The 113924-nt window shown below is 38.0% G+C and overlaps 2 long non-coding RNA genes across 2 annotated transcripts; one reads left to right on the top strand and one right to left on the bottom strand.

Moving 5' to 3' along the window:
• Positions 1-48263: 48263 nt before the first annotated feature.
• On the bottom strand, positions 48264-78696 carry LOC129526877 (uncharacterized). The gene is made up of 5 exons (XR_008671699.2): positions 78208-78696; positions 58103-58422; positions 57623-57709; positions 54448-54591; positions 48264-50046 (listed from the first exon to the last, which is right to left on the bottom strand). It is a non-coding gene; the product is annotated as an uncharacterized lncRNA (long non-coding RNA).
• On the top strand, positions 62323-92252 carry LOC134757355 (uncharacterized). Its single transcript, XR_010131206.1, has 3 exons — positions 62323-62456; positions 91352-91441; positions 91774-92252. It is a non-coding gene; the product is annotated as an uncharacterized lncRNA (long non-coding RNA).
• The last annotated feature ends 21672 nt before the right edge of the window (positions 92253-113924 follow it).

The following is a 113924-nucleotide window of genomic DNA, read 5'->3' as shown; positions in this document are numbered from 1 at the left end:
TGGTATTTAAAGAAAATTTGTAGAATTAGAGAAGGAGGACAAAAGTTTTATAGAAATTTTCCAGAGCTCTTTTAGTACACACAAGAGGAGCTTCAATGGTTGTTGATGCCATTTTTCATTATGATTAGCTTAACTTAAAAAATGTATAGCTTGCCTTTTCCCAGATACAGATAAGGACTACATATGATAATCAAACATAACTAGCTTTTTTAAAAATAAAATTTATTTATTTTCTCCAAGAGCAGAAAGAAAAGGGGGACAGAAGTATAAATGGGCAAGATCTGGAAGAAAATAGAGAAGAAATAATACCAGGTAGAGCAGAGGTCAGAACAAAATAGCCAAGGGTAGAAAGAACTGAGCAGTGTGGGACAACAGAAAGACAAAAGAACAGGCTGAGTTTCCTGGTCTTCTGCATCCTCTGGGCAGGTAGTCAGAGAAGAAGACTGGGTCTAAGAACGTGCCCTGATAATTACCCTAAAGCTCCTAGGGCTCAGAAGGAGGCACCATGGGAGGTACCGGGTACCTCATGGGTAGGGCAGAGGAGCAGGCAAGAGCATAACCTCGGGTTAGGTAGGAGGTGAGAGCATGGTCTGCAGCTACTGCTTATTCTATTTCCTTAGAATTCCAAATAGTGGAGTGTGTGTGTGCGTTTGTGTGTGTATAAAATTCCAGATAGTGGAACATATATATTTTTATATATACATAAATATTTTAGAAGGGGGGGCTTATTTAAATTTAGAATTTTAGAGTTCGAAGGGAATCTGCCAAGAGAAAACTAGGTGCCAATAGGCTCATGCAGTTACTTTCTTATATGGCTAGAGCTTTTGTTCTTTGAACTAAGCTCTTTTCATAAGAGCAAACATATGTAAAGCAGGTATTTGTTTTCTTTAATGACCATGCGCATTTTGAACTGAAGTAAAGATTCAACAACTATATAATTAATTCGGTGGCATGCAATAAGAAATTGTTTCCTTTGGGCATTTGGAATATTTAGTCTATCCATATTGATCTTTTAACGAGAAGACCACTACTTTATTTGATGACATATAGACACAGCTACAAGAGCCCAGACTTTAGTAGCATGCCCTTTTTGAGCGTGAAACCAGAAGGTCAAAATTGCCCATCACAAACATGTCAGCAAAGTCTACAATTAGGATAAAGAAAATTAAATTATATAAAATTAAACAATTCTGAACCTTGACATCAGAAGTATGTTGATGTGTTTGTTTTTATTCAGATTTAGTTATCTTACACTTCGGTTTGCCAGAGCTAATGTTATCTTCCTTGGTAATATCATTTAAATGACTATATAATCACAAAAATGCGTTCAGACAACCTATTTTATTTAGAAAGTGTACTGAAAGCGCATGCTTTGTACCCAGGCAAGCTGGTTCAAATCCTGGCTCCATCACATACCAGTATGTACCTGGCTCCAGCATGTGCCCGCTATCGCTATCTGACCTTGAGCAAGTTACTCAACCTCTGTGACACTAGGCTTCCTAATTTCTACATCTAGGTAAAAATAATACTATCTCAAAGAGTGGTTATGAAAATTAAGTGTTAGTTTATGTAAGGTATTGCTACCAGTCCCTGACACATAGGGACAATTAACTATTATTGTTTTCATAGTCATGCAAGTAATATGAGCATGTTAAAAATTTGTAGGATGCAGACATGTATTTAAAAAGAAAAAAATTCTTACCCCTAAATCTAATCCTTAATCCTAACAGTTGGGGATGATTACTGTCTTTCCTAATTCCTGTTCTATGTGTGTGTTTGGTTTTTAACAAAGTCATAATTAGTATATATATAATTTTATTGATTGATTTTATCCTCTTTCTCTTAAGTAGCATACACACACACACACGCACAGGCACATGTCCGGAGGACTTGATTAACTGTTACACACACACAAATTTAGTAAATCAAATCCTCTGGATGTTTACAAATGTATGCCATTATAAATAAAATCTCATTCCTGTTTTTTCTACCTATGCACCTTGGATGGTTAAAAATAAATATTGGACTACTCCGCAGGGAATGCCAAAACAAAAGACAATGGTCGTTAAATATTTTACAATTTGATGTCAAGGATGCAGCAAAAGTTCAATCCCTTGAGGTTTTTCAAATTTAAGATATCAATTTCAAATAGACATCCAAGGTATCTATCAATTCCTCTTTATCACTTTCTCAAAAATCAATCCTCGAGATTTTTCAGTATGCACCATATAAATGATTGAAAGCCCAAGTGAGAAAGATTTGTACACGTTAACAGGTAGGAGCTTAATTAAAAACCAGTATGGATGTTTTGATTTGATAACAAAAAATGAAGGAAAGAAACATTTCAGTTGAATAAACAATATTTGGGATCATTTGGTAGCTATATTGAGGACGTCTAGAAGCATGAACTAAAATGAATAGATTCTGCCCCTCCAACAAACTACTTGGATGTTATGACACTTAATGACATTTTCTACCACGTTGTACAATGACTTCTGGGATGAGATGGTTTCCAAGCTGTTTTATGCAATCAAGCATCATGGATCATAAACAATTCTATCATCTCTACTTGAAATTAAGAATATATATGACACTTTATTTTAGTTTGAAGATTTCAACCTTTAACTTAAGAACTTCCTTTTAGTTTCCAGGCTTCAACTTGGTTTCTCAAATAGGGTAGCTCTCATTGTGGCTTCATAAAGGCTGAACAGTGAGCACTTCAGACCAATATGAATTAGTTCCAGCTCCAAACCATCTACAAAATATTCATAGCATTTATTTTAGGTCCAAGAGTCACTTCCTATTAAGTATACTTTGTATTCCCAGGCAATTTAGGTTTTTCCAACTTCAAGTAGTAGAGATTTTGTCTACAAAATAATAAAATTTTAAAAAATACTTTTTTGTTAAAAAAGGATTAGGAATAAATATCCCAAATATATTTATAGAGACAGACGAAACAGATAAACTGCTATAATAGATATAAAAACAGCACACTGGAATGCATAACAGGTCAGCGCATTTGTTAAAGGCAGATCAAATTTATTTTGTAACCGTGTGCTCTTATTGAATATCAAGAAATACACCGGAAAGGAAAATTCAACAAATGCGTTCAAAAAATTAAGCACTTTTCAAACACAGTTCAAGAGGCTCTTTTCTTAAAAAAATATTGTCCACTTTTCTAGATCAATTCTTTCTTTCTTTCCTTCTTTTCTTTCGGACAGGGTGTCGCTGTGTCTGGAGTATAGTGGGGCAATCATAGCTCACCGCAGCCTGGAAATCCTAGGCTCAAGTGATCTTGCTGCCTTAGCCTCCTGAGTAGTTAGGATTATAGTCATGTATACCACCATGCCTGGCATATATATATATATATACACATATATATATACACACACACACACACACATATATACATATATACACATATGTACATATATACATACATACACATATATGTGTGTGTGAATATATATGTATATGTATACATATGTGTATATATATGTGTGTGTGTGTATATATATATATATATTTTTTTTTTGTAGAGATGGAGCCCTCCTATGTGATGCAGACTGGTCTCAGACTCCTGGCCTCAAATGATCCTCCCGCCTTGGCCTCCTAAAGCACTGGGATTAGAGGCATGAGCCATCAAGCCTAGTCTGATGATTTTCTACTTTATTTCAAAAGTAATAATTGCTTATAGTGATATGCCAAAAATTACAGAGAAAATTTATAATTTCTCATTCCACTTCCAACATTTCATCTCTTAGAAAGTGACAAAAGTTAAATGTTTGATCATTCATTTTTTCATGATGTGACAAAGAGAAGTATGTATATCTCATTTAAATATGAGTATACAGATATGAATTATATATAGATATATAAAGATATATAACCATAAGCTTGTAACCACAAAGAGAATCATGTCATATGTTATTTTGCAATCTGCTTTTTTGAACTATATACTAAAAACATCTTTTTTTGATATATTTAAATTTTTTGTTCTTTTTTATTTATAAATGAATGGAGACATTAGTTTTACATCTTGCAATGATAACTGGTAGAAAAGTAAAAATTTCAATGAAGTAATTTTGGGAGTTATTTGAAGTAGGCTTGATTTCAAAGAGACACTAAATAATTGTCTGTATAGGATTTACGTCACTGTCTTATTTGTATTCTCTACAGGTAAGCAAGTGTTTTGCCAAAGCAACATTTCCTCAAAGGTTTGCAATGAAAGATTTTACCTGTTGGTATTGCCTGATTCCACGATTGTCTATTTTGCTTTGGCAAAACCCAATAGAATAGATTGTATTGCCATGAAGAATTTCTATGAGCAAGTACTTAAGATTGTGCAAGACAAATTCTTAGGAAATCAATTTGAACAGAATTTGAACAGAGTCTGAGAGAAAGATGGGTAGCCTCAATTTTGTATGCCACTTCCACCTCAAACAGCCTGAACACATTTCTCAGGCTGCTGTCCAAATGATATGTGACCTGCAGTGTGGAAGAAACGACTCGAAGGTAATGATCCTTATTCAAGTGGAAGCTGAAGGTCCTACTCCTTTCACTGGATCTCCTTATTTTTTCTCTTACCAAGGAACAGGAACCTTCTCAAATTTCATTATGATACTCATGATCTGCAACTGGAGCAAGTCTCTTGGTACAGAACGTATCAGGATAATGTGTCATTTTTTCCTTCAAAAGGGGTAATGCCTTTGTGTCTGTGGATAAACAATCAAAACATCCCTCCTTCCCTTTTCTTCCCAAAGAGTTTCAAAGTACCACTCCATGAGAAATTGAGAAATGCACTTGTTTTCTCTGAGAAAGTGAGAAGACAGAGGCCTTGATATAGAGATATGGAAGACAACAAAACTCTTTTGCCCAAAGAGAAATGGAGGTAAAGATGTAGTTTCAGAAAACATCTAAAGACAGAATAGATTTTAATCCAGGTGAATAATCTGACTCACCTCTAACATATCTGATGCCAAAGATATTTACCCAAATTCTCATGCTCTATGTGAAGGCTTTCCAGTAAAACTCTATGGAAAAGAAATTGGCACCAAGGCTCTTCTAGCCCTCTGAGTGGCACGTTTTGAATTCTATAAACCAATTCATTCCTTTGCTTCCCTCCGTCCCTTTCCCCTTTCCCTAAATGTGTATTCTTAGCTGAAGAAGAAGTCAGAGCCAGTTATTGTACACAAATCATCTCCTGGCTGAAGTTTTTGGTGGCAGTCAAGAGAGGAGAACGGAAAAAAAATTAGAAAAATTTCAATTTCAGGACCATTATTATTTTCATTAATCATAAGAGGTGCTGTCACCCTGTCCTGATTCTTTAGAAGGAGATCTATGATACGGTCCATTTAGTCCAAGCCATATTACCTCATATGTTTTCCTGGCTGACCAAATAAGACTTAAGAGATAAAACAATTTACTGTTCATTATGATCCGTGTCACTGGAATCAATCTATTAACCTACATTAACTGGATATGTGACGATATCTCACATACACGCTTCCTCGGTTTAAAGGAAAGCCAAGGGAATGGGGAGGGGGCAGAGAGAGTGAGGGGAAAGGAGAGGGAAGGAAATCAGGGCCCATAAAGTGCAGCAGACGTATAATTTGCCAAGCGAATACAACTTCATTTTCCAGTGCCCACTGCTGCGCCCTCCACATCTTCACGCAGCCCCTGACCTGTAAAGAAGTCTAACAAATTGGCTTCTATTGTGGAGCCAAAAGGTGCCATCAAAGAAGGGACGGTTCGCTGGTCCTAAAGTATGATGGGAAATCTCAGGCTGGAATAAAGAGCTGCCGTTTTATGAAGTTAACCCATTAAGGTTAAAAGCAAGCAGGAAGTTCCGGCTGGTGGGGCAGCAGTGCCAGGAGGACAGAATCCCTCCAGCCCTCTCTCTCAAACACTCAGGTAAGATGGCCCCAGGTGAAGCAAGCACCATGTGAAGTTAAGATAAAAATAATCACCACCTTCCTATTTTAAGCAATAAAAATTCCCCTGCTGTGTCTCTGGACAGCCCCTCTGTTTCACTCTTTCTCTCCTGTTTCTCTCTCTCTCTCTCTCTTTCTCCATGGATTAAAGATCATAAGCATCTCCAGAAATCAATCAATCAATCAATCAATCAATCAAGGATGCAAACCTGCATAAAAAACTTCAGTGTAAACAGTAGAGAGATTAGGGCGGTGTGTGCCACCAAAATGTGACTCCAGCGTCCCTTCATTCTGCATTTGCACATGTGGTAAGAGCTCATCTGGCGACTGGTTTGAATGCTGTAAATTTTCCTCTGAGACTCCAGAGCTCTGTTCATGGCTGTCTCCAGACCACAGGCAGATACATTTGCACAGCACGTATGTTACCAATCCACAGCATCCGTGCTGCCGAGGAGTGTGCATGGGTAACGCACAGCCATAAGAGGTTGTGCCCAGTGTTGATCAGCTGTCACCTGTTTTCATTCGTGTATGGAAGGGGGCAAATTTCAGACTATATACATTTCCCTTTCATGGGTGATTTGGTCTACTAGTTACCATAGGACCCTGAGAGATAGAAATACAAAACTTTGTTATATATTCAACCTTTTCAGTCCTAGGAAGAGGTAAAAACACCTGTGCAATTATGGCTGTTCTTGAGCTCAGGGTATAATTGGTGTGAAAAAATGGACATTTCCTGTTCTGGATAAGAGGAAGTGGAAGGCATTATTGGTAAACCATGTCATTCTTAACTGGTGAGAGATTAGGATCACAAATGTGAGGAATGTCACAGAAGCATGGAGTTATTTTATGTGCTGGTGATGTCATTATACTTCCTCATAGATTTTCCTGGGTCTATCTTTGGGCCAAGCCAGGGAAGTTTTATTACATTTGGTCCATACCACCCTTGAACCAAAAATCTCTTCTGCTTGAAGATGCACACGTTGTCAGTTTCTCTTTTCTCCAGAAGTCATGACAGAGAAAAGGCAAACAAAGCTAACTTCACTGTTTTTGAAATGAGGAAAGGTAGCTTAAACTATATTTTTTAAAAAAAGGCTGGGCACAAAGAATGGCTCATGCCTGTAATCCCAGCAATTTGGGAGGACAAGGTGGGCGGATCACTTGAGGTCAGGAGTTTGAGACCAGCCTGGCCAACACGGTGAAACCCCGTATATACTGAAAATACAAATATTAGCCTGGCGTGCTGGCACATGCCTGTAATCCCATCTGCCTGAGAGGCTGAGGCAGGAGAATCGCTTGTACCTGGGAGGCAGAGGTTGCAGTAAGCCGAGATCATGCCATTGCATTCCAGCCTGGGCAACAAGTGTGAAACTCCATCTCAAAAACAAACAAACAACAAACAAACAACAATAAAAAAACTACTGTTTGCAAACTTTTTAATCACATTAAACATTCTATATCAAAGTTTGATTTTCAACCCAAGTGTTTTTCTCCATTCTCTTGTCTCTTCAATCTCCCTGCACTGAAGGAAGAGAAAACATCCATTCATCTCTGTACTTGTGATGCCTGAGAAGGAGCAAGTATTTCACGAATGTTTGTGGAGTAAAGAAAAATTATCAAGTCCTTTGAGAAATGACTGCAGGAGAGGTGGGCACTTGATCTGCTTATATATGGATTTTTTTTTCAACAAAAGGCAGTTTTCATGAGATGCAAAACCCACACATACAGAAAGCTAAATTATCCAATACAGGGATCGGCAGGGCCAATTGCAGGACTTGGGTATGCATGGATTTTGGTATCTGCAGGGGTCCTGGAATCAATCGTCCACACATACCGAGGGGCAACTCTAGTCAGATTCCAACTTTATCTTCAAGACAGAACCTTTAGACTTTCTCAGTGTGCTGACTGTGGTCTATGATAGAATGAGAGGAATTAAAGATGGTGTCGGGTTGTTTCTTCCTTTTTCTTTCCCGAGCAACTTGTAGAACAGAGTTGCCATTTTTTAAGATGGGGAAGGTTACAGTTTGGATAGAGTGGGCACCAGAAGTTTGGTTTCTGTTAAGTTTGAAATTTCTATTACATATTCTGGTGGAAATGAAAAATAAATACCAATTCCAAACTAGAGATATACATTTTGGAGATATCAGTATATTGGTGAATTTCTTGAGACTACCTAGAGTTAGTGTAGGTAGAGAAAAGTTTTGAGATTTGATTCCTAGTACATGTTAGGGTTTAGAGGCTGAAGACATTGGTCAGAATGAGTAAAGGAGCATCATGTAAGAGTGGCCAAGGAGGTAGGAAGAAAACCAGGAGGGAATGAGGTTTTGAAAGCCAAGTAAAGAGAGAGTCTCAAAGTGGGAATGACCAATCTGTGAGATCTGCTAGTGTTGAGGACTGAGAACTGATGTTTGGGTTAGCAGTGTAAAAGTCATTGATGACCTTGACAAGAGCTGAAGTAGATAATGAAAATCTGATTAAAGCGTGTTTTTGAACTCTCTTGAGAGATTAGGAGGAAAAGAATTGTAGTCGGTGAGCATAGACTACTCTTTCTGGGTATTTTGTAGTCAGGGGGAGCAGAAAAACTGTTAAAACTACAAAGGGATGTGGGATCAAGAGGGGGGACAACTTTGAATCATATATAAAAATGTGCTCTAAAAGAGTTCTTAAAGTTACTGAGTCTCTTCCTTACCTGTTGCCATGCATTAGTTGAACACCTGCCTATAAGCTTTGTTATAACCAGTGGCTTTCTCCAATTCTTTGGCTATATATAGTTCCCTACCAATGCCTATGGTGTTTCTTTTTCTAAACCTGTTAATGAGCCAGTCCTGGCCATAGAAATGATATCCTTCATGACAAAGAGGCTCAGCTTGACATTCAGTCTGAGGACAGAGTAGTCTCACTATTCCTCATCCAACTCGAAGCTGCAAGTCTAGGTCATAGAAAAGTGAGACAGCAGAAGTTGTTGCTCCTTGTTGAAGCAATGTAGACTATCTATCCAAGGTACCAGTGGGTTGATTCTGCAGAACTGATGGCATGGGTAAAGATGGAGGGAATAGGAAAGCTCCCCTTTGGCATTCTATGCCACTGCTTTAAATGAGGATCATACAGATAACATTTCAGAAGCTGAGTATCCCAGTTTTCAGCATATCAAAATTAGCAACAGCCAGAAAATCTACATCCATCTCACTTACTGGCCACATGTCTTTGACCATGAACGTCTCTTTGAGCCTCTGTTATTTCATCAGTAAGATGGGGGAAGTAATTCTACCTTCTCATATTGTTGTAGTAAGGAACAAATTAGAAAGTGCATGCCAGACACTTAACATAGTAAATGCAAATGGAAAGTTTTCCATAGAGTATACGATTTAGTGTATATAAGGAAAGTTAACATTTTATAAACAGGTGGAAGTGTTTGATGAGACTTACAGGGTTCCCAAAGTTTGTCTGTAGCTCAAGGCAAATTTTTCAGTCAAAAATTTTGACATTGGCCAGGTGCATTTGCTCAAGCCTGTAATCCCAGCACTTTGGGAGGCTGAGGTAGGTGGATCGCTTGAGGCCAGGAGTTTGAGACCAGCCTGCGCAATATGGTGAAACTCCGTCTCTACTAAAAATATAAAAAGTAGCCAGGTATGGTGGTGTGTGCCTGTAGTCCCAGCTACTCTGGAGGCTGAGGCATGAGAATCACTTGAATCCAGGAGGTGGAGGTTGCAGTGAGTCAAGATCATGCCACTGCACTGCAGCCTGGGTTACAGAGTGACACTCCATCTCAAAAAAAATAAAAAAAAAATTGACATTTACCCCAAGTTACAGGAACAGTCACCTACAAATTTTCCTCTAATCCTAAAGCTTAAAGACTCTATGGCAACCTATCTTATGGGGTAAAGAAAGAAAAGAAAGTCAGCACTATGTAGCTAGTTGATTTTGGGTGATCTTGTCAAGAATTTTCCAGTTTCATAGCTACGATTTTGGGTGATCTTGTCAAGAATTTTCCAGTTTCATAGCTACGATTTTGGGTGATCTTGTCAAGAGCTTCCAGTTTCATAGCTAAGGAACTGTTTATTTGTGAGAGCTTCTAACTGAGGACTTGAACGACCTCTATTAAAAGCACTGTGGGGCAACCAAAAGAAAGTAGAATGGGTAGCTGAAAGGCCCGAGCCTTAGTTTTAGGCTTGTCAAACACTTACTTTCTAAAAGTGGATTAACCTCTCTTAGCCTTAGAGTCCTCATGTGTGATATGAGGGCTGGGCCAGATCAATGATTTAAACAGAGCCCAACAGACTGTCCTGGGGAGAGTGAGTAGGGGGAGGGCTTCACCCACCCTCCTTGTTTCAACCCCTTACTACTGTAGAGAGGAACAAATGAGATCACGCATGCAAAACACCTAACAGAGTACATGGCATTTATTACACAGATAAGCATTGTTTTATTCTGCTTTATATGTTGGGCGTCTGTGTAAAGTTTTGTTTGAAGGGAGATTTTTGCCACTAAAGCACATTTGAAAATCCACTGAGCTAGAAGAACTCTTTCTTTCAGCTTGAAACTTCTATGAGTCTGTTACTAAGTGCCCAGGAGATGGGCACATGGAACAGAAGATAAAATGCATATAGAAATCGATGGAAGGGTTGACACATATTCTTCTGTTCACAGGTAGGAGCAATCGTTACTTTCTCCTGGGAGCCTGGAAGCTGCCTTGCCCCCACACTTCCCCTGTGTACTCCTCTTCACTTCTCACTGTGAAAAGGCAAAATAAAATGGAGAAGGAAAAGTGGATGAGTGGAAGGTAAAAGGTAAAACACCAGTGTAATCAAGACCAAACCTTGATTTTTGGAGGCTGGGAAACTGTACCCTGGGGGCTTTCCAGAAGTTTGTGCCTTCTAGGGGAAGACAGGAATTTGCCTTTCTGACAGACATACTGTTTATAATGGAAGGGGCTACTTTGATGAGACCTTTGAGTTAACCTTTTGATCTGTGGAGAAGCCTCAGTTCTACAAAGGAGATATTAAGCTCCCTGACTAGTAATGAAAATCAGGGGGCTTGGTAAAGCTGAGTCTCAGCCGAAGCCCAAGTGGATCACCACTTCTATAACAGCTGCGGCTTCTAGATTGGTATCGCCATTTCCATCCCCATCCCTCACCCTGGGGTCTTGGTAAGGGGCTTGCAAATGCCTGGTCAAGTCTCAAATGTGATATGAGGGATTATGGAAAGCGGTATGCATGCCTTCCCAGAGTCCAGGGAAGACAGCCATTGTACCCAAGGAACTTTGATGGTAAGGGTCATCAGCAGAGCATAGGGGTCAGAAGCAGAGAGAAGGGGCTGCCATGTTGACGGTTGCATGTTCAGCTCTCAAAGATCTCAGAGAGCATGAACTGACTGCCTGCATGCCAGGAGTTGGAAAAGCTTTGGCAACAAAAGGAGGTGGCAGAGTGGACTTGTCACATGGCATGGTGAGTCAGTAACCCAGAAGCCTGCGGAAGGAACTAAGGGACAAGTGGAGGGGAGTTAATGCAGGTGGACTTGTGTGATACCACATTGAGCACAAAAGGAGAGCAATTGTATTTCCTAGTCACAGGTGGATATACAGCTATTATAGGAGATTAACTGAGGAAAGATTCAACCCCGGATGCAAAGCTCCAAAAGGGTCCAACCAAGAGATCTCCAAATGGACAATTTAACTAATTACTCTTGGGTTTAGTGCTCCATAGCACATTCTAGTCTTGGACAGAAGGAAAAGGTTCTAGAAGTGATATTTTGCTGGTTTAACTCCGTCCTGGTTTGACATTTTCTTTGTATTCCATCAATGGTTATCTCACTTGAAAGCCAACCCAATGCCTCAAAATAAGTCTTTTTATTGATGGAGAAAGCAACTCTTTCTCTTGCTTCTCTTCTTTCTCTCTTCTTTTTTGATCTTCAACCCCAACAATATCCTTCATAGACTCCAAAACAACAATTAGATAATAATTTGGACATCAGTAAGGGAAAGAGACATGTCATCTGTTGGCTTGGTTCAATATCTGACCCATACTAACCACTCCATAACTGGGAATTGTTATTTTTACTATTCTTATTTATGTTATGGTTATTATTGTTGTTAATGTCTGTCTTCCTCTAATCCAAATTCTAGATCAGTACTGTCCAGTGGAACTTTCTATGATGATGAGGATATTCTACATCTGTATTCTCCCATGTGTAATCACTAGCCACTCTGTATGCTCCATAGACAGCCAGTTGGCATGTGGCTATTGAGTTGTCAAAATGTGGGCAGTTCACCTAAGGAACTAAGTCTTTAATTTTATTTAATTTAAATGAATGGCTATTAAAATAGCTACAGGACATTGCAAGTCTAGGCCTATTTTTCTCAGGTGAGGGTTGGGGCATTCTTACTCCTTAAACCTGTGGTTATGGAACTGGCTTCAGGATAGCCTGGAGGACTTGTCAAAACACAGATTCCTGGGCCTCAATCCTGGAGTTTCTGATTTCCTATGTCTAGGTGGTGGCCTAAGAATGTGCATTTTAACAAGGGGTACTATTATTAGTGGTCCTGGGACCAGACTTTGAGAGCCACTGCTTTAAATCTATCCATGTTTCCAAATTCCAGAGGCACATTATAATCACCTGAGGAAGTGATGCCCAAGATATTTCCCAGCAAAAAAATGAAACCAGAATTTTTAGAGTTCCAGATTATTTCTTTGCACAGGCAAGAATTCAATAAACTTGTTAAATCAGAAGGCATGTTAAATTAGGTCAGTGCTTTTCAAACTGTAATGTGCTTATAAATCACCTGGGGATCTTGAGAAAAAACAGACAGTAATTTACTAGGTTTGCAAGGGTCCTAGGAATCAGCATTTCCAACGAGCTCCGAGGTTAGGCCAATGCTGCAGGTCTAAGGACCATGGTTTGAACAGCAAGACATTAGATGATCCCTGAGGTTGATTCTAATCTTTAAATTATATGATTCTAGAACTGGGCAGGATGTCTGCAGCCTGGCATGCTCACAATAGTCTAGTGCTGCGGGAGGAGAAAGTGCAGCGGAGTGATGACAAATTTGGCATGTCCCAGGGAGAAGGAAAGACAAGTGGCCCACTCAGGGCAGCTGGGTCCTTGCCTGAGGCTGCCAACTGAGTTACGCAGGCGACCTCCTTTCTTGAAGTGTGGGGAGAAGCGGGGAGCAGATAGAATCAGGCACTCTGCTATCAATAACCTATAAAGCCCCATGCAGAGTTCAAAGTGTATTAACAGCTGTACTGATGGCCATCCATGGGAAGAGGGAGCTGGAGATCAGACGGCCCTACTGTTAAACAGGGCAGTTCCAGGCTCAGAACTGTCAAGCTGTCCAGTGTTAGGATCCTTTAAATTAAGAAAGAAAACCAAACACTGAAGGTTCTATTACATGATTGGATAATAACCAAGGGGCATTACAGTACTTGTAATGTCAAATATAAAGAAGGCTTAATGGTTCTTCTTCTCATTTCAGGTCAAAGGTGAGTTACGATTGAGTCTTCAGAGTTCAGCAGTTAGTGAAGTAAAGAGAAAAAGAGGATGTACCAGTCCACCACAGAAGACCCCAGGAAACCCACAGCAGCCTTTGGGTACTTCCTCAGGGGAGGGGGCAAGCATAAGAATAACAGGGAGTTTAAAATCCTGCTAAACTATTTCTTCGCAAAGCTGTATTTACTTTCTGAAGTGCCTGCTATCAGTGCCCTATAATCATAGAATCAAAAAGGAAGAAAAATGTTTATTTTCATGCAGTTGTTGCCTATTACCATGAACGGAAATATATTTAATACCGATGTTTTCCTGGTGGTCCATATAACTTTTATTTCTTCTACCGAAAGAAGAATAAAAATTAAGCCATCCAAAGCAAAGTACCTTTTCTGAATTTCAAGTAGACAGCTAGGCAGTACCAGAAGCTGTTATAAATGGGTACTCCACAGGAATTCAGATAAACCAAGATGGATTTCCTCAAACATGTTTGCTTACAAAACCCTTTAATTCTTAATTCTTTCTCTCCTTCTCTCTCCTTTACACACACACACACACACACACACACACACACACACACACACACACAGCATGTGCTCTGTTACCTACAGAGTTGATATTATAACAAACCAGGATGTCAAACACAGGGGAAAGTGCATACAAAGAGTGTTTTAAAGACAAAACTTCACCAGGGTCTTCAGCAATCTTGTTTTCTGCTGAATTTGAGATGTCAGAAGAGAACATTTCTCTCTTGTCTCCCGTAAGAATGACTCTATTTGTTCTTTTTCAAGGACCCCCTCAAGGGTCCTGTCCCAGAACAAAATGAAAAATGACGCTTTATTTTTCACAGTATCTTTTCTCAAGAAGTTCACGACGCTTTAGGAAACTGGTCTCATAAATCTTCAAGACACTCTTGAGAGGTAGAAAGCAATGGTTTCACCCCCATTATACAGGTGAGGAAACTGAGGTATAGCAGCAGAGGAAGAGTAACTTGCCAGGGCCTTTAATAACAGTCTGAAAAACAGCAGATTTTCTCTTTTCCAAGTCAGTCCCCCAAGTTTATGCCTGCATCCTATTTGCCAATAACCACAGGGATAAAGTACTAATTTCAAGAGATCCAGAAAATGCTTCCACTTTTAAAAAAATACATTAACTACAATGTATTTATCTAAATAGTAAGCTAATAATGTACATGGCCTTAAATAAATGCATGTGAAAGTACCTGTGTGCTTGCTGGCTGCATATGTTTACTGAACATGATTTTAGGTTGTGGAACTTAACTTGAACACATTTTTAAATGCGTTTTGCAAAGACAAGAACCTTCTGAGATCTCCAGACTGAGCTGAATTCCCTCTTTGTCCAGGTCTCTCTTAATACCATGAGACAACAAACGGCATATGTTAGCATATTCAGAGCCATCCAGGGATTGATTTGGGGCTTCAATGACTAATCAGTGGCTCTCTGTCCTTGCATTTGTACCCTTTACTCCAACTCAAACTCCGGCAGCATTCAAACGAACACTAGAGAGAGGGGCAAAGCTCACCGAGGAGCAGGGGCTCTCAGCAGTAATGCCATGTGCATGTTCGCCTTGATGCTGGATCTATAAATAGCAGGAAACTTAACACGGACTTGGACTCCTCATGATTAGGCTCAAAGTGTGGTGATTTTTATTTTATTTTATTTTTTTGAGAGAGTCTCACTCTGTCGCGCAGGCTGGAGTGCGGGGACACGATCTCGGCTCACTGCAACCTCCGCCTCCTTGGTTCAAGCAATTCTCCTGTCTCAGCCTCCCAAGTAGCTGGGATTACAGGTGCCTGCCCCCACGGTTTGCTAATTTTTTTGTATTTTTAGTAGAGACGGGGTTTCGCCATGTTGGCCAGGCTGATCTGGAATTCCTGACCTCTGGTGATCCAACCGCCTCGGCTCCCAAAGTGCTGTGATTACAGGCGTGAGCCACTGCACCCAGGTGATTATTTTAAACATTAATGTAAATGATAAGCTTATGACATGCCACAAGTCAACCTGTTCAGGATCTTAAAGCAATGCAAACAATGACACTCTTCTTCCTGATGGGGTTGAGGGTGGCTTACTTGTCAGGAGACAGGTAGCTTAGGATGTTTTAGGCTAGGGACACCGCAGATCACTAGGAAGAATTTGAAGGCAGTCACTGGAAAAATAGAGGTGAATTTATCTGGTATAGATTTCATAGATGATTGAGCATTTAAACACTCATCTCTTCTCTTAGATCCAGTGCTAAAACAGAAGATGCCCACCTGTGATGGTTAATATTAAGTGTCAACTTGATAGGAATGAAGGATTCAAAGTATTGTTCCTGGGTGTGTCTGTGAGGGTGTTGCCTAGGAGATTAACATTGGAGTCAGTGGGCTGGGAGAGGCAGACCCACCTTCAATCTGAGTGGGCACCATCTAATCAGCTGCCAGCACTGCTAGAATAAAGCAGGCAGAAGAAGTTAGGTGAAGCCGACTTGCTGAGTCTTCTCACCTCCATCTTTCTCCCGTGCTGGATGCTTCCTGCCCTTGAACATCAGACTCCAAGTTCTTCAGCTTTTGGACTCTGGGACTTAACCAGTGGTTTGCAAGGGACTCTCAGGCCTTCGGCCACAGACTGAAGCCTGCACTGTCGACTACTCTACTTTTGAGGTTTTGGGACTCGGACTGGCTTCCTTGCTCCTCAGCTTGCTGATGGCCTATTGTGGGACTTCATCTTGAGATGGTGTGAGTCAATTCTCCTTAATAAACTTTCCCTAATATATACATCTATCTTGTTAGCTCTGTCCCTCTAGAGAACCCTTACAAATACACCACCCATCAACCGGTAAAATATTATTTAGTCCTTACGAATCTATTTTCCCCTTTGGTCAGTTTTGGTTCTATCTAATCAATATCAACCTTACTTTTGCACAGTTCCTTATTCTTGGCCTATACAAAGCAGGAAGCTTGCCAGTCTCTTTTCCCTCTAAGTTTGGCGGTCCCTAACCAGAGGGTTAATATTGCTAGTGCTGAACTTCACTGCTTCATAAGGAATCCCACTCCAGCTTCAGCGGCTGGAATTCTTTTCTTATTTGGAGACCAAATATTCCTCCCTGTTCATTCCACTCATTTGCCCAGTTTAGTCCACTGAAGCTATAGAAATCTCTTCTAACTTCCAAGTATTTTAAAGCAGCAATAATCCCGCCCCACTTCCCATATCTCTTTTCAAATGTTTCAACTGTCATCCATTCACTTTTTCTTAAGTCAGTTCTGTGGTATGTTAAGCAATAATATAAGAAAAATAAAGAGCAGCCTTTTAAAATTAAATATAGAGTTAACTCACCAACTTAGACTCACACACTATTCCTTCAGGAAGATCACAGAAGAATAACATAGCTATTGGAAAAGGACATCTAAGCTCTTTATAGCTAAGGAAGATGAAAGGAATATTTCCAGCAGGCTGGGGGCCGGAGATGGCTCAGGCTTAAAAGGACATGAGGTAACTGAGACTGAATTTAAACAAAACTGGAGAATAAAACGACTGGGGGAAAAAAGATAATTATGTCTTACAACAATTACCCTGGCTATGAAGCAAAATTAGCATAGTCCTTTCTAATTTAAATGTGTTGAAAGTGGCTGAGCATGACAGCAGAAAATTACAAGGTTTAGGACATAGGCTTTGGTTAAAGTGATGGCAATCGGATTATCTTGGCATTTTCTGCTGATAGCAATGATTATAAACTTACCTATAAATATTAACTGTTTAATGCTAGGTGAGGTTTTATTTTGCCAGAAAGTACAGAGTCACTCTGTACTTGAAGTTGGTTTTGTGTATTTTTTTCTTATTTAGTTTAATTTTGGTTTGTATTATTACTCATAGGTCGGTTACTTTTTAATACCAGATAATTGTTTCTTCCTTCTTTCCCTCCCTTCCTTCCTTTCTTCTTTCTGTCATTCATTCCTCCCTCCCTCCTTCGTTTCTTTCCTTCCTTCCTCCCTTCCTTCCCTTTCTTTGTTTCTCTTTTCCATCTTTGGGTCGAAGGGGAGAATGAGGAAGTCTTATAGATGGGGTTTCTTACAAGAACTTTTCTCAGCTTCACTCACTTTCCCATAGAGGAGCTATTACTCCAATATGCCAATTTCCAGTTCAACTATAGCTTCATTTCCAGTCAAAAGTTTTCTAAGCTGCATAATCATCTTTAGTTCACTCTGCAACACGGTTTTCTCAACTGTTGGGTTCGTGTACCATTGATCCATTTAAATTATTTGGCACTTTGCTGTGTTTCCTCATATCACTATTTTTATGTAAGGGAATTCATCTGCCAGTACTTTGCCTGTTATCCCCACCCCCCATCTAATTACCCAAAGTAAAATATACCTTTATTTAGTAAACATTATTTCATGATTTGAGGAGAAAAATCTACATTTTCCGTGTAGACAAAGTCAACAAAGACTTACAATTAAAAAAATAATTAAAAGTTAATGGTTAAATGAACTGTGTAGGCAACAAATAAGTTGCCACGAGATTTCACCCAGGGTTTCTAAATCCCGACACTAGTAACATTTTGGTTGAGATGATTTTTTTTGTGGTAGGGCTCTGTCCTATGCACTGTAAGACATTAGTAGCATGTCTGGGTAGAGACCCATTCGATGACAGTTGTGATAACCACACATCTCCAGACATTGCCAGGTATCCTGGGGGGCTGGGGGCATATTACTCCCAGTTGAAAACCACTGATTGAACCCAAGCAGAAAAGGTCTTTAATAGTGGGGGAAATAAATAATACACTATTACATACTATCCTTTTTTTTTTTTTTTAAGTTCCAGGGTACCTGTGCAGGTTTGTTACATAAGTAAACATGTGCCATGGTTGTTTGCTGCACCTATCAACCCGTCACCTAAGTATTAAGCCCAGCATGCACTAACTATTTTTCCTGATGCTCTCCTTGCCCTGCTCCACAGGCCCCAGTGTGTGTTGTTGTGCTCCCTGTGTCCATGTGTTCTCATGGTTCAGCTCACACTTATGAGTGAGGACATATGGTATTTGGTTTTCTGTTCTTGCGTTAGTTCGCTGAGAATAATGGCTTTCAACTTCATCCATGTCCCTGAAAAGGACATGATCTCATTGCTTCTTATGGCTGCATAATATTCCATGGTTATATGTATCACATTTTCTTTATCCAGTCTATCATTGATGGGCATTTGGGTTGATTCCATGTCTTTGCTATTGTGAACAGTATAACACACCATTCTTACTTGGATTAATTTATCTGCCACACATATCCAGTTATTGGCAATAGAAACTTACAGTGGTCTGAATGAACTAGAAGAATTGGTGGTGAGCTACTGGTAACAGAGACAGAAAATGGTAGTAGTTTAAATAAGAGAGAAGCTTATTTGTCTATTATTCTAGAGAAGTCTGGAAAGAGGCCCTTCCCTGTTGGTTGGGGGCTCCCTGGTACTGTCAGGGTCCTGTGACTCGTCTTTTGGTTTCATCATCCATAGAACTTGGCTTTCATATCTAGCTCCCGGGTATCTGTGGAGTGCCAGGTGGGTTGCTAAAGCATCAAACTGGAAGCAAGAACCAGGACTGGCAGGGCAAAAAGGAGCAAAGGGAAGATTCCCAGTAGCTCCTCAACCAACTAGAAGCTAGAAGAAAGGCTAGGAAATGTATTTCCAGTGAACTACTGTGCAAGGTTTCAATAGCAAAGAAAAAAGGGAGAACATATATTGTGTTTTCAACTAGCAATCTCCCATTCACTTATTCTTGTTCTAATTCAGGAAACTACTTCTTAAATATTTACTATGTGCTAGACACCGCTAGGACTGGAGATAAGGATAGAATGAACTTTGCTATCTGGGAGCATATAACCTACAGAGATGGGCAAGTATGACATGATTAATTAAGCATGCATAATTATGCATAATGCATAAATGGCAAGTTTTATGAATGGCGCAAAAACACAGAACATGCTTTAAGTCTCTTGGAGGCAAAATGAATTTTTCTGTTTTTTCAATACCTGTAAGTCAGGGGTCCCAAACCCCTGGGCCACTGATCAGTACCAAAGACCAATAGGAACCAGACCGTGCAGCAGGAGGAGAGCAGCGTGCCAGTGAGCATTACCACCCGAGCTCCGCCTCCTGTCCTATCAGCAGCAGCGCATTGGATTCTCATAGAACCCTACTGTGAACTGCACATGCCAGGGATCTAGGCTGCCTGCTCCATTCGCTGCCTGATGATCTAAGGTGGAAGAGTTTCATCCAGAAAACATTTTCCCCTCCGCATCCATGGAAAAATTGTCTTCCATGAAACCATTCCTGGTGCCAAAAAGGTTAGGGACAGCTGTGTAAGTGGTTTGCTATATAGTATGTGTTCAGTAAATCTGTGGGGTTAGATGCACTGTTTACTCTGGGACCCATCAGGCTGCTTCAAGCACTTACATAAATTAGTCTTCGTATGAATTTCTGAAATCAAAATAATAGCATAGCTATGCCAGTCAAAGCCAGTCAGTTTCCACTGCCTTTTAGTTTTACAGATTATTACTTTAAGCTCAGATTGCAAACCAGTACAATCTTAAGCAAAGTCTTGCAGAAATTCGACTCCCATATTAAGTGAATTCAACTCCATCGATATACAGATTAGCATTAGAAAGGCTAACTGCTTGAATACTTTTATATATTAAATTATTTCTCCAATAAATTAATGTAAATTTTACTCAACAACTTTCAGCAAAATTTGAGAGGTTCAAAAAACAAAACTGACCTCAATTCTTCCTTCAGATTCTTATTTTTGTAATCCTCTTTTTTTTTTTTCATTTATATCCGGCTTCCTCTGTAAATAAGCTCTGTAATGGGTGAACAATTTAGTCATTTTACAGGAATCTAGAAATCAATGCAACTGGGGAGTAAACAAATTCATTTCAACCATATTAACCTTAAATGTACTCTAACTTGTGCAGTACCTACACTTACCCATACTCATACACAAACTCAGAGACACATAAATAAGACACTGTCAAAAATATCGCCATTATTATCCGGCATCACCCAGTCAGTTCAGAAAACAATAATAATTGAAATATGTCTCTACTAGAAGACACCTTCCTTTTATTGCCTTAAAAGATATTTCTCTGTGGTTTTCTTTTGCTACAAAAGAGCAATGGGCAAACTCAGGAATTTTCGATTTCTTTTGTGAACCTCCTACCCAGCTCTCTTACAGACATTGTCTAAGTAAACTCCTATTCTGAGATTTTGAATTTCTACTGTTACTCAAATGCCATTAAGATAAAGGTCTTAAAGACTTCAAGTTTTGTAACATCATGGTTATTATGTGCTTTAATCTCTGTATGTTAATTTGGCAAGGAAGCTCATCCCCTTCCAAAAAAAATCAAAAACAGCCAAATGCATTTTTAGGTCTGAAAACTAAAGGTAACCGAAAGGACCATTATATCCACTACAATTTAGAGTTAGAAGAAAATTTGTCTTAGGGACATTAGCATTTATTCACATTTGACAATTCATGAGAAAAAACTACCTGAAGATATTTAGAAAATGTGGAGTTCATAGAAAATATACACTTAGTAATTAAGCAAGTATAACAATTGGAAGCACAACTCAAATTAATGAAATGAGAAATAATTTGTTGAAATTTGTCATGAAAGTTATGTATACCCATAAATGTGTAAAGCATTGAGATAGGCCAGGTGCGGTGGCTTATGCCTATAATCCCAGCACTTTGGGAGGCCAAGGCAGGCAGATCACCTGAGGACAGAAGTTCGAGACCAGACTGACCAATGTGGTGAAACCCCATCTCTACTAAAAATACAAATATTAGCCAGGCACGGTGGCAGGCGCCCGTAATCCCAGCTACTCAGGAGGTTGAGGCAGAAGAATCCCTTGAACCTAAGAGGTGGAGGTTGCAGTGAGCTGAGATCGTGCCATTGCACTCCAACCTGGGCAACAAGAGCAAGATTTCATCTCAAAAAATAAATAAAATAAAATAAAATAAAGCATTGAGATATTAATGTCCTCTAAATCTAAAGTGCTTTTTACCTGTACTACTTTGATAATTGAGATCCCTTCTTATGTTTATTGGCATGTTTCTGCATTATCTATATGGTCTCCTGGCATTATGTATTTTGTACTATTAGTGCCAACGTTTAAAAGGCCGCATTTAACGGGAATGTTTGTGTAATATTAACTCCTTCTGCATTTCCTAGGTCTAGCCTTTTGGACTGAAGCCCCATGGAGGTAAAACTTCAGGTTCAAACCCAGAGTGGAGTGGAGGAGGGAAACTCAATTCATGGGAGCCTGGTGAGAGTGGATTGTATTAGCTGGAATCAACATTTCTGAGGAAACACATTGTTTGGAGCTTGGGTCAGTGTATCTATGAAGAGATTCATGATTTGATATTTTTAAAAGCTTTGCTTTATTTCCTCCTTTGAAATCTCAGGATAGCTCTTCAGCCCTCCATTTTTATTTCAAGGAACCTAATAATTTGTTTCCTTCCAATGCAATGTGAATATTTAAGTATTTTGAAAGTACTGGAAATATAAGCATGTGATGTGATTTGAATTCATTTTTCAAGATATTAAACTAGATTTCACTTAATAATTGTTTGATTTCCTAACAGTTTTAGACTTACAGAATGAAGAACTACTACATAAAGTTCCCATGCATTTCATTCCCAGTTTCCCTATTATTATCGTCTTATATGAATGACTATGTATATAAGTACATCTGTCATAGTCAATGAACCAACACTGAGACATTATTATTAACTAAAGTCTGTCCTTTATTCAGGTTTCCCCAGTTTTTTCCTAATGTTCTTGTTGTGTTCTAGGGTTCCACTCACACTTAACCATCATTTTTCCACGGGCTCCTTTGAATTAGGCCAATTTCTCCACTTCCCTTGCTTTTGATGACCCTGAAAGTTTTTAGGAACACTGGTCAAATATTTCGTAGAATTATCCTCAGTTGGGATTTTTCTAATGTTTTGTTTTGGGTTCTTTTTCTCATCATTAAAGTGGGGTTGTGTGAATTTGGTAGGAAGAACACAGATGTAAATTGCCATCCTCATCATATTGTATCAAGGATATGTACTGTCAGTATAACTTAGCACTGCCAATGTTAACCTTGTTCACAGGGCTACAGTTTGTCAAGCTTCTTCACTGTAAAGTTGCTGATTTTCCACCATGTTTATACTACACTTAGGAAAGGAAGTTGCTATGCACACATACACGCACGCTCCCCCTCCTGAGGGTGATGTATCTACATACATTCTTCTTCATGGGAGATTGGTCTATTCTCTCCTATTGGTTTATTTATATCAGTAGAGTCATGGGTATTTATTTTATGCTTTGAGTTCTAATCCAGTGTTACTTTATTTCATTTCACAGATTATTTCAGCTTTGGCTGTTGGTCTCTCTATCAGTTGGCTTCTGTGCCCCTTTCACGTGCCTCCATCAATGTGGGTTGTATTTCCTTTCTTTCCAGCACTACAGGCTGATCTTGTATGTGCCCTAGTCCTTGAAATAGCCATTTCTCCAAGGAAACCTGATTCTTTTTATTGGAGAATGATATTAAAAACCAAGATCTGGGTGCTAGGTTCTAGAGTTTTAAAAATATTTCCTTGTTTATTACCATAGAATAAATGGTTAATGAAGCTTAACCATAGCACCTATTCTTAAAAGGAAATAATTATGATTAATGATTGCCCCATGTGTCTTATTCTAATATTTGTTCAAAGCAACTGTTTTATAAAACTGCAGTAAATTTTCTAGAGAAGAGACTTTGTTTTAGCTATCATTTTTATCTTAGTTTCCAAAATACCTTCACTTTCATAAAAACAGTGGGAGGAGGTGGAGCAGGAGTGAATTCAACATCGCAGGATTGAAGCAGAATAATGAAAACAGGTTCATATTAACAGCAAGATGAGGGTTTCCTCACAAGGTCCTTATTCAGCTTTTATGATAAACTCTTCAGAGGATAGGTTCTAGTGTCTCACATTGATTGCATTCTAAGATGGGAACCTATAGGCACACACACAGTCTGAAGAATCACAAGTCCATGATTTTTGTTTCCCTTACTGTTCATTTTGTCACTGATTTTTATGCATGTGCTCATTTACGTTGCTTAGGGGGGGATAGAGCTATACATAAAAACAGATTATCTTTTAGAGCACTCCAGGGTTAGTTTCATTTTCCCCTCTTCTTTTTATGAAGAAAATGATAGGAAACATAAACCGCCGCCCTTAAAGAAGAAAATGCATGAAATGAAACAAGTAAGCTTTCAAAAATACGCAAAACATGACAGGCAGACCTCCAGCCTGGTGGGAGGGCTGGGGGTAAAATATGCACTGTGCACATGCGCCCAGTATATCCTCAGCACTTAAAGAAAGATAAAAGTGGTCTTGAAAGTGAATGAAGTTGACTCTCAAAAAGTGGGTTATAGATGTTGAATATTTAATTCACTGATAAAAGGGACCTGATTTCCTGCACACGGCTGCCATACATAAGGGAAAAAAAAAAAAAAAAAACCACATCTTAAAAGAGAAGCAATGAGCAGAAACTGACCTTTCTGTGAGCAAGCAGATGAGAGAAGGTATTTGGCTAATCCCAGCTGTCTGTGATTGGCCAGACAGCACCGTGTTGAAAATGTCTCCATCTGGGCTAATCTGCTCTCAGTTGGATGAGCTGAGGCCTTCAGAGTTAACCTGACATTTAACAATAATTACCCTTTCGAATGACCCTGGCCCAATCGCCTTCTCTCTTAGAAATCTCTTTTTTTTGTGCATGCTCCCAAACCCCTTGACTTTTGTGTTAGAGATAGGGGGGAAAAAAAAGATGAGACGATATCACCTGTGTGTGTAAACACACAGAAGTGTGTGGTTGTGTGTATGTGAGTATGTGCATACATATATATATACACACATATATATACACATACTTGTATGACATAACATAGATAAGAACTGGGGATCTCCAACTGGTAATGAGCCTGATTTAATGGCTCCATTTTCCTGTCCCGAATTCTGCAGTTTATCAACCTCCTGTGGTGTTGGAAAAAAATATATAGAGGAGTAACATCACCAATTAAAGTGGGACAGAATTTGTTTACTGGCTATTTTATGAAAGTCAAAGTTCCAGTCTGGCCTTACTCAAGCACTTGAGTGTCCCTTATCAGACACCAGGAGAAATGGTGCATGAAAAGAGGTTCAGATAGAAAAACCAAGTTCAGAGGTCACGGAGGCTAACTGTAGATGAAATGTGGCCATTTCTTTTTACCTGAGGCTGGCTTCATCTTTTCTTAGAAAGGTCATTGTGATAAAACAAAAACACATCTTGGAAAGAAAATCCATTCTGGGGTTTTATTTACTTAAAAAAAATAATCAAAAGCTTTTCCCAGTTTAGACTGGCATTTTTCCAGAGCTGCTCTATCAAATGCCACCATAAGACACTGCAGTTTCTAACACTAATATTTAGTAAGGCACTTCCATGAGGCTGAAAGTTCGGTGTGAATAACCACCCCAAAGTTCAAGTACTTTAGCTTGGTCCAAAATATCAGGCTTAATTAGCTTAGCAAAGTGATCTGAAACTCCCACAAGCACCATTTCTCTTGAACTTTGTGGTATTTGCTAGGTTTTTGTCCACTTTAAAATGCCAAGAAAATAAATAATTTTGAATGTTTCTTCCCATCTTTTCTATAACTAATACAGAAAAAATAATATAAGAATACACGTAGGCATAAAACACTTATGTAAAAGAAAGTGATGTTCTTGAAAATAAATGTGAAAATATTTTATGTTTCTCTATTTTCTCACCTGTCTTCCTAATTTACATTTTTAGAAAAATAAATTTTACATCACAGTTATATTTTCATATTTTATCATCATCTTTTTCAGTAGCCAATTAGAACCATGGATGCCAAGGAATGTGTGTGAATATGTGTACATGTACATATATATATATATATGTACATATATTGATGTAGGTATGTTTCTCCTGGGAACTAATTGCAGATTTCAAATCAATTATTGCTTCTCTTTTTGCTCCACACCAATTTGGTGTTTTCTCATGATCCAACTTTCTGGTTGGTCGATAAAAAAAGTTGATGAGAAGTAATAAAATATTAAAATAAAACTTCATGAAAAAAATTATTTTTGTTATTCTAAAATTGAAATTTAGGAAAACTAACAGCATACACTTCTATTCTCTTTGCACAGACCCATTTGTTGTAGAGGTATGAATATGTGCTTGTGTGTAGGTCTTTAAAAATGTAATGTTTAATACACTAACATTTTCGCCAGGCGTGGTGACTCACACCTGTAATCCTAGCACTTTGGGAGGCCGAGGTGGGCAGATTGCCTGAGTTCAGCAGTTCAAGACGAGCCTGGACAACATGGCAAAACCCCATGTCCACTAAAAATTAGCCGGGCATGGTGGCAGGCACCTGTAATTCCAGCTACTCAGGAGGCGGAGGCATGATAATTGCTTGAACCCAGGAGGCAGAGGATGCAGTGAGCCGAGATCGTGCCACTGCACTCCAGCCTCTGTCTCCAAAAATAAATAAATAATTAAATAAAAACATCAATATTTAATGTATTGTGTCGGCTTATTCTTTAATGTCCCTAACAGATTTATTTAACATTAAGCAAAAGAAAGTAACTACTATGTGCCGGGCACTGTATGTAATATTTGCTAGGAATACAAAGGTGAATAGGACAAGCTTCATGAAACAACATTTTAGTGAGAATGAGAGTGTAGATGCCTAAAGTTGATTATAAATGAGGGAGTAATTATTATGTAGTAAACATATATTAGAAATATACAAAGACACTCCATAGATTAATTTAAATTGTTACCTAAGATATTCTTGTAAAAAGATATTATAATATTTCTTACATGATAACCCTCACCTTCGAGTTCTTATTTTACTAATGAGGTATCTGTTTATTAAGCCCCGATGGGAAAATTATATCAATATTCTGATTAGCCATACTGATATGGTTAGATCTAATGAGGTCACCATCTCAATTCTGATCTCTAAGAGGCTAATTTTGAACATTCACTCCTATGTGGAATCATCCACCCTAAAAAAGTGTCACAGCATCTGCGCCTTATTGGCTATATGATCTATTCTTTTGATATTCTGAGAAAGCCACAGATGGATGTAGAGTATGTAGGGTGGAAGAATCATTTACCGGGTTTACCAGATATCTCCAGCCTTGTCTCTTGGGCACACAGCAATATTGCCCTTCCTGGCATTAGCTTAAAGGATTCATATGGTCAGTTTGAGCCAATGAGTTGTGAGTGAAACTGATTCATGGAAGTTCCATACTGGAGCTTTCATTTGCCAATGCAAGACCCAATAGTGCCTGCTTTTCTCTCATTCACAGCAACTGACAATGTTTAAGATGGTGGGTGCTTCATCTACTGGGGTTCCTGATTGACTAAGATGAGCAGAGTCCAGCTATAAGCCCGCTAAGAACATGTTGCTTACGTAAGAAATATGCCTTCGTTATTTTAAGGTATGAGATTCTGGACTTGTTTCTTATGCAACATAACATGAAGCTGCTTTCTTCCTCAAACAGCAGTTTATATATTTGATTGACACGAGTGAGATTGGAGGCAGCAGATCACTTAGGAGATTACTATGGATGCACAAGAGAAGAGTACAGAAGATAAAAAGCAGAAAAAATACAGAGAAGAAGGCAGACTTGATAAATAATTATGGAAAGAAAAAAATACTACTTTTTTGTGGAGACTGAGAAAGAGAACAGGCTGGGTGCGGTGGCTCATGCCTGTAATCCCCCAGCATGTTGGGAGGCCGAGGTGGGCGAATCACAAGGTCAGGAGTTCGAGACCAACCTGGCCAACATAGTGAAACCCCTTCTCTACTAAAAACACAAAAATTAGCCAGGTATGGTGGTGAGTGCCTGTAATCCCAGCTGCTGGGGAGGCTGAGGCAAGAGAATCGCTTGAACCCGTGAGGTGGAGGTTGCAGTGAGTCCAGATGGTGCCACTCCAGCCTGGGCAACAGAGAGAGACTCTGTCTCAAAAAAAAAAAAAAAAAAAAAAAAAAAAAAGAGAGAGAGAGAGAGAGAAGACCTAGAGATGTTTTAGAAAAATCATAGCACAGAGAATTAGAGAATGATGGTTAGCAGGTATTGGCAAGTAAAGGAAAGTATGGCCTTAAAGAGTAAAATCCCTAGGTACAAATTAGAAATATGGAACAACCAGTACTGTAGATATAGATTGGGAGTCTCATCATATAAATCAAATGTTACATAAATTGCCAAGACACAACAATAAAAGTTATAGAAAGTCAAAATGACACAATCAAGAATTTCCACCAAAGGACACAGAGAGGTAATTCTACCAGGTAATTGAACAACAGAATGGCGGTCTACTATGAAATTCTGATGAAAAATATAATGAGGCAGGGTATAGGCAATAGTGTGGTATATTACTGAGAAATCAGAGGGGGTGAGGACTGAGGAAAGGCCACTGGCTTTGGCAATCTTCCTTTTGATTTTTATCTCGTAAGAGTTTAAATCTATGCTAAGGAAGAGGAAGCCTTTGGTGCATGTGGCTAATCTGAGGATAAAATTAAGATGGAAGCTTCAAAAGCAGACTGAGTGAATGATTAGAAGGCTTGATTTTTTTTCCCTCAATATAGTTGTTACTTAGAAATATTTGCAAACATAGGGGATAAAATAATGAAACAAAGATACATAGAAGGTATGCACAATTTTGTAGGAATTGAGGAGAAAGAGAAGAGAGAGAGAGGAGAGTCTGATCTAGTGCACACTTGCTTATTCCATATACCTGCCAAACAAGCCCATGGGTTTATATTTGAGACATTCTTTCCTTGAGATAATTCTCAGACCTTTCTGTCACTCTGCCTACCTGTTTTCCAGGGCTTGCACTGACTTATCAGAGGTGTTATTTCATAGCCCAAATCCTAGGCACTGCTGCTTCCCAATGACCTCATGGAGCTTCAGCAACAGCACAGCAACTGGACAAGTGGAGGGTGCTGAGGGCGGAATGGGCCCCCTGAATTCATGTGTTGAAATGTAATTGGCATTGTGATCATATTAAGAGATGAGGCCTTTGAGAGGTGATTAAGTCATGAGGCTCTGGGATTAGTGACCTTATAAAACAGGTTAAACGGAGCTCCCTAGGCCATTTTCACTCTTTCACCTGTCAGCATTTAAGGTTCCAACTTGGAAGTAGAGAGTGACCCCTCACCAGACATGGAACCTCCTAGCACATAGATTTTGGATGTCCCAGCCTTCAGAACTGTGAGAATTCAGTTTCTATTACTTACAAATTGCCCAGTGTGTGGTAATGTATTATAGGAGCAGAAATGGACTACAGCGGCTGCTATGGTTTGGCTGTGTCCCCACCCAAATCTCATCTTGAATTCCCAGGTGTTGTGGAAGGGACCTGGTGGGAGGTAATTGAATAATGGGGCAGGTCTTTCCCATGCTATTCTCCTAATAGTGAATAAGTCTCACAAGATCTGATGGTTTTAAAAATGGGAGTGTTCCTGCACAAGCCCTCTCTCTCCTTGCTTCTTGCCATCCATGAAACATGTGACTTACTCCTTCTTGCCTTCTACCATGATTGTGAGGCCTCCCCAGCCATGTAGAACTGTAAGTCCACAAAACCTCTTTCTTTTGTAAATTGTGCAGTCTTTGGTATGTCTTTATAAGCAGCGTGAACATGGACTAATACAGTAAATTGGTACCAGTTGAGGGGGGTGTTGCTGAAAAAATACCTGAAAATGTGGAAGCAACTTTGGAACAGGGTAAAAGGCAGAGGTTGGAACTGTTTGGAGGGCTCAGAAGAAGACAGGAAAATGTAGGAACATTTGGAACTTCCTAAAGACTTGTTAAGTGGCTTTCATAAAAATACTGATAGTGATATGAACAATAAGGTCCAGGCCGAGGTGGTCTCAGATGAGATGAGGAGCTTATTGGAAACTGGAGCAAAGATGACTCTTGTTATGTTTTAGCAAAGACTGGCAGCATTTTGCCCCTGCCCTAGAGATTTGTGGAACTTTGAACTTGAGAGAGATGATTTAGGATAACTGGCAGAAGAAATTTCTAAGCAGCAAAGCATTCAAGAGGTGACTTGGGTGCTGTTAAAAGCACTCAGTTTTAAAAGAGAGACAGAGCATAAAAGTTCAGAAAATGTACAGCCTGACAATGCAATAGAAGAAAGAAAATTCCATTTTCTGAGGAGAAATTCAAGCTGGCTATAGGAATTTGCATAAGTCAAAAAGACCCCAATGTTAATCCCAATGACAATGGGGGAAATGTCTCCAGGGCATGTCAGAGGTCTTCATGGCAGTCCCTCCCATCACAGGCCTGGAGACCCAAGAGGAAAAACTGGTTAAGTGGGTTGGATCCAAGGTCCCTGTGCTATGTGCAGCCTAGAGACTTGGTATCTTGCATCCAAGCCACTCCAGCCATGACTAAAAGGGGGAAGGTACAGCTCAGACTGTGGCTTCAGTGGATGGAAGCCCTAAGCCTTGGCAGCTTCCATCTGTTAAGCCTATGAGTGCACAGAGTCAAAAATTGGAGGTTTGGGAACCTCCGCCTAGATTTCAGAAGATGTACAAAAACACCTGATGTCCAGGCAGGAGTTTGTTGCAGGGGCAGGGCTCTAGTGGAGAACCTCTTCTAGGGCAGTGGAGAAGGGAAATGTGGGGTCAGAGTCCCCACACAGTGTCCCTACTGGAGCACAACCTAGTGGAGCTGTGAGAAGAGGGCCACCGTTCTCCAGACACCAGAATGGTAGATCCACTGACAGCTTGCACCATGTGCCTGGGAAAGCCACAGGCACTCAATGTCAGCCCATGAAAGCAGCTGGGAGGGAGGCTGTACCCTGCAAAGCCACAGGGTAGAGCTGCTCAAGACCATGAGAACCCCCGTCTTGCATCAGCATGACCTGGATATGAGACATGGTGTCAAGGAAATTATTCTGGAGCTTTAAGATTTGACTGCCCTGCTGGATTTCAGCCTTGTGTGGGGCTGGAAGTCCTTTTTTTGGCCAGTTTCTCCCATTTGGAATGCCTGTATTTATCCAATGCCTGTACCCCCATGGCGTCTAGGAAGTAACTAATTGCTTTTGATTTTTAGGCTCATAGGTGGAAGCAACTTGCCTTGTCTCCAATGAGACTTTGGACTGTGGACTTCTGAGTTAATGCTGAAATGAGGTAAGACTTTGGGGGACTGTTGAGAATGCATGATTGGTTTTGAAATGTGAGGACATGAGATTTGAAGGGGGCCAGAGGCATAATGACTTGGTTTGGCTCTGTCCCCACCCAAATCTCATCTTGAATTTCCATATGTTGTGGGAGCGACCCAGTGGAAGGTAATTGAATCTTGGGGCAGGCCTTTCCTATGCTGTTCATGATAGTGAATAAGTCTCACAAGATCTGATGGTTTTTAAAATGGGAGTTTTCCTGCACAAGCTCTCTCTCTCTTTGCCTGCTGCCATCCATGAAATATATGACTTACTCCTCCTTGCCTTCCACCACGATTGTGAGGCCTCCCCAGCCATGTAGAACTGTAAGTCCATTAAACATCTTTCTTTTGTAAATTGCGCAGTCTTGGGTATGCCTTTATCAGCAGTGTTAAAACGGACTAATAGAGAGGCTTATGTTTATATTTCATTTTTTTTTAGATGGAGTTTCACTCTTGTTGGTCAGGCTGGAGTGCAATGGCACGATCTCTGCTCACTGCAACCTCTGCCTCCCAGGTTCAAGTGATTCTCCTGCCTCAGCCTCCCGAGTAGCAAGGATTACAGGATGTTCCACCACCCCCAGCTAATTTTTTGTTTTTAGTAGAGACAGGGTTTCTCCATGTCGGTCAGGATGGCCTCGAACTCCTGACCTCAGGTGATCCACCCACCTCAGCCTCCCAAAATGCTGGGATTAAAGGCATGAGCCACCATGCCCAACCTATATTGCATTCTTAATAACAATTAGACTCTGTGGCATCAAAGTTAATCCTTCAAAGATTTTGTTTTCTTTCTGTTGAGAAGAAGAACAAAACAAGAAGCAGAAGCAGAAGAAGAAGAAGAAGAAGGCAAAAAGGAGGAGGAGGAGAAGGAGGAGGAGGAAGAGGAGGAAAACATAAAGAAGCAGCAGCCGCAGCCCTATTTTACTTTCTTTTCAGGACAGGCCCCTAGACCATTGTAAGCCCTCAATAAAATGACCATTACTTTTTTTGGAACTATTAACCAACTGCTATTCTCAGAATAAGGATAATGTTTCATAAAATGGTGCCTCAAAGTAGCTGTTTGTCATGCCCAGACCCTTCGTTCTCTCAAAGTTTAACTCAAAAATCAACAATTTTAGTTGGGTTTGGGGTGCTAGCAGTCTTCACTGGGTATGTTGTGACATCTGAATAATTTCCAAATGAAAATAAAAACCACTAAGTTTGCCTTATTTTATGAGACCTCAAATATACCACCCTGTTAGTAAAAAGAAAAATTAACTTGTATTTATTAACTTCAAAACAGTCTTTTTTAAAAAATAACATTTTAAATATTTTTCCTTTATACAATTCATCATGTTCATTCATTAAAAAATTGAAAGAAGGCTAAAAGTAACTTAGCTGCTGCCATTCCTTTTCCTATTTCTAAAAATGGTAATAAGTACTAATAGATAAATGATATTAACCAACGATCGGGCACAGTGGCTCACACCTGTAATCCCAGCTCTTTCGGAGGCTGAAACGGGTAGATCACCTGAGGTCAGGAGTTTGACACCAGCCTGGGCAACATGGTGAAACCCTGTCTCTACTAAAAATATAAAAAATTAGCCGGGTGTGGTGGTGGGTGCTTGTAATCCCAGCTACTCAGGAGGCTGAGGCAGGAGAACCGCTTGAACCTGGGAGGCAGAGGTTGCAGTGAGCCGAGATCACGCCATTGCACTTGAGCCTGGGTGACAGAGTGAGACTTCATCTCAAAAAAAAAAAAAAAAAATTAAATAACTTAGGGAATTGACCAAAAGCCAAACTAGGTTTTCTATATGAATGATGTCATTGAGTTCCCCATCAGTTGTATTCTGCAGGTTTTGCTATTTTCGATTTTTAGATTAGAAAAAAATCCCTTATTTAGAGGAGTTACAGAATTTGTTTAAGGCTCAGCACTGCTGCTATTTTGGCTAAGTAATTCCATGTTGTGGGGAGTGTCCTGTGCATTGTAAGAAATTTAGCAAGATCTCTAGCCCATTAAATACCAGTGGCACTCCCACCTTAGTTGTGACCATCAAGAATGTCTTTAGATATTTTCAACTGTCCCCTGTGCAGCAAAATCAAGCCCCAGTTGTGAACCATTGGTTCTAAGTCACACTCCTGGTTAGTGATAGGGGCAGGAATCCAAGCCTATTCCATCTTTCTTGATAGTGGTGATCTTATTCCAAATACATTTTACATCTTGTCTTCTCCATTTCACTCGTGGTATAATTGGCTTAAACATTCTTCTTCTTCCTCTTTTTTTTTTTTGAGACAGAGTCTTGATCTGTCACTCAGGCTGGAGTGCAGTGGCACAATCACAGCTCACTGCAGTCTTGACCTCCAGGCTCAAGTGATCCTCCCATCTCAGCCTCCTGAGTAGCTGTGACCACGGGTGTGCAACACCACACCATGCTAATTATTATTGTTATTATTATTATTATTATTATTTGTAGAGATGGAGTCTCCATATGTTGTCCAGGCTGGTTTCAAACTCCTGGGCTCAAGTGATCAAGATGGTTAAAAATGTCCCTTGAGAAATAAAAGCACATGTGTTACCACTAATGTCATTAGTGTAATAAGTTTTAAGTACAATACAACAATTAACCCCAGCTATATTTAGCCTACTAATAATTACTGGGGTTCCATGACTTTTGGATTCCCGTGGCCACTCTCAGTTTTCCAGGGAAAGCTCTGGCCAAGGAAATAATTTTTATTAATACTTGTGAAATGAGTCATCATCTTCTGAATTGTGTACCAATCCACTAGTATTGGTTCTTTCCATAGAACTTTGTTTCTTCCCCAAGACCTAGACACCGGCAGTTCCATCAAGGAGGTGATCATAATGGACGCTTAGTGTATTATGCACTTACTAGGATTAGAGTGCAAGGCTTTACATAAGTTATCTCATTTAATCTACATGGAAAGCATTACTTGCATTTTGCAGGTGAGTACACTGAGATTTGCTAAGTATAAATTATTTATTCAAGTTCAGAAGTGAGTAAATGACAACACTGACATTTTTTACCAAACCTGTACAGTTTCAACTTGCATCACATTAATGGACCTCAAAGATATTTCCTCTGACAAGAGCCTTAAAATTTGCAGATCCTGCAAAGATTGTTCTACTACCATCAGCTTTGATCACACCTGAGAAGTTGCTACAAATACAGATGCAAGACTCTGGGAGTAGGGTATAGCAATTCCCTTTACAAATCCTTCAGTGATTCTGAGGTATGCTTAAGATTGAGAACCGCTGGTCTCCCAAAATCTTCCTCCACTTCACCTCCCTCGACCTCAGTCAGTAATGTGCGCACTTGTGTTCATTTTGAGTAACGGCAGTGTTTTTGTCATTTTTTTCATGCGTGTGTCAAATGTAAGGTTTTCTTGCTTCTAACCTGACTTTAGAGAATATCTATTTTTAAGAATTTCTCCAATTTTCCTCTTATTTCTTCTTTTTTAAAGTAATGTTTTTATTTGAGATGTAACTTACATGACATATAATTTACCCACTTAAGGTGTACGACACCATGGTTTTTAAGATATTCACACAATTGTAAAATAATCAGTTTTAATACATTTCTGTCACCTGCGAAGAAACCCTATAATTATTGGCACTCACTTCCTTGTTCATTGACTTCTGACGTCTTATACCTCTTTCTATATTTCTTCATATTGTTAGGCTTGATTTGTACAAGACTCTTACCTGACAGAGGCTGAAGAGAATGGTGTATTATGGTGTGCATAATACACTAAGCTTCTTTTATGATCACCTCCGTGATGGAACTGCAGGTGTCTAGGTCTTGGGGAAGAAACAAAGTTCTATGGAAAGGCTAATTCCATCTTTATCATACATTTCAAAACAGCTTTCTTAACCATTCATCACATTTGTTCAAACAGAACAGGTTTCGTCAAAAATGTCAGTGTTGCCATTTTCTCGCTTCTGAATTTGAATAAATAATTTATACTTAGCAAACCTCAGACTTAATCCTAATTCTGATATTGATTTTGATTCATTCAATGCTTACATTGAAATTATAGTCATCGATTGTGGTGACTAGTTGTTTCCTTGACAAGTTTTCTTACATTGTTTCAGATACATCATATGAATAACCCTGTCGAGCTTGTTTTACTCTAGTTGACTACCTTCCCCAAACTACATTGAAGTTTCCAAAAAGAGATCTCTTCACACTATTTCGTTTTCGCCTTTCACAGTCAATTAGTAATGGCTGCCGATGTGGGGCAAGGCAGAAGAGTTGGAGCACTGCCCTTGAGAAAATTCCATGATGAGATACTGCCATAGAAGCATGTGTCATCAAAGGTCATAAGATAACTGAGGCGTCCGTATTTAGGCAAAAGCACAGGCTCACAGATATGAAAATTGCTTAGGCATACATATCTTTACCATGGCCTTTTAGCAACTGGGCTAATGAAAAGGAAATAAACAATAAAACCTGGAAATATTTGAGATTAGAAAATTAATCTGGCATAGTCCACAGTCAGTATTCATAGGTTAATTCCATCTTTATCATACTTTTCAAAACAGCTTTCCTAATCATTCATCACAAACCATCTAGAAAGTTCTTTGACAGGTCAGAAGTGTGGCCTTCCTTTCAGAATAATTTAAGGCCTTACTTCACTCATGGGGGCTACTTGGAAAGCCCCAATAGACCAATAAACACGTCTTTCTGCACAATGCCCTGCCACTGTCTATACCACAAAAACATGTGCATTAGTGACTCATCTCCACCATGCTATTTTCTCCATGGCATAATAAAAGTAGTTAATTAGATCACACTAGAATGCCTATCAGTAAACTGCAGAAGTACAAATGGCCCCTTTTAAAGCTATGGAGCAAATAAAAGGCTCCTTGTGAAATTCTTCTGAAATGAACATGTAAGTACTGGGAAGAAACTTACCTGCATTCTTTCCTTTTATGTGCACACCCCTCCCTGCTGCTTTATTTTTTAAGGCACCCAGACCTTGTCTTTTCAGTAATGTCATAATCAGCAGGCTGAAAGCAAGGTTGCTGATAATTGTTCTTTATGTTGCTCTTTGTTTAGTATCTGATTCAATACATCTGTATAGACACCATTTCATCACCTTCTTAGTAACAGAGGTGAAAAAAATCGATAGCAATCAGATTACCTTGTTAACAGAAAGGCTAGAGGGTCAGTGTGTTAAGTTCACAGTGCATCACCTTTCATTTAAAACGTTTCGCTTTTTTTATTATTTATCTTTATTATTATTTATAGCACCAAGCCCAGAGCATTTCCTAACACAGAGTGCGGCCTTGCATTTGTCTTCGGCAGAGCCAAGCATTTCTGCCACATCACGGATAGGTCGGAGACCTCCGGTGCAGGCCGGATTAAAAGCCTGCAGACAGCCCACCGCTGCCATTTCTCACAAAGTGGTTTGGACCAGTCCCGAAGGACTCTGGTTGCAAGACCAATTTTGTGATCTGAGTTGTCACATGATATTCTATCTATTGTTGTGTTTGTTATTTACTGTTGGTCCTTATTAAGATCACTGTTATTGTCCACAGAAGCAATGTGCCCCAAGCTATGTAAGAGGTATTATAATGTGTCCAAACAACAAAAGCTCTCAATGGGGAACTTCCGGATGAAAGACATAGGACTGCACAGGCCAAAACAATGGGGACGGATGCAGGGCAGTCATACACAGAGGGTTAGGTGATTACTGCAAGAGGAAGTGCTTTGAAGAACAGGTGGATATGAGGAGGTTTTTGAAAGTGGAGAAGGATGTTATGCTATTGCAAACATGTTATTGTTTGAGCTTAGTGGATAATTCAACAACATTTAAAAAAACAGAAAGGCACAATTGGACCTAAAACTCTAAGACGAGCTGGAAGACACGGAAAGCACGTAGGAGAGACACCGGTTTCATTGCAGTTGGTTTCAATACCAAACGGTAAGGAAAGACTTGGCCAGTGCTTATCTTTGATTGTAATGCATGGGTCAAATGTCAGTTCGCCTCTGCTCAATTAGTGGCCCTGCCAGTGTCCATGTGGGATCCTTGAGCTTCAGCTCAGGCCTCTGCATCATTGGAGTATTCTAGGACCCTCGAGAGGCCCCTAGAAACAGAAATATTAGCTGAGTTTCTGGAGATAAGGCCCTGGAATGAGCTGAGGTGGCCCTGTAGCTTGGTATAAGTGAGCTAATTTTTCTGAACTATTTCTGGGCTATGTTTTGGAAACAGCAATCGAACTTAGATGATGACCTGAGATCATGCCAAATATTCAGATTTCACACCAAATTCAGCAGGCCATGCCCACCACAGCCCCAGGTTGGCTGCCAGGTAGACGCACCAGTTGCTTTCAGAGAGCCATGAGATTTAGAAACTTCATTCCATTGACGCTTCATAAGAATCTCAACAAAGTATGTACTAGGATTTCCTCTTCACACACAGAAATTGGAAAGCCAAATTATGTAAGTTGTAAGAGGCAGAATAAGGATTTGAGCTCAGGCTCATTTGATTTAGAGGCTCTGTTTGTTCCTCTCCATTGTTGTTTCTTAGACTGTGATCTCCAGACCACAGCATTGGCATTTCCTGGGATCTTGTTAGAAATGCCAATTCTTGCATGGAAGGCTTTGCACAAGTAAGTACAAACGGCTGGACCCATCACTTCAGGGATCTATACTCTCCCCAGCAAGCTTTCTAGGTCATCACAGATCTACTGAATCAGAATCCTTGGGCATGGGGTCCAACAATTTGTGTTTTCATAAGACCCTTGGCTTATTCTGGTACACACTAATTCACACACATTATCAGAGGCCAGCGTCGCATGTCCTATAGTCCTCAGAATCAATCTGGAATCCCGGTGTTTCGGCTAGCAGCACAGCACAGAGTGGGACACCTGGAACGATCTCAACACCAGGACTACTGTCCCTGTCTCCAATGCCACTAGGACAAGGTCAGAGCAATTTGGGTTCCTTAGGAGATGACATTTTGAAGTCATGCATTTAGGCATAATTATTCATTATAAGATGCAACATCATAAAGCCATATGCAGATTAGGTTAAATGGCAGAGCAGTCTAAATAGACAACCAATGATGTTTATCTCAGAGCAATAAAAAACTCTTGTTTTACCAAAGAGATATTGCCTGGACCTGCATTTTCAAATTTCTAAAGTGACTTTTGTACACTAAATTCTAAATTCCCTAGAGAATTCTTAATCAACATTTTTTAAATTTTAAAAATAAGTCATGCAACCATCGATTAGGACTCTTCAAAATTATCAGAGGTTACAAGGATACGTGAGTGGTCCTGGATTAGATCTTGGTCCAGGGAAGGACAGAACAACCACTTTGTACTTCTTTTATTAATTTGCAAATTGTCTTTGGCCTCTTCAGGACAAATCCTTGAGTTCTTTTGATAGAATCACGACTGTGATTCTATTGTCTTTGATAATTTCCTTGCTTTTCACTGAATCTTTTTTTGTTTGTTTTATTGTGTTTTCTTGCACCTATAACTCTTTCCTTTTCTTCTCTATCTTTGCTACTTATTGTGATTTAGCTTTTAATAATGGTTTGAATTTTAATTTGAAGGAGATTATGCTGTAAAACATCTGTACTATAAGTAAATAAACACATATATATGTATACATTATAAACCAACAACTCTTTTTAGGTATCATTTTGGCAGCACATATTTAAAATGTTTGTAGAATATTTATACCCTTTGGCAAAGCAGATACATTTCTGAGGGTCTATCCTGAAGAAATACCCATGAATTTGGATAGAAACTGTAAAACAAGACATTATGATTTTCAAAACCAAAAAAGTGATAAAAACAAAAACTATAGCCTACAATCCTAAACTTAGCAAAGTGAAAAGAATTAACTGAGCACCATACAGCCGTTTAAATATGTAATTATGAAAACACTTTAGTATCTTGTAAAAGTACTTTCATATAATTAAATGTGAAAAAAGCATAATATGAAATTGTTGATACAGTATGATTACAATTATAAAATACATATGCCTATGATAAGAAAATAGGTAATAAACACAAATGAATAATAAGTGTGTTGGTAGGTTAATTGTATAATGAACAATTTTTCTTGATTTCTCTTAAAGTTTCTGTAATACTGTTATAATAACTTATAATTTTAATAAAATTATTTAAACCATTCCAATTGTTGCTAATATCAGAATGGATGGGTGAAATATATTGATCATCTTCTTTTCGTTATATTTATTCACTTTATTATGTATAATCTGTGAAGATTATTTGGATTAAAAGAGAAATTAAAAAAAAAACCCTCAGAACTTTTAGATTCATCTGGCTGCTCTTCCAGGTTTTCCAGGTATCTTGTTGCCAGTTCCCTTCCACAGTGTCGCTCCTTCTGAGCAGCTCAGACACTGAATGGTACTAACACTGCCTGCAACGTGTACCTTGCTTTGACTCCATTTGTGCAGGAGGACTTTGGGGAAAGCTGCCACTACTAATGGCTTTAGCTTCTGTTCAGTTGTCTAATAAAACTGCATAGTAGAGACTGAATAAAATGGGACACAGCTGTACTGTCCACTGAGCATTATGAAATATATACAGGTAGATGTATACACATACATAAGATCCAAAACTCAGTGATACAATCAATGTTTATATCCAGATTATCATTCTAGGCAACCAAATCTATGTCTCAAATCAAGATCATACTAATTATCTATATTCAATCAACGATATAAATCTTAATACTTAAATCCAGCATATCTTTTATTTTGCATCTCAAATGCGGATTGAACTAAACGTTAATAAAAGTATAACCACTAAATCTTGGAAATCTACAGCTGCCACTGTCCAATCAAGTGTCTCCAATTGTATCTACTGGTATGATGGAAAAATAATGCATTCGTAGCAGGAAGATTTGAGTGTGAAGCCTATTTAGCTATACGTGTACAAAACCGGTAGCCTAGGTCAAACCTCAACTACTCTATTTCTTCATGTTAAGAAAAAGATCATTAAGCCTCACCTATTTTGCATGTTCACTGGAGATCATAGTGGAAAATGTAAGAAGTCACTTTTCTTATTGAATTCAAGAATATAGAACTTTGTTTTGTCTACACCGCTCTTTTCCCCATTACTGTCATTTTCCCCATTACATTATTAAGGGTTTACGTCCATTTTCATGTACTTGTTATAACTGCTTTCATTGATTGAGCAAAATGACAAAATATCACCAGAGATTTTTTTTGTGCTGCCACTGCCAAATCTTACTTATTTGTCCTATCTATAACTGCAGGCTTCATATATACCTCAGTCACAGAACTAACCTATCACCTTGTGCTGAAACAATCTGCTGATTTACCTCTCCGTTACTTTACTTCTTAAGTTCCTTGAAGTTGAGGACTTTTTTCCCACCTAGAGTATACAATTCCAGGACTCAGCATGGTTTCTAGATGATTTTAGGCACTTGTGGAATATTTGTGTGAAGTCTTTTGAGGAGACAGTTAATCAAATTGATTGGAATGGGAAGTGTTGGGTATAAATTAGAGATTGAAAAAGATGAGAGAAAACCTTAAATGATGGTTAAATTCACCAGACTTTATCCCAAAGCACTAAATGTTTATTGAGGATGAAGTGAGCGAAGTTTTAGGAAGATTAATCAGGGGGAAAGCAGTGGAAGTCCTGAAGGAAAAGGAAGCCAGGAGACTAGCATAAGTTAACAGGTGCCTCAACCACAGCTATGGATGAGGGAATAAAAATTCTAGAGGCGATGGATGAGAACTTACCAAAGATATATCAAAATACTACTGTGGTATTGCCTCCATCTTTAAATACCAGTCACTTCTTTTCAGATGCTGTGGTAGATTTCAAAGGCTAAAGCTACCTCGTTAACTTTTGTTGCACTAGATCTTGTCTAAGTTCTAGAGGTGCTGATGATCTAGATCATCAGGAGCTAGATACAAATGGGTTTATTCTTTAGTGAACTGCACTACTTAAGCAAGAATCTCGTATCAGTGATATGGTTGCTCCTCTCAATAGCCACATTTATCAGACTAGCATGATATTGTTCTAAATGATGTCATTTTGATGAAATAAACTGGAAGGGCACTTTAGAATTTTTTAACTAAAAAAATTATCTCAGCCGGGAGTGGTGGCTCATGCCTGTAATACCAGCACTTTGGGAGACCGAGGTGGGCGGATCACAAGGTCAAGAGATTGAGACGATCCTGGTCAACATGGTGAAACCCTGTCTCTACCAAAAGTACAAAAATTAGCTGGGTGTGGTGGTGGGTGCCTGTAGTACCAGCTACTCAGGAGGCTGAGGCAGGGGGATTGCTTGAACCTGGGAGGCGGAGGTTACAGTGAGCCGAGATCACGCCACTGCCCTCCAGCCTGGTGACAGAGCAAGACTCCGTCTCAAAAAAAAAAAAAAAAAAAAAAAAAAAAAGAATTATCTTAGGACAAAAATTCATCAACATTTGACACCTTCTTTAAATCTACTTAACAAATGTATTTTTAAAGTTTTATTTAGGAAAGAAAATTGTCAAATCCCAAAGGAAGAAACGAGATACAGGAGACAAAGAGGCCAATGACTGAGTGAAATCAACAAGGTTTTCACTTTTTATTCATTGATGTGTGTTTAAGCATCTTTCAGATTTAACTGAATTTCAGGTTGAATACATGTAACTATGAGGAACCTCTTCACCACAGAATCCCACGGCTGGAGTAATTTTAATTAATTAAGGGTTACAGACGTTAGTAACGAGTTTAGGCTGCAGAATGAAATTGTCTCATGAAGTGGCAAGTTCCTCCTGTGTTCTCACTTCCTTCATCTGGATTAGGGCAGGCAGAAGTGGAATCTTGTAAATAGATTTTTAAAAACCTTGTCCCTAGGATGACTTCACACCTAAGTCTAATGACTCGTATAGAAAAGTAAGGACAAATAAGTATTTATAACTAATATTATAAGTAAAAAAAATTCACATAGAAGCAAAAGTAATTCACTCCCATTTGGGAGGTTCTTGCAAGTTTCTGAAATGTGGCAAGTTTCTGAAAAGTTTAGAAAAGGAATCACTAGAAATTTTTCCATCTCTACAAAGCTTACCGAATATGGAAGAAAATCCTGTTTCTTGTTGGATTTTTCTTAATACCTAATGTAAAATAATTTAAGGACAAAATAAGAAAAAATTCTCCAAATAATTTCTCTCTCTCTCTCTTTCTCTCTCTCTCTACATATATATAGATATAGATACACATATACATATAGATATATAGATAGATAGATATAGAGATATACTATGTGTGTGTAGATATATTTAACCTCTTCGTGAAGTTCAGTACTACACTAATTAAAATCAAGAATAGTAAGAATACTATGACCCTGTCCTCCAGTAGTTTATAATCTTGCTAGTTACTTAAGATGTATACATAAGAAACACTTAAAAATAAAGGCATCATGTAATAAAGCAACAATATATAGAGTAGAAGGAAAGAGATATAAAAGAGATGAAAATGACCAAAATTAAATGATGCTTACTTAGTGGCAGATTCTGTGCTAGGTAATTTTAACTTAAAAATATTTTTAATTACAAAGTAAAAAATAATTTTCCCACATTTCTTAAAATTGAGAAAACACATGAGAATAAAGGAAATGCAATCTGTGAATTCGCTGTTGAGAGTTAAACATCAGCCAACATTAACATTGAACATGTGGCATTTCTTTCAGAATTTCTTGTGCTAGTGGCATATCACTACATATTAATTGCATCATATAAACAATTCGATTGAATTTTTGCTTCACACATCATGAATACTTTTCCATGTCATGAATTTTTTTCTGTAATATCATTTTTAATCTCAGAAATATCCCCCTTTATGGATGTGCCATTATTTATTTGATTAATCTACTAGGTACTCTTCTTATCTCCTTTAATTCCTGCAATTTTCCACTTTAAAAGTAACTTTTCCACTTCATGCGTCTAAGTAGTTACTATAGTAGTGACAAAAAAATTATATTTTATCATAGCTATTATGTTTGATTCTAAGCTCCTTGTTTGATTCTAAGTTCCTAGAAAATGGTATCTATATGCTAGCCATCCTCTGGACTAATGTAATGTACAGAGTAGAATCAGTAGTATTGATGGCTGATCACCTAACTTCGAATTGAGTACGAACATATTTATCTTAGTTTGTGTATACACACAGGGAATAAAGGAGAAGGGGATTGCCTTAACTGATGTATTAACTTGCCAGTTGGGTAAGTAATAAGAAAAGTGGAGAATTAGAGTTAGACAAGTAAAAAATAATTTTAAATTAAATAAAATTTAAATTTAAATAAATGTATTAAAAATAAATTAAAATTATTAAAAAATAATTTTATTCTATAAGTTAAAGAGACAAATGGAGGAGAAAAAAAGTAAATCTGTTCAAACACATGGAAATTAAAGACAGACTATTGTATTTGATGGGATTTTATAAAAGAAGTTTATGACATAATTAAAGCCAAGGAAAGAAAACAAATTGGGTAATAATATTTAAATAGAAATATTGTTATGAGTTATGTTAGAAGGAAGGTAAGAGAGAGTAACGGGAAACAGATTTACCTTCTTGCTTGGAAAAGAAATCCAGAAAAATTAGATAAAATAAGCAAAAACAATGTTTTTTACGCTATCGGATGTGAGACAATGAAGCACCGTAATTAGTAAGAGACAAGCAACAAAGAGGATAAGTCCTGTGACTGCCTCACTTTAATTTCTTGAGAGAATTTCTTGGCTGTGGCACAGTGGGCATAAGCCAGGCCGACCATGGCCAACTTCCTGAGCTGAGACAGAGATGAACGTCCAGAGAGAGTAATTTGGCAAGAGCCGTAGAGAGCTGAAGCAAGAGGGAATGCCAGAGATCTACAGAGGACTCTTCTTCAGTGCATGTGTGTGAGGAAGCCACTCAAATCCAGGACAGGAACTACCTACCAAAAAGGACCAGAAGAAACAGTACCCAGTGTTTGAATAGGATTGAGAAGAGTGTCTGTCCCTTATTGCCAGGTTGGAAAATTTCATAATTTAGAAATTGTTGGCCGGACGCGGTAGCTCACACCTGTAATCCCAGCACTTTGGGAGGCCCAGGAGGACGGATCATGAGGTCAGGAGATCGAGACCATCCTGGCTAACACGGTGAAACCCCATCTCTACTAAAAATACAAAAAATTAGCCAGGCATGGTGGCGGGCACCTGTAGTCCCAGCTACTCAGGAGGCTGAGGCAGGAGAATGGTGTGAACCCAGGAGGCGGAGCTTGCAGTGAGCTGAGATCAAGCCACTGCACTCCAGCCTGGGCGACAGAGCGAGACTCCGTCTCAAAAAAAAAAAAAAGAAATTGTTGAATAGAGTATTTAAAGGGGGCATTAGTGGTGGATAATTGGCTCTAGACACTGCTCTAGCCTTGCCTGACTAATATTAAAAGCAAGACACCCACACCCACACACACACACACACACACACAAACAAAACAAAAAAAACTATTTCTGAGTAACTTAACTGCATCCCAAAATGGAGCTCAAGAATATTTATAGTGACACAAAATGACTCAACACCCAACAAGGTAAAATTCACAATGTCTGGCATCTAATCAAAAATTACCAGGAATGCAAAGAAGCAGAAAAACATAAACTATCATCATGAGAAAAAGCAATCAATTAAAACCAGCCGAGAACTAACACAGATTTTAGAATTGGCAGACATAGACATTAAAACAATTATACTGTATTCCATATGTTCAGATGGTAAGTAGAAACATGGAGATATAAAAATGAATCAAATCTAAATTCTAAGGAACAATTTTACAATGTCTAAGATAAAATATACACTGGGTGGGTATATTAGTCAGTGCAGTCTACTATAACAAATTACCATAGACTGGGAGACTTAAACAACAAACATTTGTTTCTCACAGTTCTAGAGACTGAGAATCTAGAGACTGAGAAGCCAAAAGATTTGGTATCTGGTGAAGGATCTCCCTGGTTTGCAGACATCTATCATCTTGCTGAATCCTCACATGGAGGAGAGAAGGAGCTAACCCTCTGGTCTTTTCTTATAAGGCCACTAATCCCATCATGAGGACTCTACCTTTGTGACTTGAAACCTAATTACCTCCCAAAGGCCCTACCTTTAAATACCATCTTATTGGATTAGAAAGAACACATTAAAGGTTATGGTTTCAACATACAATTTTGAGGGGAAAGAAAAATATTCAGCCCATAGCAGTGGGGTTGACAGCAGAATAGATATCGTAGAGAAAACAATTAATGGATTTTAAGATATAGCAATAGAAACACTCCAGAATTAACTCACAGGGGTAAGCACTAGTGTTTGTCAGGAGGCAGAAAAGCCATAGGCCACAGTCTTATGGTATATTCTGCAGGAAAGGCAGGGCATGGCAGACTAAACAGTTTAAGATTGGCCAGCCTGAATAATTCTAGTAGGCTTTGGGAACTACGGGTTGCCCCACGTTGTCTGGTACCTGACCCTGGGTTGATATAGGGTAGGAGAACTATTGGCCTGATGTGCGAGAGTTAGAGGAAGAAGGTGACTGTGGTATTGATTCTGGATTCTGTAGTTTGTATATAAAAAGCAGGCTCACTGACAGGTTGTTTCCCTTCTCTAGGAATCTGCTAGCCCTGGGGGGTACATTCTCTCCCCAGCCAGCAAGGACCCCTAAGGGTGTCAAAACAACATAAAATATAGAAAATAAAAAACATGAATAATACAGTTGGTCCTCTGAAATTCTGACAACAGATTAAAGGAATACAAGTAGAAGTACAAAGAGTCCTTGTCGTTCAGCCCATAGCTAAGTTTCCCATTTTTACAGCATTATCCAGGAAAATAGAGCTGAAATTTTGGGGAGTCTCTAAAAATATTTTGATGGAGTTGTAAAACGTGTTAGAAATATGCTAAGATCAAGGTGACAGGCCCATCAGTTATGTTGTTGGAGGGTATGAACTCCCAATTTAATAAAGATTAGCGACATTTGTGTGTAATCCAAGGGAATGAATGGTAATGGCTGGCGATGCAAGGCAGGAGTTCACAATGGAGGAGTGTAGTCGGAGAAGGCACTACTCCTCTCCTTAAGGGTCAAGAAATTGACTGATATAAGGCAAGTAACTTCTGGGGAAAGCAATAATCTATGTTATCTTTTAGAATGGCACAGATAGTAGTAACCTCTACCAGATTTCTCTTTAGGCATGGGAGTGTAGTGTGTATGCTTGGCAGAGAGCAAGCGGTATGCCAGGATCATAGACTGAGCAGACAGCAAGTTCAGAAACATAATAGAATGTCTAAGTTAAAGGAAGAAAAGCAGAACTCTCCTATGTCCAGTTGGCGCCTTTCAAGAGGCAGTTGACTGGTATCACAGAGGTGGAGATTTTACCGTTGAGGTGAAGTCATCTCTGGTGCAGGAAGTGAAGCCATCTCCATTGGTAGGGTTGTTGGTTGGGGCCGTGTCATCTGACATTACGGCATCTCTAGCAGTGAGCTTCTGGATCAGGGTGACGCCATCTAGAATGTAGAGCTTGAGATACCCTTTCTCAAGTGGATACCCACTCAGGTTGAGGTGAGTCTCAGCATTTTCTGTGCTTGGTTGGAACAATGGCTTATTTGGAGGATTTGGGCCTCCCAGTTGTAAACAAATTAAGGCACTAAGAACAGTTGTAATAAGACAAACAGTCAACAGAATGGGGTGCAGCTGCACTTCATATGGCTTTGGTTTTTGTTTATTGGTGGAAGTTTAAATTGAAATTGGTCTCATATCAGGTGAGTGGCTATCTGGCCTACGGGACAATCTATAATTAATGGGTCCCAAGACAGCATGTACCTCAATGTGGCCTCTAGCCCTTATGGGATGGTGGTAAGAGTGAACGCTTACAAAGCCAAGTTAAAGCTTGGGGCAACATAGAGGTTCATTTGGTAGTTGATCTATCAGACAGTAATTTGAAAAGGAGTTTATGAGGAGACCATGATATCTCTCAGATAAATGGGCTGTGTGGGAAATATTAGGGACATGAAAGTTCTATTGAATGCTTCCTCCAAGAACCCAGCTTAAGTATTTTGAAAAATAAAATGTGTCTTGTTTATTATGAGTAATGTTTTTAACTCCAAAAAGGATAAAGTGTGCTGATAAGAACTTTTATTGTGACCATAGTATATACGCAGACATGGTTTTGAGTTATATTTTGGGTATCCGTGAGGCAAGAAATTTCCAGATTTTTTACCTGAATGGGACAATTTCTACATAATGGCCCAATAGTTTCTAATCAATGTGAAGATGAGACCATTTGTTGGCCAGGGCATCCAGGGCTAAGATGACTGCCTGAAGCTTGGCCAAGTCTGTTCCTTGGGTCCTGTCCTTTACTGGGGATATCCTGGCTAAGGGATGAAAAACAGCAACGTGTCGCTGAGCTCTACCATGTAGGATGGTCAGCAGTGCCATCCACACAGTCTACGAACTCCCATTACTGTTCACTTGGGGAATCCCAAGGGCTTCCAGGTAGCCAAGGGCTCTGTAAGAGCGGTGACCTGGGCACTCTGGCATGTACCACAAGTCTGAGGATAGAGAAAGCTACCCATTCCTGCAGGCAGACTATGCCAGGGGTCCTGAGTTTGGCTCCATCCTGTCTTAGGGAAGACTGTAGCTGTGCTGAGCTTGTGGAGTGCCGTTTTCGTGATTAAAAGCATGGTGGGAAACTTGGAATACAGTCACAGGCTTGGAGACTGTGAGAGCCTCTGTTTCCAGGAAAGCCCAATAGGTAGGCAGCAACTGTTGTTTTAATGGAATACTGCATGAGGTCAAGAGGGGAAATTTTTTGTATCAGAAACTCTGGGGCAAGTAATGTTCCTAAGTAGGCCAGAGATGCCAGGAGGCATTAGAAAAGAGAGGAGAGGGGAGGAGAAGGGGGAAGAGGCAGAGAAGAGGAGAAGAAGGAGAGGAGAGGAGACGAGAGGAGAGGACATATCTGTAGCCAGTGTATTTTGAAGAACACATGTTTTAAGTTAAAATTTTTTTTCATTTAAAGATCATGATTTTTTTTTATTATTCCTTAGAAATCTTCAAGGCCACAAAGATTTCTCTCTCTTTCTCTCTCCGTTTCTCAGATTGGAAAAAGAATACTTGCAAAACAAAGGACTTGCATCTAGACTGTATGAAGGGTTTTCAATCTTCATAAGAATGTAACTCATTAAAAATGTGCAAAAGAGTTTAACAAATACTTCAAAAGTATACAGATAGCAAATAAACGGATAAGTATATTTGATTAGTCATTAGGGAAATGACATTTAAATCACAATAAAATACCATTTAATACCTATTCAAATGTCTGAAATGAGGTGAGACAGGGAGAAGGTGGGGAAACTGACCATACAATATGTCTGTGAGTATGTAGAGGAACTGGAATTCTCATATATTCCTGGTGGGAATATAAAATGGTGCAATTACTTTGAAAAACAGTTTGGCATTCTCTTAAAAATTTAAATATTTACGTACCATGTGATACACCCATCCCACTTCTAGGTATTTACCCAAAAGAAATAAAGGAATATACTCATAAAAAGACTTGCACAAAAATGTTCATAGCAGCTTTATTTGTAACAGCCCAAACCTGGAAACAACCCAAATGCCTATTAATATGGGATTGCATTAATACATTTCTATGTATCCATAAAATGGATTAGTACTGAGCAACAAAAAAATAAACTATTGACACATGCAAAAACATGGCTAAATCTCAAATTGTACTGGGTGAACAGAAAAAGAGCATACACGTCGAGTGATTTTATTTATATACATTTCTGAAAAATTCAAATTAACTGATAGTGACAGAAAGCAAATCAGAGATTGCTCAAGGATTGGGGATAGGCAGGGGGTGGGGAGTGGGGAGAAAGCTCAAAGAAGTGCAAGTAAACCTTGGCGGTAATGGATAGATTTACTATCCTGATTGTGGTGATGATTTCATGGGTGTATATATGTGTCAAGATGTATCAAAATGTGCACTTTAAACTTCAGAAAAGCAGTTTTTCAAATGGCAATTTAGGAGAGATACATGGAACAATTATTATATTGAAGACATAATAAAATCCAAAGCCTGAAAATCAGACCTCCTCAATCAAAAGAGTGGACAGAGTATCACTTACGTTTTTGTTTTTGTTTCTTTTGAGATGGAGTCTTGCTCTGTCGCCCAGGCTGGAGTGCAGTGGCGTGATCTCGGCTCACTGCAAGCTCCGCCTCCCGGGTTCTCCCCATTCTCCTGCCTCAGTCTCCTGAGTAGCTGGGACTACAGGCGCCCTCCACCACGCCTGGTTAATTTTTTTTTTTTTTTTTGTATTTTTAGTAGAGACGGGGTTTCACCATGTTAGCCAGGATGGTCTCCATCTCCTGACCTCGTGATCCGCCCGCCTAGGCCTCCCAAAGTGCTGGGATTACAGGCGTGAGCCATCCTCCCGGCCCACTTAAATATTTTTAAAGTCAGGAAGAAAATGTGTTGCTTTTGATAGATAGTAGGAAGAAGGATTGACAGATGATAAATGATAGACTGACAGATGATAATGATAGATGAATAGATGATAGATGATAGAGATAGATGGATAGTTGGATAGGTAGGTAGATAGATTAATTGATAGGGATAGAGAGATTGATTGAAATATTGATAGACAGATGATAGCTGATAGATGAATAGATGATAGATAAATGTTAGATATAGACAGATATAGATAGATAGATGGATAGATAGATAGGGATAGACAGATAGATTGATAGATTGATTGATAGATTGATGGGATAGATAGATAGACAGGAAACTGCATAGTTAAAACAAATGAGATGTCCTTCTTCTCAGCTATTTAGTTGTCACAATAAACTCCATAATATAGGAGGATCCTCATTTTACAGTGTAGGAAAAGCCAGGGAGAGGGGGTCAATGCCTGGGGCTGTAAAGATCCAGGAAGTCAATGTCTGAGCCCCTTTGCATTATGTCTCCTGTCTGTGATACAGCTGGAAAGGGCTGGAAGGCTGAGAAGAAATCCCTCCTCTCCCATCCCTTATGGCCAGAGCTTTGTCACTCTCAGAAGACACTTAACAGCAGACTCATATTTCTCATTTAACCCCTGTACAGATTTAACCATGGCTACCCAGGATCGTAACATGAATTCGTTGAAAGTTCCGAATGTTCTCAGCATATGATACAGCAACTCTGCAGGGAGATTTTAGTTCATTTTGTGGCACTTCGGCTGCTCTAACAAGATATACAATAGCACTGAACTACTCATCGGATGATTTCCAGGAACAAAGCACTTTGCGGATCTATTAGGAAGCCACAGGGTCAATGCCTAATGCTTCTTCTGCACTCCAGGATTTGAACCTTGCAGTTTTCCATTTTGGCCAGGCTCTAAGGGAAAGAATAAGGCTTTTAGTTTGGGAAATAAGTACAAAGAAACAGTTATAAAATTTCATAATGGGAGATAGTGTTTCTCTTATTAAGCCCCCACAACTTTTACCACTGAACATCACTCTTGGCTTCGAAGAGCAAGACTAAAAAAAATTTGGTGTTTCTTTTTTAAAGTTAAAGATTAAACGAGAAAAAAAAAGTTGCAGAACAGAAGGAAAGCCTCCAATTGCACTGTGTAATACTAATGTCTCCCTAGGAAAAGAAAGAGCAAAAGTTTGAGTTAATTGCATTAGTTTGGTGTGTCGGAATAGTTAGCTAACTCTAAAAAATTGTCAGGCTGCTCAAGAATTTTTGTTCCTTAGTTTTTCTACCTGTGCCTGCCCCACCCCAGTGAGACCCTGGGACCTTATGCATGCCTAAAGTAATAGAGAAAGGGGGAGTCTAATATGGAATTCTGGAGGATTTGTGTGTGCAACAATGAAAAATTAGTATTATATTTATATATATATATATTTTTTGAGATGGAATCTTGCTCTGTTGCCCAGGCTGGAGTGCAGTGGCACGACCTCGGCTCACTGCAACCTCTGCCTCCTGAGTTCAAACAATTCTCCTGCCTCAGCCTCCTGAGTAGCTGGGATTACAGACACATGCCACCACACCTGGCAAATTTTTGTATATTTTAGTAGAGAGGGTGTTTCACCATGTTGGTTAGGCTAGTCTCAAACTCCTGACCTTGTGATCTGCCCACCTTGGCCTCCCAAAGTGTTGGGATTACAGGTGTGAGCCACTGCACCTGGCCTGTATTTGATATTTTACAAGTAGGGTAGCACTTACATTATCAAGAAGCTGAAAATACCACAAATTTGACTCTGACACTCCTACTATTCTTAAATTATGAAGTTAAACATCAGACAGAGAAAAATATTACCATCCATTTATAAGAGAGTTTTGAAGACATCTAACATTCTACGAGTTGTACAGAGGTGGGGACCAGGAGGATGTTTTCACTTATAAATGGATTATGTACCCATCCAATTCACATTTTGATTAGTAAATCTTTCTACAGTAACTGAGGTACTTTTGTCTTATCAATCAGGCTTCAAATTCATTGTCCACTTCAGGTTGTACCACCATGAGGAACTTTCTCAGGGACTCTAGTAAGTTCTGTGATTATATCATGAAAATCTATAAATATAGCCCATATATCCTTGACTCTAGTTTAAAAAAAAAGAGGAGGAGCTACCATTATCTATGATTTTATCTAAATCCTCTGGAATATTTACGTGTTCATTATCTTGTACCATTAATATAGTCCCTAGGGTTCAAAAACATGCACTTGGTTATAAATGATTAAACTAATATGGTATGTTCTATAATTCAGGATTTCATTTAATTCTCACAATAACTGTGTGTGGTAAGTACTATTATTGCTTTTTTTTTAACAGCTAAATCTGAGGCATTGACAAGATAAGTAAATTTAATCAAAGCTAGTTGAAGCTAGAATTATGGTATGAATTCATAAATTATTATTTTAATAGCCTCCATGCTTAATCACTACACTGTGTTTCAGAGATAGTCATTCTTTCCTGGTTTATGAGATATACAAAAAGGTTGTACATTGATCTTATATATCATCATGAAAAAAACTTTACTGTAAGTAATTAAAACTGATTCCAGACTTGGTTCCACCCAAAATGTATTAATTTTTAGTCATGAATCTATCTTGTTTTTTAAAAAATCCATATACATAATATAATAAATTATTATTACCATATGATTTTATTTAGAACTGTCATAACTGTTAATTATAATATTTTATTTAAAAAATAAAATAAATTTTAATTGATTTCTGATGAACACTGTAGGAGAGACTTTATGCTACTTTGACCTTCCTTGGGCTTTAAATTCCAAACTTTAAACAGAGCAAATTTAAATATAACTCTGTAGTTGAAACTAACAGACACAGAAAAAAAAAAGAAAATGTCATTGGATATAGTAACTTTGTTGACAAAGATGTTGCTATATCAATAAAAAAGACTGTCTTTGTCTCCAGGCCTCACCTTTGCTTGTTACACAATGATATCCTACCACTGGCGGGAAGACTAAAAACCAGCAATGATGTCTGTGGTTCAACAGCTCCTAAAGCTGTTTACTTGAAGTAACAATACTTTCCACTGTGCATTGTAAGTGAAGAACTGAAATGAATGTACTACCAGTGCATTTAATTGGAAGATTTAGTCAGGCAGGCAAGAAAATCCCCTAACCAGAAATAGCGACATGTGGGCTAGTAGTGTTCTAGCCACTAGTAATTGCTTAATGGTACAGAGAATCCCGGTGAAAAGCCCATGAGATATTCTTACTATTAGTGTAAACTGAATTCAAAGCTTTGGTTTGCTTGCTTAGGTATTATGTGCACTTATGAGATTAGATTAATAATAGCCCAAACGGGTTCTGTTATGGCAAGTACAATCTTAATGTCTCATGGCTTTAACCATATTATTTCAGCAAGTCCTAGGTCTTAAATGAACCTCATTATTACAATCTAAGTGACTTTGAACGAATTCAATCTCATAACAGAAAAATGTCTAAACCTCCCCTTCCAAGTCCCCCATTTTTCTATGGTTCTATAACCCTAACCCCATATTGAGAACTTTGAGGGATCTTGTAATCTATACTTTGCTGTAAAGACCTTGACTCACTCAATTTTCAGTACATTCACAGCTCTCTTCATTCATATAGACTCTTTTCTATCTTTGTCCACAGGTATTGACTTGTGGTAAGCCCAGTCATCTTTCTCTGGATGGAGATTAGAAGTCTGCTGCCAGGCATCTGGGGTGCCAGACCTGGGCTCCCTCTAGTTTCTTCAATTGCAATGGTCATATTTATTTTCCTTGGATGCTGAAAATGTTTAAGAGACTCACCTGCCTCTTACACCAAATTGTAACTCAACTTATCTGAATAATTGGTGACTTCACATTTGTCATTAAATGCTTTCTTAACTTCTCTTACCCTTCTCATTTATCCCTATTTGTTAAGATCATCTTGCAGCACTAACACTTAGGAGTCCCATTAGTACTTTTCCTTCATGCCCTGTGCTTTAGGACCAATCCAGCCAATCACAGGTCCCACCTGCTGTTATTTTAATTTGCAATTTAAAAAATTCTGAGTAAAACTGAGAATCTAAATATATTTATTGGCCATTTGTATCTACTTCTTTGTAAATGGCTAGTTTTCTATCTTTTTTATTGATTTGTTTGAGCTTTTATTAGTTAAAATAATAGAACTTTGTGAAAAGATGAATTATTTTTTCCCTGGACTGACTCTCCTTAGACTTCTAAACATTACAGTGTGTACTTGTTATCCAGAATATTTTTAGTCACATATATCTAACATTTGCTAGTATGTGAATTTTGTGTTTATTAGGAAGATCTACTCACAGCTCTCACTGTCTTTTTATGCCTATGGTGTTCACTTCACTTCAAGCCCATGCCACTGTATGCCTATATAACTACTCATTTCTGGAATGGCCCTGCAAACTCGTATCTCTTCTCCTCTTTGCGCATGGTTGCCAGTCCAAACTGCCTCAAGTCAAACAAACAAACAAACAAAAATCCAACTAATGATTTAATGCATTCAGGTTTCAAAGCATGTTCTTCCATTATTTTTATAATGCAGGTTTTCCTACCTGAATGTATACTCAAGAGATTCAGAATGTCCCAAGTGGAGGAGGTTTCTTTGGGAAGCCAAAGGTAGTGTATGGACTGTAACTGGGGGCCTGTGACTGAATTGCCTCTTTCAGTTCCACCATATGGCCACCACCATCTCATAATTTCCCTTCTCAGAAAAGGTACAGCTTCATTAGGATGGCAATATATACATAAGGTGTCATTAAAGAGCCTATACAAGTCACAGCTAAAAATATGTATGAGAAAAAATAAAGTTCAAAATGATTGCCCAACAAGCATGAACTGTTCAAATAAGTTATATTGCATCACTGAATCATATGTGTTATGCTTTCAAAGATAATGTATTGCCATAAAGAAATGCTCATGACACAATGTCTCAAAAATGATATAATTGTAGTAGTCATATTAGTTCTGAGCCTTCATTGAATGTTATTTACCTAATTTCCTTTTTTAAATGTTCACTGCAAAAGCAAGATATAAAACTGTTCAAACTGGGAATTTTTTGACTTGTCTGCATTTTTTCTAAGTTTAGTAAATGAGCCCTATATTAGTTTATTAGTCAGAAAATTATTTCAAGAAGCTAAATATTAATTCAAGTCCAAACACAATGAGGCATTTCATTTATATCTTGTCATAGAAATCTCTTAAGTGCCCTTAAAGGATCATTAAACACACCTTTTATTATTGTTTGTACACTTCACTGGAATATACATACCCCTTACTGAAATGTAAGTTTCTTGGGGGAAGAGCCATGTTTATGTTTTAATACGCTGCTCGACACAATAGGCCTTCACAGAACATCCATAGACACAAATTATCTCTGTTCATCCGGATAGGAAAAGCCTGTTTTCCAAATTTTCTACAATCACATAGGGAGCAAGAAAAAAACATTTTAAAAGTAATTTTGCTTGTTTCTTGTGAAAAATATCAAGAGGAAAACAGTCAAATAAGCAAAATGTGCCCAGAAGCTGAGTCCTCTTATTAACAATGTGGATATTAATTTATAGTATAAAATAATACATATGCATAACTTAAAAACTCAGAATATCCAAAGTAAAAAGTAACATCCTTTTTTTATAACAACCCCCACCAGACTCTAAATGCGACTAGCATACATAATTTCTTATGATTTATTCCAGATGCCCTAAACATTCATGAATGTATTAGATTATGCAAAACACATGGAGATATAGATATATTTGTTTATATTATTTATAATAGTGGAAATATATATGAAAAATTTGTGTATATATGAAAAAATGTGTGTATATATCTAAATATATACATACTTAATGAAAAATATTACATACACATCAGAAAACAATCCTGTTGCACTTGATTTTTTTTAATTTAGCATATCTAGCAACCTTTCTTTTCAGAAAAGAACATCATTGTGCACTTCATTTTTTTATTTAATGTATCTAGCAATCTTTCTATTCAGTGGACTTTATTATAATATAACACACCTTTATTGACAGATACTTTGGTTATTGCCAAAATTATGTTTAATGCTTTTGTAAAATATATATATATATAATTTATGTGTCTTATATATATAAATAAAGTTGATATGAATATAATATATATAACACATATATAAATTATATATGAAAAATATATGTATATGTATATATATGCATAGCTGTGTGTTTCTGTTTGTGTAACTTACAGCACTCCTAGTAAAGTACTCTTTTTAAATATGGGGATGCATCAGTAAATTGCCACCCAGAAAGTTTATAGGAAGTGGCAGCCTGGCTCCACCCACTTCAGCACTGGGGAGAAACCAACCTTAGCATTTGTTTCATCAGAGAGATAAAAAATGGTAACCTGCTGTTATTTTAATTTGCAATTTAAAAAATTCTGAGTAAAACTGAGAATCTAAATAGATTTATTGGCCATTTGTATCTACTTCTTTGCAAATTGCTAGTTTTCTATCTTTTTTATTGATTTGTTTGAGCTTTTATTAGTTAAAATAATAGACCTTTGTGAAAAGATGAATTATTTTTTCCCTGGATTGACTCTCCTTAGACTTCTAAACATTACAGTGTGTACATGTTATCCAGAATATTTTTAGTCACATGTATCTAACATTTTCTAGTATGTGAATTTTGTGTTTATTAGGAAGATCTACTCATCCCCTGATGATTAAAACAATCCATGATTTGTTTTCTAAACGGTTTATAGATTGACTGATTGATCTGGATTTTTGTTTTGTTTTGTTTTTCCATGTAATTAGTCACTTTCCTTTCTCCCCTCCTATGTCGCCTTCTAGGAGCCACACTTGAGAAATGAATTTTCTGTAGCCTGAGGATTTGATGCAACCTCAGTGGCTGAAACTAGTATCTGCCCTTTCCTCTTGTTAAATGTCTAATGTCAAGATTGGCTTCTCAGGAACCTACTTGACTCTAGTAGGAGGTACAGAGTGGGCCCCTGGAAACTTTGTACCAGCGATAGCATTGATTGTTTACTTTCCTCTTCATTTTCACTTCTATTAACTCAAGTGGCAAAAGACTTTTGGCTTCTCCCCTGATTGTGCACAAGGCTGGGAGGAACTGCATGTGGGTCTCTCTACACTACACGCCTCTCTGCCCACCTCAGCTGACCCTAAGGCTTTGCAGCACCTTCCGGCTCAGCGCTTCCTACAATATCTCCTGCCATCTTTGCTTGGTGATGTGGATGATTGGAAGCTTCTGGCCACCAGCCCTTTCCACAGTTTGAGTACGGCTGATGTAGTTTTGTTATTGCTTGTTTGTTTTCATTATTCTCTTGTAGGGATGTCAGGGGGTGGGAGTGGGAAGCATTTGAGATCTGGCTTTACTCCTCTATCTTAAATAACAGGAAGTTCAAACTATTGTAATCATTTTTAAATCATCCACTGCCATGGGAAAATGGCTAAAATAAATAGCCCACAGCAATCACTTCTATAAAGAAAATTGTGTCTCTTGAGAAAAGATATTAAAATCCAAGGAAAATTTCAAAAGGAAATTTCAATGTTATTAATTGGTCCATATTAATATAGAACTATTTCTTATTCAAATCTTCTTTGGAAGTAACAATCCTTATCAAATTCTTCAAAGAATATCTAAACCTGAAAGTATATAATATTAATTCTTTTTGTTCCTGCTTTCCATCATCACAGAATCTGGCAGAAACAACATAAAAAAGTTATGAACCAAGAATACTAACATAGCAATGGAATACATGAATTTTTTTCCCATGGCAATTCCACAGCTGTTCTGTGGGGATCAAATACCTCTACCATTAAACAATACAGGAAATTAATAATTTCAAGCACAACTTAGATCACTGCTTTACTTATGAGTTTTCAGGCCCAAATCAGATTTTAAGTGTATGTGAGCAGGTTTTAAATAAATGTTAAACAATTGTATTGCTCTAGGAATAATTTGACAACATTGAATATGTAAGCATTAACATTTTTGTATTAAAGTCAGATTCAAATGATCATCATTGGAAGTCTATTCTTTACCTATTTTTCAAAATTCTTGATTTCTTTTCCCATTTAGAACAGTTGCATTTTCACAAAACTGTTTGATGTGGTTTTCTGTTTTGTTTTTTTTTTTAACAGATAGATAAATCTGAGTTCAGTGTTTAGTTTCTGACTCTATATAAGCTTCATGTTTCTCACTTATACAAGGCTGTGGAAGATGCCCTCCAGGACAAATTTTCTTCTGTACCTTCAAAGATGAAAGACTTCTACCAAAGGGATAAAATTTGCCTCAAGCTTTCAAAAATGTGATATCCAAGTTCATTACTTGTGCCCCATTCCAGTCAACTGGAGTCAAATCCACATAGCAGAATCACCACCCGAGACCTTGTCTGCCATTTAGAAAATAACTTCCCAAACCACAGAGGGTTAATTTGGAGCCCACCTCTCTATACATGGATTTGTTTTTCTCTCTGAAGAGTCCAAGCCAGTGAAAACCAGGGCAATATCTTGTCGGACACTGATATTTCTGCTGTCAAAAAAAGAAGAACAAAAATAAAAATGGATAACTTTTTTTTTTTTTTTTGTCCCTAAACCTCCCATACAAGGTCCCAAACTACCGCCCTGGGCCTATGGGTTCCTCGCAAGCTACCAGATTGTGCAATGTACTATCACAGAATGTCGTATTAGAGCCCCGTTCCAGTCGCATCCAATAAGTAATCTGGCATGAAGAAAAGTTAACTGAATTAGTGGCCAGTTGGGACACTTTGTGACCTACTCTTTAGGAACCAAGTCCTCTGAACTTTTCCATTCCACTTTGCCTTCATACTTCAATAGGGACCGAATCTCCATTAACAATTGAACGGCGACAATAAGTGCCATCAGGAAAAGGAAATTCAATTTTCGTGGGGGATGACAGCCTTACCTTTTCGCGCTTAATTGGCCGTATTGTCTCCAAAAGTTAATTGGTTACTTAGTCCAGGTAGTTAGTAAAATGTTTAGCTGCGTCAAAAAGCCCAGGCTCCCACTGTTAATGGGGCATGAAATGGAATGTTTGATACTGCAAATAAAATCAGTGATATTCAAGGATGTTATGGTAGGTAATGCGTTGAAACTGCCATTTAATGGGTCCTGGAAGATTAGGGTAGTGTCAGCCGGAACCGCCCGGTCTCTTTTCTGACATTGTTAGTTGCCTCTTCATTTACTTAACGGCTGTCTGCACTGATTACATAGGCATAAAACTCCCTACAAAAAAACAACAGAGACACGCTCTATTAGCAGTCCAATTAGAACTATTTGCATATTACAGTTCATTTCTGCTTAAGTGAATCCCTAATACAACTTTAGGAAAAAAAAATTCTATTGTGTCATTTGAAAGAAAGAGAAAAGAAAAGCCTTAAAGGTGATCTCTCCTTCTTTCTTTTTCTCACTTCATTTCTCTCTCTCTCTCTCTCCCTCATTTCAAATATTATCTACTTTGAGTTGAAAGAGAGAAAATAACAACTTTGAACTTGAGACGATGTTGTTGAGATTTGTGAAGACTAGAGCATTCTGATGATAATTCAGTCCTTCTGCAAAAATCCAGACCAGTGTCAAACGTTACTGCTATGCTTCACTTAGAGAAAGTGTCTACTTTTGAGATATGTTTATAGTTTGTTTTAGATCCACATTGATTTGAATTTTCCAGCAAAGATGTTAATCTCTGTAACAATGTCCCAGGCAGGGCAGAGTCCTTTTTGTGGTATCCCTTACCTGCACAATTACAGACAGCAGAAAATGCGGTTCTGCATCTGTCTCTGTGCCACTAAAGGTTCTGACTATGTACATGTGGGGCATTGTCAACTGTGCATAGTATCAACACACGTGAAATCAATTCCTTTTCACATAGGTAAGGACGGTGACAAGTAGGGTTAAAAGCAAAACTGGAGACTTCACTTTACCAGGCATTTCTCTGATTTTCCAAATCTTAGTCCTTAGAAATGTCATCATTTGATGGCTACTTATAAAGGCATTAGGGACACTTTATTTGCATTATTATTAATATTAATAATGATGATCATATAGAAATCAGAGGGTTTTTTTATTGAGGTTGGAAAGGAATCTTTCCCTAGCATAGGCCCTGATAAATATTACTGAATTCAAAGCAGCACACTTTCTTAAACTGATGCTTGAAGTGTGTAGAGAGTGTTTTAAGATAGCAAGCACAGTTTGCCACGAATGTTTTCAAGACACTCCATGGACATTGACATCATTCCCCAATCTCACTGAGTCCTGTGAGTTTATGGGAGACTGGGAGATTACAGGAATAATTATTAAATGGAAAAGGAGAGTGTTGGAAAGGAGAAATGGATCAACTGCACTGAGTCTCTGGTAGATCCTGCAGGTGACAGGAAGAAGACGATGATGGCGCACTGGATACCACTGAGAGTTTCAGTGGATGGTCGGGCAGGAGGGTAGCCTGGACTGTAGGAGAATGAGGATGCCAGTATAGGATGTTTCAAAGCACCTGGCATCTCATGGCAGTCACTACGGCTGACTGCAGTGGTTATAATGATGGTTTTTCAATCTAATGTTGAACATTTTATTTGGGATGCACACATAACTCCTTCAATTAAAAACAGTACAGAAAGCACGAGACGGGAAATCACCCTCCAACACATCTGGACTGGACAGCAGAAGAGTAAGAAGCGTGAGAGGGAAAGGAGTTTGTTATTTTGGGGATTATCGTGATATCAGCAACTCATGTTGCTGGCAAGTTTCCCTTTAGACAAAGTCCTAGCTCCCACCACGAGCTTACAGCCATGCCCTTGAATTTTCTCAGGCCTGGGACCAGTGAAAACCCTCATGTCTGATGAATGATCCTCTTGCCCTGAACGGACTCTAAGATGAGATATGCCAATGGGGATGCATTAGAGCCATTTGATTGGTCCTCGGAGTAGTTACCTAGAAGAGCCATACGACACCTTTGATGTTCACACACTTACACTGATACCCACAGAGTTTTTCCAACACTCACGTCACCCACTTCTCTTTTGTCCTGCAAACCTAATTTCACAGGTCAGCCCACCCTCTACGATTCTCTGAATTTGCCAGTCACTGGAGGAGTTCAGGTGCTGACCGTGACAAATGGGAGAGGAAAGATGGGGATTATTAAAAGTGACAAATAAACTATTCAAGAAACATGAGCAATTCCTAACTGGCCCTTTTTCTTGTTCATCTCTAAGCCACCAATTGAAGTGCAACAAGTACACAACTGTAAGGAAAAAGCAGAGAGGAAAGACAGCAACAACAATAGCAGCCACCCAACCCCAAAGCGGTGTAAACAAACCAAACAAAAAAGCCTATCAGAGGGGAAGGCAAAATCCTCGATCTGTCATTTTCAATTCTTTTCACCACGGGAGCAGAGGCGCAGTGTGAAACGTGCTGGCTCTGCCTGCCATAGGTATTGTTTGGACGCCCCGGTGGGTCCTCTATGCCCTGCCTCCTGCTTTCATCCAGCTCTCATTAACACTACCACCAGATGAGCACCGTCAGAGGCAGAGGCGGACACGCCGGCCCATTGCCTGGGTGCAGCGGCACTGCCAGGGGTGGCAAGCCAGTGAGTGCCAGGCAGAGTGAGCCAGACAGCTTCGAGACACATACTTTTGCCCCTGAAAGCAGTCGTTGCACCCCGCCAGGAAAACAGCTCTCTGGAAAAGCACTGCCTGCTAGTAAAATGGACTAAATCAGTAAACAGTGATTAAGGCGCTGGCTCCGCGACTGTTGTTGCCACCTCAGACACATGGCTTCTCCTCCCTGCACACACGCACACACAGGAAAGAAAAGAAAGAAAGAAAGAAAGAAAAACCAAGCAATAGAGCCAAAGTTGAGATCCAGAGGGAGCTGGCTGAAGAGTTAAGGAGAGAGAACAATTCATGTTCCTTGAAGGGGAGATGCTGTTTTCCCGAGAAAATGAAATGAATATTTTTGGATATTCATTTCTCTCACTTTTTTTTTGGACTTTCAGTGAGAATTGCCTTTCTAAATAAAACATCAAGCAATGAATGTAAGCAGTAGGTTGCTCAATTCAACATCTACTCCTTATTTGTCTGACTCAGTAATGTGCAAAACATAATCTAAATCCTTCCAGTAGGTGGGATAAACAGAAGCAGCATAACGTGTCTTGATGTGTGCTGTTTAGTAGAAACATGTCACTTCATCAAATTGCTTTCCTGAGTCAGAAGAATAAATCCTACATGCACAAGTATACATACATATGTACCCTTGGATCTTCCTATGTATAGATATAGACAGATTTCATATGTAAATACAATTACATAATGTCATGCTTTTAATTTTTTTATAATGCTATAACCATAATAATTTAAAATATGCTGTAGCTTTCCCCATGAAAATGTTTTTACATGGAGAGTAGTCATTGTGGACTCATTGTGGCTGTGCTTTGAACCCAGCAGAGAAGGCTGACTGGAACTCTAGAATACAGGAGTATAATTCAAAAAGACTCAGACAAACTTGGAGAAATGGTCAGAAACAAGAGAATGAGGTCTTCTGAGTGCAGGGTCACACATCAGGGAAGGAAAAAAACCAATGAACTCCACAAATGGGGATCTAGGGCTGGCAGCAACTCCCAGGCTGACTGTGAATCAGAAGTATGGACTGTGTGGGCTAGCGGACTCCTGAGCAGCACCCTGTCAGGCCCCGGGACAAAACTGCATGTAGCCTTAGCCCACCCAACTTGGTCCTGGTTCAAAATGGAATGATTCAAAGTGAATGAAGAGGAGTCCAAGCAGGACATTTTAATCAAAAGGAAAAAACACCAACCCTCAAAGACTTAATGTCCACACATATATAGATGGTAGTCCTCAGAGGAACTCCCCAAATATTGTATGGGTTATTTCCCAAACATCTCTAAAAACAGCAGCTAGTAAAAAACAACTCAATTTATCATTGGAGAAACTCAAAATCCATGCCCCTGCCAAATCTCCTGTTGAAATGTAATCCCCTCTGTTAGAGGTGGGGCCTGAGGGAAGTGTTTGGATCATGGGGGCAGGTCTCTCATGAATGGCTTAAGGAGCCAGCCTCTTGATGAGGAGTGAGTTCACGGGAGATCTGGTTGTTTAAAAGTGTGTGACATCTGCCCCCTTCACTCATGCTCCTGGTCTGGCCATGTGGGATGTCTGTTCCTCGTTTCCCTCCTGCCATGGCTGTTAAGTTTCCTGAGGCTTCACCAGAAACCAAGAGGATTCCAGCACCATGCTTCCTGTATAGCCTGGAGAACTGTGAGCCAATTAAATATCTTTCCTTTATAAATTACACAGCTTCAGGTATTTCTTTATAGCAATGAAGAATGGCCTAACACAGGGGCACAGGGCATCTTCACCAAGTGTGGTCCCTGCAGCAATGCTAAAGAGTGTTCATAGATGACACTGGGTGCTGGAAACTAGACATGGCAAAGGGAAGAGGAAATAAAGACTTGGGGAAAAGCCCAAGATGAAGAAGAAAGAGAAAAGGAAGAGTGTAAGTGTAGTTATGGATATACAACCATACTCAGGGGTCACGTGGGCAGTAGAGACAGAAATTAATCCGTGGACCCTGATTTTTTTTTCAAATGCAGAATGTAATAATAGTAGTAGAAATGACAGTAATAAATAATATTCACAGAGGTATCAAAAACTCTGATGGCCATTAAGAATCTCCACTTTGGTCACCTCCCACACAGGGGATTACATTTCAACAGGAGATTTCGTGGGGGCACAGATTTTGACAGTTTCTCCAACGACAAATTGAGTTGTTTTTCACTAGCTGCTGTTTTTAGGAAACTGAGCCCTAGAAAGGTGTTTAACTTATTTGCCAGCTCACTATCTCCAGGGATTTTGACTAGCATTTAATTGTTTCCCTCTTAACAACAAATGTATTAAGGAAATTCTGTAAACGTAGGCAAATCACTAACCCATCATAAGGTTTATTATTTCTCAGTCTAAATTGTGTTTGCATTTGTTATGGGAGTGGTGGTAAGAGCATACAAAGTTATGGAAGTGTCTTGAGGTAGTGATTCTGGTTAATGTTTGACAGTGGTCATCGTGATGAGTCTTTGTGTGAGTGTGTCTGGGCAGGACTGGCTACCTAATTTGCAGGGCCCGGTGAAAAATTAAAATGTGGGACTTCGACAAGGACCCAGACATCCCCTACCCAAGGGCTGAACTCTAACACAGGGAGAGCAGCCAACTCCCTACAGATTGCAACCTCCCTTTCAGGATGTGCTAGGTATCTGAATTGGCACCTGCCAATTTGCATTCTGAGTGCACCCTAATGCTGCAGGAATGAGGCAGGGCTGGTATCCACCTTGCCCTGCCCCAAGACAGCACAGCACACATACCTATCCTGACCATCCCCAAGCCTGCACCTAGGACTTGCAGGTGGCCAAGGACTATACTGAACAGAAACTTGCTCTGGTTATGCCTCATATATAACAGTAACCTTTCTAGGGAATTTTAAAAAGTATTTTCAAATTCAATTAAGATAAACCTTGCAAGATTGTCCCAAACAAATGCTATTTTGAAAATTATCCCCCTTATGAGGCCATGAACAATTTCCAACAACACAGAATAATTCATGGCTGCCCTTTTAATTTTTATTTGTTTATTTATTGTTTTTTAGAAATGTGGTCTCACTATGTTGACCAACCTGGAATGCTGTGGCTATTTACAGACACAATCATAGAACTTACAGCCTCAAAAATCTTGTGCTCAGTGGATCATCCTGCCTCAGCCTCCCTAGTAGCTGATGCTACTGTGCCAAGCTAATTCATGGCTCTCTTTTTTATCCAAATCTGGGAACCAGTTTATAGTCTCATCACTGAGAGTCGTCACTTTCCCTTACATCCAATTATAGTATCTAGCTAGCTAGCTGTTATTTTATATATTATATAGTATTAGATATATATAAATAAGCATGTATATGTGTATTTTTTTTTCAGTTAGAGAAGTGAATTTATGTCAATGCTAAGTTCTAATTTCCAACAAACTCCCTTTCAAGGAAGTGGCATTTTCATTAGTCTTTATATTCACAGACAAACCCAATACACAGCTATTATTAGGGAAAATGTGTCCCATTATGAATCTGTTTGAGAAATGACAAATAATATTGAAACTATCCTAAGGTGGTAATTTGATGGAATAAAATAGTTTCAAACACCTCTTTACTCCCATTTAACTTCACCTTTACTCACGGGTAATCACTGATGTAACTCATTGTTCATAAGCTTTTCTAAAAATTGAGGAATCATTTTGCTATGAGACGTTCATTTGGAGATCTAGAAAGTCATCTCAAATTTAGAGGAGACTTCTTTCATACATATCTTTACACTAATTTTGTTTACAGCCAAGAAGGATCATGTCAGTCCTGCAACTTGTCAGTGGAATCAAATTTCAGGCAACTCTTGCTTTTTTGCCAGCCTTCTTCCTCTCTCATCAGATGGGTATGATCAGAAGTGGGGGTTGGGGCAGTTCTTTAAACTCTGCCATATAATCTGCACTGGTCCCCAACCCTAGTAAAAGCATGGTGTTGGCTATATAGACATAGTTTTAAACAAGGTTTCTTCCAATGATTGCTACCTTAATCCGCTTCTATATAAGCATTGGAGCTGCCGCTGCTCTTCAACCCCAGGAAAATACTTGCGGTGTTAAGAGAGTCAAAGTCACCTATACAGAATTTAAAGGACACCAAGTCACTTACTAAGCTTTCTAATTCCCCTTTCACCATCTCCCTCAAGTATCAGACATCAGTCAGGAGAACTGTGATTATCCCTTCCCTAAACTCCTCCTTACCCTAAAAGTCAATCTTACACACCTGCCAAGGTGATGGCCATTTAAATTAGCCTATCTGATCACCAAAATTAAACCAATCTAGGCTCCTCCTTTGCATTAAGAAGTCAGCTTCAAAAAAAAAAATACCTGATCACTGTCAATGTCATTAAGTAGGCAGCATGTTATAGTGGGAAGGGCATGGACATTAAAATGATTCAAATTTTGATTCTGCTTTTATTAGCTTTGTGAACTCAGAGAAGTAGCTTGATCTCCCGGAGCCTGAGTCTTTAACCAAATGTAGACCTCAGAGTCTTTAATCAAATGTAGTCTTTAACCAAATGTCACCATAAATGGGACAACCTATGGGTCCCTGCCTTGTGGATAACAAGGTTACCTATAAGTTTGATTATTACTTATTGATATATATGTAACATAAAATGAAATAATCTTTTCATTTTTTTGTGTGCAATCAAGGTCTTAAGGAACTGCGGAAGAAGGCATATATATATATACACACACACACACGTATATATACATATATAAACATATGTACACATAATATATATGTGTATATATAAGCTTTCTATATATATATATACATATAAGTTTTCTCCCTCTCTCTCTCTCTCTCCCTCTCTCTCTCTCTATATATATATATATATCTATATAGATATATATAGATAGATAGATAGATAGATATATCTATATAGATATATATACATAGATAGATAGATAGATATATCTCCAGGCTGGCATTTAGTAGTGTGATCTCGGCTCACTGCAACCTGCACCTCCAGGGTTCAAGTGATTCTCCTGCCTTAGCCTCCCTAGTAACTGGGATTACAGGTGCCCACCACCACACCTGGCTAATTTTTGTATTTTTAATAGAGATGGAGTTTCACCATGTTGGCCAGGCTGGTCTCGAACTCTCGACTTCAAGTGATCCTCCCACTTTGGCCTCCAAAGTGCTGGGATTACAGGCATGAGCCACCAAGTCCGGCCAAATATATTATATTTTCATAACTTTAATGTAGAAAAGGCGATTCACAGAAAGAGAAAGGTAAGTTCCAAGTGAGCCTCCCTGTTTAAGTTGTGGATACTTGGGATGTAATCCAAAGGGATCTTACAGCCTGGGGAAGACAGACAGTAAACGAACATGGAAATAGGAAAGAAAAATTGGCTTACCTTTCAATTGGTCTAACACTACTTTCATTCATACTCCCATGTTCTCCCACTACACAGATTGTTATAGGGGGATACATTGTTCCTTAATGTGCAAAGTTAGTGCTTGTTTGCACACAGTGAATTAGCTCCAAAAGGGAAAAGTGACCAGAAATGATTTCATTTTCTCTATGCATCTCTGTTAATAAGAAGGTGTAATCCCTTAGAGAAAACACTGGGGAAAGAGAGTTCTGCTGGTGTGTTTGTGGCCCCCAATCAGGATAACAATTGGAAACTGAAGCAGATAGTCTTAGAGTGAAATGCAAATCAAACACATGAATATACCCACATATATTCCCATACTATTTTCATCATTGATTAACCAGCCACATGACCTTTTCAGTAAGAGAAATAATTGGCAGTTTTAACAGACGAAAAATTGATCCCATTACTCAGGATAGAATTTTCCACCTTTTTCAAAAGAGATGCTTATTAAAGAGGTCAGGTTTTTTTCCCCCTCAGGATCATGCATATGTAAGTAAGCATAGCTATTATGTGCCATCTATGAGAATGGACGGGTGAGCCATAAACACAAACATTCACATACAGCCAGGTCTCCAGCGTTCCTGTTCACCAATTACAGTAATGCTGATGACATATCTAGTTTAATGCATATGGCATTAAAGTAGTCCCCCCTCTTCTAGGAAAATCTAATTACACCAAACCCAAGCACTCAATCAAACCTGTTATTCTGTGGCTAAACAGCCTGGCATTAATGCAATTTGAGGAGATACAGGCCGTGACTAGAGACGTCATGTATTAACAATATCTAATGGGAGCTCCCGTAGGTAAATGAATATGCTAACAAGCAAGATCACTGCTAAATCTAATATCTTTAAGCTGTTTAATTCCAAACAGTCCCTTAATAAATCAATTGACCGGGAGAGCTGATGCCCCTATCAATTATTCAAGAGGGCAAATAAATATTTCAGATGATTTGATAGGAAGGCTGGTGCTGGTCTTATAGAAAGCTTTGCATTTCATTAGCCTCTTGCTAAAAGTTTTATAATGAGCAGAACACAGGTGGCATCCCCACTGCAGAAATGGAAAAGGGGGAAATAAGAGATTGGAGATCAAGACTTCCTTCATCTCTGCATTATTCCATTATCCAAACTTTTCTTTTGTAATGTGAAAATTGGAGTCAAGTCCCCCAAAGAATTATCATTCTCTGCAATCACAAAGGAAATTAAAATGATCAAAAGTATGTCATATTGCAAGAGTCTTAATTGTAATTCCTATTGGAAATGCAATTATCAGATACCAATATCATGAATATAATTTATGCGGTTCCACATCCAAATAGCCCTTCACCAAATATTTAATATTATCAATTCCATTTTCCAGAAGAAAAAACTGAGTTCCCCTAGTCATTTAGAAAGTGCTGACTAGGTCACCTGTGTTTGAAAGCAGGCACTTTTTTTATTCTTTAGAGACCATTATTCATATTGAAAGCATACATTCCTGTTTAACATGATATCTGTCTTGTGAATAATCCACACTTAGGTTGTGATCCCTTGTACCAAGAAATAAAAGAAATGGAAAAACATGAAAGTGATTGACATCATTTTTCTTAATGTGCATGTGAATGTTTGTGTGTTTCACATGGACTTAGTAGAGAAAGATTCAAGAGGAAAAAATGAACGCAACTAAGTCACTTATCCCTGGAATCGTGGACACAAACAGTAACACTATTGCTTCTTGTTTCATACTGTGGAGGTGGTGACCCACAGGCTATTGGAAATGCTTGAAAACTACTGATGCCTTAAATAAGCATTTCCATATTATCTGTGAAAGAAAAGTATTTGTCTATTTTTTTCTTAAGCTCAGGTATTGATCAAACAACCACTTTATCAAATTTTGAGATTGCAGGCTGTGAGACAAAAACAGCGTGTCATCTCTTAACAGCATTTTACAGTTTACAAATGTAAAATCTCTCTTAAATTGCTGTAAGCATTATTGTTATGAGAAGTACCATAGAAGATAAAAAGAATTTAGATTATCTGCAAAATAAAACTTAATTGTCAGAATGTTTGAATGTAAAAGCAGTTGACGACTATTTTTCTAAATAAAAAGATCCATATAAAAATCAGTGAATGAGTATTTTCTGTGCAGGCAGTTAGACTCTACAAAATACTCAATGAGCTATGAAAAAGACATCTCAGCTACAGAAAATCATAATTTAAATGTTAGGTTTCTTCATTTTCAGCTTCATGAATCAATAGAGTAAATCCTTTATATTATTCTGTATGTAAAATCTGGTCATGTTTAAAATCAGATTTTGGGACTTCTACTCATCAGAAGTACTTTTTCATGGAGCCATTTAATTAAGTGTTTATTTCTTTAATATTCTCAACCCCACAGAAACCATCAAGAATTTAAACAAGATGACAGATGTAACATATCTGGCAATGTCCTCCTCCTCCCCTGCCTCAAATACCTAGTGATTACAGAAATGTATTGTTAAACTTATTTTACCTGAAAAAAAAGAAATTCATATTGAATCAGAAATTTAAAAGATATACCTTAAAGATGGAAGGCATGTTAAATTGGACTTAAGAAGGGGACAAGAGCCAGAAATCTATCAGGAGAGAACTTTTATGGAAGGTAGAATTATGCCCTGGGGTGCTCCAAAGAGAGATAGCAGAAAGGGTACCCTATGGGATGACACTTCGGATGCCATATCTGGAGGGTCTAGGCCACCAAGCCCTTTACAACTCTAAACTTTCTGAAGGGATCAGGAAACAGTACGGTGATACCCAGGCTGGAAATAAAGCTTTCATATTTAAAAGGTATTTTCTCTTCATCACTGAGGAAGGCCTCTGTAATTAGATGCATAAACTAGTGCATATGAACAAGAAACACACACAATTGGACAAAGACAAGAAAGATACGTATCTCCACAACTTTGGGAAACAGAGCAAACAGGTCAATATATTAAAATAAGCACAGTTGGCCAGGTGCAGTGGCTCACGCCTGTAATCCCAGCACTTTGGGAGGCCGAGGCCAGTTGATCACCTGAGGTCAGGCATTTGAGACCAGCCGGGGCAACATGGTGAAACCCTGTCTCTACTAAAATGCAAAAATAACGCGGGGCGTGGTGGCACACGCCTGTAGTCCCAACTACTCAGGAGGCTGAGGCAGGAGAATTGCTTGAACTGAGGAGGCGGAGGTTTCAGTGACCTGAGATCACACCACTGCACTCCAGCCTGGGCGACTGAGAGAGACTCTGTCTCATAAATAAATACATAAATAAATACCACAGTTAAAACCCTAAAAGAGATGTAAGAAGCTAGGCAGTCCACTACAAAGGCAATTAAAGAGTTCAGAAATAAAATTATGATTATAAAGATAGTATTGATTATAATACTGATAAAAATAGTAATAAAATTTCAATCCAGTGAATGAATAGTGCAGGAAGCACAACTGAAGAATGCATTTAGTGAGCTGGAAGACTATCTAACATCTGTAGACTCCTGTCTGAATATTCAACAAGAAATTGATCTTACATTCACTCCTGCCAAAGACCAGCTAAAGACAGGAAATATTTCAGTGTGGTAGATGGAGGCACAAATTAGTCATCTCTCCTCCCCTCTAAGAACCCAAAGTTTTATCTTCAGATTAAAGTAAATCATCAAACCACAACTATCAGGGCAATAAAATCTTAATTTTTCAAAGCAATGTCTTCTTTGAGTTGAGATTTAACATTATATTCTCAGCCTTCATAGGAAGGTATTACAAGACCTTTCGAAGAATGTTCTGTATTTTCAGAAGATCAGAGTTGAAGACATTGCCCATCATATTACTTAATGTCCCATAGATGAAGCTCTATATGACAGTTTGTGCTAGAAGTTTAGTACCAGAAAAATTATTTTTTCCCAGGAGATTTCCTTTATATGATATAAAATCTATATTTCAATGTGTATCCCTTTTGCTTTGTTTGCCAGGAAGCCCCTAGCTAAATATACTAATTAATTAAATGATTCCAGATATGTGAAACATATATTTGTATATTCTTTATGCTGTTTTAAACCTGTCTTATTTTTTACATTTGACCTTAGGCTTTTATAGAAATAGGCAATTAAAATAAATAAAATGGACATTTTAAACTGCCTAAAGTGCTTTATAAGCATCTGAGTTTATGTAATAAATAAATAATAAAACATAAATTGAGTAGGGTCCCACAGTTCATCTAGGAGAATGGCCTCTAAATAATGTTCGGAAACCTAAAGCACATTAGATTGAGTTCTGGCTTACTAAAATCAAAGCAACAGCTTCTAAACTCCAATTACCATCAAAACTAGCCAAATCTTACCTTCAAGACTTTTCCCTCTTTCCTCTAACACATACAACACTTTAACTTCCTTCTCATCTAAAGTAGATGACATCATATCCTCCTTCTCAGAACAGTAAGCTTTACAAAGAAATGTTATCTTTGCCCCACTGCCAATCCTGCAAACCCACATACATCTTCCATCCCTAGTCTTTCAAGAATTGAGTTTGAAAGAATGGGGATCTGGCAGGGGATGTGGAATTAAATTGAATTTTTATTTTATTGTATTTTATACTAGCGATGCATAACAGAAAAGAGAACTTGAACAACACTATAAACAAATTAGATTTAACAGACAAATATAGAACACTCTACCCAACAAGAGCAGAATACATATTTTTCTCAAGTACATATGGAATAATCCCCAGGGTAGAGCATATCTTAGGCTACAAAACAAGTGTTAATCAATTTTAAAAGACTGAAATTATACAACATTTTTTTAATCACTATGGAATGAAACTAAAAATAACAGAAGGAGAACTGGAAAATTCACACATATGTGATGAGAGAGAGCATTTCCCCATGATAACGGGAAGAACAAGGGATGGATAAGGATGAAAACATAGGTAGATTTACATGATCAGCAGTAGGGAAGAGGACAGTTATTGAAAGTGAAGTATAGAAGTCTCCAACTATTGTTGTAGAACTATTTCTCCTTACAGTTCTACCAATGTTTGCCTGATAGATGTTGGGGCTCTGTTATTTGGTGCATATATATTTACAATTGGTGTCTTCATATTACCTTATCATTTTATCAATATATGATTTTCTTCTTTGTCTCTTAGAATAGTTTCTGACTTAAAATCTATTTTATCTGATAGTATCGCCCCCTCGGCTCTCCTCTGGTTACTATTTATGTGAAGTGTGTTTTTTCATTCTTCCAATTTTATCCTATTTATCCCTTTAGGTCTAAAGTGAGTATTTTGTAGGCAGCATATAGTTGGATAATGGTTTGTTTAATTGTGTTGTTATCCATTTTACCTGTCTCTGCCTTTTGATTGGATAGTTTAACCCATTTATATTTAAGGTAATTTCTAATAATGGAAGACTTTTGCCATTTCATTATTTGCCATAATTTCCTCCATTACTGGCTTATTTTGTGTTCTGTTGAAATTTTGTGTGTGTAATGACATGTTTTGCTTCTCTTCTCATTTTCTTTTGCATATAGACTATAGATATTTCATTTGCAGTTACCCTGGGGATTTTATATATAACATCTTAAAATTATTACACTCTCATTTTAACTGATGCCAAATTAACTATTATTGCAAGTAGTAACTCTACAACTTTACTCTTTCTGCTCTCTTTTATGTTTCTGATGTCACAAAGTATATCTTTATGCATTATGTGACCAATAACATTGATTTATAATAATTAACATATTTGTCTTTTAAATCTTATAGTAAATACAAAGTACAATTACAAACGAAAATTACTATAACAGTGGCTCTTTTTCTGTTTCTCCACATGTTATATTTACATTTATTGGAGATCACTCTATGTTCATGAAGCTTTGAGTTACTGTGTAGCTTTTTAAAATTTCAACTTTAAAGACTCCCTTTGGCATTTCTTGTAGGGCAGGTCTAGTAGTAGTAAACTCTCACAGATTTAGCATATTATGGAATATCTTAATTTCTCCCCAAATCTTGAAGGACAGATTTTCTGGGTCTGGTATGTGGAGGAGTCACATCTCTCTTGCTGCTTTCAAGATTCTTTATCTTTTACAAGTTTGATTATAATGTATCTCTATGTGGGCTTATGAAGTTTAGCTACTTGGAGTTTATTGAAATCCTTAGATTTGTAGATTCATTAATTTTATAAAGTTTGAGAAATATTCAGCCATTATTTCTTCAAATAATCTTTTTTTTGTTCTTTTATTTCTCTCTTCCCCTTCTCAGAATCCCAAAATGCATATGTTGATCAGCTTGTGGGTGTCTTACAAGTCCATTAAGTTCTGTTTACTTTTCTTGATTTCTTTGTCTTTCTGCTCCTAAGACACAATAATTTTAGTTTTTCTCTTTTCAGACTCACAAGTTCTTTCTCTTCCTGTTCAAATCTGCTATTGTACTTCTGTAGTAAATTTTAAAATTTCAACTATTGAAATTTTCAGCTCCAGATTTTTTGTTTCTTTAAAACAATATGTTCTATCTTTTTGTTGACATTCTCATTTTGTTCATATTCCCTTTTTTTTCATTTATTTTATTACCCTTGCCCATGCCTTCCTTTAACTCTTTGAACATATTGTAGACAATTGTTTTAAATACTTTGTCTAGTAATTTCAGTGTCTGGACTTCCTAGAAGATGATTTCTGTCAGTTAATTTTGCTTCTCGGAATGGGCCAAGTTTTTGTATTTCTTTGTATATCTTATGAATTTTGTTGTTGAAAATTAGAAATTTGATTATTATACTATGGTAACTCTAGGACAAAATCTCCTTTTCCCTAGGATTTTCCCTGCTTTGTTTGTTTATTTGTTTTTAATGGTTGAAAGCTATAATGGTCTATTTGTTTTGAGAATTTTCCAAATTATTTTTGCAAAGGGTATTCCTTGTTGCATGTGATGATGGAAGTCTCTGCTCTTTTGGCTTGTGTTCAGCTTATATTTTGATAAAATTTTCTTCAATTTCAGGAGCTCTCCCAGTCTTTGCAAACTGGTTCTGTTCTGGAAGAGCCAACACTTTAACAAAGGCCTATTCTGAGTCTAGAGATCAGCCTTAGGTGAAAGAGTAAGGTTTTCACAGGATTTTTTTGAGCATGCATCTACCTGAACAGGTCCTTGGCCATCTAAATGTCCCTGTAAATGTGGCTGCTTCTGAATGTCCTAATTTTCCAAAGAGCCTCAGCCTGGTTTCTTCTCCAGAGTTTAGTTGGTCTATTGTATGTTCTACCTATAAACTCCTGGCCCAGGTGGCTGCGGGTCTGTAGTCACCTTGCACATTTTATGAGCAGTATCTGCCACTTTTCCACCTGAGTTGTGAATTAGACAAAACAAAGATGAGCACTTTGTGTCAACCCTTCGTGCATTTACCAGGCAGGTTAAAACAGATGGGCACAGTAATTTTCAGATAAGATCTGCTCTGCTTCCTCTAGCTGAAGGGAAGGAACTGGAAACCAGGCTGCTGTTATCTCAAACTGAAGACCACTGTCATGCCTGGGAGAGGCAGGAGGAGGGTGATTTCGAATGCCACAAAATTTTTCTATTCTTTTAAGATGGGTTTTTCTTGATTGGGTGTTCACTTATTGGCTATAAACCTTTTATTGTTTTCCAGAGCTCTGAAAATGTTGGTTTAGTTTCCACATTTTTTTAAAAATAATTCTTTTTGAAGAATAAAAGTTTGGCAAGCCTTAGTCTACCATTTTGTTCTTTATATGCATTTTCAGATTGCCAAATTGCTGAAAAATCTTAGGAATATTGGTGGAATAGCCAAAACATTAAATCAAATAAAACAAAAACCAGTTATAATAGTTTGAAAGGGTGTTCAGATTTGAAAATGAAATCAATAGATTTTACTCAGGCTCAGTCTAAGCAATTTGAGACTGACAGGCTTTCCTGTTGATGTGCCTCCACGTTTTCATTAAAGGGAATGTCTATATTTCTGTAATAAAAGATATTAGGGATAAAACAGACATGAGCAACTAAAAGTACATGAAGTTGATGGGAAGGTAAAGGCTTACTCATTTTTGTTTTTAAAATGATTTCTAAGACTGTATGCAGCAACTTTTGCTTAGAGATTGTTTTCAGTAGATATTAGAGGCAGATTATGTGAAAGATAGCTGAAAGTTGTCCATTTCAGGAAGTTAGGTTTATCTTCAGAAAAGACAAGGTGAACTTAATGCCAGCTGATATCACTGCAGAAGTTAGAGGTAATATCAGCATCCACTAATGGTGCTGGTTATCAACATGTCATGGCAATAAGATAAACTTCCTAGTACATCTAAATACACTACAATAAACAGACAGCTGTTTGATGCCATAGCCCAATCTGAGAGTCTTTAAATTATGCTGCAGATCCAGTGCTCAATCTCTCCCCACTTCCTCCTGGAATATTTCTCTCTCTTTTCTCTCTCTCTCTGACCTATGACTGGCTAGTTTATATTTAATAGAAACCCACCTGCAGCTTTATCGCATTGACCTTTACAGGTCATGTTTAGGATGGTGTTCATCTGCCTTTCCTTTGAGTCTTCTCCAAGCCTGAGGGTAAATATGATATATTCCGTGGTGGGCAGATATAAAGGAGGAATAAAATAATCTGTAGCAAATGCTTAACACAGATCTGATACATAATTAACAGTGATTGTTACTAATGTTCTCCTTCCTCTTTTCTAATGTTCTAGTTTATCTCTCTTCCTACCAAAAACTGGTACCCAGAGCTGTACAAGATATTTCCAGTTTTGCCTAATCACTTTGTAGTCCAGTGGGAGTATTTCAGATATAATCCTTTGTTGAGTCCTGAAAAAATGGTACCATTTGTATAATTTCATCTGTCTGAAGACTTAAATTTTTACTTTTAATTTAACTCATAAGGCATTTTTCTCTTTTACCTATAGAAAAAATGATAGATAGACATATAGATATACTTACTATTGCTAAACCATATTTTTCCCAACCTATTTTTCAGAATTTGGATTTCAAAAATCCAACTACAAGGCCTTACACTTTGAAATTTCCTCTTCTTAGACTTCATTCATTTTGGATATCAATTCAGCTATTGAATTTTTAATATCATTTAACTTCATGCATCGGCAAACTCAATGTGTTCTTTATCTTCCTATGTTATCGATAAAAATATTAACAGAGATAACTATGTCTAGAGAATCCTGTGGCATGCCAAAAATACTCCCCCAGCTAGAATCTGCCATTTAACATGTATTTACACAACATCGTGACATGGGAACAAAAGCTACATTTGAGACATTGTATAGTTCGGTTTACAAACATTAACTCTTTCAAGCATTACAGAGATCTTGAAAATTGAATATCATCATCCCTATTTGTCTCCTAAGGAAACTGAGTCACAGAGAGGTCCACAAATGTTCCCATGATCACTCAGATATCTCCCTTTTCTCTAACCCAGTGGGATTTGTTGCTAGGACCAAAATATCACTAAGCATCACATGATAAATAAAACAACCAAATGAGGATGCCCTTAAGAGAATCACTTTCCATTTCTTACTCTCCACATGTTCAGTCTGGCATCATATTTTGAAAATTATAAAAAATTCAAAGCAGTGTAATAGAATAGTCTAAAATCAAAGTATAAATAATATCCTCATCTAATTAGAAGTACCTATTGCCATGTGTTCAGTTTTTCACCATTTACCAAGATGACTTTCTGAGATTCTGTGATTTGCACAGTGGGTTTTGGAAACACCATCAAAGTTATTGGGTTTCCCCACTGATACATCAATGTAGGTGCATCGGAAGCATACCACACTCCATTCAACTTAAAACCCAATGACAATTTTACACATAATAGGGTGAGAGGTCTCATACAGATATTATTTTTATCAATATTTAGTATTTTAGAAATAATTTCTAAATGATATTTGAGGGAGTCTGGGAAGGAGATGTGAGAAATTTAATATATTTTAACTCATGTATTATTTCAGACATTGAGCCTCTTAGGAGATGAGTTAGTTATTTATCTACACATGCTTTTCTTCTCTTTTCATTAATTTAATTTAATTCCATTTATATGTAACCTGAGAGTACCATTCCCCTGCAGTATGCCCACTCCATTTGTACACTGAATTGAAGTCATCATGCCTGCTTTAATGGCTGTGAAGGACTTAGAAATTAATAGCTCTCTCTTGAATTGGTAAATTATATTTTTCCAAAGAGAGAAAAGTGCCTCATAAAAATAAGTGACTAGAGTCACTTTTATTTTATTTTTATAACAAGTCTTTTTATGCTGTAGTTTTAAACCCCCTTTTACAATAACATCTTACATTTATATCATACTTTATACTCTTCAAAGCACTAGCATGCACATTATCCTATTTTTATTTCCACAACAACCTTCAGACTGAAGTAGAGAAGAAGTCAGAGAAGGCCCGTGCTATAAACTGAAGAAGCAACACATTAAATGACTATTCACAAGTGAGTTCATGGGCCAGCGCTAGGCCTCCTGGCTGCTAGTACCGGAATACTCAGTGTTACTCTAGGCAGATAGAAAAAGGGCTAATGGAGAAAGAGTTTCTTTTGCTTTTTACCAGATAATTTATTTTTTATTCATGCCAGAATCTACACGTCTACAAAGTCTAAGTTTCCCCAAATATATGATTATTCAATTCACCCACAAGTCTTTTTTCCATTTTTTCAAAAATACAATAATATTATTATTAGCTATAGTCACCATGTTGCACAATAGCTCTCTTGAACTTATTCCTTCTGCGTAATGAAAAAGTTGTATCTTTTGACTAATATCTCTTTAACAAGAAAGACTTTCTTGCTAGGATGTTTATACAATGATTAAAAATAACAATAATATACTGCCAAATGTAGAGGGTTCGGAATAATAAAATAAGAATTGGAGGTAAATTTGTAAAAACACTTTTGGTTGAACTGAAGAAAATAATGCACTTCTTCACATTTTAAAATCTTTGTATGCATGCACACATACAAATATATATATATATTTCTTAATAGTATGAATAATGAAACAATCTTCCAATTTGAATAAGTAAGTCTAATTCAAAAAGTTAATTTTTTCAGACTCTATATTTTTAATTTTTTAGTTTTATTAGAAAAAGAGCAGAAAACCCTAATCTATCTTATTGTTATCAGAAAACTTTTTTAAAATGTATCCCTCCATTTTCAATAAATACTATATTTGCTGATTATGTTGAACACCATATGCCATATATAGTTCTTAACATATATATGCTACTTCAAAATAGCATACTTCATTTATATAGAGAGTTCACAAAATCTGACATACACATAAATGAACTCCCAGTGATATTGCTGAGTTCTGTCATACAGAAATATATTTTGATGTTTTTGAGCACTTATTATGTCCCAGACACCAACCTAAGTAATCGGGTTAAAAGGACAAATAGTACACAGACTGCCTAGTCTCTGACCTTGGGAGGGAAACAATTTAACCACTAACAAAAACATAATATAGTATAAGGCAATATATAAAATGCAGTGTGAGTACAAATAAGAAAATTATCAATTCCTCCTGAATGATTTGGAAGACGTTGCAGAGGAGGGACTATTGAGTTTGAACTTGAGTAGGAGACCAACTGGAAGCTCTGGGAGCAGGCAATGTAGGTGTTTGAAAGAGCTGAGCAAAGGCAGAGATGCTGGAGCCCAAAAAGGAGGGTGAGAGAGGACTTGGGGTTGGTGTGTTCTTGAGCTGGGGAATAATGGAGCTGAAAGAAGAGTCGAGAAAATGCTAGGGTTTTGCAATGTTTGTTAGAAAGTTATCAAACAAGAAACAAAAAAAGCACCGAAGTGAAATTAAAATAGCAAAGTATTACCAATATTTTTTAAGACATTTCATTTGTATAAAGAATAGAAACTAACTTAAATTGACATAAATATCATGACCTTTCTTCAAACACACACACACACACACACACACACACACACACACACATGCACACGTATATCCAGGTCACAAATTTTTCCTGTGGACCAAGAGCATGAAGCTGTCAGGAAAACTCACAAACATCGAGGGAGAAAGCCTGGGAGGCTCTCAGGAACTGGGAGATTCCTGTTCCTTTCTCTCTTAGCAGCCTTTTGGATCTCTGTTTTTGAATTTATCTCCATCTGCCTTGTTCACTTTCTTCACAGATTGTCTCCTTGACCACAGCAGATGATGAGTGCTCCACATTCCTGAGTTTGAATGTCCTCTCCATTTGAGTTCTGTGCAATCCAATTTTGTGATGAGACAATGTGACAGAACCAGGCTGGAACTGCCGAATAAAATAGTGACACATGGCAGGGCCATCGTACCAGGTTGTCTTCTGAAAGCTCTTTAAGGGGCCTTAATGGGCCCAGCATGTGCTAGATTCTGTTGGTTAAGTGCACAGATGTTAAATCTAAATTGTCTATGTTCAAATCCCAGCTTCAACTTGTTTGTTACATGGTCTTGGGCCATTTACTTAACCAGACATTAAATACCACATCACCACCACTTTGCTTGGATAAGACCACCGAGGCACAGAGAAACTCAACCAGTTCAGTGCATACATGAGTCAGAGCATGGGTTTGCAGTCTGACCCTTGAACACAGGCTCTTAATTGCTAAGCTATTCTAATTGTAAGGAAACACATTTAGATACTTTATTTTCTTTGCTAAGACATTTAAAAATATTTCTTTGCTATGCAACAAGGACTTCTACTCAGGCCAGAAATTATTAATGATAGAGCAGTGAAGAGAGAAAAAAAAGAGTTGGAAAAGAAAGTACTTTGTGTTTATTTACCTACGAAAATATAATTTCTTTGAAAGGAAATGGTATAACAAAATTTTAGTGCATCACTTTAGATTTATTTAAAACATTTTTTCCAATATATATATTTGTTGTTCTGATGGATCTTTCTGTGAAAAATAACCTTTAATATATTTTGGTAAACAACTTGGATAGCAAATTCTTCCTAATTCTTTTAGTCTCCTCAACTCCAGAAGACCAGCTCATTGTCAAATTCTGGATCACTCTGAAAATATCCAGGCTGGTTTTATAATATTATTTATCTTTATTGCTGAAAACACAGCAGGTGAAGAAAAATGAAGACAATTTGGTAAATAATGGATGCAGAGATGACTTATTGTTTTTCTGCAATGAGAAATAAGCACAGTTTATTATGTGACCTTTTTTCAAGTGCCTGTCAAGAACTCAGAAATAATAAAGCCTTACTTGCAAAGAGTGACTGATTAAAAAGAGATACACACTTAAAATGTTGTATCTTTTTATTAAGAGCTAATCTTTTATTTGTGTGTTCATAGAAATAATGATATTTATGATCCTCCCCTCAGAAAATCCGTGGCTGCCCCCCATAGAATGCACACACTCACCTGCACTTGCTGATTACATTTTTGGATCTATTTCAGTTTAAAATGTATTTAAAAAATGTTTTATAACATATGCATGTGTTTTCTCCTTTATAGAAGGTCGTTTTGGATTTTGATCATTCTTCCTCTTGCTGGCTTTGAAGGGAGAAAGATCTTTTGACTTGTAAGGATCTGTAGTGTGCAGCTCCAGGCTTTTATTTCTATGAGTAAGTGAGATGTTATCAGCTTCTTTTCTAATATTGATTCTAGAATTTCACCTAATTGGAACATTCTGGAACTATAGGTATATAACTCAACACCTTAGAGTGTCCATGAATATCATACAATATCACTGGGGTGCAGCATTAAACAAATTGGCATATTGAAAAGATTTTGTTTCTTTTGCCTTCACGGTGTTCTAAATTTTTAAGATTATTCACAAAGAAGACAAGATGATTTTTGTTTGAAAGGCATAAACATTTAACACATGTTTCCTTTGTGAAGCCAAGTTTGTATTAAGAATTTAAATGAAAGCTCTTTTTACATGAAGAGTTCTTATTTAAGAGCAGAAATGCCCTCTGAAATAAAAACAAAATTAATAAAATTAACAAAAACACAAAAAATGTAACTCAAGTCACAATAGAAAAGTTTGCTTATTATAGCACATGGAAGGGGACTAGATAAAAAATTTAGAACTGACTTTATAGAATACACTATTTAAAGAGTGTCTTTTCTGGTCTGTACTCTGCCCTGTAATTAGCAAGATGTTGAATTATCATCCCACACAAGAAAGAATGTATTTGGGTTCAGTGAATCAAATGATTGCTTGGTCAAACATACACACACACTCTCTCTCACAAGTAACACACTTAAGTAATAGTACATTTTTTAGTTTCTCAAAACATCAGAAAGGAATGAACGATTTCCTTTAAATTTCACAAACAATAATGTTATAAATTTTTAATTTTACTAGTAAAGCTCACAATATTAAAGAAGAAAAATTAGGAAAATATGAGTCATACTTTAATAAACTATATTCTATCCAAAGTGTAGTTCTGTTTTGCTTTCATATTTTGATGCAATTGTTTGTCTTTAGGTTTTGAAAAGTTTTCTTAGAAATTGCATTTTTTAAAATTTGCTTAATACTAGGGCTATAGCTCTGAGTGAACAGAAAAAAAAAAAAGAAAAAAGAAAAAAATCCAACTACTGAAACCATCTGGGTATAAGCTGTTAAATTATTTTTTTAAACAATGTATGTTCCATAGCTCTTTTCCCTCCTTAAAATTAGCAGGGTTTGAAAACCTTACTCGGTTTCTTCGATAAGAGGTAAATTGCCTTATATTCACTCAGAAGAAAGCTTACCTTGCACTTTATTCATAAACTGACTTGAAATGTGAAAGAAATAATTCTTCTAGGACATCCTGGCAGCAACTAAAAAACAAGACGAAATCTTCTTGTGTGCTCATGTATATTCCCAATTTTATGCACAGTGCTGAGTTGTTTTTTATTGCTTCCAGAGGAAATAAGCAAAACGTGTGTGTGTGTGTGCGTGCCTGCACACACGTGAGAGAGAGAAACAGAAAACGTGTATAAATGTGCATATGCATGTCCTGTGTTCACTTGGCATACTGGTAACTTACTTGGTTAGTCTGATGACCGACATGGTAGGAAAGTCATCTCGAACACAACCAGAGAACAAAGGAATTTACCCAAGCAAGCTGATGATCAGGGACACAAAGGCTTATCTCTTCTCCAGTCATCTAGTCACAGAGTAGATGGCTTTGTGATACATTTTTAGACCTGATATTTTAGGATATTACAGGTCCAAAGATTGAAAAAAATGTTGAGTTTGCTTTTGTAAGTCTCCTACGGCAAAGCAACAACGGAGTCTATCAACAACATTCCTCTTGAGCACTTTCCCCGGCACTGTTAGAGTGAGGTAAAATCAGAATTAACGAAAAATTTATTGTCAATACGTACTGTTCCTTTCTCTATTTCCTTCACTCATTTGTTTCTCTACACCAGTCTTGAGATACACATACATACACACAAACACAATGTGACACCATAGAAATACGGGTAATTCATAGCCATACTAGTTGTTTCTAAGTCTTTGCTTAATTTGCCCTGTAAAATTCACCTATGACGGGTGAAATAGATGTACAATTGCATTTATATCATTACTCATCTGTGCATTCAGCCCACGATAAGAACTGATTTTTAAAATAAAGAACTTATAATTTAGAAACTTACAAGTTTGATGTTAGTGCTAACGAAATGTGTCCTGTGCCTTCAATATGTAAATCTATTGAAATCCAGTCCTTGACATTGTGAGGGTCTCCATGCTTATTACTTTATGACATTTCCAGAATGAAGGTGCAGGAGGGGGCTCACATTAATTTGCTTTATGTTTGACTAGAGAGGCTTCCCATAACTATTAGAGCCCACGTCGGGCCCACTTCATTTTAGAGTTGTTGTCAGTCATTTGAGAGTGATATGCCCTGTGGCTGGGAAGAATAAACACATCGTATATTAGGTAAAGCTTTGATGTATGGGGGTTGCTGAATGCCAACACCTCGTTCTGTGGATAGGAAAAATCAGAATGTGGGAATGAGATTAGGATAGGAAGGAATATGACAGACAGGGGCCCAGCCAGCCTTCCTGGAACTTTCCAGCTCAGAATAAACTGAATGGGCAAAACCAGTATTTGTTTTGTTTTTGCTTTGGTGTGTTTTATGGTGGTTGTTCTGAAGAGCAGAATGAGATTCCAGAACATAATATTTGTTTTTTTTTTTTTGCCATTATCAAACTTTGAAATTAAACAAAACATTTAAGAGCTGATATTATACACTGTCCAGAACATTTCAATCTCAACCACTTGTAACAACCGGCCAGAAACTAAGGGTCAGCATGTGAATCCCCACATTTTGTCTTCTTATACTCCCAAATGCTCCATTTTTACACATGTTAAAAAGTAGACTTTTAAAACTCAATAAAAATTTGGTTTTAGAGCATGGGAAAATAATAGTCTGTCCCAGAATCTACAAATTTTTTTTTCACTTCTTTCGGTTACAGAATGAATTTATGACTGACTAGTATATTTTCAAGTTGGGAAGTCAATGAATTAAAGCATTATTTAGTGAAAAGCTTGAAATTTCCAAAAAATCAAGTTTTACCAGAGGAATGTGTTTTATTTTTGCACGTGCTCAGCATCAATTTGCTCTACCTTCTCTGCACTTCATCTTGAAGCAACTGTGTGTTAGTCTGATTTGAACACAGGCGTTTCCACTCATGATGCAGCTGGTTTTCATGCTAGGCTACCTGGTTCTTATTGATAACTAATTATTTCGTATAGCTTTTATACTGTTCAGAGTCTTGAGAATCTCACTGAATGATGACTGGCATATATTACTACCTCACAGATTATATTAAACAGGCATATCTCACATTCTAATTGTATTGCCACTCTTTAGCCCTTGCACTGGGTCCTGCACATTCAGGAATGGTCTCCTCTCCTATTCTGTCATCTTGGTTAAAGAAAAAAAATATGTTGCCCTCTTTTTTACTGAGTGAATAAACCAAGAAAGTTCCATTTGTTAAAAGGAAGAATCTTATTTAGAAAAATTATACATTACAGATTAAAATACCAGATTTCTCTCCCCAAGGCCACACATTTGAGCATTTGGAAGCAAACTGGCCACCCCGGAGGTCCATCCCTCTTCTCTGTTGTTTGCCTTAAACAATCTAACAGCATGAGGACAATAGAGCAAGTTAAATGTAATGAAAGTGGCTTTACTATATGTATGTATATAAGAAAAGAAATATATATGTATATATTTCAAGCAAGGGGATACATATTTCTATTCATTTTAAGTAACCCCAAAATCACAGTGAGCCACAATGATGAGTGTATTTTAGCAGTTACAATAAAGAGTAAAACAGTTTCTGTCCTAGAAAAAAGAAAAAAAAGATAGTAGAGAACCCATATTTGCATTTAATTTCTAATTTTCTTGCAAGTGGACCAAGTCTAATGGTTTCTTATCAGAAGCCTCGAATCTTGATGCATCATGATTAATAAACAAATAAATATTACTCTTAATTTCCTTCTATGGATCTCTCCAAGTTGGTTAGTTAGGGTTATCTTGAACTATCTGAAAGTGATAAGATTAGACTACATACCTTAAAATATATAATATGTATATGCTTATTTTTATAGCATTTATAACAATGGTCAACATTTACCTATTGTTTAGGTTACATAATATGCACTTACGTATTGATAGCATTTATAACAATGGTTAACATTTACCTGTTGTTTAGATTATGCCAATCATGCTGCTTTGCTAAGGACTTTTGCTGCATTTCATAGCCTTAAGAACCTAGATGTAGTCACTTTTGGCAATATCCAGCTAGTCATTTAGTTTTGGAAAATTAGAAAAATAAAATAAAGATGTCCATGAATCGCTCTCCATACTGACATATTCTTATCAACATTGCCAATAAGGTTTTATCAGCCTCAGGCATGAGGCAAATCTATCTTATTAGTGTGAAAACTAATGAAAGATCATCCTGACAATGATAATTAATTGCAGTTGTTGACAAGGACTCAGTTCCTTTACACTCCTCTGCTGTTGCTCTTTCTCGGTCTTTCAGCTCTCTTCTCTCAATTAGACATATGAAAAGTGCGGCCCTCCCCTTGGAGAAAGAAGCTTTTAGATTAATCATATTATCTTAAGGTTCCAAATCTCCATGCCTGCGTGACCTTTCTTCCGTTAGAATCCATTATCTTAAACTATCACAATAATCCTGGCTTTAGGGAGGGAGAGAGGGAAAAGGAATCAAACCTAATAGACGGCAAATAAGATTAATCTATGATCTAAGTGCCGATTACACTTGGCCCTGCCCTTGAACACCCAGGTGTAACCTTGAAATTCACATCCGCTAAGACACAGCAATTGGATTGAGTGTCCCTCAAGGCCTTAAGGGCAGCTGGCCAAACTTTACCCATTACTCCCCAGCGAGATCGTGGGCTGTCTCAACCTCCAACTCCTTTTACTTGTGGAATTTGGCAGCTGTGCTTTTTCATGTTTGTTTTGGGATAGTTCACATTTTTTAGATAAAATACTTATTTTGGGTCCTTGATTTTTGTTTGTCAGAAGCACCAGGCCATGGAGGGAATGAACTTTTACCTGGACCTCACAAGAGGAAAACAAATGGTCCAGCTCCTCAGAATCTGATAGCTCCACCAAAATAAATTCAGTCTTTGCTTCTTTCAAAACACTGACATACTGATCCTTAAAGCTACATATGTTTAAGAACAACCAAGGGGAGAAAAAAAAAATTCCCCCTTGTAACATTTGTCTTCTGAACTTTGAGCTGATTATTTTTCTTCCACATGGCCTGAGGTCTTAGAAAGGACACCCTTTTGGTAAGATGGAACATGACATCGGGAAGTCCCAGCTACTGGTGACACAGACAGGAAAAAGGATTATGTAGAGAAAACAATTTCAGCCAAAGAGAAGTATCACTGGGTCAGATAGAGAGAAGGGAAGTAAAATAAAAATGTATTCTCATTAAAAGTTGGCCCTGTCTGCAGAAATTCAAAGTTGACCAGATAGAATGTTCTCTCATTATGCTTCTGTGTTGTTCAGACTTCTAAATGTATTGTAACCCTGGAAGATAGAATAAAATTAAGTCCAAAATAAGAGTAAGAAGGAAAGTTAGGTCTAAACAAGAAAAAAAAAATAAGTAGACTTTAAAAACATTAGAGGTAAAACTTGGTGGGTAGAAAATATGACCATGTATCCCAAAAAAGATAGCTAAATAAAAAATGCCAGGGATACAATTTAGGGAACTCACTCATGCCATTCTTATCAGTGTTACACGTATCTTGGGAGTGTCTCTCTGGCATACTCCCAGGCACAAGTTCTATCTAAAAACAGAATGACTCTTGCAGTGTTCACTTTGTGAAGGTTTTCTCAACTGTTCTCTTAACAAAAATTAACACATATTTGTTTTTAGTTCATACTGAGATTTGTAGGATGAGGACCTCAGACCCACAGTTCCTGAGCAGTTATTCTGTAATTTTTCTTGTCACTTTATAATTTAATTCCTAACGTATTAGAAATAAATTCAATCTGACAGTAATCTCTATTTCCTTTCTTCTCTTTTAAAAGTAAGTCATTAGCTTTTTTTCTTAATAAGTGTAATGAAGGAGGTATAGAAACACCATTTTTCAGAGACCACCCTTTGGAAACTTAATTTCGAAGCTCATTTGTCAAGAAGACATGGCTGGTGACAAGTTCCTGGGTGGCACAAACTGCATGATCTAGAACTTGTCGTTTAACATGTCCGAATCTTGATTTGCACAAATGTAAAAAGGAATATGGAAATAAGTCTATGTCAATCCAGGGCTGAAGATTCAATAATTATATGTATAAAAGTGTCTGACAATAGCTGGCTGATTGGGTTGAATCCTAGCTCTGTTGCTTTTTAACTATGTGACCTTGGGTAAATTGCTCAACTATGTTGTACTTTAATTTCCTTCTTTTGAGAGTAGGAATTAACGGTATTTACCTTATAGTGTTTTGTTGGGGTTTAAATGAGTTAAAAGAGGTAAATTGCTTAGAAGATATTTAGGAAGTACTGTATAACTGTTTGCCATTATTGTTATCCTTGTTGTCACTATTAGAGTCTCAGTGAAAGATACTCTTTCTTTTTTTTTTTTTTTTTTTGGCGGTGAACTCAAGAACACTGGAAAACAACAATACCACTGGTTTCTTAGATTTTTGCAAGGATCACAGCTGAAAAAACATCAAAGAAATGAAGGATTCCGGAAGCTCTGGTAAAAACACAAAGGATTCTTCCAGCCTTCTTTTCTCTTGTGAGTTAGGACAGTGCCATTTTGACTGAGTGTGGCAGCCCTTGTCAGCTGTCCTGGGAGGGTTAACTCACACCTAGGCAGGAGCCTAATGCCATTAAGTCAGGGAGAGTAATGAAATTTCATTTAATTTGTCAGGAAGAAAGTGCTAATGTTAAAAGGCATTTAATAAAAAAGGGAGAGATTGTTTGAAAGGGAGTCCTTAAGTAATTACTTCAAGTGTCTTATGCCTACTCACCAGAATATTTACATTAGTGTCTTACAGTGCCAGTGTGTAATCAAATTAGTGCAGCATTGACAGTCCCTGTTTTTTTTTTCTTTTAAGGAAGTGTGATTTTATTAATAATCCTCCTTTAAGAAAGAGAGAAAAAATAACTTGATGTAATCAAATCAAACGTTAGCATATTTTTGTTTTTTAAAATTTCTTACTAAGAGAATCGCTGGGTTAATGTTGCAGGTGAGTGCACGTGTTGGTAAGAAGCGCTGACTGCAGGGCAGAGTGGCTGTGCTCCTTCCTCATCTCCACCTACAAAAATGCCATCTTTTATCTACTCAGACCTGACATGGAGATTCAGGTCAGCAGCCAGACCGTCAGCATATTGCAGTGGATACCCCTGCCTAGTCCGGGTTCTCTTTTCAACTTGTCTGCGAGGCAAGGAGGGATACAGATGTGGGAGTGAGGGGAAGTCCGCAGGAACCCGGGTGAGGCAGGCTCATCCCTCATCACTCTGTGCGCACAGAGCAGCTCAGGCTTTCGCCGGCAACAGCAAGAGGAGTTAACTAATGTGCTGGGAGTGGGGGACGGCCCATGGGACCACGACTGAATGCATTTGTACTTTTACAGTCAGGTCACACTGAGGAAAATGATTCTTAAACATTTCTTTGGAAGTAACTGCTGCTGTTTTCCAGATTAATTTATGAACATCCGAATGAATGAGACTGCGCACTGATATCATACAAATGTTTTCCTTTTATCAGGTCTGTCTTCTAAGGGATATGGGCAAGAGCACAGGCTGCTGATTGGAGACACAATAAATAAGATATAGAAAAGGAAGTATAGACTTATCTCATACAGGGGATTTGAATATTAAGAGAGGTCAGGTTATCCAAAAAGTGTGTAAACTATAGTGTTAGTAATTCTAGCTACTATTATAACTGTAGCTGGAGAGATCTTACTAAATTTCAGATCTGATTGTATCACTCTCCTTCTTATCATTCAATGGTTTTCCATAGCTTCAGTGAAAGCGTGAACTTTGCAGTAAACCATGCATCGCCTCTGCTGATTTCCAGAAGTCACATCCTTCGAGAATCTGCTGTTTTTCAAAATATCAGGTCTTCAGAATAGAAGAATTCTCTTATCTCTAGACCTTTGCACGTGTTTTTCCCTCTGTCTAGAGCTGAGCTGCCCAGTGCTTTAGCCACTAGGCTCGTGTGGCTATTTAAATTTAAATTTGAAAAAAAATTAAAATGAATGAACATAATTTAGTTCCTCTCATGCATTAGGTACGTTTCAAGCCCTCCATAGCTGTATGTGGCTGTGGCCAACATATCCGGAAGTGCAGCTATAGGCCATTCATTGATTGCAGGGGGTTTCATTAAACACCTCAGGTTTATAGCCACCTTTTCTACCTTCTGACTTCATCTTTAATTTTTCAGCTTAGCTATCACTTCCACAAGGAAGTCTTTTCTACCTCCATCTCATTCCTTCAATGAGAGTTGGGATGTCCTTTTTTAATATCCCACTCTATAAAAGTTGCCTATATGTTTATCTGAATTTTCTGATTTAAGATGAGGCTGATTTTCTGATCAGCTCATGAGGTCAGGGTCTTGTCTTCTGAATTGATCAGCATTATACTGTGTACTTGGAAAGCAAATAATAGTGAAACCATAATGGAGTGTTTATTAGGCGCTATTGTAAGCACTTTATATGTATGATCTTACTTAATACATAAGTAGGTACCATTTATCTCCTTTAGTACATAACTGGCTGCTATTGTTATCGCAATATTGCAAACAAAGAATCTGAAGCACAGAGAGGTTAAACCACCTACAGACACCCAGAGGGAGAGGGAAGGGTGGGGCTAGGCAGCTGGGGCCAACTTAGGCTCTGAACCTCCATGTCTTTGGCATTCAAACAACTTTTTTGTTGAACAAATGTAGGCGTACCTATGAATAGGCAATAAAGCAGACAGTAGTCACTCTTTCCTAACATCACTGTTTTATTAATTGTACTGATTTTCCCACTAGCCTGACTGTATAAAGTATCGTTTTCTTTTAATAACTGTTTTATGCTTTCTCCTTCAGTCCTCAACTGTAGGGTGAATAAAGAAGGCGTATTATACTGCCTCTACAAGTAAGAAACCTGATGTCTAGAGAGGGTAAGCAAGATAAAAGGCTAGTGGGCTGATACTATAAAGTCAAAGTAAGACACAGGCTTGGCAACTATTCAAGTGACATGATGCATATGGGCAATGAATCCAAGTCATCAACTTTGATTTTCTTTGGCATTAATGTCTTAGTTTTCTCACTACTCAAGTCGTATTAATTAGCAATATAATTTCTTTCTTCATAACTGTGTGTGTTGCTAATGTTATTTGTTAGAACGAAATAGCTAGACATTGTTTTCAACAAATTAAGATGTTTATAAATAGGTCCCCAATCAGACATTAAGCCTCATGACTATTGTATCAGTACAGCTATTAATGAATCAATAATGTGGTTTTTGCCTATAGACTATTTTTAGTGTTTCAAATTGAATGTTGATCCAACAAAAAAGAGACTTTTTTAAGGCAAATTTATTTAATACAAAATTTTGGTTTAAGTGAGATTCTCATTACAGCTGAAGCTTAAGACTGTATCTTTCTGCAGGGTCCAAATACATTAGCAAATATGAAAATGGAGGGTTAATTGAATCTCTGTGGGACTATATTCCATTTTCTTGGAAAATCAAAGCATCAGCATGGATGAGTTGGTGTTCTGGATTTTGTATACTCAAAGTAATAGCTACCTAATGCTTTGAGGACTTAACATCGAGCAAGTGATAGTCTATGAGCTTTACCTATACTGACCCCTGTATTCTTGGCAAGAAATCTATAAGGTTATTGTCTTTTTTATGCAGATGAGAAAGCTGAGGCATAGTGCTATAATAATTTCCCCAAATCATACTGCCAGGGAGTGACAGACTGTGATTTGAACTTACGTAATCTAATTTCAGAGCCCGTTTTCTTAACCACTATTCTCTATTGCCTCCTGATCAACAGGTCCAAACACACATGCAAAATTTATACAGGATTTTAGAATAGTTTTTCTTAAAAAGTGAGAATTATAAAGAACTTTCTGTGTTTTATTGGAGGGCGCCATCCTAAAGGAAAATTCCCTTTGGATTGTCAATGCAGTTTTAAAAAGCGAAAAACTGCTAAATAGAAAACTACAAGAAGGGATTCCTGGTATAATTGAGCTCTTCAATTTGATTCAGGAATTTAGTTAGTTAGATAAAGAAGACTGTTAAGGAACAACTATTTTATAATCTATCTTTTACTTTTATTTTCTTACTTTTCAATATAATAGCACTTTTGTCCAATGGTAGCAAAAAGCTTCAGTTGGTTTTTAGATAATTTTTCTAAGTCGGTGACACTTAATAGTGCATATTGGCCAGATGCGGTGGCTCACGCCTGTAATCCCAGTACTTTGGGAGGCTGAGGCAGGCAGATCACGAGGTCAGGAGATCGAGACTATCCTGGCTAACACAGTGAAACTCCGTCTGTACTAAAAATGCAAAAAATTAGCCGGGCGTGGTGGCGGGCGCCTGTAGTCCCAGCTACTCGGGAGGCTGAGGCAGGAGAATCGCTTGAACCCAGGAGGCAGAGGTTGCAGTGAGCTGAGATCACACCACTGCACTCCAGCCTGGGCAAAGGAGCGAGACTCTGTCTCAAAAAAAAAAAAAAAAAAAAAAAAGAAATGCATAAATGCATATTGGTCTTTAAATAACCTTGTCTGGCTACTATCTAATATTGATCCATGTAAAGCTAAATGTATCTTCTCTTTTCCCAAACCCAAAGGATAGAAAAAGTAAAAATAAGGTAGCTTAAAAATACATTCACAGTTCTTTATTAGCAACCGCTTCAGTCAAAACCCAGGTATAATTTTTCTCCCAATCACAAAGTGTCACTAATGACATTTTACAGATATATCGACTGTATTTTCTTGAGAGCTGTTTATAAAGTGGATGCAATGGTTCATCCTGGTATTTGGACGCCTTTGTTACTTAGCAGGATTGACTGGAGATTGGATCTGCCCAGGTCTCCTGTAATCTGTCCTTTAGATGAGAGGGAATCCGAAAACCCGGACGCTACCAAAAATGTGAATTCAAGTGAAAAGAAAACATGTCCTAGCTTTTGAAGACCCTGAAGTAGTTGAGAAAAGATGATGGGTGTTTTTGACTCTAAAGCTCATTCTAAGGCAGGGAAGAAAAAAAAAAAACAGCAGATCACTTTGCTTTTCCAAAGAACGCTTTTGAGAAATGTGGCATTCCACAGAAGAACACAAAACAGCTAAAGCTTTTAGATGGAATTAAAACAATTACTGACATTATTTAGAGCTAAACTACAGGCAAAGAAAACATTGAATGACCCAAAATCATGTATGTGGCATTAAAAATATATATATATTGAAATGGGGAAAACAGATTCAGAAGAAATGATTTGTAAGGATGTGGTTAAAACTATTTATATCCTGGGTTCTATTTGTTTTACAGCTAGTGCTGCACGGACAGCATGAAAGGTTATCTTTGACAAGGTTTTAGCTATTATTTTCTTCCAGTGAAATGGTATTTCTTGAGAAAAAAAGGTCTTTGGAACAAAATAACAATAAATCCCGATTTAGATACATAAACCTGCCATTGATATCACATAATATCAGTGTTCTTTCTCACTCGATACAGGCGTTTTAAAGATAAATGGTAAAACTGAACTGGAAATCCATCTGGCCGGCTGCCTGCTCTAATGAATAACCCCACTTTGGCTCGTGCAATGTAAGCAGAAAGTTCTCTCCCGGCCTCTTTCGTCTGTCATGAATCTACAAGACAGCCGACATAATATCTGGGCGACAACGGTGCGCTAACAGTGCAGTGACTTCCATTTTCTTTGCTTTCTATTGATTTTCACTTAATAACTGGCGAAATACTAAACGTCCGCCCTGAGTACCTAATAAATCCTGCCTGAGCTTTTTATTGAGGAGAATTTAATAAAAACAACCATTGCGGCTGAGGGATTTTTCTTCTGGACAGAACATAGGGGTAGGGGACAGCGAGGTTGGGGCAAGAGGAAGCCATTTGATTTTTTTTTTTTTTTTTTTTCCAAACAGGACTTCTTCCCTTTGGAATGCAAGTGCGGTGGCAGTGTCAAGGATGCCTGTGTGTTTGCAGCAGGTTCCTTCCAGAAGCAGCTGCAAGTGCCACCTCCAGGCCATCTGGCCAATGTGAGGAAAAGAGGCTGCAAGGGCTTGGCAAAAAACAACTTTCTGTTCCTCTGGTATCCCCTGATAACTGATTTCAAGTTATGGCCAAGGACTGCCTTATCGCTATCAGTGGCTGTCAAAAATTTATAAGTATATTCATTTCCCTATTCAACTTAATTGGTATTTTGGATTTGACACTAGAAAAGCAAGTTTGACTTGCCTGTTGGAGTCCAAGGATACCTCCAACAAAATTCTAGAGAATAAAAGAAAGGATAAGTGTCTGAGGGGAGGGGACACTTACAAGTTATTCCATTTAATGCTAATTCGAGGCTTCCAAATTCATTTTGGGGCAATCAAAGATCAAGAGCTCTATGCATGGCTTTTTAGCATGATTGACATCATCTCACCAAAATCTCAACAAACGTATGGGTACCCAACAAATGCTGTTGATTTATTTCACTGGGGTACTTCAGTAATGAGAAGTAGTTAATCAACCGGGTTAGGGTTTGAAATTGGCCAAATCCCAGAAATCACCCTGATGCGACTTAACTCTTCTCTGCCTCAGTTCCCTTATCTCTAAAATGGAACTAATATCAATGTTTTTGAAACTATGAAAAGAATTAATGCACATTAAGTCCTTAAGAGATTTCCTGATGTAAACTGTGGACCTGGGGTGACAATGGTGTGTCAGTGTAGGCTTATCAATTATAACAAGGGGGAGGGGGCTGGGTGGAGCAGGGGTGGTGGGGCAGCTGTGGGGGGGCAGGAGCTGTATGAGAAATCTCTGTGCCTTCTACTCAATTTTATTGTGAACCTAAAACTGTTCTAAAAGAAATTAAGTCTATTTTGAAAAGTTTCCCTGCACATAGAAACACTCCAAAAATGTTGGCTCTTATGATTTACAAATAGTGCTCGAAAATAACTGAAAGCAGTTTGTGAATCTTTACAAAGAAGAACTTGACTGTTATGTCATTCTGATGATGGAGCTTTCATTTAATTTAGATAGCAATGCCTTTTTGTTAACCTCAATTTTTCTTTTTGAGTATTATATCCTTTCCGTGCCCAATTCTTGCTGAAGGGGGAAATGGAAGTAAAAACCTTTAATGTTTTCCATTTTTTCGATCATTTGGTTTCCTCTCTTTTTCAGAGCAGTTTCTTTTAGATTCTTGTGAAACCTCATCTGTTCTTCCCCGGACAAAACGTGTTGTTTTCATTGTGTTAGATAGCCTAACACTGCAGAAAATTCAGCAGATCACAGTGCACATCCCCAAGTTGCAATGTGGGGACGGACAGTTCAGACGTGGAACTCTCAGGTATCTGCCGGACTGGTCCGTGTAAGACCTCTCATGGGTTCGCATAAAGGTGTATTGCTATTCAGATAATGTCTTCCCCTGCTCAACAAAAGGTTGTTGTACCGAGCTGTGATTGTGACAAATGATTTACTATTAGGAACATTCTGTAATTATTGTTCGGTGGGACCGCAGACCGATACATCATTAACATGATAGACGGCCTTTGATATCAGCAAAAATAACTAAATTAATAAAAATGGCTTCATTCCAATCCCTGTCAGAAAGCCAATACTCAGAACAATCAAGCAGCAGTGATACCTGAGAAGGCCATAGTTTATATCCCCCAACAAATCAGGTTTTATGCAGAAGCAATAAAATATTTGTATATATAATCTCTGTAATATGGATCTGTATAATATAAGAGATTTTATGGAGATCAGCTCTAAACAAAAATACAGAATATATAAATATTTTCTTCCAAATGATTTAGATGTAAATTTATGCTTTTATGCAATTGGATTGCAGTTTTAGAATATTAGAATTTGCCTTTGACATCTTTTCTTTCAAGATGTCTTAAGCACTGAGAAACATTTTAATGTAGATTCTACAGGCTGAAGTTTCGTTTTTCCTTTCTCTTATTTTCTTCTCTTTTTCCTTTCTCCCTTCCTTCCATCCTTTCTTTCCTTCTTCTTTCTTTCAATCCTTTCCTCCTTTCTTTCTTTTCATCAACAAATCCCTAATTTATGCTTTAAATCCTTAGCCTCACATTTCTGACATTTCTACATAGAATGAGAGGAAAGAAAGATCTATTTCTGAGTACTCTGTTGAAATAGACTTATAGAAACAAAATGCAGGCTACGAGCATTGTTACAAAACCTTTGAGGTCCACCTAAGTAGAAATCACAATTACATTTCTAGGTTTTTTTTGCACTTTAGTACTGAAAACAAATTTCAATTAAAAAACGGACAATTATAATAAGGGGGACCTGCATGGAAATCTAAGACTAGGAGCTCTCAAGAAATCAGAGAAAGGATAAAACAGAAAGCAACTGTTTTCTATTATTTTCTTCCTTACTTATTTTCTCTCTTTCAGTGTATTTTTGTCTGCAATCTCATATCCAAAACTCTTGGGATGAGATGTGTCCTGTAATTCAGAACTGTTATGATTTTGGAAGACATCTTGGCCACAAAGCCGAATACTATCTGCCATCATCAGGGGACCTAGGGTGGCATCCATTAATATGTATGCAACAGCACATATGAATACACACCAACGGGGATAAATAAAGATTGCATCGTCCACATAGGTGTGGGTCACATTTTGCTGCAAATGAAATCAATTTAGGTCAAAAATAAATGTTGTGTAGAGACTTTTAGATTAAGGAATTGCAACTGAACTGTTCAAACCAACTCTAAGAATCCTGTTAATTTAAATATAATCTAAATTCATCTTGTGTGATTCCATTCACTTTGAATACTTTTTTTAAAGACTTTATTCTTTTAGAGCAGTTTTAGTCTTACAGTAAAATTGAGAGGAGGGAACAAAGATTCCCCATATACCCTTTTTTTTTTTTTTTTTTTTGAGACAGGGTCTCGCTCTGGCACCCAGTCTGGAGTGCACTGGCATGATCTCAGCTTACTCTAACCTCCACATCCCAGGTTCAAGTGATTCTCCTGCCTCAGCCGCCTGAGTAGCTGGGATTACAGGTGTGAACCACCACACCCAGCTAATTTTTGTATTTTTAGTAGAGACAGGGTTTCACCATTTTGGCCAGGCTGGTCTCGAACTCCTGACTTCAGGTGATCCATCCTTCTCGGCCTCCCAAAGTGCTGGGATGACAGGCATGAGCCACCATGCCGGGCCTCATATACCCTCACATTCTCACGTGCAGTGACTTCCTTCCATCTTTCACCAGACAGGTGCCTTTGTTACAACTGACGAACCTACAGTGACACATCATCACCACCCAAAGTCCACAGTTTACGTTAGTGTTCATTCTTGGTGTACTTTCTGTGGATATTCCATTTCATTATACATTTGTCCTTTTGCACATTCTGACGGGGTTGTTCCACTCTCTTTTCTTTTTTTTTTTTTTAATAAGAGACAGGGGTCTTGCCATGTTACTCAAGCTGGTCTGGAAACCCTGGGTTCAAGCCATCCTCCTGCCTCAGCCTCCCAAAGCATGGGGATTACAGGTGTGAGCCACCATGCCTGGCTTTTTCCACTCTTTGTAGGAGCTTGAAAATAATAGGAATCACCACTTAATGGATACTCAATAAATACAAGTTATTGGTTGAGTAACTGGTATTGTAACATAGCAGCCTTTTCAAAATGTGCTCCTGTGACTTCATACTTCTACAGAAGTTGCAAGGATCTAAACGCTTCAAACTCTGATAAACTTTATTCACTGACAAATTTATTCTCAGAAATGTTCATACCTTTGTGGAAAAGGTATAAAAATAGTCTGTAATTGTCTACATAGTAGATATTTTATTAAGTAAAGACATTGTTTTCAAAGCCAGATTTCTATCTAAAATGATTTTGAAAAATATCGCTGCTCTGTTCTTCCAATGCCATTGGCAAAAGTGAAATCACTGTCAGTGGCTGGCTATAAAGGGAAGAGTTGTACAGAATTGTAGCTCAGAGATGCTGAGATGATATGAAATGTCATTTTGATTCTGAAACTAAAGAAGGGAAGAGTATTGTGCAAGGTGAGGAGAGGCATGCAGGTGAGGGATCCAGTGCAACCTTTCCTGGGTAGTCAGCGAGAGAATCATGCGATTGTTTTTATGGCTAAAGCTTGATTGAGACCTATTTTAAAACTCGTCTTTTCTGCTTTGGCCTTCTCTTAAAGGAAGACAAATGCCCTTGAAAAGGAGTCTTAAAAGTATGATTCACGGACTTGGGAAGAATTACAGGATGCAGACAGCCTAGAGTGGTGCCTCCTGCCCCCAAAGGAGTTCACATTTCCTTCCTCTTAATCTGAGTGAACCATTAAAAAGTTAGTCAGTTCCCTGGAGGCTCTTCCCAAGGAATCTCCTAAAAGGAAATACCCTGCACTGGAAAGGTAATTTACCTAGATAGGATTTAAAAAACTAAGTTCCAGTTCAGAGATAACCAGCGACTTTATATGGGCTGGTGTATTCCTCCTTTTAAGGATTCTCCCCTGAAGTTAGTTAGCAAATCAAAAAGGTAGGCAGAACAACATCAAGAAAGAACACACTACCCTTGCACATTTTATTTATTTATTTTTATATGCAATTAAGTCCTCAAACGGATAGTTTCACTGCTGTTGTAATATCAAACTGTAAATATGCAATACACTGATTTTTTTTTTCCTGAAAATAGGCTCGTATTCAAACCAGAAACATTTTGTGTTCTATTCTGAGAATGTTTTTAATTATTTTAGCTAGTGGGAAAACTCTTTTCTTTGGGATAGGGATGTGGGAGGGGAACAAAAATCTGTGTTCTGGACCTTAGGGAGTGCTGCGGTAATTCAGTTTCTGAGGTCTTCAGGAAGCCGGGCTTAGGAGTTGATTCCCTTTTATGGCTAAATAACTCTTATGAATTTGTCTTTTCAAAGTCCACTGGAAACTGGAAAGAGGAGCATGATTACAGAAAGCTGCAGCTGTGAATATTTGCAAAGCAGCTTAGTTTCCCATCTCTATCAATTCCCTCTCCCCTGCCCCCACCCTCCAGCAACTAATATCTTAGCATCTTATGGAGTAATATGATAGAACTGTCAAGAATGAATGAGGACTTTGGGCCATATTAATTCCCATCAACAAACTAATGTCTAATGTTTTGTAGGCTACAGATAAGAAGTTGACCACTGCATTACATTTGTCAATAATTTTTGCATTTTCTAGGGTTAGGTTCATGGAGGGAATTTTTTCCTGATGGTGGTGAGAACGCTGTCAAGATTTTGTTGCTCAAATAAGATCAGAACATGCATTTGTCATTTGCACACTTTTTCCTGGAAGAAAATGGAGAGGAACTATAAACAAGAAGAAAGGTGGAAAAATGCAAATGCTGGAGTTGGAGGTGGCTTATATAGGGAAGTCTCTGTATATTGAAACAAATCAGGGAGACTGGGCCAGGTGAGAGAGGACAGCACATTCTCATCTTTTACTTCTTCTGAAATTGGAAGTACAAGATTCTGAAATTCTGGTAGATTAAACGAGAACGACAAGCATCTTTTTGCCTTAAGAAATTTAATGTTTTGTAGCCGTAGGGCAGGATTCCGATACCATACTATATTATCACAAGCTAAAGTCAAAAAAGAAAGAAGTTTTGAGAATGCCTGGATTTGTATGTTTTCAATACATAATACAACTCTTTCTGTGTGAAATGAAAGGCAGATCGTGGGAAAATGTATGATTCTATTTATAGTCAAATTTAAATTATCTGATTATAAGGCAAAATTAGGACAGACTTTAAACCTGCCCTTTTAGTGTCTAATTTGCCACAAAAAATAGTAAAACTACTCACATTTGATAAGCAATCTGTCTTGTTATTTCTTATCCTATGAACTATGAAAAAGAACTAAGAAAAATTCCCCTCTTTTTTTTTCTTTTCATAAAACTCAATCCAGGGCCTGCATATTATATTCACATTTTTCTTGTGTGCTTCCTTTTGTATGTTTTGGCCACACTGGCGGAATTTTCTATGATAAGAGGACCACCAATCCAGTATGCGTGGTGTGGGGTTGGCCCGTTGAGTGGGCCCCACTGGGCCTCTGGGGAAGAGGGCCAGGAATTCATGGGGCTTGATTACCACCGGGGCTTTTTCTGCTTTTAAGTTAACTATGTTCTTCCTGGTAAATCAACGCCTCGACTTCGGAGATTGAACATCAGCTCTGTGATTGAGCAGAAACTCTGAAAAGAAGACATGCCAGCAATGCCTACCTGACCTTTCTCCAAACTTGTTATAAGGAAAATAAGAACGTGTCCAGGAGAAAGGGAGTTGTTGGATGTGGAGCTACTAGGGGGACTTAAATGTTTTTAAACCAGCTTCCACGGTGACATATGTAAACAAAAGTCAAAGTATCTTCATGCATACAAGATAAACATTTATCATTTAGCTTTTCATTTTGTGTCCATAACACTTGCATGTGCCTGCCATGCGTATTTTCTTTTTAAAAAAGCATAAAATTGAATTTACCAGGATGCGTCCAATTGTGATTTCTCTATTTACTTTCTATGATCTAACACAATCTGATAAATATTTATGGGACACATGTGCCATTAAAGTGGCTGGGTTATATGTTGGTGACATGAAGATAGAGTCGTTAATACTTGAGATTGGTTAAATGGCTCTGTTAGTATTCAAATTTTATGTTCTTAACATGGTTGTTGGCATTTTCTTTTTGATAGGTTTGGTTTTATTATTGTGACCAATTTTTTATCTCTCCTTGTATCTATGGCCTATGATGTGTGATTTTCACATGTGACTTAAGGAGATAAGTATATGAACTTGTCCCCTGACTTAGGGTTACCCATATGACTTGCTGTGGCCAAAAGAATAAGGTAGAAATGACAGCATGCCCTAAGAGGCATTGCATGGTATTGCTTTCTTTCTTATGCTTATGCTTAGCCATGAGAACATACCTGGGCAGCACTGTTTGTCCCAAGGGGAAGACGAAGAACATAGAGAACAGAATCAGCTGAGCCATCCCAGCCAAGCTTAGCTATGATCAACTATGTCCTAACTGATCTCCAGATGCATGAGTGATCATAAACCCTAGCTGTCTAAAGCCACTACCTTTTGGAATGGTTTGTTATATAGCAGTCACAATAAGATTTATTCTTTCATTCATTTATTAATTTTCAAACATCAGTTGGACACTTCCTAAGCCCCAAGTTCCGTAGCAGAGGCCTGAGATACAAAGTGCAAATTTCCAGGGAAAACAGAAAAATGGAGCAGTAAATAAAATAGATGCACAAAGTGCTAAGATAAAAGTGTGCCTTGGGTGCTATGGTGAATCCTTAATAGGATGGTATAAGAGGCATTCTGGAAGAGGGGTAATGCCACGCTAAATTTTAAAGAGTGAATAGGGATTAGGAAGGCACTAACATTGGATTTTGAAGAGAAAAAAGAGTAGAAGGGCATTCTACGCAGAGAAAGCACATCACATTTGCAAATACCCTCATGCTGAGAAGCAGCCTGGTGTTTTGAGGCCGCAGCAAGGAGCCTGACACTAGCAGGAACCATGCTTTGCATTTTTTTTTAACTCAGCATGGTACTTAACATAGCCAAGTCAAGTATGGTCAAGGGATGGCTTGGCAGTACTATTGGGCACTGTCTTAAGTAGAAACTAGAGACAATGTCTAAGAAAAGTCACCTTAGGGATACCCAGCATCCTATGTGAATTCAGACCTAACTGCTTGAGAATGTCAAACTAAGGCAGGAAGTCTTTTGATTATTTGTGGTGTTTTTCTCTTCACTTCCTGCTTTGATCCTATAGCACAGGAACTAAAGTATTCTAAGGGAAACTACTTCCTTGGTATTTTTGGCGTGCCTCTTACCAGGAAATTGGTGGGAGTGTCGGGGGTACCCTTTTCAAGAGATTTCCACTTAAACTATGGGTGGGGGTGGGGGTGCATCCACTTCCTAACCATTTAAGGCTTTAGTCATTTGTGGTTTGCACATTTTCACCATCATAAAACTTCGTTGAGAAACAGGAAGTCCTTAAAGGTCCTATCATCACTTTATCTTAGCTGCCAAGTTATAACTCTGCCATCTATATGAAACTATGCTTTAAATAGAGAGATCTGAAACATAAGCATGTTCCAATTGGAAAGAGGCTCTGAGGTAGATCACCTGGCAGTTTTCCCCTTATTTACCAAGTTGGAAGGAAATGCTCTGAGGAAAAAAATATATATATTGGTTCAAGGTCCCATTAATAAGGACAAAAATGGAACCATACCCCTGGTTCCCAAGCTGGGGGTGCTTAGCACCACCCAGCTCACGGATTCTTGACTTTTTATGCTGCACACATTAAACCTGAATCATGGACAAAACTTAAACAGAGAAAAAAACAAAGTGTTTCAAATGTCTTAGAGCAGGAAACAACAAATCAAAAAAGAAAATGGCAATTGGAATCTTTAAGAACTGAAGGAATTTGCTTTTCAGGTATCAGGCTAATTTAGAATGATAAAACAATTAGTAAATTTGACATGTAGGTGTATCAAGTAGGGAAAGATACGGAAGGGGAAGAAGAGGAAAGAAGACACTACATCTTTAAATTGAATTGAATGTTCTGTGACTTTAAGTGAAAGCTCTTCTGTTGTTGGGCAAATAAATTTAAACCACTTAACATGGCAGAGAAGGTCATGCAAGCTTATTATAGTGATCATAGCGTTACAGCTATTGCGATTGACCGCTGCTCTCTGGAATCACCAATAATCAGAGACCGCAAGCTGTGTTTGCAGAGAAAGGTCATCATTCATTTTTTTCAAAGCATTAATATCTTTTGTTTGTTTGGCTCAACATGAAACAGGAATCGATAGAGGTAATTCACAGAGCAATTAGCCCCTCATCTGTCAAACGGCATCTGGGTGTATTTAACAAAAAGACCTTTGGAAAGGTTTAAAAAGGAAGAAAGTGCCTGTACGATCAACGATTTATATTTTCTACATGACATGTTGTGTATGTATCTGTAAAAAGGGGGGCCTTGGGAGTAAGAAAATATACATAAAGCAGCTATAAATCTACACTTCAGTGTTATGATGTTGCAGTGTAGAGATAGACCCTAAAAAGCTCAGATTACATCCTCATCCTGTTCCCAGGAAGACAGCAAGCAAGTGGCATTTGGGGTCTCTGTATCATGTTTGAACACAGCCGTGGTACATAGATTTCTCTGAAAAAAAGAATTCCAGGAAAAAACTTCTTGTGGACACTGTAACAAATTGGAGAGGGTCAAGCATCAGGAACAAATGTTCCCTTTAGGCTTCAAAGCCTGTGATTTTTGTGCTGGGCTAGACTGCTTCCGAGACAGGTCACAGCCTTCCTGTGCTACCCATCAGCCAGCTTGGGAAGAAGTCATTGATGGAGACATCTTTCTCACTGCTCACCAGTGGCCACAACACTGTTGTGTCAGCCCTCTGTCTACATCTAATTTGCCAATATTGGAATAAAAAAGCAAAATGCAAAATTAAGTTAAAAGACTTGTTGTACTCTCAAAAATGAATTGTGATCTGGATCTGTTTTTCTTTACTGAATTTCAAATGTGAGTACTATGGAATGAATGCAATACATATCAAAGATGTGGACTTTAAAAAAAAAATCAGCTTAGGGACTTGTCTACACGTTTACACGAATGCTGTTACTCTCAGCAGGACCAGATGTATTTTTGAAATGTATTTTCTTTTCAATTCTGGCTTTTTTTTCCCTTGTTTTTTTTTTTTTTAACTTTTCTTTCCTTCCCCCCACACCCCCAACCCAGCCTTCTGCCTTCCCTTTTATTTGGGTCTTCTCCCAGGCCATAAAATGATGGCTAAAAAAGAAGTCATGAGATATAAAAGAAAGTGACAAAAGTTTTCCTTACCTTGTGACTTGCTTTTGGTTTTGAATTTAATTTTTTTTTCTTAATATCAGAGCATTCCAACAGGTTCCTTATCCATCTCTAGGGCTCTTTCTGGATAACTGTGTCGTATCTGAAAATTATGTAATATAGTTAATTTAAAAAGCAAGCAGGCCAGGCACAGTGGCTCATAGCCTGTAATCCCAGCACTTTGGGAGGCCAAGGTCACCTGAGGCAGATCACCTGAGGTCAGGAGTTCAAAACCAGCCTGGCCAACATGGCGAAACCCCGTCTCCACTAAAAATACAAAAATTAGCCAGGCATGGTGGCATATGCCTGTAGTCACAGCTACTTGGGAGGCTGAGGCAAGAGAATAACTTGAACCTGGGAGGCAGAGGCTGCAGTGAGCCGAGATCATGCTACTGCACTCCAGCCTGGGCAACAGAGAGAGACTCTGTCTCAAAAACAAAAACAAAAACAAAAACAGAAAAACAACAACCACAAAACACCAAGCAGCTACAATTAACTTTGAGTAGAGTCACACTGTGAAGAAAATATCAAAGCAAAAGACTGAAAGAAAAATCCTCAAGTAATGTTGTGTTAGAGCGGACGGATTATGGAGGTTACTTTTGTTTCATTCAATTTCCCTATTTTCAAAATTTTCTTTTCTTTTTTTTTTTTTTTGAGACGGACTTTCGCTGCTGTTGCCCAGGCTGGAGTGTAATGGCATGACCTCGGCTCATCGCAACCTCCACTTCCCTGGTTCAAGGGATCCTCCTGCCTCAGCCTCCCTTGTAGCTGGGATTATAGGCATGCGCCACCACGCCTGGCTAATTTTGTATTTTTAGTAGAGATGGGGTTTCTCCATGTTGGTCAGGCTGGTCTGGAACTCCTGACCTCAGGTGATCCGCCCACCTTGGCCTACCAAAGTGCTGGGATTACAGGCATGAGCCACCGTGCCCGGCCTTAAAATTTTCTATAATAAACATATTACTTTTTAATTGGAAAAAATAAAACATTACTTAAAATTAATGCATTAACACAAATAAGACAATCATGTTTTTGTACATGTATTTTATTTTATACTGACCCCAGATGACCACATTTTTACTTTTTATAAACACTGACAAACACTCTACAGAATTCTGTAGACATCTTATAGAATTTTTCTGAGCAAAATTAAAATCAGTTCTTAGAGTCTCATGAAATTGTACAGAGGATGTAAAACTGAAGTTGAGTAGAATAGCAAGAAGTATTATAGCTCATGGTAAATCTAATTTTCTGAAATTATGACATTCTGTTATAAGAGAATTTCATTGTCAAATATATGGGTTCATCTTATTTTTCTGAAGTGGGAATTTAATCCTGGAGACATTTTGACACAGTATGTTCTTCCTTCCAACTTTTTTTTCTGTTTATGTTAGCTGTGTTAGAAGTTTCCATACATTCACTACACGGCTTCCTTTAATTAGATGGATTCTCTGCAACCCACAAAAACTGGCTAATAATTGTTTTCCAGACTTCCAGTTACTAAAGCAGTCAGCAGTTGCCTGGGCTCTATTTTGCTTTCGTGAAAATGTTATAATATACTTCAACAACAGTCCAAATCATCCCACCTTCCAAGGGGTTATTCACAAGCAGGGGTCATTATTTCCTTGTTAGACTGTCTTAGGGGTGGGTCTGGTTTCCACGGGCTCTGCACATTCTTCTGATTTGTAAATCAAACCTGAGTTACAAAGATGGACTGCCACCTCCTCCGGGCTCTGCTTAGTGTCACAGGGGTACAGTTCATCAGACAAACACCTCATAAGCATCAGTTCTGGCTGCCTTCCAGGGAAAACCATGTCATGCCATTGAATAACACTTAGGACCCAATCTTTCATCCTCCTCCTCCATAACTAAATAAATTGGGTAAAGGTCTTGCCCTGTCTCAAGATAACAAGAAGTTTAAAGAACTTACTAGTGTTTCATGTTGCAGACACTGTGCTTTAGAGGAGTGAACAAAAACAAGATGGCGGCTTCCCTGAAGTTCAAAGGCAGTTCTGATAGCAAATGAATACTGACAATCCTTCGTGTTTCCCTCATGGGCGCAAATAATCCTGCTGAAAACAGGAAGGGGATTTGGATTGAGAGCTGAAAGAAAATGAGCATAGACTTTTCTATCGCTATCCTACTCAGAACCTCATTACATAGAGCAGGGGTCAGCAAACTTTTTCTGTAAAAGACCAGAGGGTAAATATTCTATCCTTTGTGGGCTATACCACTTTCTTCACATCCACTCAACTCCGCTGTTCTAGTGTGACAAAGGAGCCATTGACAATCTGTAAACAAAAATAAGTGTTGATCGGGCTCTAAGAAAACCTTGAAATATGAATTTCATATAATTTTCATGTGTCACAAAATAATATTCTTAGGATTTTTTTTTTTTTTAACCAAACATTTCCAAGTGTAAAATTCATTCATGTCTCACAGGTGATACCAAAGCAACCATGGGCTGAATTTGCTTCTCTGGTCCCAGTTTGCTCACTCTTGCTCTAGAATTCAGAAGTTCCAGTCCACACTTGTGAATCAGATTTTACAGAACCAAGGGCCCTTCTTGGCTCTCTCTGTGTAGTGACAGCTGCTGTTACCATGTAACTATCATCTCACATGAATAAAGGTGTTTTTCTTTCATTTGAATCTTATCTTTTGTTATTTGAGAAAAGGCTCATTAAACTTTTTAAACTCATTGAATTTAGAAGAGAGTCTTAATTATGTGTGACTCAGGCATTAGGGGAGAATGTGCATAACCGGACCAAATTAAACTGCACAAAATCATGTCTTTCTATTTTAAAAATAGATATTTTGTTTTCAGGTAAAATCCAAAATAGTCTAAAAAGACAATAGAACTTTAAATGACTGTTTATTCAGTCAATGACTATACAAATAATTGGTAAATGATTTTGAAAACTATTTGGTGACAAAAGAAAACGTTCCCTTTCTAATGCAAGTTGGATAAATCAGAGTACAAACTGTACATTTATGTCTGTATATATTTTATATAATAGAAAGATATGAATTAAAATGTTAACAACATTTATGGATATGGTGGAATTAATTCTTTGTGCTTTTTTCCTACTTTTCAAATATTTTGCAATATGGTTACTGCTTGTATTTAGGAAAAAAAAACAACTAATGTTAAAAGAATATCTTTTTGCTCCCAATTTTTAAAAGTGTTTTCATGAAGGGACCTATGCCTCTGTAGCAATCTTGGACAAGGGATCATGAAATAATCTGCATGATTCATTGACCACTGGAAGGCTTTGTGATAGCATTGAAGATAACCTTCTGTGAGCTCATAAAAATAATTACCTGAAAGTTGTACAAATTCAGCATTTTTATGACATGCAAATAAAGAAAAGGAAGGAAGAACGTGAGATAACACAAAGTAAGATCTCGTAAAAGGGATAGCAATAACTATATGTAAAAAAGAAATAATGGATGTTACTAAGTTCTGTAAAATTTTGGCAGGTCAATAGAATTAAATGAGAAAGAGCTAACAAACCTCCCTCCTTTGCTATTCAAATGATGAACAAAGCACCAATTACTCTCTGGCATGAAAATCTTATTTATATTTATGACCAAAGGTGTTTTTTAAAAGCTTGCCTTCATCATCATTTGTAAGTTTCTTAAAAAATTGGCTGAAGCCAAACAATGAAACTTTCATTCATGAGAACAATGTAACAACAAAAAAAATTCTTCCATGCATTGTTTAGTGGATTTTTTATTTCAAAATTTTTTAAAAAGCAGGTCTCAACCCACAGCTTAACCCATAATTCCTACCTATGTATTTATTCCTAGTATATTCTAGACACCACCAGGAAGGGATACATAGGATAGTTTATGTTTTTCTTAATTTAAAGAAAAAGATCTTGAAAGAAGCTATGAGAAAAAAATGCTATATTAAAGATATATTGCTAAGTGTCTAGTTTTAAAAGATCAAATATCAAAATATATTTATTTATGTGGTTCACCACTTCAAGATAAGCAAGTATATGAGAATAAAAGAGCTAGTGGCTTCTCAGAAGTAAAATAATGACATTTTAGGCATTTGATACCTTTTGGCCTGAAAGCTTCAGACTTGGTCATTAGATGTGGCATGTCAATAATTTTAGAATGAGGATACTAACAGAAATACAACTGAGAGAGGTGTGATTGGGTGTATCTTCCCTTCTCTCTCTTTCCCTGCTTCTATTCCATAGAAACCTAGTTTCCTAGTAATCTACTTGACTGACGGACTTGCAAGGGAGAAGAAATTATAGCTGCAGGACCCGTCCACTTTGCTTCACCTTATCAAATGTACTCACCAATTTATGTTCTTAGCACTTTTGCACAGTCTGACAAGAATCAGAACCATTCCACGGCTTTTTGAGCACTCCTGTCTCTTGGGATGGTGACCTTCTATCTTGACAATTCAGATCTAGTCACCAGTACCACCCACAGGCCACTGACAGATTTTCAGCCTGCTCCAGGTGAATGAAGAGGGAATGTGATTGCAGACTTTGGTTTTTACTCCTCTACATTCTGATTCAAAAACGTACTTTAACATTCAAAACTCATCTGCAAAAGATTCAACTCCCCATCATTAGCTGCTGATTAAAAGCTTAAAATAAATGAAGGAGATGGATGCTATGTGTGGATGATGTGCCCCTGTCCCTTCTAGTTGGGGACATACCAATGGACTCACTAAATTTATGAAGCTATGTATGAGCGCTAAGTGAGTTCTACAGAAAACATTCTTAAAAATTGAAGACTTCATAATTTGGCAGAGAGAGTCATGGAAGACTTTGTAGAGGAACTAAAATGTGAGTCAGACCTTAAAGATGAGTAAATTTGGATGGGTACACAGAAGGAGAGGCAAGAGAACCTAATGACCTGTGTTGATGACTACTATTACATTGTATCTGAGGGCCTCTGTGGCTTCTGCCAATGCTGTCCCATTCTGTTCTCATTAGATGAGGAAGCTGAAACTCAAAGAATATACAGTTTTCCAAAGATTGCACAGCTAAGAAATACGGAAAGATGGACTCAAGCTCAGATTTGCCTGATTCTGAAGCTTACGTTCTTTTCGGTGCACTGAACTGTATCAGAATGTTTTTTAGAATGCAGACTGACATGAGCAAGAGTGAGGCGGTGTGAATAAACATAAGCTTCAGGATAACAGAGCTTCCTTCCTGGAAACAATGGGTAGGATGAAGCAGCAAAAAAAAATTTTTTTTCTAGGAAGAATTTCAAGATGAGATTCCACCTGCTTAACAAGCATTTGTCAAACCTGAAATTATTTTCTGATTGCAAAAGTATTCCATGTTAATTGTAGAAAATTAGAAAACTATAGAATCACCAGCTAGAATCAACCAGAACTAGCTATTGTTAATGTTCTAGTGTATCATCTGCCAATCTTTTCATAATTTTTCTCCAAATATATACACATTTATGTATATATTAGCTTTATAAAATTAAAATTTTGCTTTCTTTGTATTTTGATGTCTGAATTAGTAATATATCACAACCATACTCCATGTCTTCTATATTCTTTCGAAACATTTTAAATAAATATAGAATATTGCATCCTATAAGTTACCATAGTTTATTAAACTTCTATTATTGAATGTTGACGTTATTTCTAGTTTTTCTTAATTATAAATAATGTCTATTTTATCTTATGAATCATTTATCTCTGATTTTTCCTGAAAAAACAATTTTTTAAACAAAATTTCAGCTTGGCTTATTTCCCATTATATAGCAAATTTAAATCAAAATTTAAATTGTATGTTATCCTAGGAACTGAAGCTCAGGTCAGACTCCTGAGGGGATAAACCAACATCCTAGCAGAGGTTTGACCCAATTATTGTCATCACTTTAGGAAGTTAAACTCTTCCATATCAGAGAGAGGAGTGGAGGCAGAGAGGCTGAAGGAGAGATTGAGGAAGAGGGGACAGAATAAGAAAGAGAGAAACACTGGTTTTCTTCCCTCAGGAATCAGTTACCTGTTCTCCAGGTAGGCAAATTTTATTTTATTTTATTAAAAAGATCAGACTCCGTGGTGGTCCTGAGGGGAGGTAGAAAAGACTCTTTAGACTGTGTCCAAGTGGCTGTTTTCTTTTTTACAGTCTAGTAACATCATAATGATGGATTTCTCCATTTGGGAGCATCACGCAGTGAAGGAAACCACCTGGGCTTAAATCCCAGTTACTCAGTTTCACAGCTCTGTGGCTTTAGACAAGGCCTTTAATTTCTCTCAATCTCCGCATCCACAGGGTAAAAGGAGATAGGAATGCCAACTAAAAATCTTTGGATCCTGACAATTAAATCAGATTACACAGCATCAGGCAATCACAAACAACTAGCTCTTTCCTCCTCCCTTTCTTCCACACTTCTGCTCACTGAGAGCAATAATTTTTTTCTTTTCTTTAGATTTCTTCATCGTAAAAAGCAGAGTTCATTCACTCCAAAAAATTTTAAATCTCTTGGCACTGAGAATTCAAAGCATTGTCCACGCCCTTACAGAAATCACAGTCCAGTGAAAACTACAGGAAGGCTAACATCAATTACAAGGTCCAGAGAGAGAGACGTTGGTACAAAGTCATGTGTTCCCAAATAAAGGAGGGCCGAATTTATTGGGGAAAGGGGATCAGGGAAGTAACCCTTGATGAGGTCTTACAAGATGAGCACTTGCTCGCCAAGCAGGGGAAGGAAAGTGAGCATTCTTGGCGTGGGGTAGCTCTTACCCTGTGGTAGTGAGGAGAGGGTTAGTGGTCAGCAGAAGGGCCTTTAACAGAAGCTAGAAGTTGTTAAGAAATGCCACTTCCTCTGCAGAACCCTTTCTGGTTCTTTATACAGGAAACCCTCTACCGCCTTAGCACTTTAATTGTACCACATCTGTGGATGTCTTTGACATTTACTACTTCCTGCTTTGCATTGGAGATATTTGTGTACATAGTTTACTTTCATTATATCACTAGAGAAACAAGAGACTGTTTTATCCTTTAATCCTGGTATTACCTGTAGTACCTTCAACTTTATATATTTATATATATATATATATATATATATATATATATATATATATTTATAATACTATTTATTCATTTTAAAGTTTCCCAAAGTGTCCCCATTTAGGGGGTCACATTAGACACTTTGTCCCTCAGCCTTTGGGTTTAAACCCCCTTCAGTCAATAAGTAAAATTTTATTTTACTTATTTTATTTTTTTAGAGACAGAGTCTCTCTTTGTCACCCAGGCTGGAGAACAGTGGTAGCTCAAGGTAAACCTGAACACCTGGAATCAAGTGATCCTCCTGCCTCAGCCTCCCAAGTAGAGTAATGAGGACTACATGTAAGAACCATCATGCCCTGTTTTTATTATTTTGTTTTTTCGGAGATGACATGTTTCTACGTTGCCCAGGTTGCTCTTGATCCCCTGGCCTACAGTGATACTCCTGCCTTGGCCTCTCAAAATGCTAGGATTACAGGGGTGAGCCATCATGCCACGCCTATGTAGACTAGGCATGGTGGCTCACACCCGTAATTATATATATATTTGAATTATATATATATTATTTATAAAATCACCCCTGCAATTTCTTAAGAAAGCCTATATGTTTCACATTCATTCCCTTCATTATAGTGAGGCTCTTGGTCTTTTTACTTACAAAATTCATGTTGGGGAAGTTTGCTTTTGAACTTCATACTGGGGAATACTTTACATATGAACTTCATATTGGACACTTCTGAACTTCAACATGAACTTCATATTGAAATGCAAAGCATTCGTGTTACAATACATTGCATCCCAACCATTGGTAGGTACGTAACACCTCCTTCTTCATTCATGAAACCAGCTGAACAGGTTTTGATCTTGCTTTCAAAGAAATGGATTTCTCCTAATATAATAGATTCTTCAAGAATAGACAAATTACCCCCCATTCAGTTTAGAGTTCCTTGGGCAGAGTCTACAGCCTGACAAGGAACTCCAGGAGATTGTGATTTGCTAAGTTCCCAGCAGGGATGGAGAGTGGCTGGGGTCCTTTATGGTTGTGTGGCCAATTTAGGGACACTTTGTCCCTCAGCCTTTGGGTTTAAAACCCTTCAATCAATGGACTATAGTTGATTTCAAGTCAAATCTGCCAAGAAGACTGTTAATATTCACCTCATGATCTTGGTTATTATGGGTAGTAATATAAGCGATACTATATTACAATAATATCATTTATAACAGCTTACATTTATTGAACATTTACCATGGCCAGGCACTTTGTAAACACTTTGTCAATACTAACTGAATTAACACTCAAAGTAATTCGATGACATGGTTACTATTAGCATTCTCATTTAATAGATGATAAATTGGAGGAGAGAGAAGTTAAATATTTGTTACTTGCCTGCAGATCACACCTGGTAAGTGAGGGACCCCGAATTCAGACCAAAAACGATGTTGCTGTGGAATCTGGGCATGTATTCTTTATTCCATTTCATTAATCCTTGAAAAGACCCAATCAGGAAGACATTATTGCTCCCATTTTATAAACAAAGTGCAGAGAGTTTAAGTGACTTGCCCAAGTCCACACATTGAAAATTGGAAGAACTAGGCCAGGTGCGGTGGCTCACGCCTGTAGTTCCAGCACTTTGGGAAGCCGAGGCAGGCAGATCACCTGAGGTCAGGAGTTCAAGACCAGCCTGGCCAACATGGCGAAACCCCATCTCTACTAAAAAAATACCAAAAATTAGCCAGGCATAGTTGTGGGTGCCTGTAATCCCAGCTACTCAGGAGGCTGAGACAGGAGAATCACTTGAACCTGGGAGGCGGAGGTTGCAGTAAGCCGAGATCGCGCCATTACACTGCAGCCTGGGCAACAAGAGAAACTCCATCTCAAAAATAATAATAATAATAAAATAAGAAAAGAAAAGAAAATTGGTAGAACTAGGATTTACAGCTCAATCTGTCCAACTCTAAAGCCCAAGTATAGGACTCTAGCCTCCCTATTCCTGTTTAAGTTTTAAAAACCTGCTGGTTATAAGTGTATGGTAACTTCTATGTACCTATGGGCATTATCAGGCGATAGTTTTCTAGGATGAGGGAGAAGTAAATAAGGTGGTATCCTAACACTAGTATTTTATTCATTGAGACCAACTGAAGCAGGATTTGATGACTCTATGAGTGAATTAATTTCAGGTTATTTGAGATATTAGGAACATTTCTTACTGATCCACTGCTCTGCCGTGAAAACCATAGCAATTTACCATATTTAGTTATGGTCCATTCTTGAGGCTATGGTTTAGGGACACAAGGGGTCAAGAATACAGGTAAAATAATGAGAAGGAAATGTTCTAAAGGACTACAGATCTAGCATGCTGTAGGTAAGAGCAGGATCTTCTTTTGGAATACTGAATTGATATAAGTCAAAGACTAGGAAAACCAAATATGCCTTCATGTTCAGAATCAAGGTTGGTGTGGGTGCCAGAGACCACAGGCTAAGGCAATTAGACCCCTCCTTGGGTTTGGTAGGAAGTGGAGATGTAAGTAGCTCCTGGTTATGACCTCAGGGTTTGTGTTCAATAGGAAATATGTGGTAAATGAGTGTCAACGAATTGATACCAGTGAATTCATTGCTTAGAGACACTTAAGTGGACAGCTTCTTGTTTGGTTATGATGGTGATCATGTTTATACTCCACCAAATATCTTGGAGTTTTGAAAAATGGCCTGATGAATTTGCTGACCACAGCAAACTTCTGCTAATTAATCTGAAGTATCTATCTCATGTTTATCTTTCCTTGAATTAAATCGTCATACATCACTTAACGTCAGGGATATATTCTGAGAAGCATATCGTTAGGCTATTTTGTCGATGTGCGAACATCATAGAACGTCCTTACACAAACGTAGATGGCATAGCTGACTACACACCTAGGCTGTATCGTATGGCCTTTACTCCTAGGCTATAAACATGTACAGCACTGTACGCAATTGTAACACAATGGTAAGTATTTGTGTATCTAAACATATCTAAACACAGAAAAGGTACAGTAAAAATCTAGTCTTATAATCTTATATGACCACTGTTGTTTATGCAATCCATTGTTGACTGAAATGATGTTATGCAGCCCATGACTGTATATGATAAAATTGTCAAGTTATCATTTTATTCCCTGAGGTACCAAAAGAGACTTATCAGAATGCATAATGCAAGGTATGATTCCTTATCTATTTTGAGGATGAAACCAGTGATGTGTGTTTATTTATAGGTTGTTCTTACAATTGTCCCTCTTAAATGAAACCTGACAATTGGAAGGACCTGCAACAAATGACAATGAGTGCTCCTAAATAAATAAGGTTGTACGGAAGCAAGGGACTTTCTTCCCAAGTACATAACTGAAATTGACAAAGCAGTCACACTTTGCTTTGTAACCATCAACAACTAGTTATACAGCAAATAATCCCTTAACAACCTAATTATATATTCCTGTTGCTTATATTAAATTATTGAACAGTTTAGAAGGCAGTTATTTTGGTTAGATTGGCAGGTAGGGTAGTTAAACTCTTAAACCTGTAACTGGTTTATTAAGTTAAAATTGGATATGAAACAAAACAGGTTCGATTTTGTTGATTGTGATTTTATTTCATTTTCCATTCCTGACCTTCAACCATGTTATGTCGGAATCCCGTTTCACATTAAAAAAAAAAAATACCTTGGCACTATCCTACAGCTTTCCAGTCCCTCACAGATATAAAACTAAATTTAGCCTATTTTTGAATTAACGTCTCTTATTGGTTTTAAATTTCTTCTACTCCTTTCCACCAATGGCTTCTAGAAAAGACTAGACCCTGGCTGCTTGGGTTAGAAAAGGGAGAAAAGAGTTTTCCTCTACCATCTCATTCTTCTCCCTGTTCTTGGTCAAGCTCTTCTGGCGCTCCTGGTCTGACTGGGACCAGGAAGAATTGAAAGCACATTTGGCTTCCCCTGTCCTTGAATGACCTTCTAGTGTTGAAGGGAGGATGTCAAGCACAAGAGAGAAAGAAGAAGGATTTATCTAAATTGCTAGGTCAGGTTGGGGCAGAGTCTTTGGCTTCACTGATTCTCTTCAGCAACTATCACTCATGATGTAGCCTTTCTCCCTGAGTTGGTGGAGCTTAACCACCTACATCTTTTTCTGAAGAGCTGCATATTCCTTTGACATCTCCAGAAGTTTTTATCCCCCTCCGGATTAGCCTAGCAGCCTTCTGACCCATTTAATCTCCCTACTTTCTCAGGTGGAAACATAAGAACCACTGAGTCCTCTTTGCACACTCTGAAGGCCAAGGAAACCACTGGAGGGTAAAGAGAAAAGATTCTTCCATCATCTTCCCAGGTACATTTCACACCACAGCCCCAGCAGCCCCACCCTCATAGGCCAATCTGACTGGCTTCCCAGTAGACTTCTTATGTCTGATGTCCTCTTTTGACCAATCTTGGGCACAGTCTTAATGGACACTTCACTTAGAAACTCAAATAGGCACATGTCAAGTCTTGCAAAACTCCCCCTCATCACGATCCTCTTCTCTGTCATGGCATCACTGAAATGTGCTGCAGCTTCTTGGCTCCAGCATGCACCTAGAGGGAGAGCAAGAAGTCAGTTTCCCTTTGTCAAAGGCGCCCCCAAGCTCTACATGTTATTTTCTTGAAGTCCTCATTTTGGCCCTCCGTTAACTTTGGAATGAACAGGAATTAGTCTCTTCCCATGAACATGCATTCCTCAAAGAGCTGAGAGAGTTTCTTCACCATGATACCCTCTGTTGGTAGACAAGAAATAAGATATGAAGCCAAGAATGGGTGATCAATGGCCACGGATCTCCATTCACATCACTTGGGGAAGGTGACTGGGCCCGCCTGTAGGTGCCTCATTGGTGTCTTGAGACAGACTATAAGGTTCCAGTGATTCTTCCTTTTTGTAGGTTCTCATTGTTGATTTCAGGGAAATCTGAAAAGTTAAGACCCACTATGTATATACAGGAGCTAACCAGGATGTGTTTTGTTTGCAGGGGCCAAATGGATACTACATGACTCCCACTTCTCCTTTCCACTGCATCATCTGTCATCTGAAAAGGGAATACATTTAGAATCAACAGAATGTTGGTGCCAGAAGGGAGTTGCCAACAATCCTCTATCAATTAGTAGTAGAACTGGAACACTTTTCCTCCTTGTTTTAGCCTGAGTTCTTTCCAGTTG

Source organism: Gorilla gorilla, chromosome 16 (assembly GCF_029281585.2).
Source record: "Gorilla gorilla gorilla isolate KB3781 chromosome 16, NHGRI_mGorGor1-v2.1_pri, whole genome shotgun sequence".
Lineage (NCBI taxonomy): Eukaryota > Metazoa > Chordata > Mammalia > Primates > Hominidae > Gorilla > Gorilla gorilla.
This window is presented reverse-complemented; position numbering and strand designations above follow the sequence as displayed.